The following is a 121,896-nucleotide window of genomic DNA, read 5'->3' on the forward strand; positions in this document are numbered from 1 at the left end:
AGCTAGTAACTATTCTGAGTGGTCAGTGCCACACCAGTTGACCCCTCAGAAAGAATCATCCTCTGGGTTCTGCTTTGGCTCTCCCTAGACACCCCAGAAACCCACCCCATAACACTGCTAGCCAACTCTAAGTGACTGTAGGCAGTCACTTCCAAGGAGGCCACTCAATGCCTCCCAACCTGCAGGTCTAATTTAAGCCAGCCTACTGCAGGTCCTGGATATAGGTCCCTGTCCCTGTACGTCTCCCAGGACAGGGCTACCTGAACCATGGTCCAGTTAATAAGTGCCCAGTGTTTGGCCCCCCAAGACAGTGGCTACCCACCACTACTCAGTACACCTCTGTAGTCACCCTTGTTTGTGGCCACTTGTGGGAACTGCAGCCTCCACGCAATCTTGGCGCCAAGAGAGTCAGGGAATAACAGAGAGAGCAGGCAGGCAGTAATAGGTCACAATGAAGGCATCAGCCAGGTGTTGTGGCCTCTGCTGACACTCTGGCACTGGAGCATAAGAAAAATCGGGGGCTAAGGGATGACTGAGGTGCACTTGTTCTCTTTTTCCCTCCATGTTTTATTTCACCTTCCTTTCCTGTGACAAGGTTTTGTTTTTGTTTTTGTTTTTTAATCCCAAACATCCTCCCACCATGGGCATTAAAATTTGTTTTAGTAATAAAATGAATAATTAATGCTTGTGCATTGCCAGGCACCATTCTAAACATTTATTAACTCATTTGGGAATTGTAATTATCATCATTATCCCCTTTTACAGATGAGGAAACTGAGACAGAGAGCCAAGATTCAAACACAGGAAGTACCACAGAGCCCATGTGTTTAACCACCACATTATGTTGCCTCATCCAGCCTGAATGGCTGAGGTCAACCTAATTATACATGTCATTCCAATAAATGATTTTTGTATAATACAGATAACAGATATATAAAACCTTAGACAATATTTTAAAGGCTAGAAAAAAATGTTAATAAAATTGCTGTTAGTTCCACAGAAGATGACAAGGGATTCAGTATCAACACCCATCCTTTCCTAATTTTAGGAAAAAGTTTTCTGCTTATTGAGACAAGTTACCTAATGACTATCAATTTATTGGAAAGGGATTGGAGGAATTTGATGGATTTCTCCTATGTTGAACCAGGGCTCAGGTAGCGGCATCATTTATCTAGTGACAGCTGTATAAAACGAAACCAACAATTATTAAAATCAGCTAATTTGGAGATGAGTAAAAAGATTTAACATAGTGTTTGCCCTTACATTACCCGGAAATTAGTTTTATAAGATACACAAACACACTTATCTATATATATAATTAAAGAATAATAGAGAATATTTGAAACGTATATTCTTGTAACTGTTTTAAATCTTCAGAATACCATTCCTAGCTCGGTGTTTCAACATAAATGAATGCCATAAAAGTAATATTTAGTGGAAAAAATGCTAGTTGCAAAAGAATACATACCACCTGCTACCAGTTGTATAAACTTTAAAAGTGTGAAAATACAAATAATATATTATTTGATAACACATACACATGTAGTGAAATTTATAAAAGCCAAAGGAATAATAAATATAAAATCCAAAATAAGACTCCTTATTGGGAAGGAGAGAAATGCATCAAAGAGAGAAACATAGAAGGCTTCTTCTGTTCTGTTTCTTTCTTGAGCAGGGTATTGAAATACAGAGATGCTCATTTTATTATTTTCTACATTTTATATTTATAATGTGCTGTTTTGTGTGAATTGTTTTGTTAAAATTTAATCTTTGTTAATGCAAACTAGCCTTTCTGCTTAAGATCGGGGAGGAAGGGGCTTCCCTGGTGGCGCAGTGGTTGAGCGTCCGCCTGCTGATGCAGGGGACACGGGTTCGTGCCCCGGTCCGCGAAGATCCCACATGCCGTGGAGCGGCTGGGCCCGTGAGCTGCGTGTCCGGAGCCTGTGCTCTGCAACTGTGAGAGGCCCGCGTACCGCAAAAAAAATGATCTGGAGGAAAATAATAGCATTTAAGTGGACAATGAGAGAGAAGCCAAAAGACTTTATCCCCATATTTATGGACAAACACCAGATCTAGATAGATTACTTAGATTACTCTCATTCAAAGATGAGCACATAGAGTTCTTAATTGCAAACAAGATAATCTACTCTAGCTTGTTTAAATACAAAGTATTTATTGAGGGGTACAGATAATTAATGAGGCATTGGGAAAACTGAAAAAACAGACTCCAGGCCGACTTCCAGGAATAACTCCCCCAAAACTACTCTGTATATTGGACTACCACACTATACAGTAAAAACTGCTGCAAAATAAATTTAAAAGCTTTCACAATCTCTAGTTCTATAACAAAGCAGTATTAGCCACTATTTATATCAGCAAAATTATATTCCTGCCTCTCTCCCATGTAACTCCGCTCCAAATCAAAATCTCACTAAAGTATATCTGTTTGGTGAAAGTAAATCATATCTGGAACCCCAGTTGCAGAGGAACCTAGAAAATATAGTTCGGCTTTCCAGCCACTACAGCACAGGCCACTACAACAATGCCAGAGTGCCATTGGAATAGGTGTTGAACAAATCAATCCACATATCCACTGCAGTGAGTAAACTGAAAAAGCAAAAATAAAATAAGATCAACGCCAAATTAAAATAAAAGCAAACAGACTTCCCAGCTCCACCCTCAGTATGGGACTTTTAGGGTTTGAGGGGATCGAAAGCTCTAAAGAACTAGGTAGTAGTGGGCTACGGATGTGGTTATGGTGTGATAAGCTGTGGCAAGGGTCTGTGCATGTTTTTGTTCATAAATGACAACCTGTGGGGGGTGGGGAAAGGGCTCCAAGTCCTTGTGTTGGACTCCTCCTCCCAAATTCCTGTGGAAAAGATCCAATCAGTGTAATAGAGAAAAGTTTGTGTCATCCCAATCATCCTCAATATCTAAGAGAAAGCTTGCAACCTCCTGGATTCGTGATTAACATCTCATGATCCAAGGTGGGTCTGCTGTCAAACTGTTTTGGAAATCAGAGCGGGACATCACTCACATAGCTGAATATCAAAAATCATGTGCAGGAAATGACACAAAGGACAGCAGAGTAAAAGAGTGTAAGCCTTTGACTCACAATCAGCTACAATATCCAAAAGGAAGCTCGATATCTTCTTGTTTCATGGATCCAAGCTGGGGCTGGAGTCAAGGATGTCCCAGAGCTTTTGTTTTGCTTTGTTTGAGGAGGATGGATGGGTTAGTACACATCAACGATGTCAAATCACTGATTTCAAATCAGTGATTGGGGGGTGGGCTATCGGATAAATTGAACAGAGAACCATCAGGTGGAGGGATGGGTAGAGGTATGGACTTACCTTATGTTATATCTCAAAATAATTTCAAAAAGTATTAAAGAGATAATGCCAAAAAGTAAAAACGAACAAAATTACTATGAGAGAATAAAGGTTAAAAACTGATCTGATATCGGGGTGGGAAAGACTTTTCTATGTATATGAAAAGTTAAGAAAGAAACTACTAGGAAAAATATTTGACTACATGAAATTAGAAACTTCTGAACTTCAAACATTATGAATAAAATTTAAAAGCAATTCCAGTTTCCATCATGGAAGAATAGTTTTCATAGGACTAACCATTCCACAGATAACAGTGATAAATTCTGGACAAAATATTTAAAAAACAATCTGTTTGAAGGCACCGAAGAGCAATTAAATTAGATAGAAAATGAAGAGGATTCAAGCCTTGGAAGAAGTAACCACAATGTGTAATATCTTCACTCTGAGGGCACTCACCAGTCAAACCCTCAGGCATATAAACTCATGCTGAAAACCAGTCTTATACCTCATGCATCAGGGTAGAGTTTAGAGCTGCCAAATTGGCTGGAAATTAAAGGAGTAAATTTCAGAAAGGAGGGAGCATCATTAGGGAAAAGCAAATCCACAAATGAATCACCTGTCATATATCTGGCTCACCCTTGAACCTGATATGTACTGATTTGAGGGAGGCCAGGGTGAAAATAATAGCTGGAAGGCTAAAAGACTACTGAGCAGAGATTTCAAGAACTGCCCCACCAGAGGAGGACAAAACACTGGAAATGACATAAATGTTCAAAAATAGGAGATTAAAAAAATTACGGTGCAGCCATATAGTATAACACAATGAAGTCATTAAAGTAATGTTTTAGACTAATATTTAATAAATATAGAAATATTCACATGTTTAAGTAAACATTCAAGTAGCTTAAAAAAACAGTATGTACCGTATGATTCCAACCTTGCATTTTAAAAATGCCAGAGATAAACATACAGCAAAATATTAATAAGGATTTCCTGGGTGATGAAAATATGGGTGCCTTTTATTTCTTCGTGATTTGCTTATTCTCCATATTTTCTATAAGGACTATATATTACCCTTATATTCAGGAAAAAATATTATCTTTTTTAAAAATTAGCATATACTATGTACCAGGTGCTAGTGCAAGGCACTACTTCGAAGGACTCTAGGGCTGCAAAGCGTCTCAAAAACTGTACTTTGGGGCTTCCCTGGTGGCGCAGTGGTTGAGAGTCCACCTGCTGATGGAGGGAACACGGGTTCGTGCCCCGGTCCGGGAAGATCCCACATGCCGCGGAGCGGCTGGGCCCGTGAGCCATGGTCTCTGAGCCTGCGCGTCCGGAGCCTGTGCTCCCCAACGGGAGAGGCCACAACAGTGAGAGGCCCGTGTACCGCAAAAAAAACAACTGTACTTTGGCTCCTCCATTTTACAGATGAAGAAACCGCAGCCCAGAGAAGTTAAATGACTTGCAAAAAAGCAAACCATTCGTTAGTGATAAACAAACAAACAAGCAAACAAAAAAAAAAACAGGTCTTCTGATTGTCAGACCAGTGTCTCATTTCTCTGTATCTGGTTTAGACATAAAATCTTCGTTTATTCCTCATCACCCCTTGTAGGGGAGGTTGTTTCATAAAGTTGCATACTTTCATGTAGTATGGCAGTAGAAAGAGTGTGGGCTTGAGAATTTAGGCTGTCCCCTACTGAATAGCAATATACACAGGAGGAAGAAAGAAGGAGCGCCTAGAGAATCGTCTATAACAAGGAGAAGGAGAAGAGAAGGAAAGGTGGAATCTGGAATACAGGGCTTAAGGCAGAGCCTGAATCCTGGGTTGCTCTTCCAGAGGGCAGCAGGAAATAATGGGGATGGGAAAAGATACACTCAGTGGTAGGTCCATTCAACAGCAGATCAGGTGGAAACGTGATTGCAGGATTAATGATCCAATGCAGTTAACGCAGAACCAGGGTCAAAACAAACATACCTACTAGTACTCTTGCCCACCATCCAGGAAATTCACATGCAAGAGACGTTCTCTTGGAGAGAACCCAAAGTTGTTTAAGATTAGTTTTTGTCTCGGCAGTGAGAGAGAACAAAGAAGTTCTTCTATCTCCCCATCTGGGAATCGAACGCCAATCTCCTACCTGACAAGCCAGGCCAGGCGAGGCCGCTCACCAGTATGCCGACGAGGAAAACAACAGTAGAGGGTTTTAAATCATTGCTTAGGAAGTTACTTCTAAACTGCCATAGCAATTTATTCCTTGAAAGACGGTTGGTTGCTGGTCAAGTTGTTATTTTACTGTATCTAGACTGTCACGTTGCAACTGAAACATAATGGGAGCTCCACAGGTAGTTTAAAATTTCTAATAGCCACAGTAAAAAGTAAGAAGAAACAGGTGATAATTTTAAATATATATCTGACTTAACCCAATATTATGAAATATTATTTCAACATGTAACTAATACACAAATATTAATTAGATTTTGTTGTTGTTCTTAGTTTTCAAACCGGTAAGTATTTTACACTTACAGACAGCACATTTCTACACAGATGTTAAATTTTCATTGGAAAAACTTGATTAATATTTAGATTTCATGACACTTACAGTTGAAAAAGTGGATTTACATACGAAAGCTGTTCCTAACGTACTTAAACGTTCTGCAATAGCTGGATTGAGTATCTGTTTGCATTTTTACGTCGATTTATTTCAATTAATTAATTAATTTCAATTAAATAGGCTTAAAAATGCAATTCCACAACAACCAGCTCTACCCACCACCAGTCCCTCCCATCAGAAAACTTGCACAAGCCTCTTAGATAGCCTCATCCACCAGAGGGCAGACAGCAGAAGCAAGAAGAACTACAATCCTGCAGCCTGTGGAACGAAAACCACATTCACAGAAAGATAGACAAAATTAAAAAGCACAAGGCTATGTACCACATGAAGGAACAAGATAAAACCCCAGAAAAAGAACTAAATGAAGAGGAGATAGGCAATCTTCCAGAAAAAGAATTCAGAATAATGATAGTGAAGATGATCCAGGACCTCGGAAAAAGAATGGAGGCAAAGATCAAGAAGATGCAAGAAATGTTTAACAAAGGCCTAGAAATTAAAGAACAAGCAAACAGAGATGAACAATACAATAATTGAAATGAAAAATACATTGAAGGAATCAATAGCAGAATAACTGAGGCAGAAGAACGGATAAGTGACCTGGAAGACAAAATGGTGGAATTCACTGCCATGGAACAGAACAAAGAAAAAAGAATGTAAAGAAATGAAGACAGCCTAAGAGACCTCTGGGACAACATAGACGCACCAATATTCACATTATAGGGGTCCCAGAAGGAGAAGAGAGAGAGAAAGGACCCAAGAAAATATTTGAGGAGATTATAGTCAAAAACTTCCCTAGCATGGGAAAGGAAATAGCCACCCAAGTCCAGGAAGCACAGAGAGTCCCATACAGGATAAACCCAAGGAGAAACACACCGAGACACATCGTAATCAAACTGACAAAAATTAAAGACAAAGAAAAATTATTGAAAGCGGCAAGGGAAAAACGACAAATAATGTACAAGGGAACTCCCATAAGGTTAACAGCTGATTTCTCAGCAGAAACTCTACAAGCAAGAAGGGAGTGGCATGATATACTAAAAGTGATGAAAGGGAAAAACCTACACATTCAGATTCAATGGAGAAATCAAAAGCTTTACAGACAAGCAAAAGCTAAGAGAATTCAGCACCACCAAACCAGCTCTACAACAAATGCTAAAGGAACTTCTCTAAGTGGGAAACACAAGAGAAGAAAAGGACCTACAAAAGCAAAGCCGAAACGATTAAGAAAATAGTCATAGGAACATACATATCGATAATTACCTTAAACGTGAATGAATTAAATGCTCCAACCAAAAGACACAGGCTTGCTGAATGGATACAAAAACAAGACCCATATATATGCTGTCTACAATAGACCCACTTCAGACCTAGGGACACATAAAACTGAAAGTGAGGGGATGGAAAAAGATATTCCATGCAAATGGAAATCAGAAGAAAGCTGGAGTAGCAACACTCATATCAGATAAAATAGACTTTAAAATAAAGAATGTTACAAGAGATTAGGAAGGACACTACATAATGATCAAGGGATCAATCCAAGAAGATATAACAATTATAAATATATATGCACCCAACATAGGAGCACCTCAATACATAAGGCAACTGCTAACAGCTATAAAAGAGGAAATCGACTGTGACACAATAATAGTGGGGGACTTTAACACCTCACTTACGCCAATGGACAGATCATCCAAACAGAAAATTAACAAGGAACACAAGCTTTAAATGACACAATAGACCAGATAGATTTAGTTGATATTTATAGGACATTCCATCCAAAAACAGCAGATTACACTTTTTTCTCAAGTGTGTATGGGAACATTCTCCAGGATAGATCACATCTGGGGTCACAAATCAAGGCTCAGTAAATTTAAGAAAACTGAAATCATATCAAGCATCTTTTCTGACCACAATGCTATGAGATTAGAAATCAATTACAGGGAAAAAAAGGAAAAAACCCAAACACATGGAGTCTAAGCAGTACATTACTAAATAACCAAGCAATCACTGAGGAAATCAAAATATACCTAGAGACAAATGACAATGAAAACATGACGATCCAAAACCTATGGGGTGCAGCAAAAGCGGTTCTAAGAGGGAAGTTATAGCTATACAAGCCTACCGCAAGAAACAAGAAAAATCTCAAATAAACAATCTAACATTACACCTAAAGGAACTAGGGAAAGAAGAACAAGCAAAACCCAAAGTTAGCAGAAGGAAAGAAATCATAAAGATCAGAGCAAAAATAAATGGAATAGAAACAAAGAAAACAATAGCAAATATCAATAAAACTAAAAGCTGGTTCTTTGAGAAGATAAACAAAATTGGTAAACCATTAGCCAGACTCATCAAGAAAAAGAGGGAGAGGACTCAAATCAATAAAATTAGAAGTGAAAAAGCAGAAGTTACAACAGACACTGCAGAAATACAAAGCATCCTAAGAGACTACTACATGCAGCTCTATGCCAATAAAATGGACAACCTAGAAGAAATGGACAAATTCGTAGAAAGGTATAACCTCCCAAGACTGAACCAGGAAGAAATAGAAAAAATGAACAGACCAATCACAAGTAATGAAATTGAAACTGTGATTAAAAATCTTCCAACAAATAAAAGTGCAGGCTCAGATGGCTTCACAGGTGAATTCTATCAAACATTTAGAGAAGAGCTAACACCCATCCTTCTCAAACTCTTCCAAAAAATTGCAGAGGAAGGAACACTCCCAAACTCATTCTATGAGGCCACCATCACCCTGATACCAAAACCAGACAAAGATACTACAAAAAAAGAAAATTACAGACCAATATCACTGATGAACATAGATGCAAAAATCCTTAGCAAAATACTAGCAAACAGAATCCAACAACACATTAAAAGGATCATACACCATGATCAAGTGTGATTTATCCCAGGGATTCAAGGATTCTTCAATATACGCAAATCAATCAATGTGATACAACATATTAACAAATTGAAGAATAAAAACCATATGATCATCTCAATACATGCAGAAAAAGCTTTTGGCAAAATTCAACACCCATTTATGATAAAAACTCTCCAGAAAGTGGGCATAGAGGGAACCTACCTCAACATAATAAAGGCCATATATGACAAACCCACAGCAAACATCATTCTCAATGGTGAAAAACTGAAACCATTTCCTCTAAGACCAGGAATAAGACAAGGATGTCCACTCTCACCACTATTATTCAACATAGTTTTGAAAGTCCTAGCCATGGCAATCAGAGAAGAAAAAGAAATAAAAGGAATACAAATTGGAAAAGAAGAAGTAAAACTGTCGCTGTTTGCAGATGACATGATACTATACATAGAGAATCTGAAAGATGCCACCAGAAAACTACCAGAGCTAGTCAATGGATTTGGTAAAGTTGCAGGATACAAAATTAATGCACAGAAATCTCTGGCATTCCTATACACTAATGATGAAAAATCTGAAAGTGAAATTAAGAAAACTCTCCCATTTACCATTGCAACAAAAATAATAAAATACCTGGGAATAAACCTACTGAGACAAAAGATCGGTATGCAGAAAACTATAAGACACTGATGAAAGAAATTAAAGATGATACCAACAGATGGAGAGATATACCACGTTCTTGGATTAGAAGAATCAATATTGTGAAAATGGCTATACTACCCAAAGCAATCTACAGATTCAATGCAATCCCTATCAAATTACCAATGGCATTTTTTACAGAACTAGAACAAAAAATCTTAAAATTTGTATGGAGACACAGAAGACCCCGAATAGCCAAAGCATCTTGAGGGAAAAAAACGGAGCTGGAGGAATCAGACTCCCTGACTTCAGACTATACTACAAAGCTACAGTAATCAAGACAATATGGTACTGTCACAAAAACAGAAACATGGATCAATGGAACAAGATAGAAAGCCCAGAGATAAACCCACGCACCTGTGGTCAACTAATGTGTGACAAGGGAGCCAAGGATATACAATGGAGAAAAGACAGTCTCTTCAATAAGTGATGCTGGGAAAACTGGACAGCTACATGTAAAAGAATGAAATTAGAGCACTCCCTAACACCATACACAAACATAAACTCAAAATGGATTAGAGACCGAAATGTAAGGCTGGACACTATAAAACTCTTAGAGGAAGACATAGGAAGAACACTCTTTGACATAAATCACAGCAAGATCTTTTTTGATTCACCTCCTAGAGTAATGGAAATAAAAATAAACAAATGGAGCCTAATGAAACTTAAAAGCTTTTGCACAGCAAAGGAAACCATAAACAAGATGAAAAGACAACCCTCAAAATGGGAGAAAATATTTGCAAACGAATCAATGGACAAAAGACTAATCTCCAAAATATATAAACAGCTCATGCAGCTCAATATTAAAGGAACAAACAACCCAATCCAAAAATGAGCAGAAGACCTAAATAGACATTTCTCCAAAGAAGATATACAGATGGCCAAGAAGCACATGAAAAGCTGCTCAACATCACTAATTATTAGAGAAATGCAAATCAAAGCTACAATGAGGTATCACCTCACACCAGTTAGAATGGGCATCATCAGAAAATCTACAAGCAACAAATGCTGGAGAGGGTGTGGAGAAAAGGGAACCCTCTTGCACTGTTGGTGGGAATGTAAATTGATACAGCCACTATGGAGAACAATATGGAGGTTCCTTAAAATACTAAAAATAGAATTACCATATGATCCAGCAATCCCACTACTGGGCATATACCCAGAGAAAACCATAATTCAAAAAGACACATGCACCCCAATGTTCATTGCAGCACTATTTACAATAGCCAGGTCATGGAAGCAACCTAAATGCCCATCAACAGACGAGTGGATTAAGGAGATGTGGTATATATATAGAATGGAATATTACTCAGCCATAAAGTGAACGAAATTGGGTCATTTGTAGAGACGTGGATGGATCTAGAGATTGTCATACAGAGTGAAGTAAGTCAGAAAGAGAAAAACAAATATCGTATATTAACGCATATATGTGGAACCTAGAAAAATGGTACAGATGAACCGGTTTGCAGGACAGAAATTGAGACACAGATGTAGAGCACAAACGTATGGACACCGAGGGGGGAAAGCGGCAGGGGGTGGGGGTGGGGGTGTGATGAATTGGGAGATTTGGGGGGAAAAAATGCAGTTCCTCAGACGCACCCGCCAGTTTCAAGTGCCCATGAGCTTGTAGCTACTGTATGAGTCTCGCAGATATAAATCCATGGCCCCCTTCCGAGGCTGAGTTTCAGACAAGACATCGCAGAATCCAGAAGATACCAAAGATTTCTCACAAGTTGGCAGTTTAAAAAGGATGGCAGTCCCCAATAAACATATGAAAGAATGCTCAACATCATTAATCATTAGAGAAATGCAAATCAAAACTACAATGAGATATCATCTCACACCGGTCAGAATGGCCATCATCAAAAAGGCTAGAAACAATAAATGCTGGAGAGGGTGTGGAGAAAAGGGAACAGTCTTGCACTGCTGGTGGGAATGTGAATTGGTACAGCCACTATGGAGAACAGTATGGAGGTTCCTTAAAAAACTACAAATAGGACTACCGTATGACCCAGCAATCCCACTACTGGGCATATACCCTGAGAAAACCATAATTCAAAAACAATCATGTACCAAAATGTTCATTGCAGCTCTATTTACAATAGCCCAGAGATGGAAACAACCTAAGTGTCCATCATCGGATGAATGGATAAAGAAGATGTGGCACATATATAAAATGGAATATTACTCAGCCATAAAAAGAAACGAAATTGAGCTTTTTGTAATGAGGTGGATAGACCTAGAGTCTGTCATACAGAGTGAAGTAAATCAGAAAGAGAAAGACAAATACCGTATGCTAACACATATATATGGAATTTAAGGGGAAAAAATGTCATGAAGAACCTAGGGGAAAGACAGGAATAAAGACACAGACCTACTAGAGAATGGACTTGAGGATATGGGGAGGGGGAAGGGTAAGCTGTGACAAAGTGAGAGAGTGGCATGGGCATATATACACTACCAAACGTAAAATAGATAGCTAGTGGGAAGCAGCCGCATAGCACAGGGAGATCAGCTCAGTGCTTTGTGACCACCTGGAGGGGTGGGATAGGGAGGGTGGGAGGGAGGGAGACTCAAGAGGCAAGAGATATGGGAACATATGTATATGTATAACTGACTCACTTTGATATAAAGCAGAAACTAACACACAATTGTGAAGCAATTATACTCCAATAAAGATGTAAAAAAAAAAAAAAGGAAGTTAGGAGGGCAGAGAATGAGGCCCCCAGGGTATATATAAGGAGGTCAGGGGAGAAAGGGAGGTTTCGCTGCAGTTCTTAGTTTCAGTTCCCAGTTTCTCTCAAGCTTTAAAAATGTATCGCACGCCCTATTTCTCGCTCTTTTCAGGAACTTGCGGAGGGTGAGAAAACGTAAGTTGCGTTGGCCGGGAATCGAACCCGGGTCAACTGCTTGGAAGGCAGCTATGCTTACCACTATACCACCAACGCGGTCGCGCTTTTGCTTCTGAACTATATATATAAGTATACTACTGGCCATGATGTCACAGATGGCTTTTGGTATTGCTTTATATCCGAGATCCCAAGGCACACAAAACCTTTTCTCGGTGAGGATGGACCCGTCCTTACTCCTCTTAGTCGGCCCCGCCAACTAACGACGCGGGGCCGGGAACGCAGAGACCACCCGGCGCCCGGAGCCGGAGGGCTGGAGAAGCGGAGTCCGGAGGGAAAGCCAATGCCTCGCTCGGCCCGGGGAATTTTCTCCCCCGCCGCCTTCTGTCGTCCGCGCTCCCAGCTCCGCCGCTTGGCGCGCCCCAGCACTGGATCCACCGGGTGTTGGGTTCGGTAACGGCGATTTGGGGCGGAGGGTTCGAGGGAGACCGGCCAGCAAGCGGGTCCACCCTGGTGTGGCTCGGTCCCCCGAGAGAAGGAGCGAGAGGAGCGCTCGAAGGGACACTGGGGAAATGGATCTTTACAGTTTAGGATTATGAAGAAGTAAGAAATAGGAGTCGGAGGCAGTTTTATTTTTCCTGTTTTGCGAAGAAGTCCAGGGAGAATTCTAAGTTTATTTAAATAAACAGCAAACAGCATTGATATAGTTCAACATCATGCTACCGCGGTGTTTGACAATCTTAGATGGGAATAGAAACATCTATTTTCACGTGTCAGGATGGCCGAGCGGTCTAAGGCGCTGCGTTCAGGTCGCAGTCTCCCCTGGAGGCGTGGGTTCGAATCCCACTTCTGACAAGATGTATGTTTTACTCACTTTCTTTCCAACATAGAAGTAGGATTGAATTCGTGGAGAAAGGAGTATTGATTAATAAACACCTTTCTATGCTGCCTATCTACACATGAAGGTTGTGCTTCGCTTTGACTATGAAACTGAATCTATTTAGATCTATCCCTAACTACAAAAAATTTTTTTCTTTCCTTTAGACTCCGGTTTCTATGCTGCCTATCTACACATGAAGGTTGTGCTTCGCTTTGACTATGAAACTGAATCTATTTAGATCTATCCCTAACTACAAAAAATTTTTTTCTTTCCTTTAGACTCCGGTTTCTCAGTGCCTATTTACTGCATGTAGATACAAGACTTCCCTGAACAAGGAAAAGCCCTCAGCCCAGATCCCTAAACTTGTAACTGACCTGAGTCTTTTCATGCTCAGACTGCAGTGTCAAACTTTGATGAGACTCGGATTCCCCAGCATCTTGCCGGGCCAGCTCCCACCACCAATTCTAATTCAGCACGTTTGCTGGGTCCTCAAAGACCCGGAAAGGAAATCAACACACCAAACGGGGGAAAGTATTAGAGAGCAAAGGTAAACTCATGGAGTTGTTTCAAGAACTTTTTCTTGAAGACCGCAAACAAGCTACTCTCTAATTTGGGAGGCGCTGATTTATAGAAAAATCTTGTGCTTTCCGGAAGAGGGAAGAACTGTCAGTCCGAAGAGGCTGAATGTGTGAGGTCCATAAGCATGAGGATGGAAGGATCCTTAGGTTGGTTAATGAAAGCTCGCCAGACAAACTACATTCTTTGTTATTTACTGGGCTGCGACCTTGGGAAATGTATTTGACTTTTCTGAGCCTTAGTTTGCTTGTAGTAAAATGGAGATAGAATTGTTGTGAGGATTGAGATGACCTAGCAGCTTATTAGAAATACAGATCTCAGGCTGTACCTCAGACCTACTGAATCTACATTTTATTAGATCCCCACATTTATAAGTCACATTGATATCACATACCTCCTGATAGAATACAATAAGACGGGCACTTCACCCTGTGGTATACTTCCCCAAAACCCCACTGTAATCATGAGAAAACTGACAAACCCAAATTGAGGGACAATCTACCAAATATACCTAACCAGTACTCTTCAAAATGTGAAGGTCTTGAAAAACATCAGAAGATTAAGAAACTGTTACAGATTGTAGGGATGACATGATGACAAAATGCAACGAGTTAACCTGGATTGGCTTCTGAAACAGTAAAAGAACATTAGTGGAAAAATATGAAATCCCCTTAACATTAGGGGAAGCTGGATGAAGTATATACAGTGGCTTTCTGTAGTATCTTTACAACTCTTAGTCTAAAATTATTGCAAAATAAAAAGGCCTTAAAAAAAAAAACTTGAAAGTGGTTGCCTGTTAGGAGTAGCACTTGGGTATGGGGCAAGAAACTGCTGGGGTTTTTTTTGTTCTTGTTGTTGTTTGGCCACCCCATGAGGCTTGTGGGATCTTGGTTCCCGTACCAAGGATTGAACCCCAGCCATGGCAGTGAAAGCACAGAATCCTAACAACTGGACTACCAGGGAATTCCCAAGACTGCTTGTTTTTCATTAGAAGGATTGTAGCAAGATTTGATTTTTTAATAATGGGCATATATTTTGATTTAATTTGTTCTAATATTTGGGGGAACAAATATTTAATTTGTTCTAATATTTTTATTGTAATCACGCATAGCTGTGATTACAGTAATCGAACTAAGACTATATATATATATATATATATATATATACACACACACAATACAATGACATTTAGATGCCTATTGACAGGAAACAATCCCCAAAGAATCTAAAGCATCAACAATCATTTAAAAGTAGATGAAGTGGTTAGTTTGTTTAAATCCCTCTGTAGAAAAATAGATACCATCCAGATGAGAAGATCTGAAGTGTTTTGACAACTAAGCACAATGAAATTCTCCTTCTTATATACTGTGCGTGTTTTTAACGAGAGAGAGAGAGAGAGAGAGAGAGAGAGAGAGAGAGAGAGAGAGAGAGATTGTTGAAATGCTAGGAAACTGTCTAAACCCTGTAGGTGCCATCATTCTGCTTGAGAAGTTACAAACAGTTTGGGATGGTCAATGTTGGAAGCTGGAAGGAAATTCAGGAAAGGGAAAGTATAATACAGAATGTGTATGTGACATCATCTCTTTTTTGCAGGGTCCTTCAACGGGAAGCCAGCTGGCATAGGACTTAGGCCAGGCGCAGGAAAAAGCACTTAAAAATGTGAAATGACAACCAGGGGACAAATGGGTTGTTACTGCAACCTCTCCACCTGCAAGAAATCACCCTTAGCTAAATATAACGTACCATTGCTCTAACCAAGGCTGCCTTCTTTTCTGAGATAAAAATAAATCTCTCTTTGCACGTGGGAGAGGTACAGTGTGGATTGGGCTGATTGGGAAGTAACTTACACAAATTTATCCTTCTCTTATATGTCATTTAACTGGCAATAGAGTTGAGCCTTAGGATATTTCCCAGGTTTAGTCACTTGCTATAAAAAACACATATTCACTTAATGGATAATGTAAGTATACAATAAAGTATACTTTTTCTCTCAGGGCTCAGCATCCAACTGTGTTCTAAAGGAATAATATGTACAATTTCACAACATCTGGGTGAAGATCTGGTAATAAGTGGAGTTACGGCCTGTTTGTGAGGTGACAATGTACGGGCTCTAGAATCAGGTAGGACAGGGCTCTTAATTCCAACTCTCCCCACCACCCCCCTTCCCCGACTTAATAGCTATGGCCCTTGAGTAATCGTTTAATGTCTTTTAACCTCCAGATCCTCACTTTCAAAAGGTGATGTTGCTGTGATGATTACATTGTATAATCAAGTACCTGGTACATAGGTGACAATCAATTAATAATAAGTAGTGATAGCTAATATTTGTTGCTCATATACTATATGCCTAACATTCTTCTTCACTCCTCACATATTTAGTTAATTGTACCTTTATAACAATTCTGAGGTACTATTTCATCATCATCCCCATTATATAGAAGGGAAAACTGAAGCTCAGAGAGTTTAACTTGCGGAGTAGATAAAGTAACAGCACTGAAAACCTAAGCCTTCTGGTTCCAATATAGCCATTTTGCTACACAATTGCCATTGTCATCATCATCATCATCCTAGGGCTCATCAGGAGAAAGCAGATGGGGCCATGCTATTTCTCTCACATAGATAAGATAATAATAACTTTAATTACACCACTAGACTTACCCTCTCAGTCTAACATATTCCCCAGAGTCCAAGACTTGGGGTCTGCCCTCTAATGAACAATGAATAAGGTCACATTATTAGAGGCAGATAATTAGCATATAAACTCTTTGGTAGTGTGTTAGGACACACAGACTGACAAACTAAACTGGGCTCCTAATACAGAATTTTTATTTTAGGGTCTTGCTAGGGCTTACGTTTCTCTTCATTCTCTGCTTTTCCAGCTCCACCTCCCTCCCTCTTTTAACACAGTGTCACAATTCTCTCCTGTCTGACCTCATTTCAATACTATCTCAATGTGCCTGCCTCAAATTCTTCCTCTTGTCTTGTTTTCCCTTATAGAAATCATGCACACAGCCTCATGAATTTTCTTCCCATCCCTCCTTCAGCACCCACCCCAACATTTTCTGCTTCTGATAGCCCTGCCCCTTCATCTACTTAATTGGACAGAATGAAAACTAAGAAGAAACTTTAAAAGTTTATTTAGCTCTTTTATTTCACATAACAAAATCCATACATGCAAGTAACAAAATACATTAAATGTAGATAAAAGCAGTGATAAAGTGCCACACAAATGTTCATAATGATTACTTCTGCTTGTCTGAAGTAGGAGAAGAAGATTTTTTAAAAGTCAATTGGCAAATACCTCAGTTATAAAACATACTGACCAATAAAACTCCCTGTTTGGGGGCAAGGTTCTCCTCCACTCCCACCCCTCAAGATAGGCAGGATCATAGTAGACAGTCTAGGAAGTCCACAAGCCCAGCCCTTACAGTCACAGCTGCCTTGCCAGGAGGGGCCATTTAATCGACTTCCTCAATGACAGGGCCAGTACTGGGGGTTCCCTGTCGGGCTTGAGATCCACAACTGCTACCGCCAGGGACACCAGGCCCCCCGTAGAGCCTGGAGAAGACGGGGTGACAGATATGCTCCAGCTCCCCCTTCTGATGCACATATTCCTCTTTCTCTGCCAACCGGTTGTGCTCCAGCCAAGCAAGGACTTCCTGACACTTGTCTTGTACTTCGCACCTGTCCTCTTCAGGAATCTTGTCTCTAAGTCTCTCCTCTTGCAAAGAGCTCTTCACATGGAAGACATAGGCCTCCAGAGAGTTTTTGGCAGCCACCCTGTCCCTCTGGGCCTTATCCTCATCCTGAACATCCTTGTACTGTTCAGCCTCACAAGCCATCTTCCCCACTTCCTCCTTGCTCAGCCGGCCCTTGTCATTGGTGATGGTGATCTTGTTAGCTTTGCCTGTGCTCCTGTCAGTGGCTGTCACACTCAGGATGCCACCGGCATCAATGTCAGAAGTCACCTCGATCTGGGGGACTCCACGTGGGGCAGGAGGGATGCCCCTGAGCTCAAAGTATCCCAGCCGGTTGTTGTCCCTAGTCATGGCCCTCTCACCCTCATACACCTGGATCGGGACCCCAGGCTGGTTGTCTGAATAGGTAGTGAAAAGTCTGGGTCTGCTTGGCCGGGATGGTGGCATTCCTCTGGATCAGCGTAGCCATCACCCCACCAGCTGTCTCCAGCCCCAGGGACAGGGGAGCCACATCCAGCAGCAGGAGATCCTGCACCTTCTCACACTTGTCCCCCATCAACACTGCTGCCTGCACAGCAGCCCCATAAGCCACGCCTCATACGGGTCGATGCTCTTGTTCAGCTCCCTGCCATTGAAGAAGTCCTGCAGGAATTTTTGTACCTTGGGGATGCGGGTAGAGCCACCCACTAGGACAGTGTCAGGGATCTGGGCCTTGTGCAGTTTGGCACCCCTTAGGGCCTTCTCCAGCGGCTCCAGGGTGCTGCAGAAGAGGTCCGAGCACAGTTCTTCAAAGCAGGCTCGAGTGATGGAAGTGTAGAAGTCTACGCCCTCAAACAGGGAATCGATCTCCAGAGTGGCCTGGGTGCTGGAGGGCAGGGTGCGCTTGGCGCGCTCAGAGGCTGTACAGAGCCTGCGCAGGGCCCGCTTGTTCCTGCTCAAGTCCTTCCCGTGCTTCCGCCGGAACTCCTCCACGAAGTGGTTCACCAGCCGGTTGTCGAAGTCCTCCCCACCCAGATGAGTGTCTCCAGCCGTGGCCTTCACCTCAAACACACCGGCGTCGATAGTGAGGACCGACACGTGGAAGGTGCCCCACCCAAGTCGAAAATGAGCACGTTGCGCTCTCCGGCGCCCTGCCGGTCCAGGCCATAGGCCGTGACAGCCGCCGTGGGCTGGTTGATGATCCTCAGCGTGTTGAGCCCCGCGATGGCACCCGCGTCCTTGGTGGCCTGACGCTGGGAGTCGCTGAAGTAGGAGGGCACTGTGATTACAGCGTGCCTCAGGGGCTGGCCCAGGTACGCCTCCGCTGTCTCCATCTTGCTCCGCACCACGGACGAGATCTCCTCGGGGTGTAGAACGCCTTGTCCTCCCCGCGGTAGGACACGCGCACCTTGGGCTTGCTGCCCTCGCTCACCACCTGGAAGGGCCAGTGCTTCATGTCCGACTGCACAGTGGGGTCTGCGAACTTGCGCCCGATCAGTCACTTGGCGTGGAACACTCTGTTGTGTGGGTTCAGATCCGCATGGGTCTTGGCCGCATCGCCCACCCGACGCTCGGTGTCGGTGAAAGTCAAGTAGCTGGGGGTGGTGCGGTTGCCCTGGTCGTCGGCGAGGATCTCCACCCGGCCTTGCTGGAACATGCCCACGCATGAGTATGTGGTGCCCAGGTCGATGCCTATGGCCACTTCCCTTGCAGCGGACATGGCTGTGGCTTCTCGCACTTCTGGGACGAGTGTGATACCGATTCAAATGCAGGAGTCTGCGGAACTTCGAGCGGCTCAGCCGTGGAGGTGCGCTCAGCGGTGCGACTCTCCTGCCTGCCCAGCTCGGATCTGCTCGGCTCCGCTTCCACGAGCTTTTTATCCGGTTGCCGGAGGCCCGCCATACCCACGCCCCCGCCGACGCGAACCTTCCAGCGTCTTCGCGGCGCGCCCAGAGACGCCCGGCCCCCCGCTCCGGCTGACAGCCCAGGAGGCGCCGGGCTGACTCCGGGAGAAGGTTCGGGCGGATGGTGCCGTGCAATGAGGGGCGGCCCCAGCTGCGTCAGACTCAGAGCTGCAGAGAAAGTTCCAGCTTCTTCCGGCTTGTTCTAAGGGCGAGCGGTTGGGGCAGAATTCAGGTAAAGCAAAAACTTCTCAAGAAAACAGTTCTTCCTCTGGTTGGTTCAAGAGGGCTGATCAGAGTCCAGCGGCTCGAGAAGAGCCGGAAAGCATGTCACCATGCGAATAGAGCCATGGCCTCGAGGCAGGGGGTTAAATAGTAGTTTTTTTGATTAAGGCTTAATTATTATGTTGTTGTTGTTTTGAAACCTAAAGGCAGTGTTTTCGAAATTGTGGCTAAGAGGCGTGGCCCGATTTCTGTTGTGGAATGAAACTAGGGCCAGAGACGACTTTAAAAGATGGCACTCTGAACTATGTCAGCGCTAGGGGCATTGGTGGTTCAGTGGTAGAATTCTCGCCTGCCACGCGGGAGGCCCGGGTTCGATTCCCGGCCAATGCAGTGTATTTCTTTCTTCCAGGCTATTCTAATTTTAAAAAATTTGTATTGGAGTACAGTTGATTTAAAATGTTGTATTAGTTTCCGCTGTACAGCAAAGTGAATCACTTATACATATATCCAATCTTTTTTTAGATTCTTTTCCCATATAGGTCATTTACAGAGTACTGAGAAGAGTTACCTAGGTCCTTATTAGTTATCTATTTTACATATAGTAGTGTGTATATGTTAAGACTTTTTCTATTCTAGGATTTGTGACACTGAAATAAACAAAACCAGTTAGTTGAAGGCTGGGTTCGTTTGGTTTTTGTTCCTTTACCAAGTCGCATTCCTGAGAGGAGCCGGAACCTGGTGTTGTGGCTTGGGGACCCAGGCATGACCTCTCCACCCAGCCCTGGAAAGAACACAGCACAGGAGGAAGGAGCATGTGGATGGATGAACTGTGGTGAAAATGTCCCTCCTGTGGTTGAGCCTCCTCCCTGGGCCAGTGTCTCCAAGGAGCATCGTCCCAAGGGGCCGGTTGGAAAGGCACAGTGTGCGTTTTTCTCTGAGGCCTGGACGGGTTCCCAGCCAGAGCCCAGGACGGACGTGGGGAGTAAATTCCTGGAGGCTGCAGTCCATCCTATGCCCTGAAGGCCAGGGGAGGATATGAGTTCACTGGTCAGTAAAGCCACATTTGTTCCCATCAGTGCTATGGCCTTGCAAAGTGAGTCTTTGCTATGTCTCACTTTCCTTAATCCAGAATATCCCATTTGAATTTTTTGGTGTTTCTATTTGGCGTGGACTCCCAAAAAGCCAAAAGAAGGAGACTTTTTGGAGACGTGAGGATGGAAATGGAGGAAAGAGAAGCAAATGTTCTCTATAACCTCCCCATGGGGGAAGGAACTCTGGTTTCCTGCATGACAGACAGGGATAGTCACCACTATACTAAGAGCACAGTACCCAGGGGAACATGATACATTCTAATGTTAAACTCTAGTAGCTTCAACTATTATGTAATATATTATTATTCACCCGATTCAAAGGCAACTCCTAATTTTTAAAAAGAGGAACTAAAAACCTTTGCTCTGTAAATGGGTCTTTTCTCCTCAGATGGCTCAGAACTCTTTGGAATGCTTCAGGGCCTTTGAAGAGGGAGGAGGGAGTCAGGATGCAGATGTCAGTCCCACTTCTGGACTGGAAAAAAGGGAATGTTTGAAGACATATGCAATGAGTGGCTTCCATGGTGGAAAATCATATCAACCTCTTTTATAACCCAGGAGGGAGAGAAGCTGTCAGCTTTAAATTCATTCACTTTCGGTGTTTAGGCTGCCCAGGCCTGCGTGTCAAAGTTAGGACATTTTAGGCAAGAGCCTGCAAGAAAAGGGTGCTCACTTCAGAAAGGAAAAGGTGGCCTGGCCTGGGGTCTGTGCCCTGGACTGTTCAGGGCCTGCCTTGTCAAGCTATTCCGACCTTCTCTCCCAGCCCTCAGCAGCCTCAAAACCCCACCTGCACATCTACCCCCAAGAGTTCCAGGTTAAGCCCTAAAGCAAGCACCTCTGTACCTAGACACAGCATCACACAGGCGTGCTTCCAATGTCATTCACTTTATTTTTTAATTCATAATAGAGAAGCTTATTATGCAATGCAAATTTTAAACATACACTTAAACATATCCACTTATGTTTAGTAACTTAGATTGAGTGTCTTTAAAAGTAAAACAGGGATTTCCCTGGTGGCACAGTGGTTGAGAATCTGCCTGCAAATGCAGGGCACACGGGTTTGATCCCTGGTCCATGAAGATCTTACATGCCACGGAGCAACTAAGCCTGTGCGCCTACAGCCTGAGCTCTCCAACAAGAGAAGCCACTGCAATGAGAAGCCCACGCACCACGACGAAGAGTAGCACGTGCTCACCGCAACTAGAGAAAGCCCGCGCGCAGCAACGAAGACCCAATGAGGCCAAAATAAATAAATAAATTTATTTTTTTAAAAAGTAGAAGAGACATTCAAGTGATGACTTAAAAGTCCATTGTGGGGCTTCCCTGGTGGCGCAGTGGTTGAGAGTCTGCCTGCCGATGCAGCAGACACGGGTTCGTGCTCTGGTGCGGGAAGATCCCACATGCCGCGGAGTAGCTGGGCCGGTGAGCCATGGTCGCTGAGCCTGCGCGTCCGGAGCCTGTGCTCCGCAATGGGAGAGGCCACAACAGTGAGAGGCCCACGTACCGCAAAAAAAAAAAAAAAAAAAAAAAAAAAAGGTCATTGTGGAGGGATGCTCTTGACCCAAAACTGAGCACAAAAAGCAAGTTGTAGAACAAAATGTATAGTATGATCCACTATATATAAAGATCTGTGATACCAACTATCTGTACATCCTTGAACAAGTCATTTCAACCATCTGGGCTATACTTTTCTCAATTTTAAGATGACAAGATTGAATTTCATCATTTCTGACACTTTCTACCTTTAAAAATCTCTGATTTCATCCAGGAGCAAAAGGGGATTCCTGTTTCCCCTAAACTATGTACCTGCTCTATACCCAAATAAATCCTGCTTCTGTTAATAAGAAAAAGAGGAGTGATCCGCTGTGTCTATGAGATAGCGCCATATATACTTTATTCATTTTTACCCCTCACAGTGGTACAGTAAGAAATGTTAGTGTGATAGACATTGATGATGCTCACCCATGTTTATGATTCTCCTCCTTCTAGCCTCAGAAAGGGATTGCAATTCCATGCCTCTTGAGATCAGGTCATATGACTTGTTTTGATCAATGAAATGTAAGTATGTGTGATATGTTACTACTGGGCAGAGGGCATTTAATTACCATCCTCACTGCTGTTCTCTTTGTCTTCCTTGGCAATGTGTGGTAGCTGGTGTTGAAATGGAAGTATAAACCTGAGCCATCCCATGACAGACAGCTTCCTGGGGAGTCTTTCAGGAAGACTGGAAGCAGAAAATGAATGAGAAATAAACCTTTGATGTTTTATGCCACTGAGATTGTATTTTTACAGCATATGAGCTTAATATACTGGCTACAGCTGGTCAAATGGGATTATCCCCATTTTTTTTTTCTGATGTGACTAGCCACAAAAATATAACTCACTCAGTTCTACCTTCTAGTCCACCCCCACTCCACCTTAGACCTTCTTACCTTTTTTTTCAGTTACTATAGTAAAAGCAATCTTATCTATTTAAGGGGAAAATGCCAGCCAAATAGTGTGCTCCAAAGACATCAGGTTCCATGAGCATTTATTAAACGCCTATTATGTTCCAAAGACATTATGCTTCCATATATGTTGTTACACTTTAACCTCACACGATATCCCTGGGGAGGGAGATAAAGATATTACCATTTTACAGAAGAAGAATCTAATTCAGAAAATAGTTGAATGAATTCTTCAAGACAAACCAGCTAGCAAATGTAGAAATGAAACACAAATCCAGGTTGTTTGGCTCTCTTTTCTGTATGCTTTTCACAATACTACTCTACAGGCTTAGGAAGTCAATTCAATTAAAGGGGAGTAGGTCCAACTGATATACTACTTTAAAAGATGTGATGGGTGAAAGTAAATAATACTGAGTTTAGGCAAATATATTCAAAGCTGAAATGCATGTACTAGTGGTATGTATTGGGTAGTATCTAATAGGGTGTTCAATAGTATTGAATTGGACCTCTGCTTCTGGGAAGATGGAGTAGATGTACCTAAAAATGTCTCTAATTTCAAATGCTAAAGAATTTACTCATTCCACAAATATGTATTGAGTGCTTTATCAAGTGCCAGACATTGACCTTGACTCTAAGTATATGGTAGTGAACAAAACAGACAAAGGCCCTGCTCTCCTGGAGCATATTTTAATGGGAGAGGGGGTAGTCAGTTGGTGATACATACAATAGGGGAAAAATACAGCAGTAAACAATTAAACAAGTGAACATATGGTACTCCAGTTGGTGATGAGTACAATGGGGAAAATAAAGGAGAGCGGGATTAGGAGATGGTGGAGGAGTGGGGTTATACCGAATGATCAAGGAGACCTCACTGATAACATGATATTTGAGTAAAGACCATGATGAAGCATGATGTAGATATCTGTAAGAATGAACATTTCAGAAACAGTAAATAACATATAAACCTGTAGCAGAAGTATAATTGAAGAGTTCAAGGAAGCAAAGGGAGAGCAGTAGATGAGGTTAGAGAAGCACTGAGGAACAAGATAATGTAGTGCCTTGTAGAACATTACAAAGGCTTTAGCTGTTACTTTAAATGCAAGAGGGAAGCTATTGCATGGCTTCAAGAAAAGACGTGACAGATGCAACACACATTGACTGTTATGGTGAGAATGGACTGTCAGGTGTCATGGGTGAGTGCAGGGAGAGCAGTCAGGAGGCTGCTGCAGTAATTCAAGGGAGATGATGGTGGCTTGGACCAGATGCTAGTAGTAGAGTACTGAGAAGTGGTCGGATTGTTGGATTTATTTTGAAAGTAGAAGCAGGATTTCCTGAGATTTCATATATTTGAGGAACCTCTGTCAAGGATCTGTGAAAACACATTTGCTCTGAGTCCTTGTAGAGCTGGGTGGGCTGTGACTGTGCCTTGGCCTTAGGGAAATCAGTGAAGGTAGGGCCTATTAGGATTTTAGCTCTGGAGATCACAGGCCTTTTCTTTCCCTGGAGGCTCCTTAGCCCACGTTGCTGTCAAGGTGGGGCCAGGGGAAGAGGAAAGTTATGGCCTGAAGAGATGCTGCTGCCACTGCTCTTACGCTGTGGGATGAGGGGTCATTCATCCTGAGGGCCTTGACTCCATCTGACTTTGCAGTTCTTCCAGTCTCCCGCTGAGCTTTGAAGGTCTCTCTGCACAGAAAAATACAGCTCTGTATCCACTGCAAAAAGGAGCGCCATCACCAGGCAGAAAGTGATTTGATACCAAGGTGGAAAGATGAATAGAATTGCCGGACCTAATAGGAGAGGCAGAGGGATGGGAAAAATGACAGCTGTTAAGACAGAAATTTGGAATAAACGTTCAGGTCCCCAGTGAGGAGCCTTGAAGTCACCCAAGCCAAAGACTGAGGCGAAAGCCAAGGGCAGACAGCTAGCCCCGGAAGGCTTCAGAGGATCTATCCTTCATCTCTCTGCCTTTCCAAATAAAGCACTGGATCAGCATTTCCAAAGGATGACCTCAAACACATCTGTTCTGAAGGACATTAATAGAGTTATAAAGAAAAAAGGTTTTGTGGTTACCTGGGTTTAGCAAATGCATTATGAAACTTAGTTTAAAAGTTTCCTTTAAGACAGGACTTCTTGAAGCCTTTAATCTGAATTATGAATATAAAAGGAGAGGAACAGAGTATGTAGTGTGTTCTGCATGAATTTGATCACAGAACCGTTCATTCTGAAAGCCCTCTCAAGGAGTTATGTGATTGGGGAACAGCCTTTGGGAAACATTGAACTAAGGAATCCACAGACCACATCAGCACATCTTCACTCACCACCTCCTCCGAGCCCAGGACTGGGTATTCACTAACCACCATTAGTCTGGCATAAATAGCTTGTGATGCTGTCTGAAAGGGTATGATATGGGTCCCACAATGTACAATTTCTCAAGAACAGGCAGAAGCCTCTTTCTTTGTATGTAGAGAAAGATTCTCATGCCAACGTGGCCACTCTGAGCTAAGATTTGAGCCTAGGCTGAGAGGTTCAGTAGGGAGACACAAGCAAGCATAAGACACCTACAGGGACATATGATAAAGTGGTTTGAATAAGGTGGAAAAGAGGGAGAGCGGCAATGTCTGGTGGATGGATATGGAGGATGAAAAGGTGGCTTCTGTCCCCTAAGAGTTAAAACTCCAAATGAAGGACACCCATTTCTATAATCCCTGAGAAATGAGCTGGAACAGAGCTGCAAATTCACACAGCAATTAGGTCAAGCTAGAATTTCCTGTTGATGTCAAACAGGCATGCTCGTGAGAACAAAGGTTCTGAAGTACAAAAAAGATCAGTAATCCTCTAACTACCTATCCTTCCGAGGTGTAAAGCTCCTTGAACAGCATTGGTTCCCACCTTGGACAGTGATGGTCACAGGCTGTGATGAGTACACCGTCTGCCCGATAAATCCCGTGCAGTGGTACTCGCCACTGTGACTGAGGTTTGCTCGTGGGATACAGAAGTTGGAACGCAGATGGGAAAACGTCTTGGATTTTCCATTCTGGAAGAATATGACCTTATTCAGAGAACTGTTTCTCCAGCTGTGGCACCTCAGCACGATGGGCTCCCCTTCCTGGAACACGAGGCTAGGGGTCTGGAGCAGCAGCCAGTCTGAAAGACACAAAGGGACCCCAGGACCCAGGAGGTCTTCACTCAAATCCGAGACCCAGACCATCCTTACTGGTGGGCCACTGTGTGTGGAGGGCAGAGCTTAAGTTTGGAATCAGACACCCCTGCTCTGTAATTCTAGCTCCATCATGTATGAGCTCTGTGATCTTGGGCAAATAGTTTAACTCTTCTGGGCCTCCGTTTCCTTGTATGTGAAAAGAGTCACAATAATACCATTAGCTATCTACAGTAGTTCCTGGCACACAGTAGGTGCTCAGCATATGCTTGTCTTCCTGTTCCTGTCCTGCCCGACAGGCTTCTTTCTGCAGGAGGGATACAGGAGACCCAGGAGTACAGTCCCTTCCCTGAGGGAGGGAGGGAGGGAAGGACCCAGCCTGACATAGGAGACAACATGTGGGGGGAACACAGCAGAGTCAAGTGTCTTTGGGGAAAGTCACGGACATCTAACAAATGTTAGCTTATTTGGTGCATGTTAGTAAATATGGCATTTCACTTCAGCAGGGACTTTGGCAGCAGTGACACGGGTGGGCCATTAGCCTGCTGTGTACTTTTTTCCCCCGATCTTCATCCTTTTACTGAGGAAAAATATATTTACTTTCTTTGTCGTATAGGGAATAGAGGCTAAGGTGGGTACTTATAATCTGACCTCAGCCCACACACTCCTTTTTCCTAAAGCTATAGGACAGAGTAGAGTTGGAATTGGAAAGAAAGGGTAGAAAACAATAGATAATGTTGGAAGGGAGTCGGGACATGAGAAAGAAATGACAACAGCCATACGTGTGCTAGTCAACCACGCTCAGCCCCTTCAGCAGATCGGAATGATGCCAAAACAGTCTCTACACTGGCTGCTGAGCCTGCCGCAAATGCAGGTGAAAATGCTCAATACTGAGGGTCGGAGTGACAACAAAGAGAAAACTCTGGGCCACGGCTACAGTGGGACAATCCACAGGGAAGGTGGGGAGCACCACATCTTGCTACTTGGGTCACACAAGCTGGAAAACCCCACCTCTCCCACTGGGGAGGCACCCCTGCGTTCCACCCATTTCCTCCCATACCATCCTGTGTATCCCTCCTCTTGAGGAACTCAGGCCCTGGCTAGACATTCCACTCCAGGATTAGGTGAGCAGTCCTGGTTCCCTAGGCTGCCTCTTTTATAAAGGTTGGATTGGGGTAGGTGGGAATGCTGAGAATTGTGAAGAGATATATATATATATTTTTTGCGGTACGCGGGCCTCTCACTGTTGTGGCCTCTCCCGTTGCGGAGCACAGGCTCCGGACACGCAGGCTCAGCGGCCATGGCTCACGGGCCCAGCCGCTCCGCGGCATGTGGGATCTTCCCGGACCAGGTCACGAACTCGTGTCCCCCGCATCGGCAGGTGGACTCTCAACCACTGCGCCACCAGGGGAGCACGTGAAGATTTTTTTTAATGGAGTAGAACCCGGAGAAAATGTCAAAGCTGCTTCCATGTAGCGCCAGCAACCAATTCTTGCAGTTCTCCTCCCTGTCTGGGTAATCCCCTCTACTGAAGGTGCACATCATTGGAACAGCACTTTCTTCTCAGCAAAGTCTCTACTGGTACCAGGTTGTAACCTGGACAGTGGAAGTGTCAGCCTTAGGCTGGTTTGTGCACGAGGGCCACCTTAGGTCTCCTCGAGGACAATTTCTTGGTGCAGATCTTGAGGGCAGGGCCCAGCTTCGTGTTCACGGCACTCATGAGGTGTTCTTTAAGTCAAAAAACGGCCTTTCCATCCATCTCCTGGGAACAAAACTCCTCTGCAATCTCCTGGAAGCCTTGTAGAGAAGCAATAAACTCATACACCTCCTCTGCACTCCAGTGGCTAAGATTACTGGACAGGAACACAGGGTTGATGCCATGAGTGCTGGTGGAGGCACAGCTGTATGGAGGTTCCTGGGTCACATGCCCCATGTCCAGCTCTCACCGATAAAGGCCCAGGGACATTGGAGAGAGTTCTTTACCGTGACTGGAATTCTCTGAACCCCAGCTAGAGTCCTCTTGACCCCTGTGGCACTTGCCCTGGATCTTAGCATGGGTGATGGCAGAGGAGCTGCAGCAGGGTCCATGTTTGGGATGCAGGCAAGGGCTCCACCACTCCTGTGCCTCTCCTGGGATGGCTCCAAGCACCACCTATTCCTGAGGAGGGCCACTGAGCCAAGGCCCAGGTGGGTGGCCACTTCTGCCTGCTCTTCCCACTGCCCCCACCAGCTGGACTAAGGCTGAAGAACTAGCCTGAGGCCCTACAGGGAGCCTGAGCCACAGCTAGGGCCTGGCTAGAGGCCTGGGGGAGGCTAAACAGGGGAATAGCTTTCTGGGTGGAGCTTTGGGCTAAGCCTGTTGCTCCTCAGTGCCAAGTTCTCTACCTAAACTGCATCTACATGGCCTCCAGCAGCCTGAGCAGACAGCCCCTCCTGCTGGACTACTGCCACTGCCCTAATAGGCATCAGGATGAGTTGAGAAGCTAGAGGCACATGCTGGGCCAAGGTCTGGTTTACCTGTAATAGGTTTCCCAGCTGTGGTCTTAGATACATCTGGGCCTGGGACAGGTTGAGGGGGAGGAGGTGGTGTTCCCCAGTAGCACAGATTGGGTCACAGTGGTGACACTGGGAGAGTTCACTCCGGGATTGGCTGGTGAGCTGGGAGGCTGATGCTGTGGCCAGATTGACTGAGGCCTGGGTGGTGCTCAGCTGCTCGCTGCGCTGGTGTCTGGGGGAGCTGGCCTGCCGTGTGGCCGCTAGATAGCAGCCAGGCTATGCAGCCGGGCCTGCTGAGCTGCTGCTGGACACGAACTGCTGGAGATACTGAGGCCCACGGAGCTGCCCCTGCAGGGCCTGTTCTGCCTGCTGTTCATACCGTGGCACTGAGCTGTCTGGGAACGAGCGCTACCACCTGAGTCGGGACTCCCACTGGTGCAGTCGGCATTCTGTTGACTCTAGTCTCCATGACAGTGGTTCAGGGTCCCCATGGCTGGTGCTCTGGCTCCAGGCCTTCTAGCTCTTCACCTGGGTCCTTCAGGGTGGTGCCACCTCATGTGCCAGGGCTCCTTGTCAACGCGCCTGCTGGTCGGGTGGGAACTTGCCACCCCCTCCTAGAGAGGAGGAGCACTGAGGTTGAGGCCCTGCCAGGCCTCTGGGGCTTCCCTCCAGGACTGTCTTTTCCTGCTGAGCACGGAGGGTAGAGATAGCAGGCCTGGAGCTGCAGGCCCACTGGGCCTAGATACCTTTGAGGAGAATTTGAGAATTGGGTGAGGGAAGGGGACTAAGTGAAGAATAGCACTGACAATATTCATCATAATCACACTGCAGCTTTCCTCTATGGAGAACGTATTTCTTGCCAGGAGCTTTGGAGGATCATTGATCTGCTCAGCAAACATTTATTAAGCCCTGTCCCGTGCCTGGGGCTGGATATAAAAGGTGCTTAAGACACAACTTTCACCTCAAGTTGAACAGAGGGCAGGGGGGCAGGGAAATGCTGATTCTCACCGGGACCTGATGGGGGAGGCAGAGTATCTCCACTGAGCTGATGAGGAAACCAAAGCTCAAAGGTAAATGAAATCATCATGTTTACGTGGCTATAATTTCCAGGGCTAGGATTCAGTTGTGGTCTGTCTGTGCATCTGACTCTGCCATAAAAATGGAAGGATTTCTATGAACTAGGGATTTCCTTCTGCTTCTCTCATACCCACCTGCCTGTCAGTGGCCTTGTCCCCTTCTTGCCCAGTCAGCACCGAAACAACAGAGCCCAACATATTCTGAGAAATCTCTTAGGAACTTCCACCTCACCACACATACTAAGCAATGGGGTGCGTGAAAAGGGAAATCAGTGGACAAAAACCCCTTCAAACAACTCACAGCCATGCTTCCCAGTAAGCAGGCAATTCCCCTTTCCGAAAAACCTCTGCCATGTAAGCAGATTTCTTCTATCCTTGTTCTCCCAGACTCTCCCAGGCCTTTCTCCACTGACCGGAAGTCACGTACAGATGCACAGGGTCGCTGAGGCTGGTCTGCTCTCTCTGACACCTGTAGTCTCCGCTGTCATTGCTGCTGGCCTTAAAGCTATAACTGGACTGGTTCTGGCTCTGGATGAAGCTCCCATTATGGAACCACAGGGTGAGGTTGCCTTCATACAAGCTGGTCCCCTGACACATCAGCGTCACGTAATCCTCCTTGAGCACATTGATCCACGCAGGCTGAATGCTCACCACAGGCTTCGGGAGACCTGCTGAGGGGCAGAGAGAGAAGGCAGCATGAGGAAAGGGACCCCAAGGGCCTAAGCAGACCCCAAATCTCAGATGATGGAAAGCTGTGGCCATGCTGGAGACATCAAGAGAGGAACCCAACCCAGAACTCTTGTGCAACCAAAGGCAGTTCCTCCAACTCGTGCAGCCCAAACAGGGGCCCCCAGGAACCCAGGTTCTCTCAGGGAGCTTGCCTCCTCCCCAGGGGAGAGGACAAGAGGTAGGGGAATGGGAGAGGGGGCAAGCAAACACACACACACACGCACACACACACACTACACATACATCCTTTGGGGAATCACTTTCCTTCCCTGTAAGCTGAGGCATTTGGACACTAGTGGATAAACTCTCCCCACAGCTGGAAGAAGACAAATGGGGACATCTGGTGGAGGTGCCAGGCTGAGAGCCAGACACCACGTTTCTGTTCTGACTTCTTCCATTCTTTTTGTTTAAGATGTATTTATTTCTAAATAAAAAGAAATAAATACATTAAAAAAAAGAATGGAAGGAGTCAGATCAACAACACAAAAGCTGTATTTATTTATTTTTTTTTGGCTGTGTCGGGTCTTAGTTGTGGCATGAGGGATCTTCGTTGCGGTGTGGGATCTTTCCTCATGGTGCGCGGGCTTCTTTCTAGTTATGGCATGTGGGTTTTCTCTTCTCTAGTTGTGACGCGCAGGCTCTGTAGTTTGTGGCCCAGGGGCTCCAGTTGAGGAATGGGCTTAGTTCCCTGACCAGGGATCGAACCTGCGTCCCCAGCATTGTAAGGCAGATTCTTTCCCACTGGACCACCAGGGAAGTCCCCATTCTTTCTCCTTTAGAATAGACCTGTCCTGACACCCAAGCACAGAGTAGTCTCTCTGGCCACAGAAGAATAAGAAAGAGGAGAAAGGCTGGCAGGCCAGTCTAGGGAGCCCTGCGTTCAGTGGCCCATGTAGAGCCCCATCCCACTACCAGTCCTGGGAGGTGGAGAGGTTAGTGGTGCAGGGAAAGCAGTGCCCAGCCGTGTTCATCCCACCAGAACTGGCGGTATCTCCTATTTGTGTCCAGGGGAACAGGCCCTGAAGCCTACAGATACATGAAGAGTAAAAGATTTACCAATGCAGACATAAAGTGAGGAAAATACAACAGCAGCAGAGCAAATGAACTAACGTGTCAGATCATGTGATTTTGTACGCAACTGAAACTAAAATGGCCTGGGCTTGTGATTTAGTTTGGAAAGAGGAAGGCGACTGAGACAGAGGACAGTTATATTCTGTGACAGGATCTGTGAGGTCTCACCGTAACAGAAGCATAAGGGCTGAGGCACCTGTGTCCCATGGCTGTGCGTCCCCGGCTTCCCTGGGAGGAAGGAAAGGGGAGGACATAGCAGGGGGTGGGGCAGGGCATCTAGTGGGAGCAATTACTCTTTCCTGGCTCTACCTCGGTCCTGGATTACAGGACAGACAGGGTGCAGGGAGCAGAGAGAGAGGGTAGCTGGGGGAGGGAGAGGATGTGATGAGCAGTTACCAGGTTTCCCAACAACAGGAGCTGTAAAAGAGAAAGCAAAGATCAGCCTGGTGTTTACATATGATGATTCATCATTATAAATAATCACCTCCTTGCAAATCCCCTTAACTCTCTTGATGGTCTCTGTCTGCATTACGTTCACCTGGGTTTCCATGTCTTTACTTGTTCAGCTGTGCGTTAATGGAATTACCACACAGGGGCCAGATTGGTATCTCTATAAATCTACTGTCTCCATATTCAGAAAGACTAAATTGCCATTGTGACACTTTAGTAAATTTGCTCTGCTGTGCTTGGTCTTTTCTTCACTTCTGTCTGCAGTGCAAGGAGGATGCACGATTCCTCTGGTCCCACAACTGATTCTAGAATTGCCTGGCTTATGTATTCTCTGATCCCCATCCCCTGGATAACCCACACCCTCCTGTGCTTTTGCCCAGGGGAATCTCCTTTCACATAAAGAGAATAGGCTTCTGCTGCCTGAAGTGGTTTCAGGAGCACAGAGAACAGCCACTTCCCCCAACCATGTGTTTTATTGCTTCCCCCCACCTCCTATTGGCCTAAGACAGCATTAGCCCTCCCGTCTAAGATATGGTCCCAGTGAAACACAATTTCTAAGGAAGGTAAACACCTTGGCCACTCATTAGTCCTTCAAGTCTAGGTCACTAGGCTTTGCTCGCAGCTGGCTCTGCTCTGGGGGGTGGCAGAGCACCAGGGACCTCGGTGCACAGTGAAATTGGGCAAAAGACTTAAAAAAAAATGAACTCTGCTGGGCTTCCCTGGTGGTGCAGTGGTTAAGGATCCACCTGCCAATGCAGGGGACACGGGTTCGAGCCCTGATCCAGGAAGATCCCACATGCCGGGGAACAACTAAGCCCGTGTGCCACAGCTACTGAGCCCGCACACCTAGAGCCCACTCTCTGCAATAAGAGAAGCTACCGCAATGAGAAGCCCGCGCACCACAACGAAGAGTAGCCCCTGCTCTCCACAACTAGAGAAAGCCCGTGTGCAGCAAGAAAGATCCAACTCAGCCAAAAATAAATAAATAAGTTAATAAAAAAAAATAAGCTGGCCTTGCCAAATTTCATAATTTGGCAAGGCCAGCAAGGTTGTCAGAATCTGATTTTCATCAGCCTGCCTTCACCCTCCTGACTTTCCTGACGTGCTTCCCGCCCCAGCCCTCATCCTTGCCCAAGCTCAGCCCCAACCGAGGTGACAGCAGCTGAGTGAGAAAAGCATGCCTGCCTCTGTCCCTGCTCCACTGCCCCTCCTGGGGACCCTGCCTCACCGAGGAATAGCAGAGCCGTCCACAGTAGCATGTGGCCCAAAGGATGGCAGGATGTGCAGGCAGCTCGGTCACTCCTGGCAGCAGGGAGGGCTAGGAACGTGGGGATCCCCATCACCTCCTGGAGCGAGCAGGTTGCCTCTGACAGCACAGCACAGCAGGCACAGACTTCTCTGGAGGCTTGACAGATTCCACCCCAGAGAACAGACAAATTCTGGAGTCCAAAAGAGGAAGTGAAAAGAAGTGTTGTTTTTGTCATTGACTCCTCCCCTTCCACCCTCTTTCGTCTCAACTTTTCCATCCCAGAACTTTCAGGGTTTCCCAGAATCAATCTGGCTCAGTCCCACTCCAAATTCACAGAAAATGTGGAAACTGGGAAACAGATTCTCCTCTTCCTCTGGGGCCACAGCTGGGCTCAGCCTCTGGGAGGAAGAGGGGAATAAATGGTCACCCAAACTCAGCTCAGAACCTCCTGTCTGTCTCTCTGCTTAGAAAAGGTGATGGAGGAGAGTGTGTCAGCAGACTCCCCGTACTTCTACATCTATTTAGAGGCACAGACACTGGCATCAGACTCCTCCTGAGATCGAGCATAGCGACTTGAGGCCAGCCCCCACCATTTGATTTTCTTTATTATCGTAACCCTGACTCTGTTTTGGATTGTGCAACAAGGACAAAGACGTGTGTCAGAGTGGCAATAGGATGATCACACCCATCCTCGTATCCCCGTTGTCGTTCACTCTTGTACTCATTCCTCCAACAAATATCTTTGAGCAGCAATTAGTGCCCTGGTTCTTTATCTTTCTTACCCATCACTGTTCCTATCACTATGGCATGGTCAAAGAGCAGGGCTTTAGAGCTGTGTAAATCTCATTTTGAATGACAGGTAGCTTCTCAGAACTACAGATTCCTCATCTGTATAAATGAAGATTAGCATGCCTGTCCTTCAAGCAGGGTTTCTCAGCCTCAGTACTATTGACATTTGGGGCCAAATAATTCTCATCGTGAAGACCTGTCCTATACACTGTAGGATGTTTAGAAGCATCCCTGACCTCTACCCACTAGATGCCAGGGGCACCCCCTAGTTGTGAAAATAAAAATGTCTCTAGACATTGGCAAATGTTCTCTTGGGGCAACATTGCCCCTGGTTGAGAACCACTGCACTCAAGGTTTTTGAAAATTAAAAGAGAATTTGCGTGCTAGCGAAGTCCCTAGTGCATTGTGGGTATCAAGTCAATGCTAGTTTCCCTTTTTTGCTTTCTGTTGTCATCCTCATCGACATTTGTTCACCCTCAACATCCCCAGAACATGAGTTGCTCTGGGATCTCTCTTGGGGTCCTTTGCTGGGGCCTCTCTCCCAAAAGCTCTCTGAGGAAGCAAGCTGTAATATTCAAGGAAATGACATTGTGAAACCTGTTCTTATACTCTGTGGTCTTCAGAAACTTCAACAGCCCCACTCCTCTGGCCAAGGCTTTTCTACTGGCCCCGTTCTACCCCACCTCCCAACCCCAATCTACCTCCAGCCCTTATCTGATTTTTAGGTGAAAAAATTTTTTTAACCACTGAAAAGACTCCAGTGAGCTGACATAACACTTTAAAGGTTAATTTATATAATGGGACCCACACATTGGAGCCACCCCAGTGGACCAGACCACATCATAAATCTAAACCTAAGTCAGCCTGCACTTAACAGGAAAAACCTGTCCAGGGACGTAACATACACCAATCACAATCCTCCAACTCAGCTTACCTTACTCTAGAAATCAGGACCTGTTAGCCTTATAAGGAAATTCCAACCTCCTAGCCAGTCATGCCCTGTCTCCACGTTGCCTCTTCTAAAGCTCTATAAAACCTGGTCTTGCCCAAATCCCTGGGGAAGAGTTCTCCACTGCTTATGAGGAACTGTACTACCTCAATCCATGGCATGTTTTCCCTTGAAGAATCTTGTAACTAAATTGCTTTAGTTTTGTCATTGGACAGGTCAGGCATATCTCATTTTATTGTGCTAACTTAACTGCGCTTTGCAGGTATTGCATTTTTTACAAATTGAAGGTTCGTGGCAACCCTCGTTGAGTAAGTCTATCAGTGCCATTTTTCCCAACTGCATTTGGCTCATCTTGTGTCTCTGTGTCATATTTTAGTAATTCTCACAATATTTTGAACTTTTTCGTTATTATTATGTGTTATAATGATCTGTGATTAGTGATCTTTGATGTTATTATTGAAATTGTTTTGGTATTTTTAGCAATAGAGTCATCTTAAATTAAGGTATGTATGTTGTTTTATAGACATGAAGCTATTGCACACTTCATAGACTATGGTGTAAACGTAACTTTTATATGCACTGGGAAACCAAAACATTTGTGTCTCATTTTATTGCAATATTGTCTTTATTACTGTGGTCTGGAAGCGAACCCGCAATCTTTGCAAGGTATTTAGCCTGTATGGTCAATGAGGTGTGATGTGAAAACAGCCACTGAAGGTTCCCGGGTTGGCTCCTAGATGAAGGTGAAGGTTCCTACAGAGCCACTTTAGTTTGCTACCTCTCCAGCTGCTCTCCAGTATCTCTGGTAATTTCTCTTGGATCGAGCTCCACCTAGTTCCCATTTGGAGCTCAAGTTTGTTTGTTCTAATCCTTTTAGGTGGAAATTTGGGGTGTGAGAGACTTCAGATATTTCATGGTAAGACCTAGTAGGCCACAACATTTGAGTTTATGCCCAATCTCAGCTACAGTGTAAGCACCTTCAGGAGGTACTGACAGATTTCAGGAACAGTGCTCAAGCAGTCAGAAACAGTAAGTCTGGTTGAACCAGGGAGAATTATTTAAATGAGGGAAAATAGGAGCCCTTGAAGCAAAAGAAAGCATGATGGCAGCCATTAGGAAACTCACAAAGCTTGAGGTAAGTCCACAGCATGAACTGCTGAGGGACTTGGGGAATTAAATTAAGATAATACATGTGGACTGTACTAAGCGCTCACCACCTCACTCTCAGACTCCTGGGCTTGGATAAGTTGGTCAAGGAATGGGTTAGATCAACAGTGGTCACATGCCAACCTCATGAAAATTTCCATGTAACAAGCTACACTGTTAAATACCACATAATCGGGGCTTCCCTGGTAGCACACTGGTTAAGAATCCACCTGCCAGTGCAGGGGACACAGGTTCAAGCCCTGGACGGGGAAGATCTCACATGCCACAGCAACTAAGCCTGTGTGCCACAACTACTAATCCTGTGCTCTGGAGCCCGCAAGCCATAACTACTGAGCCCACGTGCCACAACTTCTGGAGCCCATGCACTTAAAGCCCATGCTCCACAACAAGAGAAGCCACCGCAATGAGAAGCCCACACACCGCAACGAAGAGTAGCCCACACTCGCCGCAACTAGAGAAAGCCCGCACGCAGCAACGAAGATCCAACGCAGCCAAAAGTAAATAAATACATAAATTTGTTAAAAAAAACCACATAATCTGGTGGCACATCCCTATTAGGCATTAATTTGGCTCTAAGAGATCCAAGGCTTAGCTACAGAAGTGGGACCCTCAAATATCAAAGAATTAAGCTGCCACCTTCTGGCACACCTGCCTATTTTATGTCTGATAAATGCGGTCCAAGAAGCTATAGATATCTACAAAAATGGCAACATCTTGCTAAGACAACCTAGAATGACAACGGCCATTATAGGGAATCTTCCGGTTAGACAAGATGGCTCATTTAACAGTACACTTGAAAGTAAGAGTCCTCAAATCAAACAAACAGAATGGGATACCTATTTTAATTGGTATGCCTCCAAAAGGCTTCAAGAGTCCCAGAGAGCTTCATTGAAAGATTCATCGCAAAAGGGTAATGAGAAAGTAAAGACACGAGAGGTACCTAAAACAAAAGACTACAAGACTGATGTGACCCCTACTATTCCCCTCTGTCCTCCTGTACCTGAGCACCCACATTCTGCTAATCCTCTGTCTGAATTGCCTTTCCAGTCTGAAGAGGCTGTAGAACTGTAAACAAAAGTCTGCCAAGTTAGTGGCCTCACAGGTACCCCGTATCTATTCTCAAAGGAAGGTCACCAAATGGCCCCTCTCAGGGTTGGTGAGACTCTGAGGGAGTCTCTGGTAAACTGCTACCAATTATTCCCTTAAGCAGCCAAGGAGACACTAAAACTAATATTAATGGAAACCCCTGTTAAATTCTGATAGATACCAGAGCTACACTCTAAATACCTCATGCTCCAGAGCCTCCAGAAGGGATCCTGGAAAAACTGGCAGAAGCTGTGAAGGATGAGAATTCTTACCACAGTCAGGTCTCCCAGATCTCTGTGGTGCCTGGTCAAGAGAGGAAAATAAAATTTCATGTTGTCCTTTCTTTTCCAAATTCAGGCTTTTTGGATTTTGGTTTTGGGGTACCTATTGGTTGTCAATTCTTCTCTCCCAGGGACAGTTATTTCCTTCTGTTTGTCTCATTTTGTGTTGAGAACTTGACTTGGCAACCATCAGGTTGGGGCCCCCAAAATATGGCCAGGCAGAAACATGGGTTTGTAGTGTAAGCCCTGACAGTTTTCTTCTTTTTTGCAATACAAGTGGCTGACTTAAGCTTTGATTGCCAAGGCATCCATTTCAAGGGGCAGCCCTTTCAAAGAAGGTTATCTCAGCTGAACACAGTACCAACCACACAAGTAGATAAAGAGCCAGGCCACCTCCACTCACTGAGGCTTCTTTGTTTTAGAGATTTTGGTAGATTTAAATAACTGACCAATTGGTCTACATGGTTTTTGTTTTTTTCCATCCTGTCCTTTAAATTCCTGCTCTTATGTTTTAAATTCACCAATAAAGAGTGAGCCCCCAAAACCCTAAGACCCACCCTCAGCCCCAATAAAAGCAGAACCCCAGGCCCACGTGCAGTCTCTGTCTCCCCATGACCTTGCTGTGTGGCCCCAGGTGTGCTGTGTAATTTCCAGGTGTTATAAGTGATGAGCCTCTGCTTTTTTCAAAGTTTCCCGATAGTTATTGCTGAAGGGCATCTGGCAATCGTTATAAGAACCACAAGAGCTGGTCCAACCACAACACTGGTTGTTGATAGGCTGAGACTAGCACAAAACAAGGATGCATCCCATTTATAGCTGTGGTCCTACTGACTGTTGCCAGCTCATAGGAGAATTAATCTAAGTTTTTGTCTTGGCGACTTTTGTGAGTGGCTCTGGATCCTGGGAGAGCTATTATGTTTATATCCTATTTCTTATTTATTTATTTATTTATTTATTTTTGCAATACGCGGGCCTCTCACTGTTGTGGCCTCTCCCGTTGTGGAGCACAGGCCCCAGACGCGCAGGCTCAGCGGCCATGGCTCACGGGCCCAGCTGCTCCGCGGCAGGTGGGATCTTCCCGGACCAGGGCACGAACCGGCGTCCCCTGACATCGGCAAGCGGACGCTCAACCACTGCGCCACCAGGGAAGCCCCAGACCCTTAACTCTTAAATCATAACTCATTTGACCTCCAGGGCTTGGCTGATCACTCTGCACTCCTATTCCAATATTCTCCATCATGGGAATACCTCTTTTGGCGGTGCCACCTGTGCTTCTCTCAGGTTTATCTATATCTGTGGGTGATAGTACCCCCTCATGCATGGGAAACTCAATGTTTAAATAATTGGGAGGTGGTGAGAAGCTGCGGTTGAGCTAACTCTTTACGTCTCCGACTGCCCACAATCAAACCAAGGCTTCACGATGGGCTGCACCTATCTACCTACATTACAGATCAAATGGGAATTACCAGGAGGCATTCATGACTCAAAATTTTCTTCCTTTGGCAGATCCCTATTTCCCAGACTAGGAGTCAGGTGATCACAGGATCCACTGCTAAAACAGTAGCTGCCCCACCAAAACCCCTAGATTCTCTGGCCAGAGTTGTTCTTGTAATAGGAAAGCCCTTGGTGGTCTTTTAGCTACGCAAGGTGTGTCTGTGCCGTAGCCAACACCACTTGCTGCACTTGGATTAACACTTCTGGGGAGGTTGAAACTCAGTTACCTAAGATAATTAAAAAAGCCACTTTGCTTACGAAAATGTCTCCTTCAATGTGGTCTTTCTTTAATTTATTTGATCTATGTTGTTTTGGGTCATGGGGACTGTGGTTTTTGAGTGCCCTCCAAATGTTGGGAATTATTCTGCTTATAGTCATTTTAATAGTCTCCCTGGTGGTCTACATTCTCTCAAAAGCTTTCAATGCATGTGTCAGCTGCGGGAGACCAGACAAATGATCTCCGACACAAATGTCCTCCCTTCATCTAGAACGCCAAAAACGGGATTAAGGAAACAGCTAACTACTCGACGGAGACCTCAATATCCTAACCTATGGGTTCAGTCAGAGAGCCAACCTGATTCCAATAGCAAATAGAAGCGGTAGCTCAGAGTCATGCCAATATTTTAAGTTTGATCAACACTCTTAGTACAACTGAAAGTGTGATCAAAGGGGGGTGGAATTAATAAAGTTAATTTACGTATCAGGACCCTTAATATGGAGGCTGTCCCAGTGGCCCAGCCCACACCTCACATGTAAACCTAAGGCAGCCTGTACTTACAGAAAACACCTGTCAAGGTAACCTAACATACACCAATCACAATCCTCCAACTCAGTTTTAGCCAGCTTACCTTACCCTAGGAATATGGTACACTGGGTTTTCCAGTTTCAATTTTGGGGGAAAAGTGTTTATAAGCAAAATTTGGGGTGAAGGCTGCATGGTGTGTGACTTTCTTCTGATTGGTGGATTGTGAGGTAATAGGGTAGCCTTCCAGGAATCTTGTGCTCAGCATGAAGTTGCCGTCTTCCACCTGGGTGGAGGACCTTAGTTTTTTGGCTGCCTTGGGTCTTTGTTGCTGCGTGTGGGCTTTCTGTATTGCAGCAAGCAGGGCCTACGCTTCACTGTGGTGCTCGGGCTTCTTATTGCGGCTGCTTCTCTTGTTGCGGGGCACCGGCTCTAGGCGCGCGGGCTTCAGTAATTGTGGCTCGTGGGCTCTAGTGCACAGGCTTAGTAGTTGTGGTGCATGGGCTTAGTTGCTCTAGCGGCACGTGGGATCTTCCCGGACCAGGGATTGAACCTATGTCCCCTGCACTGGTAGGCGGATTCTTAACCACTGCGCCACCAGGGAAGTCCTGGGGCCTTAGTTTTGAAACCAAGCAGGACCCTGTGGGGCTCATGGGCAAAGAAGCCTTTCTGTGTCCTCTGTCTATTCCTTGTTTGTAGGGAATAGACTCTAGGCTCCACGACCTTCCCTGAGTTCCGAAGGGCAGATTCAAACAGTTGCTAATCAGGGAAGGGAGGGGATGCAGAGACAAGGGAGGAGCAGACAAGAAACAATAGTGCAGCCTTGGGGCAGGGTCCTGTTCCATCTCAAGGGATACACATAACAGTATCTTTGAGGTCTTCTACAGAACTAAAACCCCCAACAAATGGAAGATGAACTACTTGATGAAGCAAACCTCATTCCAGAGAGAAATTCATGGTTTGATAGCCTCAAGAACCAGAGAAGCTTAACCAGAGACCACCTGAGGCCAGATTAAAGGAGTGCAGGCCCTGCACACACCCTAATCTTATCAGCAACCCTGCCATTGAAACATGGCTACAAAACCCCTTACCAAATCCTCCTGGGTTGGGACACACAGTTTTTGAGGGGCATGAGCCTGCTGTGTCCCCCTTTGCCCAGCCAAGCAATAAAGCTATTTATTCTTTTCTACTTCACCCAAAACTCTGTCTCCAAGATCTGACTCAGCGCCCGTGCACAAAGGCTGCATTTTGGGCCTCAGTTTCTGCAGAAGAACTCAAAGATATATGTCATATTGCTCTGTATACCCCTTGAGGAGGAACTAGGACTCTGTTTTTTTTTATCACTGAGCTACTGTTTCTTGACTGCTTTATTTCTGCATTCCCTCACTTCCCTAATTAAAAACTGCTTGCATCTGCCCTTTGGAACTAGAGAAGTTCTAGGAGGCTGAAGCCTTTTCCCTACAAACAAAAAACAAGGGACATGGAAAAGCTTTTATACCCAGGAGGGCCCAGCAGGGTCGGTTTCAATTGCCTTTAGCTTAAAATAATTCTCACACAAAAGGGCACATTTTGGGGAGGCTCATTCTGAACCCCTATACCTTCATTTGCATACAAAAAAACTGTTAAAAGATAAACTGAGGCATATTAAAATTTTTTTAAAAGTTCATTTGAGCAAAAATCAACTCCAGTTGGGCCACACCAAACTGGAAGTGATTAGGAGTGGTCCACAAATAGGAACCTGGCGAAAGACTTTTTTGGAGAAAAGATGGAAGCAAAGCAAGGAAATTACTTGATTGGCTATAGGTTAAGTATTTGCACTATTTTAGAAAAGCCTAGGTGGCTCTTTGTAATTGGTTGAGAAGGGAGCAGACTATGCCACCCCAAAATATGCCTCTCTGGCTTAAGGATTATCTTGAGCTGTATTTTTTAGAAACAGGAGATGCTGGAAAAGCTCTGAAAACTAAGCAGAATTTTCTCTCGGAAAGGGAAATTTACATTTAGAAGGGAAATTCCCATTTATATGGGTATCTAGCTATATACACCAGGAAGAGAAGGATGACTCTAAATCACAAGAAATTCTTATCCATGGAGAAGACACAGACTTAAATCTGCGTAACAACCTTACCCTTTAATGTGCTTTTCCTGATAACCTGCCATAACTGGCTCCTCCTCTTCCAAAATCTTTCTTCTGTCTTTAGCAGAATATAGTGTTTAAGGTGATGCACCATTTCAGGGAGCCACTCAGTTTTCCTGGGTATTTCCTGCATATACAGGAGGTATATATGTTATCAAAATTCTGTTTGTTTTTCTCCTGTTAATCTGTCTTTTATTATGGGCCCGGGTGGGAGGGGGGGATGGGGGGCGGGGAGCAGGTGTCTCAACCAAGACCCTAGAAGCGTAGAGCGAAAACTATTTTTCCTCCCATACAAAACCAAAACATAAGTAGGAGTCTCTCCTTCCCATCACAGCTGAGAAAAGAGTAAAGAAAGAACAAACTACAAGGAGATGTTTCTAAAAGAAAAGTGAAATGAACAGGACCCTGGCGGGCCCTCTCGGGTGCAACATCCTTTTGGTGTCCCTTTCTTGTTTGCAGAAAAAAGGCTTCAGCCTCCTAGACCTTCACTGAGTTCCAAAGAGTAGATTCAAACACTTAACTAATCAGGGAAGTGAGGGAATGCGGAAACAAAGGAGGAGCAGTCAAGAAACTATAGTGCAGGAATCGGCAACGTCCTGGTTCCTCCTGAAGGAAAATACATAACAGTATCTTTGAGTCCTGCAGGAACTAAGGCCCCCATCCAGGTGGAGGCTGGTAACTTCAGACTGAGCCCAAGATTCCAACAGGAACACTGTCCTGTTGCTGAAACTGTGCAACTCAGATTGGGACTTGAACCTATGGTTTTTTCAACTGAGATCACACACTTGGTCTCAGGACTTAATGAAGCTCAGGTTCTTGATGTCTCATCGCAGAAAGAATTCAGTGAGAGACAAAGCGATAGGTAAGAAGTGGATTTATTTAGAGAGAAGCATACTGCACAGACAGAGTGTGGTCCATCTCAGAAGGCCAGAGGCCCCAACATATGGTGTGGTTAGTTTTTATGGTCTGGGTAACTTCATAGGCTAATGAGTGGGAGGATTATTCCAACTATTCCAGGGGGGAAAGGGCAGGGATTTCCAGGAATTGGGCCACTGCCCACTTTTGGCTTTATTTATTTATTTATCCTGAAAATTGCTCCTTTGTTGGATATTGATTTTTTTATAGTTGTTAATTGAGGTACAATTCACATCACATAAAATGAACCATTTTAAAGTATACAATTCAGTGGCATTTAGTACATTCACAGTGCTGTGCCACCACCCGCTCTATCTAGTTACAGATCATTTCCATCAGTCCAAAGTAAAGCCGTGTACCATTAAGCGGTTTCTCCCCATTGTCTCTTCCCCCCAGCTCTGGCAACCACCAGTCTGTTCTCTGAATTGATCTAGGCTGGGCCACTTTTGGCTTTTTATGGTTAGCTCTGAACTGTCATGACCCTGGTGGGTGTGTCATTTATCTTATGCATTACAGTGAGCATATAATGATGTTCAAGGTCTACTGGAAGTCGAATCTCCCGCCATCTTTGATCTAGTTAGTTCTAAGCAGTTTTGTCATGTCCTATGGTTATGTCATTCTTTTAAAGGTTGTGCCCTGCCCCCTTCCCTCCTGTTTCCATTACCTCACCGGCAACCAATCAGAAGTAAGTCATACACCTTGCAGCCCTCACCCCAAATTTTGCGTATAAAAATTCTCCCCCAAAACCATCAGAGAGTTCCTCTTTTTTTTTTTTTTTTTTTTTTTTTTTTTAGCATGAGCCATACATTCTCCTTGCTTGGCCCTACAATAAACTTTCTCTGCTCCAAACTCTGATGTTTTAGTTTGTTTGGCCTCACTGTTAGGCACACGAACTTGCGTTTGGTAACAATTTTGGTGAGCCAGCCCAGGAGTCTGTGCCCATGGTAGGCTGACTCCAGCCAGGGGCAGCCCCTTGAGTCCCCAGCAGCTGCCGGAGCTCATTTTGCTCTGGGAAACTCAAAGGCACTCTTCCTGACAGTGCTGGCCACCCAGCATGAGGCTTTTTGGAGTTGAGAAACGTCCTGAGCTACCGTCCACGTTCTGCATCACTTGGGGGTGAGTTGCTCCAGCTTGTGCAGGCTGGGAATTTCTCTCCACTCCAGCTGGGCTCATTCCCTTGTAGGAACTGAGCCACTCTGGGTCCGTTCTCTTTCAAGAGCTGGGCCAATCTGTTTGGAGGCCTCCGTCTGGGAGTGGGAGTAGAATTTTGGACTACACCTCCTCTGATTTTCTGTCTTTGTGACCATACTTTATTTGTTGTTTGTGTTTTTGTGTGTATTGTTTTGGGGAGAGCCACTCTTGGCTTGCTCGGGCTGGGAAAATTTTACCCCCACCATCTCGACTCACTTCCCTTTTAGGGAGTCAGCCATTCTGGGCTCGTTGCAAGACACTCTGGGTCCATTCTCTTTCAGGAGCCAGGCCACTCTGGAAGCCTGCATCTGGGAGTGGAAGTGGAATTTTGGGGCTACACCTTGTCTGATCTTTTGTTTGTGGGACAATATTTGTTGTTTGTGTGTGTGTGTATCAGTCCTGCCATTGGCTGGTTGAGACATCTACAGTCTTTGAGCTCTGTTAAGGTATTCTTCTTTATTGCATTGGCTTTGCCTGCAGTGGAGCACTGGTTGGGAATTTCCCTTTCTGGGCCTAGGGAACTGCGACCCTGAGAGACCCTTCTGCATTGCATTGGTGTGCTATTTGGCTGTGAATAATTAAGTATGGGTGACCAGAGCTCTGTTCATCTTGTAGTCCCCTAGGGGGTATTTTTGCTCCCATGAATGAAAGGAATTGGTATTTCTCTTCCTGTGCCTTTGAGATGTAGATGATCTACCTCAGCTCTCAGGAATTTTAATCTAATCATGGTTTAACTTAAACTTTACTGACCAGAGTGGCCTGTTTTGTGGCTTACTAAACATACATTGTACATCTGCTTTGGTGATTGAGGAGGGGAATGCATTGAAGAGTCAAAATGGGGGTAGCTATGGTTCAGACATCCAGTGTAAAACTAGGTGGATGTGATTTCAAGCACTTTCACGTATTGCTGAGAACTTGAATTTTCCAAACTGTATCAGATTTAAGAACACCACCAGCCATCCGCAAAACAGTATCTGCTAGCAGCAGCCAACTGCAACCTTATTGTCTGAAGGTCTCCTCTTGTAACTATGAAACCTTTCTCCTACTTTAGTGACAAAGTGACTAAATAGTAGTGACAAACAACACAGCTCAAGCTATAGTCTCCCAGCAGAAGACACTAGATTCTTTAGATATGTATTAATATCCCAGGAGAGATTGATACCCAGAAAAATAGAATAATTCAAAAGTCTGCTTGATTACAAGAGATTCGTAGAGAGGACGCGCTCCGTAACTTATTGTTCTGGTTGCCGTCTGAACTAGGAACGCTCCTTGGGGAAATGCTACAAGGATGTATTTTGATCATGATTCTAATTGTAATATCTCTAGTAGTTTGCAAACGTCTGTCCAGCTGCCAGGACAAAGCCATCAAAAACAGAGGTAATGTATTTTCGTGATACAAAGTGTCGATGCTAAGCTTGGGACTCAAGAATTCTTTGAAATGAAAGTCAACGACTTTCTCTCCTCTAATCCTGAAAAACTGACTTTGCCCCCATTCGGCAAGAAATAGAAGAGCCGTTGTCACCCTGTTCTCACGACTGGGGAGTACCAGAGAAAAGGGGGGAATTGTAACGAGCAGGACTGTATGGGGCCTTCCTGGGACAGACCCCTCCCCATATCCTCTGCTTTACCTCCTCTCTGAAGTACCTAGATAACAGTATCTGACGCACATTTCCTGAGTTGTTTTACAGATGCTAAAAAACCCACCAGATGGAAGATGTTAACCACTTGATGACCATGGGCACATAGCCCCCAGGCCTACCGGAGCCTAAGGACTGTTAATGTTAACCCCGTGACACTGCCCTTTACCTCATTATCTACCAATCAGAGAATTGTGCATGAGCTGATCCCATCCCCTGCAACTCCCCTCCCTCACTTGGTCTTTAAAAATGTTTTCCTGAAACCCATCAGGGAGTCCGGACTTTTTCAGCACTAGCTGTCCCGGACTCCTTTGCTTGGTACCCTACAACGAATGCTACACTTTCCTTTACCACAACAGGGTGTCAGTAGATTGACTTTACTGCGTGTGGGTGACAGGACCCTTTTGGTTCAGTAACAAAATGATTACAAATACAAGGGCACACTGTTTATTCAAAACTGAAATATGCCAGTGAAAAAGAAGAATTCCTGGCACGCGGGATCTTAGTTCCCTGACCAGGGATTGAACCCACGCCCCCTGCAATGGAAGTGTGGAGTTCTTAACCACTGGAATGCCAGGGAAGTCCAGAAAGAAGAATTCTTTAAAAGGGACAGCTTGATTTAAAATGTATATGTCTGGGGGACTTCCCTGGCGTCCAGTGGTAAAGAATCCACCTTACAATGCAGCGGACGCGGGTTTGATCCCTGGTTAGAGAACTACAATCACACATACCATGGGGCAACTAAGCCTGCGCACCACAACTACTGAGCTCGTGCGCCTCAGCAAGAGAGCCCAAGTGCCGCAAAATACAGAGCCCACGCGCACTGGAACCTGCACACCACAACTATGGAGCCCACACACCCTGGGGCGTGCACGCCACAACTAGAGAAGAGAAAACCTGCACGCCAAAACTAGAGGGAAACCCAAGCGCCGCAATGAAGATCCTGCGAGCCGCAACTAAGACCCGATGCAGCCAAAAATAATAATAATAAATAAATAATACATCTTTTAAAAAATGCATATGTCTGGAAATAGGAAAGGTATAAGTAATTCAAAAGTCAGAAAAGTCCAGTAATTAAGAGTATGGACTCTGAAGACAGAGATTCAGATCAAAATCCCCATCCCCTACCAGCTGTGTAATCTTAGATATATTATTCATTCTTTCTAAGATTTGTTGCCTCATCTGTAAATTGCAGACTACATTGGTACTTACCTTATAATGCTGTTATGAAGATTAAATGAGAAAATTCATGAATCACGCTGTTAAAAAAACAAAATTCAACTCACTAAATTTTAAATGTCTTATTGGCTTTATTCAGTGATTCACGAATCAGGATGCAGCCAATCTAGCAGATAGAAAGGAGTTCTGAGGAGCTGTACAAAATGAAGGACTTTTATAGGCAGAAGGGAGCAGGAAGAAGGAAGTTGTATTAGCCCAAAAAGCAGATGGGTTATGGCAGGTTTACTTCCTTAGGGGATGGCGGGCGTCTGTCAGGCAGATTACCTAACTAGTGCTGAGCAGGTGATTCCTGAATCCATTTCTGGGAGAGCCAAAACTGCAATTAGTTTTGGTTTCATGACATGGGGCTTAGCAAAAGTGACTCCATTTTGGGCCTATTGTCTTGTTTTTAACAATGCTTAACAGAGAACCTGGCAAAATTTTAGTTTTTATCATTATTATTATTAAAAGGCTGGGAGAGTCTAGTTCACTGGTTCTGTATAAGCAGAAAGGGTAGGGGACCCCCAGAGAAAGAGAATCATGGCTTTTGTCACTTAAGCCATTTTTGGCCTAAGCCATTTTGTGATCTAAGCCTAGCCATAGTGCTTGCCTTTGAACAGGTCTCAGTAATTAATGGTCTTAAGGGAACAAAAGAATACAGGAGGGGCTTCCCTGGTGGTGCAGTGGTTAAGAATCCACCTGCCAATGCAGGGGACACAGGTTCAAGCCCTGGTCCTGGAAGATCCCACATGCCGTGGAGCAAGTAAGCCCGTGCACCACAACTACTGAGCCTGCACTCTAGAGCCCGTGAGCCACAACTACTGAGCCCATGTGCCACAACTACTGAAGCCTGCGTGCCTAGAGCCTGTACTCCGCAATGAGAGAAGCCACCACAATGAGAAGCTCGTGCACCACAACTAGAGAAAGCCTGTGCGCAGCAACAAAGACCCAACGCAGCCAAAAATAAATAAAAATAAATTAAAAAAAAAAGAATGCAGGAACAAACCACTGTTAGGCAAGAGAAGTAACAATAGCAAAGATAATAGATCAGCTGTAAAGACTCCTAGTTCTGTTTCAGAGGTAAAGATTTAGCCTGAAGTGCTCAATCACCAGATCAACTGGAACCTAAGAGACGCTGACCTTTTCTGACCCTCTTGGCTTCAATCAACTAAAGCCTGGACTCTGTCAACCTTTGACTCAATTCTATGCTGAATTCTCTTCTGCTCAAGCCCCTTCATGAATATGCATGTACGCTTAGCTTAAAACTTACCCAACTTGGGGCTTCCCTGGTGGTGCAGTGGTTAAGAATCCGCCTGCCAATGCAGGGGACACGGGTTTGAGCCCTGGTCCAGGAAGATCCCACATGACGAGGAGCAACTAAGCCCGTGTGCCACATCTACTGAACCTGTGTTCTAGAGCCCTCAAGCCACAATTACTGAGCTGCGTGCCACAACTACTGAAGGCCGCGTGCCTAGATCCTGTGGTCTGCAACAAGAGAAGCCGCAATGAGAAGCCCGCGCACTGCAACGAAGAGTAGCCCCCGCTCACAACTAGAGAAAGCCCGCACACAGCAACGAAGACCCAATGCAGCCAAAAATAAATTAATTAATTTTTAAAACAAACTTAACCAATTTGGCTGTTCAGGGAGACATTGCTTTGGGAAGGACTCCTTATTTGCTGTAAGTAATGAATCCTTCCTTCTCCTGCTCTTTGGCTTGGTTGTGTCTTGGCTTGACACCCACCAAGAGGTGAACCCAGTTTTTGGTTAGCACTTCCAGTGGGTACTGGTGTTTATGGAACCACTTTGGGAAGGACAGATAAATGCTATAAACTCAAGTGACTCCAGCTCTAGACACTCTCAGATTCTAGCCACTTGATTCAGAAGATGCTCTTTTCTCTGCTTGGTTGGGTTCTGTTCCTCTTCTTAATATACTGACCACCCTATGAGCAGATCTCTGTAATTGCTTTATCAGTCCTTTCTAGGGTTTCCTTGTTACAGCCACTTCCTCAACAGCTGAGACACCCTAGGCAACACCACAATCAACTGCTGACCCCAAAGGAGGAGGAAGTCTGGAAGGAAAGGCAACCACAGAAGGGAAGAGGGGAGAAAGAATGATGGAATTATAGAAGCTCTGGTTTGAAGGGGCTCAGCCAGGTCCACACACTAGCATCAACAGTCCAGCCTGAAAACTTCCTTTGGGAATTCATGTCTTTGTGTTAAAGCATTGTCATCTTTAACAACCTTAATTAGGCAAATACCCTAAGTTAGGTGGATCATTAACTTCAGAGTGTGAATTTGTTCACCATTCACTGTTTTCCAGAACAGCAGAGTGCTGAAGAATTTTGACGAGAGGAGAGAGAAACAATATGAGAGAAGGAAGGGCTATTTCTCAGGAAGCAAAGACCCATTGATCTTGGAGAGACAGCAGTGAGCAGCAGCAACAGCAGCTGGAAGCAAGACCGGGATCAAACCCTGTTCGCGGTGGTGAGAGCCCCAAATCTTAACCACTAGACCATGAAGGCCACTGGCTAAAGTCTGGGCCCACGTTCTCTGCCTTGAAAAACATTTTTTGCCAAGGAGACAGAAGGTAGAGGAAAGTAAGGCATTTATTAGAAAAGCAGGGTATGTGCCGACAGATGCATGGGTGAGCTCAGCGGAAAGTTGCACCTTTGGGAAGGTTAAATCATTTATTTATTTATTTTTGGCTGTGCTGGGTATTTGTTGCTGTGCGAGAGCTCTTCTCTAGTTGTGGCAAGCAGGGGTTGCTCTTCGTTGCGGTTCACGGGCTTCTCATTGCAGTGGCTTCTCTTGTTGCGGAGCACGGGCTCTAGGTGTGCGGGCTTCAGTAGCTGTGGCTCACGGGCTGTAGAGCTCTGGCTCAGTAGTTGTGGCGCACGGGCTTAGTTGCTCCATGGCACGTGGGATCTTCCCAGACCAGGGCTCAAACCCATGTCCCCTGCATTCGCAGGCGGATTCTCAACCACTGCGCCACCAGGGAAGCCTGGAATTAGATCATTTATAAGGGAGCAGTCTTCCGGGTCTTTGTTTTCCTCTGGCCCATAGTCTTGTTTTGACCTCATGGCTGATTTGCCTCAGGGCCCTCCCTAATGTGCGTGTATATCCTTAAGCCAAGGTGGATTTCAATGCAAGGGCCTTTGGGAGAGCTAACCACAACTTTTTATGGTCTCGCGTCTCCTCCCTTTTGACCCCCAAGGAGCCTTTCTGCGCATGTGCAGTTGAGGTCTCCCTGAACCCAAGGATGAGAAATATGTGACCTCTTGATCTTTTACCCAAGCAGGGCTTAACCCCTCTCTGCTCCTCCCATTACTCTTATCTTAAAGTGTCTACAGGAGACAAAGTCCAGCTATTTACCCTGTCCCTGTTGTTATTTCTATCTTGAAGTATGTTTAGGAGGCTGGCTGTAAATGTCTAACATGAGGCCATCTATTTCCTGCCTCAAGAAATAATAGACAGGAGGCTGTTGTAAAGTCTAGCCTGGAGCCCATCTATCTCCTGCCTCACCAAGGCAAAGTGAGGGACATAAAGAGCAGAGTGTTATTTATCTCTGAGGACCTAGGTTAGGAGGGGAGAGATGAGAGCTGGTTTTAGACCCAGTTTTGCCACTGTGTGGTATTGGGCAAGGCTCTTTGCTTCTCCAGACCTCAGTAAAGTAAAGGGGTTCTTTATCAGATATGACTTGCAAATATTTTCTTCCAATGTGTGACTTGTCTCATTCTCTTGACAGTGCCTTTGCAGAGCAGAAGTTTTTAATTTTAATAAGGTCAAGCTTATCAATTCTTTCTTTCATAGATCATACTTTTGGTGTTGTATTTAAACAGCCATTGTCATACTCAAGGTCATCTAAATTTTCCTCCTTTGTTATCTTCTAGGAGTTTTATAATTTTGCATTTAAGTCTATGATCCATTTAGAGTTAATTTATGTGAAGAGTGTAAGATCCGTGTCTAGAATCTTTTTTTTGCATGTGGATGTCCAGTTGTTCCAGCATTATTTTTTGAAGAGATTATTTTTTTCTCTATTGTATTCCCTTTGCTTCTTTGTCAAAGATCAGTTGACTATATTACGTGGGTCTATTTCTGGGCTCTCTGTTCTGTTCCATTGATTTATTTGTCTCTTCTATTATTTTTTTAATTAATTAATTTATTTGGCTGTGCGGGGTCTTAGTTGTGGCACATAGGATCTTCGTTGCCACGTGCAAGATCTTCCTTGTGGCATGCAGGATCTTTAGTTGCGGCATGTGGGATCTTTTAGTTGTGGCATGCGGGATCTAGTTCACTAACCAGAGATCGAACATGGGCCCCTGCATTGGGAGCACAGAGTCTTAACCAATGGACCACGAGGGAAGTCCCTGTCTGTTCTATTCTTAAGAGTTCTTCCTGTCCTAACCAGATCTTCCTGTTCATTAGCCTATATGTTAATGAAGATAAGCATTAACTCATTTCCAATTTTACCCAAATCAGGCTCCAGATTCTGCTTTCTCTTCAATGTGATTCCCAGGCTGAGGACAAGAATGCTCACATTTATTTAGCATCAGATTTTATTACCCTAAATCAACTGAATGGCCTCAATTAGTAATTATCTAATAATTGTCAGAAAGAATGCTCAGTGTCAACTTCTCTAAAATGATATTGGGAAGGGAAATCCTTGGCGGCCCAGTGGTTAGGAGTCTGTACTTCCACTGCAGCGGGCCTGGGATCTATCCTTGGTCAAGGAACTAAGATCCCTGCAAGCCGTGTGGTACAGCCAAAAATAATTTTTTTTTAATAAAATAAAATGATGTTGGTGGTTGGGGAGAATATTCCCCCAAAGTTTAGGTGTCTTATACTTTCTTTCAGTAGGAGATGCAATGAGGAAGTCTTGCAGGCAGAAATTTACTTAAAGAGGATGACTGCATTTACACCAATTCATAAATGAATAATTTAATCCCTGAAGTTTAACATCATTGAGTACAGTCAAGATGATATTTACCTATAAAACCACGAGAGTAATTGGTACTAAGATGCTCCTTACACTCATAGAACAATGTCAGTGTTTCCACTGATTGACTGATTTTTTTAATAATATAGCGTCTGTTTAGTTCACCTCTCATAGTAGTAAAATCAAGCAAGTTAGCTCAATAGATATGGATCCTTTGGGATCAGGATGGATGGATGGCTGTGGGTATGTTGACAGCAAAAATGTCTATGGCTGAAGGTTCATAGATTAAAGAGCAAATTAGAAATTGTGTTGAGGAGAGAGTATCATGTGTCAAAATCAGAGAATTCTTCCAAATAGATCATCAAAAGGACTTGAGAGTTTGAGAGCTGAATTACAGATAAATGGGAGAGAGTTCTAGGTGAATACCAAAGGCAATACCAATTACTGTTTGCTAGTTAGAGATTGTCATTCCATGTTAACTAGGGACATGGAATAGATAGGCATCACCAGATAAAGGGCTTGGAGAAGAAGAAACAGTTTCCCGGTAAACCTGACAAGACAAATTTGTTGTTAAATATACCTCTATTGCAGTGCTGTTCAGTAGAAATGTAATGTGAGCCACATATATAAATTCAAATTGTCTAGAAGCCACATTTAAAAAAGTAAAAAGTGAAAAATCATCCCATCCTTGATGGAGATGATCCCGCTAGCATTTATGAAATAACAAATATATAAATTTTACATTAATTTTTTATACATCCAGATACAATAACCATAACATATGGAAAAATAGGTAATATAATATCTATTATAAGATAATGAGATAATGTCAATACATACCTGATACACATGCTCTACTTCCCTTGCCCTGCTTGCAGCTAGAAGAGGCAGCCCTAGGTCTTTCAGGTTGACAAAATCCTTTCCTAATTTCTCCCCCAGCCCTCTCAGTTCAGGCTAGGTTCCATCATTGCCCAAGGAGGAACGAGTTCTGTGAGCGACCAGTGACTAATTAGACTGTCTTTAGAAATTAACTGAGGGTCAGAGACCTTAGTTAGATGATGGCAGGTACTTAATTGTAAGATCATATAGAGTCAGACCATGCTAGGTCATGTTAAAGTAAAGCAAGCCATCTAAGAGAAGGAGACAGGATAGAAGGGAGGAAGGAAAGGGGAGACAGTGAGAAAGCAAAAGAGAATCGGAATTGATTAATTTTGAAATTGGAGAGAAGTAGAGAGAAAAGCAGATGAGAGTGGTCATGTCTTCAAATTCTGGCTTCCCAAAAATACTTCCAGTTTTGCTTTCAGTTAGCTCACATCATACTTTGTTCTCTGTCTTTGAGTGTCTTTTTAATTTAATCTAGTATGCGTGGGTTTTGTTTTCTTTAAATCAACATTTTTTTCTAGTTGAGGACACAGTCTAATGACACACCTTAGAGAGAAAATCAGCTTCTCAAGCTAGTAGTTTCATCAGAGGGGACATAGACCCAGAGTGCTGGGAACTCAAGGCAATTAGGGAGGGAGCCAGTGAGAAGGGAGAAGGGAGCTCAGGGAAGGGTTGGAAGGATGGAAATAAAAAGCTTTTAACTTACAGTTGTACTGAGGGCTCACCTCATTCCTTTGGATATGTGCCTAAACAAAATAGGATTAGAAAAGTTATTTTCTTCTTCAAACCAAAAACAAAACAAAAAATTCAGAGAAAAAGTCAAATAAATGATTTACTCTCCCAGATTTTTGTGCTACTGTCCACATCCACTGTAATTCTTGACTGTGATGTTCTCCTCACATTTCTTCATGTTGCAACAGTTTGTAACAGGGACAAGCCAAATCTGACTATATGTGGTATCTGTGTCTTTCACTTTAACCTTTGCTTCCTTTGCTTCCTGTTGCTTTTGTTCACTAAAAGGATACTGTCAGTACATAACGGCCTGCCTTGGGGAACCCTGCCCCGCTGCCTGAGCCCCTCTGCCTGAATGTTAAACCAAAGTGCCTTTGTTCAGGGAAACATCTGGACCTTGTCCACCTGTGATGGCTGCAAGAAAGAAGAAATGAACACGTCCCCTCCCATATGCTAGCCATTCTAGGGGATATTTGCAAAACTTATGGCCTTTTTATTTACTTCCTCATCTCCTCCCCCTCTCTGTGCTATAAAAGAAACTGGCATCCAAACCCTGATAAGATGGTTATTTTGAGCCTTTAGTCTGCCATCTTCCTGGTCTGCTGGCTTTCCGAATAAAGTCGTATTCCTTGCCTCAACACCTCGTCTCTGATTTATTGGCCTGTGCTGCAGTGAGCAGTGAGCTTGGACTTGGTAACAATTACACCCTCCAGAGTTAAGAGTGCAGGAAAAAGTGTCCCTTCCATCACAGGTGTGTGGAGCCAGACTCCATTCTCATTGCCTTAACCGTGGAAGGTTTCCCCTGTGGGCCCCTACCACCTTAGGCACCGTATTACACAATAAAGGAGTATGTTTACTTTCATCTTAAATGGGATTGCATAATTTTTCAGAAACCCATACATTAGTTCCATAGGGTATTTGAAGAGGGAAGAGAGAGGGCCTTCTTCAAGAAGGAGTATTTAAAAAAAAGTAAAAAGGAACAGGTAAAATTAATATTTTATTTAACCTAGTGTATTCGTTTTTTAGGGCTGCCATAAAAAAAGTACCACAAACTGAGTAATTTAAACAACAGAAATTTATTATTTCCATTTCAGAGGCTAGGAGTCAGATCAAAGTGTCAAGTAGGGCCATGCCCCCTCTGAAGGCCCTAGGGAAAGATCTGTTCTAGGCCTCTTTCCTAGGTTCTAATACTTCCTTGGCTTGTGGCTGCATAACTCCAAACTTCACCTGTGTTCTCCCTCTGTGTGTGTGTGTGTTTGTATCTGACTTTCCCTTTTTAATATGGATGCTAGGACCTACCTGGCGGTCCAGTGGTCAAGACTCTGCACTTCCAATGCAGGGGGCCGGGTTGGACCCCTAGTCGGGGAACTAAGATCCCACATGCCGTGTGGTGCAGCCAAAAAAAAAAAAAAAAAGATATTAGGCCTATTGCATTAGGGGTCCACTCTACCTCATCTTAACTAATTACATAGGAAATAGATATCCTAGTTCCAAATAAATTCACATTCTGAAGTACTGGGAGTTAGGACCTTTCCATATGAATTTGTCGGGGGGGACACAAGTCAATACATAAACGCAATACATCCAATATAGTATCCTTTCAGTATATAATCAGTATAAAACGTTAATGAGATATGTTATATTCTTGTCTTCACATTAAGTCTTTGAAATCCAGTGTGTATTACACTTACAGGATTTCTCAATTTAGATAAGCCTCTTTTCAAGAGCTCAGTAGCCACATGTGAATAGCGGCTCCACACTGGACAATGCAGATATAAGACATTTTCATTATCACAGAAATATTATTGGACAGTTATGTCCTATAAAGTGAAAACTAATCAATGGTGACAGAAAGCAAATTAACTGTTGCCTGGGGAGGGATGTGATTAAAAAGGGGAAGGAGAAAATTTGGGGGGTGATAATATGTTCATTATCTTGATCGTAGTGATGGATCTGTGTGGCAAAACTTATACTGTACACTTTAAATGTGTACATTTTACTGTATATCAATTATAAACCAATAAAGCTCAATTACACATCAATTATAAGAGTTAATTATAAAAATTTAAATAATACAATAGGACAAAGGATATAAGATCTACTCACCACATTATCATATTATACCTACTCACCATAATATTATGTTATGAATTTCAAGAATTTATATGAAAAAATGTATATGTATATATAAGATTTACCATTATATGATTACACTATGGTATAATTTACTTTTTTAACATACTATTTGTATTAGTTACCTATGGCTGCATAACATATTACTAAAACTTAGCAAGTTGAAACAACATTTATTAAGTCACAGTTTCTAGGGTCAGGAATCCAGGAGCAACTTAGCTGCATAGTTCTGCCTCAAGGTCCTCATGAAGTTGTCATCAAGCTGTTGGCTGGGTCTGCAGTCATGTGAAGCTTCAGCTGGACTGGAGGATCCAGTTCTGAGCTCATTCAGGTGGCTGCTTACCTGCTTAGCCTTGCTTCCTCACCACGTAGGTCTCTCCATAGGCTGCCTGTGTATCCTCACAAAATGTCAACTGGCTTCTCCCAAAGAAGGTTATGCGAGAGAGAGAGAGAGAGAGAGATCACCCAAGATGAAAGCCATAGTCTTTTCTAACCTAATGTTGGAAGTGACATACCTTCATTTTGGCTATATTCTGTTGACATAGACATACCCTGACATAGTGTGGGAGGCGACTGCAGAGGGTTTGGAAGCCAGGAGGTGATGATCATTAAAAGCTGTCTTGGGGCTTCCCTGGTGGCGCAGTGGGGGCTTCCCTGGTGGCGCAGTGGTTGAGAGTCCGCCTGCCGATGCGGGGGACACGGGTTCGTGCCCCGGTCCGGGAAGATCCCACGTGCCGCGGAGCGGCTGGGCCCGTGAGCCATGGCCGCTGAGCCTGTGCATCTGGAGCCTGTGCTCCGCAACGGGAGAGGCCACAGCGGTGAGAGGCCCGCGTACCGCAAAAAAAAAAAAAAAAAAAAAAAAGCTGTCTTGGAGAGAGAGGCATGGACATATATATGCTACCAAACGTAAGGTAGATAGCTAGTGGGAAGCAGCCGCATAGCACAGGGATATCAGCTCGGTGCTTTGTGACCACCTGGAGGGGTGGGATAGGGAGGGTGGGAGGGAGGGAGACGCAAGAGGGGAAGAGATATGGGAACATATGTATATGTATAACTGATTCACTTTGTTATGAAGCAGAAACTAACACACCACTGTAAAGCAATTATACCCCAATAAAGATGTTAAAAAAAAAAAAAGCTGTCTTGGAAGCTGACTACCACAAAAGTATAATTGACATATATACTTATCTACTCACTCTTTCAAACAGCTACATTGTGTTATGTATTTCATAAACAGGCTCTTAACTATGAACACGTGAGGTATTTCCTAGTTTCTATAATAAAGCAAGGAACATACAACCTTGTCCACTAGTGCAAATATTTGGGTAAGATAAGTTCCTATAGTGGAATTGTTTGATTAAAAAAATAAACATTTAAAATTTAGATAGATCCAAATTTTTCTCTAAAAACTGTAGAATAATTTTACTTCCAACAAAGTGCATAATACTGATCAGACCCTCAGGAACATTGCAATGCCAAATATTGAAAATATTGATAATATCTGATAAGTCTAAAAATATCACAAACTAGAAGTTTGGATAAATAGACAAATATGTGATAAAGTAGAATGTTAATTGGAAAACCTAGATGGTAGGTATGCAAATTGCAATCGTTTCCCAGGGCTGCCGTAACAAACTACCATACCAAGTGGCTTAAAACAACAGGAATTTATTCTCTCACAGCCCTGGAGCCTAGAAGTCTGAAATCAAGGTGTCAGCAGGGTCATGCTCTCTCTGAAGTTTCTAGGGAAGAATCCTTCCTTGCCTCCTTCTAGCTTTTGGTGACTCCCAGAATTCCTTTGCTTGTGGCAATGTAACTCTAATCTCTGCTTTCATCCTCATCTTATACAGCCTTCTCTCTGTGTGTCTCTATGTGTCCTCTCCTCTTTTTATAAGGACACCTCTCCTCTTTTTATAAGGACACCAGTTACTAAATCCAGAATGATTTTATCTCAAGAACCTTAACTAATTACATCTACAAAGACCCTATACAAAGTAAGCTCACATTCTGAGGTTCCAAGTGGGTATTAATTAAAGGGGGGTATTATTCAAGCCACGACACAAGTGTTTATGGTAAAATTCTTTCACTTTTGCTATTTCTATGAAGTGCTCATATGAAATGGGAAAAGATATTTAAAATATCACAAGCTTTTTAAAATCAACATTTCATAGATTTTTAGTGAGACTGAACATGTTCACATAGGGATTGTCTATTTGAAATTCTTCTATGAATATGTAATCTCAGAACCAGCTGAAAACTAGCCCTGTCCTGTTTGCAACAAGATACTAAGTTGGTTTTCAGAGACAAACAAACTGCAAGTCATGCATCCAAGGCATGAGCAAAGAAGAAAACTTTGACCTCAAACAACACCTGGAACAAAAGGTTATCCCCCCTCCCCCACCATGGAACCAAAGGAGGTGGACATGAAGGTAACCTGAATGCCGGAACTCTTTCAGAGAAAAGGGTCCCTTGTCCAGGAAAATCCAGTGCTGAAGACCCATTTACTATACCTTACCATAAATGGCCAAGTTTCAAATTCCTCCATTCAAAACTTGTGCCATCAGCATATACCAACTAACCTTCCCCTAATTCATAAAAGTTGGCTGAATCTCAACTATTTACAATAGCCAAGACATGAAAGCACCTAAGTGTCCGTTGACAGATGAATGGATACAGAATGTAGTATATATACACAATGGAATATTACTCAGCCATAAAAAAGAATAAAATAATGCCATTTGTGGCAACAGGGATGGACCTAAAGATTATCATATTAAGGGAAGTAACTCAGAAGAAAAAGACAAATACCATACGATATCACATATACGCATAATCTAAAATGTGTGTAATCTAAAATGAACTTACAAGACAGAAACAGACTGACAGACATACAAAACAAACTTACGGTTACCAAAGGGAAAAGGCGGGGAGGGATAAATTGAGAGTTTGAGATTGATACCAAGCAGGGCCCTGTGGGGCTCCTGGGCACAAAGCCTTTCTGTGTCCCCCATGTCTTTGATTACAGGAAATAGCCTTCATTCAGCCTCCAGGACCTTCCCTAAGTTCCAACTGGCAGATTCAAGCATCGTTAATTAGGAAAGGGAGGGGATGCAAGACCAGGGAGAAACAAACTGTCAAGAGAAACAATATTGCAGCCTTGGGGCAAGGTCCTGGTTGCCCATCAACTAACACATACAACAATATCTTTGAGCTACTTTGCAGATACTGAAACCTCCACCAGATGGGAAAAATTAACGATGCTATGCTGCCCACAAGCATGTAGACCCTGGACCAGTTGAAGGTTGATGATGCTAACTTCTACTTACCTTACCACCAAGCCATCAGAAGAATCTCCACAAACTGATAATACCTTATTTGAACATTACTGTAAAACTTCTCACTATCTTCTCCAAGTGGGTACACAGAGCTTTTTTTTTTTTTTTTGCAGTACGCGGGCCTCTCACTGTTGTGGCCTCTCCCGTAGCGGAGCACAGGCTCCGGACGCGCAGGCTCAGCGGCCATGGCTCACGGGCCCAGCCGCTCCGCGGCATGTGGGATCTTCCCGGAGCGGGGCACGAACCCGTGTCCCCTGCATCGGCAGGTGGACTCTCAACCACTGCGCCACCAGGGAAGCCCCCACATAGCTTTTTGATGGAGGAGCCCACTGTGTCCCCCTTTGCCTGGCAAAGTAATAAACCTATCTTTTTCTACTTCACCCAAAACTCTGTCTCCGAGATTTGACTCGGCACTGGTGTACAGAGAAGCTGTACTTTCGGCATCAAGATCAGCATGTACGCACTACTGTCTATAAAAAGGGTAAACAACAAGGACCTGCTGTATAGCATAGGGAACTAGTTTCATTATTTTGTAATGAACTATAATGGAAAAGAATCTGAAAAAGAATACATAGCTATTCTTTTAATTATATATTCAATTATATTTCAATTAAAAAGTCAACTCTACTTCAATAAAAAAATGTTTTCTAAAGGTTGGCTTAATTGCAAAATGAGGAGACAGATTAAAGTTATCTCCTTGCCATGAACCTCCCAGTAAAGATTTTCCTTTTATAAAAAGCCGGTGATCTACTGGTTAGGATTCTGGGCTTTCACTTCCTTGGCCAGGGTTCAACCCATGGTGGGACACTGAAATCACACAAACCCTGCAGCGTGGCCAAAAAATAAGTAAATAAATGAAATAAAAATAAAAAGCCAGTGATATAATAGTGGCTTCATGCTAGATGGGCAACAGGCCTTTTGTTAAGTACAAAGATTGTCACAATTCTGAAAATGGACATATCAGATTTGTCATTTCATCGCATATAATTTAGAAAAAGAAAAATAGGAAGAAAAAAATATATATGTATATATGTTAAATGAATGGCACTAATTCAGAAGTGTTAGGACAATAAACTAAGCGAGAAAGTCCCAAGAATGTGCTAAAATGTGGAACCCAGTAAGTGAATACCAGCTACCTAAAAAACACGACCATGATGTGTAGATGTCTCTCAACTGCCTACCAATTTCCTGCCCGAAGCAGTGGCAATCGACGACCATCACAAACTAAATCATTACCACATCCAGTACCACTAGACTGGGAACCACCAGGACCACAGGAGCACCACATCCTGTGGATCTTGTTGTTGTGGTAGGTCACTCTCCCGAACCTTCTGCAGTCGCCTCCAGCGCTGAGGGTGCCAGGACTCAACACAAACACCACCACCCTCACCGCTAAGCCCCACCTCACCACACCCCTGCCAACCACCACCCCCTTTACAACAAACAGCAGCATCAGCGCACACACAACACCAGAAGCAGAGGCCGCCACCAGCAGCACCAGCGCCAAGACCACAGCACCAGCTGCACCAGCACCTCACGAGGAAAGAAGGGGTGGGTGGTCAGAGGGGAGGGGCGTCACGGGGGAAACAGTGGTGCTGGAGAGTCCAAACACAGGCGGGGGCGTTTGCGCGTGGCCACAGCCTCGGCGGGGAGAGGCGCCGCCCCGGCCACTGGTGTTGGGGGCTGAGGCAAGCGTCCGAAAAGGAAGACACGGGACGTCGAAGGCCTTGAGTGGGCGCTCGCAAAAATGCAGCTAGCAGCTCTGTCCAGGGAGTGGGAGAAGGTTGCCTGACACGGCTTGGAGTGGAGATGCTGGGAGTGCGTTAGGTGTTGTCGGGTCCACAAGGCCGCAGAGCTACCGTGGGCTAAAAAGGGGATGGGGACGGTGGTAGGCTGAGAGAAAGAAGACAAAAGCTAAACTGGAAGGCAATAAAAGACTCCGGTAAGGCCAGAGGCATTTATTAGGAAAAGGATTCGAACCGACGCTTACAGGAGAGACTGCGACTTGAACGCAGCGCCTTAGACCGCTCGGCCATCCTGACGGCGGGCCTGGGCGTGCGCGTGGCCGCTCGGCTGGCTGGGACCCGACGCGACGCGAAGCCCGGTGCCCTTGGCGGGACGCGGTGCTCCGCGCCAGGCGCGCGGCCGTGTGGGTGAGCGACGGAGCGGGCGCGCGGCGGCCGACGGGGAGCAAGGCCAGACGACGCGCCTGGCTCCGCCGCGCTGGCGCCCTCGCCCAGCCCTGGCCCCGGACGGAGCCGGGCCGCGTCTTGCCAGCCCCTGCCGCCGGCCCCCACCCGCGCCTCTCCTCGCCGGCCATGGCCAGGCGCGCGCCCACCCCCTCCTCGCAGCCTTGCTTTCGGTCTCGGGCCCCCTCGTCCCGGCGCGATCCCCGCGTCGGAGGCAATAGGCAGCGCGCACTCGGAGCTTTCAGCGCCACTTGGGGTGGGGTCCCTGTCGGGTCGGGGGCTGCTGCTTTGGAGGACGCGGTTGGTGTGGCGTTGGGTCGGGTCGGACCCGTGCCGGGCGCCCGTGGTGGGCAGGGGGCCGGAGGGCGGGGGGAGGCGTCGGCCGGCAGCCCGAGAGCGTCCGGGCGCGGGGGCGGTGGCCGCCGTCCTCGTTAGTATAGTGGTGAGTATCCCCGCCTGTCACGCGGGAGACCGGGGTTCGATTCCCCGACGGGGAGGCAACACGCCCCCTTTTGGTGGCTGGCGCCGCTCTCTGTCCCGCCGCCTATCTCCCAAGGACCCTGCTTCTCCGCCCTGTGCCCTCCGTCCTCCAGCGAGGCGCAGGGCCCCAGCGCGTGCCCAGCCTGCCCACCCTCGACCCCCTCCAGCCCTCCAGCCCTCCAGCCCTTCCTCGTCGCCGGGCACTCGGTCGCCACGGCCGAGCGACGGCCTCCTCTGGACGCCACAAGCTCTCGATGACGTTGCGGCCCGCCCAAAATGGCTGTCTCCGTGGGCTCCTTGCGTCGCGACGCAAGGCTGCGCAGCTATGCACAGCTGCATAGGTGCCCAGCTGCCGGGACGGGTGGGAGGCGGATGAGGGCCGTCCCCTGTCGGTGCGGGAAGTGGCCTGGCCAGGCGCCGGGTGGAGAAGGGCTTTGGCGAGCCGGGGTGCTGGAAGATGCGTGCGCCGGGGGCGGGGGCGGGCCGCGGCGTGGAGCCGAGGGACCTGGAGCGGCAAGGCAGCGAGAGCGCCACCCTGAGGCGATCGGGCGGGTGGTCTAGGGCAGCTTCGTAGGGCTGGCGCGGGTGGGGCGCCGGGGGGCCTTGGTGGCGTCTGTGACGTCACAGAGCTGCCGGCCGGCGTGGCGTCGGGGCAGGGCTGCTCCAAGCGGCGGCGGCGGCGGCTGAGGAGGAGGAGGACGAGGAAGAGAAAGGGGAGCAGGAGGAGGAAGAGAAGGAGGAGGAGTCGGAAGAGAAGGAGTCGGAGGAGGAGGAGGGGGAGGAGGAGGGGGAGGAGGAAGCGGCGACAAGAGTGCGCTCGGGCGAGCCCGGTGCCGGCGTCTCGGGGCGGCCCGGGCTGTGCAGCGTTGGTGGTATAGTGGTGAGCATAGCTGCCTTCCAAGCAGTTGACCCGGGTTCGATTCCCGGCCAACGCAGCGGGCTGACCTTTTGCCGCGCTCCGCGGGCGGCCGGCCGGCCGGGGCCCTGTGAGGGAGAGCTGGGAGCAGGGAGCTCGGTGGCCCTAGCGGCTCTTCTTGTGTGTGCGAGAAGCAGGCGCGCAGTGTTCTGAGGGTGCTGCAAGCAGGAAGGACGGGAGGACACGTGGATTGCCAGGGGCGGCGCGTGGCTGCACTTGGAAAGGCCGGGTCTTGGCGCCAAGGTGGCGCCGAGCGGCTGCTATGGGTCGAGCAGGAGCCGTGGTAGGGCCCGACGCTCCCTGGTGGTCTAGTGGTTAGGATTCGGCGCTCTCACCGCCGCGGCCCGGGTTCGATTCCCGGTCAGGGAAGCCTTTCTTCTTCCTCTCTACCTCACAGCGTCCACATCCCACTTTTAGGCCACGCTTGCTCCGCGGCCTCGGCGTCGCGCCCTGCCCGACAACAGCCGCCCGGTGCCCTGCACCTGCAGCCCAAGCCCTGCCAGGCAACCTCCACCCTCCCTGCCCGGCCAGACCTTTTGGCCGCAATGGCGCGCGCCCACTCGAGGCCTTCGACGTCCCGTGTCTTCGTTTTCACACGCTTGCCTCAGCCCCAAACACGAATGGCCGGGGCAGCGCCTCTCCCCGCCGAGGCTGTGGCCACGAGCAAACGCCCCCGCCGGTGTTTGGACTCTCCAGCAGCACTGCTTCTCCCCCACGGCGACAGCGGCGGCGGCACCGACGGCGCTGTCACACGCGGTGCCTTCTGACAGCGCCGGATCCCCTGTGGAAAGGAGCACCGGTGGGCAGATGGGTGCTTCGCAACACCGCAGCAGGTTTCCTGAACGCCCTTGCCGGTGCCTTGGGGGTGGCTGACAGTGTGGGATGAAGGTGTTTGTGGCCGTGGTCGGTGGCCACCCCACGCGGGTTAGGGAACGGAGCAGAACGAGCCCATGGAGAGAGGGTGGCGGTGGGCCGCGTGCTGGGAGGTGCGAGGAAGGACCTGGGGTGTCTGGCTGGAGCGCGGGCAGGAGCGAGAGGTGTTGGGCTGGCGGGGACCTGGCCCGGGAGAGCGGCTGGCCGCTCAGGCAGGGGCTCAGCAGAAGCTTGGTGTGGTGGGGGGCACCTGTCCCGGCACGTGTGTGCGGGTGGGTCAGATCAGGGGGCGGGGTGGGCCTGGAGTAGGAGTGAGTCTGAGGAGCGCTGGCAGAAGTGAGACTTCCGGGCAGGACATTTGACAGTCGGGCCTGGGATACAAGGGGCAGGTGGCGGGGAGAGGGGTCCGAGCCTCCAGGCTGGGGGGAAGGGCGGGGTGTGTGAACGGGCTGTGGGGCGTGGAAGATGGTGGGAGAGGACCCCTTCGCGGTGGGGTGGCGGGTGAGCGCCCCAGACTGGTGTGCTGTGCGGCAAGGTGGTCAGGCCAAGCAATGGGTTGTTACTGGGGACGGTGGGTAGGAGGCGGGCAAGAGAACAACAGAAACGCAGCGCGCCACAGGGGCTAGGCGGGGTCCGAATCGGGTGGGGGCATTCTACTGCGCCAGAGACACACATCACCTCTCATCGGGAGAAACCATCCAGTCTCAGGTGTGTGTGGTGGCGGGGGTCGGGGGAGGAGGGGTTGAGGTTGAAAGAGGCCAAGGGAGAGGTCCCGTCTGATCCAGCAATCCCACTCCTGGGTGCGTAGCCAGAAATGACTAAACAGGAGTTCAGAAAGGCACAAGCACCTCCATGTTCACAGCGGCACTATTTGCACTAGCCAAGACGTGGAAAAAACCCAAGTGCCCGTCAACGGGTGGCCAGTACAAGAAGAGGTCGTATCTATGTAGTACGAGCTATCACTCAGCCATCAATAAAAAAGAATGAACTATTGCCATTTGCTGCCACAAGACTGCTCCCCGAGAATATTACGCTTCGTGAAGTATGTCCGACAGAGAAACACAAAGATACGTGGACTCTCAAAAGTACTACCACTGAATCTATGTGCGAAACAGAAACAGGCTCACAGACCTGGAAAACACGGTGATGGTTACCCGAGGGAAAAAGGAGGGGTGGAGGGATAAATTAGGAGCTCGATGAACCGATACACAGTACTTCATATAAAGGAGATAAGCAACAAGGATTTACAGAATAACACAGGGAATGATATTCAATATGCTGCCATAACCTATACTGGAAATCAATCTGAAACAATATTAGACATGGAAAACAGTATCCCCTTTGCTGTACACCTGAAACTAACTCCATGTGGTTAATCAACTCTTCTTCCTAAACCACAAGTACTAGTACTTAAAAGTAAGTAAGTAAATAAATAAATATATAAATAAATAAATAGGAGAAACTGAGCCATCAGATGATCCAGCAATCCCCGTCGTGGGTACACAGCCGCCAAAGAGAAAAACTGTTGTTTGGAGAGATCCCCGCACCCCCGTGTTTGTAGCTGCGCTACGTGCCACAGCCAAGACACAGAAAAAACCCATGTGCCCATCAGCAGTCGGCTGACAGAACAGGATGTGGTATATATGTACTGTGGAGTATTACTCAGCCATGTCAGAAAATGAAATATTGCCATTTGCCACAATAAGGATGGTCCTAGAGATTAGTACACTTGGTGAAGTAAGTCTGACAGAGAAGCACAAAGATACGTGGAATCTAAAACGTAATAGAAAAGAATGTATGTGCAAAAGGGAAACAGACTCCCAGACAGACAAAACACACTGATGGTTACCCGAGGAGAAAGGGAGGGGTGGAGACATAAATTAGGAGCTGCGATGAACAGATACACCGTACTTCATATAAAAGACATAAGCAGGGGGCTTCCCTGGTGGCGCAGTGGTTGAGAGTCCGCCTGCCGATGCAGGGGACACGGGTTCGTGCCCCGGTCCGGGAAGATCCCACATGCCGCGGAGCGGCTGGGCCCGTGAGCCATGGCCGCTGAACCTGCGCGTCCGGAGCCTGTGCTCCGCAACGGGAGAGGCCACAGCAGTGAGAGGCCCGCGTACTGCAAAAAAAAAAAAAAAAAAAAAGACATAAGCAACAAGGATTTCCAGTATAACACAGGGAATGATATTCAATATCCTGTAGTAAGCTATCATGGAAAGCAATCTGAAAGATTATTAGACATGGAAAACAGTATCCGCATTGCTGTGCACCTGAAACTAACTCAATATTGTTAAACAACTTTTCTTCCAAAATTACAGCTAGTCGTTCTTATAAGTAAGAAAGGAAATGAATAAATATTAAATGCATAAATAAAAACAACACACTAAAGAAATAGGTGAAATAGGAGCTCTCTTATGATCCAGCAATCCCCATCGTGGGTACACATCGGCAGAGGAGAGAAACTGTCATTTGAAGAGATCCCTGCACCCCCATGTTCACAGCAGCACTACGGGCCACAGCCAAGACATGGACAAAACCCAAGTGCCCATCAACCGATGGCTGGCACGGGAAGACGTGGTATATATGTACTGTGGAATATTACTCAGCCATACAAAAGAGTGAGATATTGCCATTTGCACCAAGAAGGAGGGACGTAGAGTGTATTACACTTAGCGACGTAAGTCAGGCAGAGAAGCACAAAGATATGTGGAATGTAAACCGTACTACAAACGAATGTATGTGCCGAAGAAGCAGACACACAGACATAGAAAACAAACTGTTCGTTACCCAAGGGAAAAGCGTAGGGCAGGGGAAAATCCGGAGCTGCGATTAACAGAGAGGAAACACTATACGTAAAGCACATAAGCAACAAGGATTTACCGTACAGCACAGGGAACTGTATTCATGTGTCGTGATAACGTGTAATGGAAAATAACCTGGAAAAGGACATATAACTGAATCACTTTGCTGTACACCTGAAAGTAACACAATGTTTAAACCAACCATACTGCTACGAAAAGGAGAAGAAGAAGAAGGGGAATAAAGGAGGGCAACGGGACAGAGGCAAGGGCAGGATCCTTGACAACGTAGGATTTGGAAGGGATCGGGGGGGGGGAGGGGGGGAAGTGGCGAGATAGGAGTTGGGAGGGGGTTGTTTGTGGGAGAAGGCAGGCGGCTGAGGTGGTGGTGCTGGGGGTGCTCTCCCGAGGGCTGATGCTGTTGGTGGGAGCAGAGGTTCAGGGGAGGGGGTGGTGTTTGTCGTGCTGATGGTGCTGGTGGCAGTAGCGGTGGAGGAGCGGGCAGGTGTTGGAAATGTATTTCTGTTGAGGGTCAAAACGTGAATCTAGAGTGTAGTCTGCGATGATAGCGTGGACTTCTTTGGAACTCCTCGCGCAAGTGAGCGCTTTTGGGACTCTCTAGGAAAATGGGATGTATCGCTCCCAGAGGTGGCAACTTGCTTGCTCCTGGTTGTGCAAAGATAGTATAATTTTCGGAGTGGGGGCAGAGTGAAGCAGAGAGCTTGGACACGTGACGAAAGGTGAAGAGGTTGGGCTGTGCGGGTGCCAGTGTGAGGTGTTCCTTACAGTGACAAGAGGGACACAAGCGGGGTCGGGGTCAGGAAGAGAACAAGGACAAGGAAGGGGTCTGAGCGAAAGAGTGGCTGAGCCTGCGAGGTGTCAGGTCCTGGAGGCCTGGCTCCCGGGTGTGTGTGGGGTGGGAGCGTCTGCATGGGAAGGACAGGGGCCGGAAGGTGCGGTGGTGAGCGAGCTGTTGCAGGACCGGTGCCTTGAGTGTGGCAGCTGGGAAACCCAGCTCCGCTTTGGGGCTGCGGGCACCAAAAGGGGACGCTGCGTCTGCATGGGCCGGGAATCGAACCCGGGCCTCCCGCGTGGCAGGCGAGAATTCTACCACTGAACCACCCATGCGCCGACGGCCGCCGGTGCCCGCCGCTGCCCCAGCGGCGCCCAACGCTGCCCCAGCGGCGCTCGCCGCCAACCGCCGGACCCTGGTCACTGCTCGCCCCGTGGGCATGTGCTCCATTTGAGCAGGAGGCCGACGGGCCACCTGAATGAGAGGCTCCGGGCACTCTGGCCACCCCAGGGCGCGAGGCGGTCGGAAGCACCGAAGGATGGAGGGACGCAGGCGGGCGTCCACGGAGCCGCTTGACTGTCGGTGTCGCCAGGCGAAGCCGGGAGGCGAACCGGCCTGGCCCGCGCCCGAATCCCGGTCAGGGCAGGCGAGGCGTGGCCGGTGCGGCTGAGCAGCGACGTCCCTCTCAGCCGCCGCCCGGCTCCGACGCAGGCAGGCAGGCAGGCAGGCAGGCAGGCAGGTGTGGTCCGGCCAGGGTCCCAAGGCGAAAAAGCACCGAGGGCACGCACCACAGGCAGGCAGGACGCTGTCGGCGGCCACCTCGCTGTGGCTGTGGAGGGAATGGAATGGGCAGGCAGGCCGTTGGGTCTGGCGGGAAGGACAGGATGTTGGAAAGAGGGAGAGCTGCTGCTGGCGGAAGTGGAAGAAAGGCTGTGAGAACGGGTCCGCTGTTCACCAGGCAGAAGTCGGAGGGCGGGCGAGGCGTGGAGGGCTTTCCACACGCGGCCGTTCTGCGTGTGGCGGTGGGGGCGGGGTGGAGCGGGGGAGAGGCCGTGGGGGGGGAGGGGCGAAGGCAGGCAGGCAGGCAGGCAGGAAGACCAGCAGCAGCAGCAGCCGCCAGCAGGTGAGGAAAGATGTGCTGCGAAGGACTGAAGGGCTTCCTGGTGTGGGTGCAGGTAGGAGGGGGCGTAGGAGCTGGCGGGGAGGGCGTTTGTCCGGAAAGCCCGTGGGCGGAGGGTTCCTAGCGGGCCGTTTCTGCCAGGCCCGCGGCCGTGGCTGAGAAGGTCCCGCGTCTGAGAGGCGTGGATGTCCGGGCCGCAGTTTGGAGAGGCGGCAAGAGTGCAAGGCGCGAACGGACTGGAAGGCAGTAAAGCGCTGCCCTAGGGCCGGGTGCGTTTGTCGGGCGGGCCAAAAGGCTGGCTTGTCAGGAGTGGGATTCGAACCCACGCCTCCAGGGGAGACTGCGACCTGAACGCAGCGCCTTAGACCGCTCGGCCATCCTGACGGCGGGCCTGGGCGTGCGCGTGGCCGCTCGGCTGGCTGGGACCCGACGCGACGCGAAGCCCGGTGCCCTTGGCGGGACGCGGTGCTCCGCGCCAGGCGCGCGGCCGTGTGGGTGAGCGACGGAGCGGGCGCGCGGCGGCCGACGGGGAGCAAGGCCAGACGACGCGCCTGGCTCCGCCGCGCTGGCGCCCTCGCCCAGCCCTGGCCCCGGACGGAGCCGGGCCGCGTCTTGCCAGCCCCTGCCGCCGGCCCCCACCCGCGCCTCTCCTCGCCGGCCATGGCCAGGCGCGCGCCCACCCCCTCCTCGCAGCCTTGCTTTCGGTCTCGGGCCCCCTCGTCCCGGCGCGATCCCCGCGTCGGAGGCAATAGGCAGCGCGCACTCGGAGCTTTCAGCGCCACTTGGGGTGGGGTCCCTGTCGGGTCGGGGGCTGCTGCTTTGGAGGACGCGGTTGGTGTGGCGTTGGGTCGGGTCGGACCCGTGCCGGGCGCCCGTGGTGGGCAGGGGGCCGGAGGGCGGGGGGAGGCGTCGGCCGGCAGCCCGAGAGCGTCCGGGCGCGGGGGCGGTGGCCGCCGTCCTCGTTAGTATAGTGGTGAGTATCCCCGCCTGTCACGCGGGAGACCGGGGTTCGATTCCCCGACGGGGAGGCAACACGCCCCCTTTTGGTGGCTGGCGCCGCTCTCTGTCCCGCCGCCTATCTCCCAAGGACCCTGCTTCTCCGCCCTGTGCCCTCCGTCCTCCAGCGAGGCGCAGGGCCCCAGCGCGTGCCCAGCCTGCCCACCCTCGACCCCCTCCAGCCCTCCAGCCCTCCAGCCCTTCCTCGTCGCCGGGCACTCGGTCGCCACGGCCGAGCGACGGCCTCCTCTGGACGCCACAAGCTCTCGATGACGTTGCGGCCCGCCCAAAGTGGCTGTCTCCGTGGGCTCCTTGCGTCGCGACGCAAGGCTGCGCAGCTATGCACAGCTGCATAGGTGCCCAGCTGCCGGGACGGGTGGGAGGCGGATGAGGGCCGTCCCCTGTCGGTGCGGGAAGTGGCCTGGCCAGGCGCCGGGTGGAGAAGGGCTTTGGCGAGCCGGGGTGCTGGAAGATGCGTGCGCCGGGGGCGGGGGCGGGCCGCGGCGTGGAGCCGAGGGACCTGGAGCGGCAAGGCAGCGAGAGCGCCACCCTGAGGCGATCGGGCGGGTGGTCTAGGGCAGCTTCGTAGGGCTGGCGCGGGTGGGGCGCCGGGGGGCCTTGGTGGCGTCTGTGACGTCACAGAGCTGCCGGCCGGCGTGGCGTCGGGGCAGGGCTGCTCCAAGCGGCGGCGGCGGCGGCGGCTGAGGAGGAGGAGGACGAGGAAGAGAAAGGGGAGCAGGAGGAGGAAGAGAAGGAGGAGGAGTCGGAAGAGAAGGAGTCGGAGGAGGAGGAGGGGGAGGAGGAGGGGGAGGAGGAAGCGGCGACAAGAGTGCGCTCGGGCGAGCCCGGTGCCGGCGTCTCGGGGCGGCCCGGGCTGTGCAGCGTTGGTGGTATAGTGGTGAGCATAGCTGCCTTCCAAGCAGTTGACCCGGGTTCGATTCCCGGCCAACGCAGCGGGCTGACCTTTTGCCGCGCTCCGCGGGCGGCCGGCCGGCCGGGGCCCTGTGAGGGAGAGCTGGGAGCAGGGAGCTCGGTGGCCCTAGCGGCTCTTCTTGTGTGTGCGAGAAGCAGGCGCGCAGTGTTCTGAGGGTGCTGCAAGCAGGAAGGACGGGAGGACACGTGGATTGCCAGGGGCGGCGCGTGGCTGCACTTGGAAAGGCCGGGTCTTGGCGCCAAGGTGGCGCCGAGCGGCTGCTATGGGTCGAGCAGGAGCCGTGGTAGGGCCCGACGCTCCCTGGTGGTCTAGTGGTTAGGATTCGGCGCTCTCACCGCCGCGGCCCGGGTTCGATTCCCGGTCAGGGAAGCCTTTCTTCTTCCTCTCTACCTCACAGCGTCCACATCCCACTTTTAGGCCACGCTTGCTCCGCGGCCTCGGCGTCGCGCCCTGCCCGACAACAGCCGCCCGGTGCCCTGCACCTGCAGCCCAAGCCCTGCCAGGCAACCTCCACCCTCCCTGCCCGGCCAGACCTTTTGGCCGCAATGGCGCGCGCCCACTCGAGGCCTTCGACGTCCCGTGTCTTCGTTTTCACACGCTTGCCTCAGCCCCAAACACGAATGGCCGGGGCAGCGCCTCTCCCCGCCGAGGCTGTGGCCACGAGCAAACGCCCCCGCCGGTGTTTGGACTCTCCAGCAGCACTGCTTCTCCCCCACGGCGACAGCGGCGGCGGCACCGACGGCGCTGTCACACGCGGTGCCTTCTGACAGCGCCGGATCCCCTGTGGAAAGGAGCACCGGTGGGCAGATGGGTGCTTCGCAACACCGCAGCAGGTTTCCTGAACGCCCTTGCCGGTGCCTTGGGGGTGGCTGACAGTGTGGGATGAAGGTGTTTGTGGCCGTGGTCGGTGGCCACCCCACGCGGGTTAGGGAACGGAGCAGAACGAGCCCATGGAGAGAGGGTGGCGGTGGGCCGCGTGCTGGGAGGTGCGAGGAAGGACCTGGGGTGTCTGGCTGGAGCGCGGGCAGGAGCGAGAGGTGTTGGGCTGGCGGGGACCTGGCCCGGGAGAGCGGCTGGCCGCTCAGGCAGGGGCTCAGCAGAAGCTTGGTGTGGTGGGGGGCACCTGTCCCGGCACGTGTGTGCGGGTGGGTCAGATCAGGGGGCGGGGTGGGCCTGGAGTAGGAGTGAGTCTGAGGAGCGCTGGCAGAAGTGAGACTTCCGGGCAGGACATTTGACAGTCGGGCCTGGGATACAAGGGGCAGGTGGCGGGGAGAGGGGTCCGAGCCTCCAGGCTGGGGGGAAGGGCGGGGTGTGTGAACGGGCTGTGGGGCGTGGAAGATGGTGGGAGAGGACCCCTTCGCGGTGGGGTGGCGGGTGAGCGCCCCAGACTGGTGTGCTGTGCGGCAAGGTGGTCAGGCCAAGCAATGGGTTGTTACTGGGGACGGTGGGTAGGAGGCGGGCAAGAGAACAACAGAAACGCAGCGCGCCACAGGGGCTAGGCGGGGTCCGAATCGGGTGGGGGCATTCTACTGCGCCAGAGACACACATCACCTCTCATCGGGAGAAACCATCCAGTCTCAGGTGTGTGTGGTGGCGGGGGTCGGGGGAGGAGGGGTTGAGGTTGAAAGAGGCCAAGGGAGAGGTCCCGTCTGATCCAGCAATCCCACTCCTGGGTGCGTAGCCAGAAATGACTAAACAGGAGTTCAGAAAGGCACAAGCACCTCCATGTTCACAGCGGCACTATTTGCACTAGCCAAGACGTGGAAAAAACCCAAGTGCCCGTCAACGGGTGGCCAGTACAAGAAGAGGTCGTATCTATGTAGTACGAGCTATCACTCAGCCATCAATAAAAAAGAATGAACTATTGCCATTTGCTGCCACAAGACTGCTCCCCGAGAATATTACGCTTCGTGAAGTATGTCCGACAGAGAAACACAAAGATACGTGGACTCTCAAAAGTACTACCACTGAATCTATGTGCGAAACAGAAACAGGCTCACAGACCTGGAAAACACGGTGATGGTTACCCGAGGGAAAAAGGAGGGGTGGAGGGATAAATTAGGAGCTCGATGAACCGATACACAGTACTTCATATAAAGGAGATAAGCAACAAGGATTTACAGAATAACACAGGGAATGATATTCAATATGCTGCCATAACCTATACTGGAAATCAATCTGAAACAATATTAGACATGGAAAACAGTATCCCCTTTGCTGTACACCTGAAACTAACTCCATGTGGTTAATCAACTCTTCTTCCTAAACCACAAGTACTAGTACTTAAAAGTAAGTAAGTAAATAAATAAATATATAAATAAATAAATAGGAGAAACTGAGCCATCAGATGATCCAGCAATCCCCGTCGTGGGTACACAGCCGCCAAAGAGAAAAACTGTTGTTTGGAGAGATCCCCGCACCCCCGTGTTTGTAGCTGCGCTACGTGCCACAGCCAAGACACAGAAAAAACCCATGTGCCCATCAGCAGTCGGCTGACAGAACAGGATGTGGTATATATGTACTGTGGAGTATTACTCAGCCATGTCAGAAAATGAAATATTGCCATTTGCCACAATAAGGATGGTCCTAGAGATTAGTACACTTGGTGAAGTAAGTCTGACAGAGAAGCACAAAGATACGTGGAATCTAAAACGTAATAGAAAAGAATGTATGTGCAAAAGGGAAACAGACTCCCAGACAGACAAAACACACTGATGGTTACCCGAGGAGAAAGGGAGGGGTGGAGACATAAATTAGGAGCTGCGATGAACAGATACACCGTACTTCATATAAAAGACATAAGCAGGGGGCTTCCCTGGTGGCGCAGTGGTTGAGAGTCCGCCTGCCGATGCAGGGGACACGGGTTCGTGCCCCGGTCCGGGAAGATCCCACATGCCGCGGAGCGGCTGGGCCCGTGAGCCATGGCCGCTGAACCTGCGCGTCCGGAGCCTGTGCTCCGCAACGGGAGAGGCCACAGCAGTGAGAGGCCCGCGTACTGCAAAAAAAAAAAAAAAAAAAAAGACATAAGCAACAAGGATTTCCAGTATAACACAGGGAATGATATTCAATATCCTGTAGTAAGCTATCATGGAAAGCAATCTGAAAGATTATTAGACATGGAAAACAGTATCCGCATTGCTGTGCACCTGAAACTAACTCAATATTGTTAAACAACTTTTCTTCCAAAATTACAGCTAGTCGTTCTTATAAGTAAGAAAGGAAATGAATAAATATTAAATGCATAAATAAAAACAACACACTAAAGAAATAGGTGAAATAGGAGCTCTCTTATGATCCAGCAATCCCCATCGTGGGTACACATCGGCAGAGGAGAGAAACTGTCATTTGAAGAGATCCCTGCACCCCCATGTTCACAGCAGCACTACGGGCCACAGCCAAGACATGGACAAAACCCAAGTGCCCATCAACCGATGGCTGGCACGGGAAGACGTGGTATATATGTACTGTGGAATATTACTCAGCCATACAAAAGAGTGAGATATTGCCATTTGCACCAAGAAGGAGGGACGTAGAGTGTATTACACTTAGCGACGTAAGTCAGGCAGAGAAGCACAAAGATATGTGGAATGTAAACCGTACTACAAACGAATGTATGTGCCGAAGAAGCAGACACACAGACATAGAAAACAAACTGTTCGTTACCCAAGGGAAAAGCGTAGGGCAGGGGAAAATCCGGAGCTGCGATTAACAGAGAGGAAACACTATACGTAAAGCACATAAGCAACAAGGATTTACCGTACAGCACAGGGAACTGTATTCATGTGTCGTGATAACGTGTAATGGAAAATAACCTGGAAAAGGACATATAACTGAATCACTTTGCTGTACACCTGAAAGTAACACAATGTTTAAACCAACCATACTGCTACGAAAAGGAGAAGAAGAAGAAGGGGAATAAAGGAGGGCAACGGGACAGAGGCAAGGGCAGGATCCTTGACAACGTAGGATTTGGAAGGGATCGGGGGGGGGGGAGGGGGGGAAGTGGCGAGATAGGAGTTGGGAGGGGGTTGTTTGTGGGAGAAGGCAGGCGGCTGAGGTGGTGGTGCTGGGGGTGCTCTCCCGAGGGCTGATGCTGTTGGGGGAGCAGAGGTTCAGGGGAGGGGGTGGTGTTTGTCGTGCTGATGGTGCTGGTGGCAGTAGCGGTGGAGGAGCGGGCAGGTGTTGGAAATGTATTTCTGTTGAGGGTCAAAACGTGAATCTAGAGTGTAGTCTGCGATGATAGCGTGGACTTCTTTGGAACTCCTCGCGCAAGTGAGCGCTTTTGGGACTCTCTAGGAAAATGGGATGTATCGCTCCCAGAGGTGGCAACTTGCTTGCTCCTGGTTGTGCAAAGATAGTATAATTTTCGGAGTGGGGGCAGAGTGAAGCAGAGAGCTTGGACACGTGACGAAAGGTGAAGAGGTTGGGCTGTGCGGGTGCCAGTGTGAGGTGTTCCTTACAGTGACAAGAGGGACACAAGCGGGGTCGGGGTCAGGAAGAGAACAAGGACAAGGAAGGGGTCTGAGCGAAAGAGTGGCTGAGCCTGCGAGGTGTCAGGTCCTGGAGGCCTGGCTCCCGGGTGTGTGTGGGGTGGGAGCGTCTGCATGGGAAGGACAGGGGCCGGAAGGTGCGGTGGTGAGCGAGCTGTTGCAGGACCGGTGCCTTGAGTGTGGCAGCTGGGAAACCCAGCTCCGCTTTGGGGCTGCGGGCACCAAAAGGGGACGCTGCGTCTGCATGGGCCGGGAATCGAACCCGGGCCTCCCGCGTGGCAGGCGAGAATTCTACCACTGAACCACCCATGCGCCGACGGCCGCCGGTGCCCGCCGCTGCCCCAGCGGCGCCCAACGCTGCCCCAGCGGCGCTCGCCGCCAACCGCCGGACCCTGGTCACTGCCCGCCCCGTGGGCATGTGCTCCATTTGAGCAGGAGGCCGACGGGCCACCTGAATGAGAGGCTCCGGGCACTCTGGCCACCCCAGGGCGCGAGGCGGTCGGAAGCACCGAAGGATGGAGGGACGCAGGCGGGCGTCCACGGAGCCGCTTGACTGTCGGTGTCGCCAGGCGAAGCCGGGAGGCGAACCGGCCTGGCCCGCGCCCGAATCCCGGTCAGGGCAGGCGAGGCGTGGCCGGTGCGGCTGAGCAGCGACGTCCCTCTCAGCCGCCGCCCGGCTCCGACGCAGGCAGGCAGGCAGGCAGGCAGGCAGGCAGGTGTGGTCCGGCCAGGGTCCCAAGGCGAAAAAGCACCGAGGGCACGCACCACAGGCAGGCAGGACGCTGTCGGCGGCCACCTCGCTGTGGCTGTGGAGGGAATGGAATGGGCAGGCAGGCCGTTGGGTCTGGCGGGAAGGACAGGATGTTGGAAAGAGGGAGAGCTGCTGCTGGCGGAAGTGGAAGAAAGGCTGTGAGAACGGGTCCGCTGTTCACCAGGCAGAAGTCGGAGGGCGGGCGAGGCGTGGAGGGCTTTCCACACGCGGCCGTTCTGCGTGTGGCGGTGGGGGCGGGGTGGAGCGGGGGAGAGGCCGTGGGGGGGGAGGGGCGAAGGCAGGCAGGCAGGCAGGCAGGAAGACCAGCAGCAGCAGCAGCCGCCAGCAGGTGAGGAAAGATGTGCTGCGAAGGACTGAAGGGCTTCCTGGTGTGGGTGCAGGTAGGAGGGGGCGTAGGAGCTGGCGGGGAGGGCGTTTGTCCGGAAAGCCCGTGGGCGGAGGGTTCCTAGCGGGCCGTTTCTGCCAGGCCCGCGGCCGTGGCTGAGAAGGTCCCGCGTCTGAGAGGCGTGGATGTCCGGGCCGCAGTTTGGAGAGGCGGCAAGAGTGCAAGGCGCGAACGGACTGGAAGGCAGTAAAGCGCTGCCCTAGGGCCGGGTGCGTTTGTCGGGCGGGCCAAAAGGCTGGCTTGTCAGGAGTGGGATTCGAACCCACGCCTCCAGGGGAGACTGCGACCTGAACGCAGCGCCTTAGACCGCTCGGCCATCCTGACGGCGGGCCTGGGCGTGCGCGTGGCCGCTCGGCTGGCTGGGACCCGACGCGACGCGAAGCCCGGTGCCCTTGGCGGGACGCGGTGCTCCGCGCCAGGCGCGCGGCCGTGTGGGTGAGCGACGGAGCGGGCGCGCGGCGGCCGACGGGGAGCAAGGCCAGACGACGCGCCTGGCTCCGCCGCGCTGGCGCCCTCGCCCAGCCCTGGCCCCGGACGGAGCCGGGCCGCGTCTTGCCAGCCCCTGCCGCCGGCCCCCACCCGCGCCTCTCCTCGCCGGCCATGGCCAGGCGCGCGCCCACCCCTTCCTCGCAGCCTTGCTTTCGGTCTCGGGCCCCCTCGTCCCGGCGCGATCCCCGCGTCGGAGGCAATAGGCAGCGCGCACTCGGAGCTTTCAGCGCCACTTGGGGTGGGGTCCCTGTCGGGTCGGGGGCTGCTGCTTTGGAGGACGCGGTTGGTGTGGCGTTGGGTCGGGTCGGACCCGTGCCGGGCGCCCGTGGTGGGCAGGGGGCCGGAGGGCGGGGGGAGGCGTCGGCCGGCAGCCCGAGAGCGTCCGGGCGCGGGGGCGGTGGCCGCCGTCCTCGTTAGTATAGTGGTGAGTATCCCCGCCTGTCACGCGGGAGACCGGGGTTCGATTCCCCGACGGGGAGGCAACACGCCCCCTTTTGGTGGCTGGCGCCGCTCTCTGTCCCGCCGCCTATCTCCCAAGGACCCTGCTTCTCCGCCCTGTGCCCTCCGTCCTCCAGCGAGGCGCAGGGCCCCAGCGCGTGCCCAGCCTGCCCACCCTCGACCCCCTCCAGCCCTCCAGCCCTCCAGCCCTTCCTCGTCGCCGGGCACTCGGTCGCCACGGCCGAGCGACGGCCTCCTCTGGACGCCACAAGCTCTCGATGACGTTGCGGCCCGCCCAAAGTGGCTGTCTCCGTGGGCTCCTTGCGTCGCGACGCAAGGCTGCGCAGCTATGCACAGCTGCATAGGTGCCCAGCTGCCGGGACGGGTGGGAGGCGGATGAGGGCCGTCCCCTGTCGGTGCGGGAAGTGGCCTGGCCAGGCGCCGGGTGGAGAAGGGCTTTGGCGAGCCGGGGTGCTGGAAGATGCGTGCGCCGGGGGCGGGGGCGGGCCGCGGCGTGGAGCCGAGGGACCTGGAGCGGCAAGGCAGCGAGAGCGCCACCCTGAGGCGATCGGGCGGGTGGTCTAGGGCAGCTTCGTAGGGCTGGCGCGGGTGGGGCGCCGGGGGGCCTTGGTGGCGTCTGTGACGTCACAGAGCTGCCGGCCGGCGTGGCGTCGGGGCAGGGCTGCTCCAAGCGGCGGCGGCGGCGGCGGCGGCGGCGGCTGAGGAGGAGGAGGACGAGGAAGAGAAAGGGGAGCAGGAGGAGGAAGAGAAGGAGGAGGAGTCGGAAGAGAAGGAGTCGGAGGAGGAGGAGGGGGAGGAGGAGGGGGAGGAGGAAGCGGCGACAAGAGTGCGCTCGGGCGAGCCCGGTGCCGGCGTCTCGGGGCGGCCCGGGCTGTGCAGCGTTGGTGGTATAGTGGTGAGCATAGCTGCCTTCCAAGCAGTTGACCCGGGTTCGATTCCCGGCCAACGCAGCGGGCTGACCTTTTGCCGCGCTCCGCGGGCGGCCGGCCGGCCGGGGCCCTGTGAGGGAGAGCTGGGAGCAGGGAGCTCGGTGGCCCTAGCGGCTCTTCTTGTGTGTGCGAGAAGCAGGCGCGCAGTGTTCTGAGGGTGCTGCAAGCAGGAAGGACGGGAGGACACGTGGATTGCCAGGGGCGGCGCGTGGCTGCACTTGGAAAGGCCGGGTCTTGGCGCCAAGGTGGCGCCGAGCGGCTGCTATGGGTCGAGCAGGAGCCGTGGTAGGGCCCGACGCTCCCTGGTGGTCTAGTGGTTAGGATTCGGCGCTCTCACCGCCGCGGCCCGGGTTCGATTCCCGGTCAGGGAAGCCTTTCTTCTTCCTCTCTACCTCACAGCGTCCACATCCCACTTTTAGGCCACGCTTGCTCCGCGGCCTCGGCGTCGCGCCCTGCCCGACAACAGCCGCCCGGTGCCCTGCACCTGCAGCCCAAGCCCTGCCAGGCAACCTCCACCCTCCCTGCCCGGCCAGACCTTTTGGCCGCAATGGCGCGCGCCCACTCGAGGCCTTCGACGTCCCGTGTCTTCGTTTTCACACGCTTGCCTCAGCCCCAAACACGAATGGCCGGGGCAGCGCCTCTCCCCGCCGAGGCTGTGGCCACGAGCAAACGCCCCCGCCGGTGTTTGGACTCTCCAGCAGCACTGCTTCTCCCCCACGGCGACAGCGGCGGCGGCACCGACGGCGCTGTCACACGCGGTGCCTTCTGACAGCGCCGGATCCCCTGTGGAAAGGAGCACCGGTGGGCAGATGGGTGCTTCGCAACACCGCAGCAGGTTTCCTGAACGCCCTTGCCGGTGCCTTGGGGGTGGCTGACAGTGTGGGATGAAGGTGTTTGTGGCCGTGGTCGGTGGCCACCCCACGCGGGTTAGGGAACGGAGCAGAACGAGCCCATGGAGAGAGGGTGGCGGTGGGCCGCGTGCTGGGAGGTGCGAGGAAGGACCTGGGGTGTCTGGCTGGAGCGCGGGCAGGAGCGAGAGGTGTTGGGCTGGCGGGGACCTGGCCCGGGAGAGCGGCTGGCCGCTCAGGCAGGGGCTCAGCAGAAGCTTGGTGTGGTGGGGGGCACCTGTCCCGGCACGTGTGTGCGGGTGGGTCAGATCAGGGGGCGGGGTGGGCCTGGAGTAGGAGTGAGTCTGAGGAGCGCTGGCAGAAGTGAGACTTCCGGGCAGGACATTTGACAGTCGGGCCTGGGATACAAGGGGCAGGTGGCGGGGAGAGGGGTCCGAGCCTCCAGGCTGGGGGGAAGGGCGGGGTGTGTGAACGGGCTGTGGGGCGTGGAAGATGGTGGGAGAGGACCCCTTCGCGGTGGGGTGGCGGGTGAGCGCCCCAGACTGGTGTGCTGTGCGGCAAGGTGGTCAGGCCAAGCAATGGGTTGTTACTGGGGACGGTGGGTAGGAGGCGGGCAAGAGAACAACAGAAACGCAGCGCGCCACAGGGGCTAGGCGGGGTCCGAATCGGGTGGGGGCATTCTACTGCGCCAGAGACACACATCACCTCTCATCGGGAGAAACCATCCAGTCTCAGGTGTGTGTGGTGGCGGGGGTCGGGGGAGGAGGGGTTGAGGTTGAAAGAGGCCAAGGGAGAGGTCCCGTCTGATCCAGCAATCCCACTCCTGGGTGCGTAGCCAGAAATGACTAAACAGGAGTTCAGAAAGGCACAAGCACCTCCATGTTCACAGCGGCACTATTTGCACTAGCCAAGACGTGGAAAAAACCCAAGTGCCCGTCAACGGGTGGCCAGTACAAGAAGAGGTCGTATCTATGTAGTACGAGCTATCACTCAGCCATCAATAAAAAAGAATGAACTATTGCCATTTGCTGCCACAAGACTGCTCCCCGAGAATATTACGCTTCGTGAAGTATGTCCGACAGAGAAACACAAAGATACGTGGACTCTCAAAAGTACTGCCACTGAATCTATGTGCGAAACAGAAACAGGCTCACAGACCTGGAAAACACGGTGATGGTTACCCGAGGGAAAAAGGAGGGGTGGAGGGATAAATTAGGAGCTCGATGAACCGATACACAGTACTTCATATAAAGGAGATAAGCAACAAGGATTTACAGAATAACACAGGGAATGATATTCAATATGCTGCCATAACCTATACTGGAAATCAATCTGAAACAATATTAGACATGGAAAACAGTATCCCCTTTGCTGTACACCTGAAACTAACTCCATGTGGTTAATCAACTCTTCTTCCTAAACCACAAGTACTAGTACTTAAAAGTAAGTAAGTAAATAAATAAATATATAAATAAATAAATAGGAGAAACTGAGCCATCAGATGATCCAGCAATCCCCGTCGTGGGTACACAGCCGCCAAAGAGAAAAACTGTTGTTTGGAGAGATCCCCGCACCCCCGTGTTTGTAGCTGCGCTACGTGCCACAGCCAAGACACAGAAAAAACCCATGTGCCCATCAGCAGTCGGCTGACAGAACAGGATGTGGTATATATGTACTGTGGAGTATTACTCAGCCATGTCAGAAAATGAAATATTGCCATTTGCCACAATAAGGATGGTCCTAGAGATTAGTACACTTGGTGAAGTAAGTCTGACAGAGAAGCACAAAGATACGTGGAATCTAAAACGTAATAGAAAAGAATGTATGTGCAAAAGGGAAACAGACTCCCAGACAGACAAAACACACTGATGGTTACCCGAGGAGAAAGGGAGGGGTGGAGACATAAATTAGGAGCTGCGATGAACAGATACACCGTACTTCATATAAAAGACATAAGCAGGGGGCTTCCCTGGTGGCGCAGTGGTTGAGAGTCCGCCTGCCGATGCAGGGGACACGGGTTCGTGCCCCGGTCCGGGAAGATCCCACATGCCGCGGAGCGGCTGGGCCCGTGAGCCATGGCCGCTGAACCTGCGCGTCCGGAGCCTGTGCTCCGCAACGGGAGAGGCCACAGCAGTGAGAGGCCCGCGTACTGCAAAAAAAAAAAAAAAAAAAAAGACATAAGCAACAAGGATTTCCAGTATAACACAGGGAATGATATTCAATATCCTGTAGTAAGCTATCATGGAAAGCAATCTGAAAGATTATTAGACATGGAAAACAGTATCCGCATTGCTGTGCACCTGAAACTAACTCAATATTGTTAAACAACTTTTCTTCCAAAATTACAGCTAGTCGTTCTTATAAGTAAGAAAGGAAATGAATAAATATTAAATGCATAAATAAAAACAACACACTAAAGAAATAGGTGAAATAGGAGCTCTCTTATGATCCAGCAATCCCCATCGTGGGTACACATCGGCAGAGGAGAGAAACTGTCATTTGAAGAGATCCCTGCACCCCCATGTTCACAGCAGCACTACGGGCCACAGCCAAGACATGGACAAAACCCAAGTGCCCATCAACCGATGGCTGGCACGGGAAGACGTGGTATATATGTACTGTGGAATATTACTCAGCCATACAAAAGAGTGAGATATTGCCATTTGCACCAAGAAGGAGGGACGTAGAGTGTATTACACTTAGCGACGTAAGTCAGGCAGAGAAGCACAAAGATATGTGGAATGTAAACCGTACTACAAACGAATGTATGTGCCGAAGAAGCAGACACACAGACATAGAAAACAAACTGTTCGTTACCCAAGGGAAAAGCGTAGGGCAGGGGAAAATCCGGAGCTGCGATTAACAGAGAGGAAACACTATACGTAAAGCACATAAGCAACAAGGATTTACCGTACAGCACAGGGAACTGTATTCATGTGTCGTGATAACGTGTAATGGAAAATAACCTGGAAAAGGACATATAACTGAATCACTTTGCTGTACACCTGAAAGTAACACAATGTTTAAACCAACCATACTGCTACGAAAAGGAGAAGAAGAAGAAGGGGAATAAAGGAGGGCAACGGGACAGAGGCAAGGGCAGGATCCTTGACAACGTAGGATTTGGAAGGGATCGGGGGGGGGGAGGGGGGGAAGTGGCGAGATAGGAGTTGGGAGGGGGTTGTTTGTGGGAGAAGGCAGGCGGCTGAGGTGGTGGTGCTGGGGGTGCTCTCCCGAGGGCTGATGCTGTTGGTGGGAGCAGAGGTTCAGGGGAGGGGGTGGTGTTTGTCGTGCTGATGGTGCTGGTGGCAGTAGCGGTGGAGGAGCGGGCAGGTGTTGGAAATGTATTTCTGTTGAGGGTCAAAACGTGAATCTAGAGTGTAGTCTGCGATGATAGCGTGGACTTCTTTGGAACTCCTCGCGCAAGTGAGCGCTTTTGGGACTCTCTAGGAAAATGGGATGTATCGCTCCCAGAGGTGGCAACTTGCTTGCTCCTGGTTGTGCAAAGATAGTATAATTTTCGGAGTGGGGGCAGAGTGAAGCAGAGAGCTTGGACACGTGACGAAAGGTGAAGAGGTTGGGCTGTGCGGGTGCCAGTGTGAGGTGTTCCTTACAGTGACAAGAGGGACACAAGCGGGGTCGGGGTCAGGAAGAGAACAAGGACAAGGAAGGGGTCTGAGCGAAAGAGTGGCTGAGCCTGCGAGGTGTCAGGTCCTGGAGGCCTGGCTCCCGGGTGTGTGTGGGGTGGGAGCGTCTGCATGGGAAGGACAGGGGCCGGAAGGTGCGGTGGTGAGCGAGCTGTTGCAGGACCGGTGCCTTGAGTGTGGCAGCTGGGAAACCCAGCTCCGCTTTGGGGCTGCGGGCACCAAAAGGGGACGCTGCGTCTGCATGGGCCGGGAATCGAACCCGGGCCTCCCGCGTGGCAGGCGAGAATTCTACCACTGAACCACCCATGCGCCGACGGCCGCCGGTGCCCGCCGCTGCCCCAGCGGCGCCCAACGCTGCCCCAGCGGCGCTCGCCGCCAACCGCCGGACCCTGGTCACTGCTCGCCCCGTGGGCATGTGCTCCATTTGAGCAGGAGGCCGACGGGCCACCTGAATGAGAGGCTCCGGGCACTCTGGCCACCCCAGGGCGCGAGGCGGTCGGAAGCACCGAAGGATGGAGGGACGCAGGCGGGCGTCCACGGAGCCGCTTGACTGTCGGTGTCGCCAGGCGAAGCCGGGAGGCGAACCGGCCTGGCCCGCGCCCGAATCCCGGTCAGGGCAGGCGAGGCGTGGCCGGTGCGGCTGAGCAGCGACGTCCCTCTCAGCCGCCGCCCGGCTCCGACGCAGGCAGGCAGGCAGGCAGGCAGGCAGGCAGGTGTGGTCCGGCCAGGGTCCCAAGGCGAAAAAGCACCGAGGGCACGCACCACAGGCAGGCAGGACGCTGTCGGCGGCCACCTCGCTGTGGCTGTGGAGGGAATGGAATGGGCAGGCAGGCCGTTGGGTCTGGCGGGAAGGACAGGATGTTGGAAAGAGGGAGAGCTGCTGCTGGCGGAAGTGGAAGAAAGGCTGTGAGAACGGGTCCGCTGTTCACCAGGCAGAAGTCGGAGGGCGGGCGAGGCGTGGAGGGCTTTCCACACGCGGCCGTTCTGCGTGTGGCGGTGGGGGCGGGGTGGAGCGGGGGAGAGGCCGTGGGGGGGGAGGGGCGAAGGCAGGCAGGCAGGCAGGCAGGAAGACCAGCAGCAGCAGCAGCCGCCAGCAGGTGAGGAAAGATGTGCTGCGAAGGACTGAAGGGCTTCCTGGTGTGGGTGCAGGTAGGAGGGGGCGTAGGAGCTGGCGGGGAGGGCGTTTGTCCGGAAAGCCCGTGGGCGGAGGGTTCCTAGCGGGCCGTTTCTGCCAGGCCCGCGGCCGTGGCTGAGAAGGTCCCGCGTCTGAGAGGCGTGGATGTCCGGGCCGCAGTTTGGAGAGGCGGCAAGAGTGCAAGGCGCGAACGGACTGGAAGGCAGTAAAGCGCTGCCCTAGGGCCGGGTGCGTTTGTCGGGCGGGCCAAAAGGCTGGCTTGTCAGGAGTGGGATTCGAACCCACGCCTCCAGGGGAGACTGCGACCTGAACGCAGCGCCTTAGACCGCTCGGCCATCCTGACGGCGGGCCTGGGCGTGCGCGTGGCCGCTCGGCTGGCTGGGACCCGACGCGACGCGAAGCCCGGTGCCCTTGGCGGGACGCGGTGCTCCGCGCCAGGCGCGCGGCCGTGTGGGTGAGCGACGGAGCGGGCGCGCGGCGGCCGACGGGGAGCAAGGCCAGACGACGCGCCTGGCTCCGCCGCGCTGGCGCCCTCGCCCAGCCCTGGCCCCGGACGGAGCCGGGCCGCGTCTTGCCAGCCCCTGCCGCCGGCCCCCACCCGCGCCTCTCCTCGCCGGCCATGGCCAGGCGCGCGCCCACCCCCTCCTCGCAGCCTTGCTTTCGGTCTCGGGCCCCCTCGTCCCGGCGCGATCCCCGCGTCGGAGGCAATAGGCAGCGCGCACTCGGAGCTTTCAGCGCCACTTGGGGTGGGGTCCCTGTCGGGTCGGGGGCTGCTGCTTTGGAGGACGCGGTTGGTGTGGCGTTGGGTCGGGTCGGACCCGTGCCGGGCGCCCGTGGTGGGCAGGGGGCCGGAGGGCGGGGGGAGGCGTCGGCCGGCAGCCCGAGAGCGTCCGGGCGCGGGGGCGGTGGCCGCCGTCCTCGTTAGTATAGTGGTGAGTATCCCCGCCTGTCACGCGGGAGACCGGGGTTCGATTCCCCGACGGGGAGGCAACACGCCCCCTTTTGGTGGCTGGCGCCGCTCTCTGTCCCGCCGCCTATCTCCCAAGGACCCTGCTTCTCCGCCCTGTGCCCTCCGTCCTCCAGCGAGGCGCAGGGCCCCAGCGCGTGCCCAGCCTGCCCACCCTCGACCCCCTCCAGCCCTCCAGCCCTCCAGCCCTTCCTCGTCGCCGGGCACTCGGTCGCCACGGCCGAGCGACGGCCTCCTCTGGACGCCACAAGCTCTCGATGACGTTGCGGCCCGCCCAAAGTGGCTGTCTCCGTGGGCTCCTTGCGTCGCGACGCAAGGCTGCGCAGCTATGCACAGCTGCATAGGTGCCCAGCTGCCGGGACGGGTGGGAGGCGGATGAGGGCCGTCCCCTGTCGGTGCGGGAAGTGGCCTGGCCAGGCGCCGGGTGGAGAAGGGCTTTGGCGAGCCGGGGTGCTGGAAGATGCGTGCGCCGGGGGCGGGGGCGGGCCGCGGCGTGGAGCCGAGGGACCTGGAGCGGCAAGGCAGCGAGAGCGCCACCCTGAGGCGATCGGGCGGGTGGTCTAGGGCAGCTTCGTAGGGCTGGCGCGGGTGGGGCGCCGGGGGGCCTTGGTGGCGTCTGTGACGTCACAGAGCTGCCGGCCGGCGTGGCGTCGGGGCAGGGCTGCTCCAAGCGGCGGCGGCGGCGGCGGCTGAGGAGGAGGAGGACGAGGAAGAGAAAGGGGAGCAGGAGGAGGAAGAGAAGGAGGAGGAGTCGGAAGAGAAGGAGTCGGAGGAGGAGGAGGGGGAGGAGGAGGGGGAGGAGGAAGCGGCGACAAGAGTGCGCTCGGGCGAGCCCGGTGCCGGCGTCTCGGGGCGGCCCGGGCTGTGCAGCGTTGGTGGTATAGTGGTGAGCATAGCTGCCTTCCAAGCAGTTGACCCGGGTTCGATTCCCGGCCAACGCAGCGGGCTGACCTTTTGCCGCGCTCCGCGGGCGGCCGGCCGGCCGGGGCCCTGTGAGGGAGAGCTGGGAGCAGGGAGCTCGGTGGCCCTAGCGGCTCTTCTTGTGTGTGCGAGAAGCAGGCGCGCAGTGTTCTGAGGGTGCTGCAAGCAGGAAGGACGGGAGGACACGTGGATTGCCAGGGGCGGCGCGTGGCTGCACTTGGAAAGGCCGGGTCTTGGCGCCAAGGTGGCGCCGAGCGGCTGCTATGGGTCGAGCAGGAGCCGTGGTAGGGCCCGACGCTCCCTGGTGGTCTAGTGGTTAGGATTCGGCGCTCTCACCGCCGCGGCCCGGGTTCGATTCCCGGTCAGGGAAGCCTTTCTTCTTCCTCTCTACCTCACAGCGTCCACATCCCACTTTTAGGCCACGCTTGCTCCGCGGCCTCGGCGTCGCGCCCTGCCCGACAACAGCCGCCCGGTGCCCTGCACCTGCAGCCCAAGCCCTGCCAGGCAACCTCCACCCTCCCTGCCCGGCCAGACCTTTTGGCCGCAATGGCGCGCGCCCACTCGAGGCCTTCGACGTCCCGTGTCTTCGTTTTCACACGCTTGCCTCAGCCCCAAACACGAATGGCCGGGGCAGCGCCTCTCCCCGCCGAGGCTGTGGCCACGAGCAAACGCCCCCGCCGGTGTTTGGACTCTCCAGCAGCACTGCTTCTCCCCCACGGCGACAGCGGCGGCGGCACCGACGGCGCTGTCACACGCGGTGCCTTCTGACAGCGCCGGATCCCCTGTGGAAAGGAGCACCGGTGGGCAGATGGGTGCTTCGCAACACCGCAGCAGGTTTCCTGAACGCCCTTGCCGGTGCCTTGGGGGTGGCTGACAGTGTGGGATGAAGGTGTTTGTGGCCGTGGTCGGTGGCCACCCCACGCGGGTTAGGGAACGGAGCAGAACGAGCCCATGGAGAGAGGGTGGCGGTGGGCCGCGTGCTGGGAGGTGCGAGGAAGGACCTGGGGTGTCTGGCTGGAGCGCGGGCAGGAGCGAGAGGTGTTGGGCTGGCGGGGACCTGGCCCGGGAGAGCGGCTGGCCGCTCAGGCAGGGGCTCAGCAGAAGCTTGGTGTGGTGGGGGGCACCTGTCCCGGCACGTGTGTGCGGGTGGGTCAGATCAGGGGGCGGGGTGGGCCTGGAGTAGGAGTGAGTCTGAGGAGCGCTGGCAGAAGTGAGACTTCCGGGCAGGACATTTGACAGTCGGGCCTGGGATACAAGGGGCAGGTGGCGGGGAGAGGGGTCCGAGCCTCCAGGCTGGGGGGAAGGGCGGGGTGTGTGAACGGGCTGTGGGGCGTGGAAGATGGTGGGAGAGGACCCCTTCGCGGTGGGGTGGCGGGTGAGCGCCCCAGACTGGTGTGCTGTGCGGCAAGGTGGTCAGGCCAAGCAATGGGTTGTTACTGGGGACGGTGGGTAGGAGGCGGGCAAGAGAACAACAGAAACGCAGCGCGCCACAGGGGCTAGGCGGGGTCCGAATCGGGTGGGGGCATTCTACTGCGCCAGAGACACACATCACCTCTCATCGGGAGAAACCATCCAGTCTCAGGTGTGTGTGGTGGCGGGGGTCGGGGGAGGAGGGGTTGAGGTTGAAAGAGGCCAAGGGAGAGGTCCCGTCTGATCCAGCAATCCCACTCCTGGGTGCGTAGCCAGAAATGACTAAACAGGAGTTCAGAAAGGCACAAGCACCTCCATGTTCACAGCGGCACTATTTGCACTAGCCAAGACGTGGAAAAAACCCAAGTGCCCGTCAACGGGTGGCCAGTACAAGAAGAGGTCGTATCTATGTAGTACGAGCTATCACTCAGCCATCAATAAAAAAGAATGAACTATTGCCATTTGCTGCCACAAGACTGCTCCCCGAGAATATTACGCTTCGTGAAGTATGTCCGACAGAGAAACACAAAGATACGTGGACTCTCAAAAGTACTACCACTGAATCTATGTGCGAAACAGAAACAGGCTCACAGACCTGGAAAACACGGTGATGGTTACCCGAGGGAAAAAGGAGGGGTGGAGGGATAAATTAGGAGCTCGATGAACCGATACACAGTACTTCATATAAAGGAGATAAGCAACAAGGATTTACAGAATAACACAGGGAATGATATTCAATATGCTGCCATAACCTATACTGGAAATCAATCTGAAACAATATTAGACATGGAAAACAGTATCCCCTTTGCTGTACACCTGAAACTAACTCCATGTGGTTAATCAACTCTTCTTCCTAAACCACAAGTACTAGTACTTAAAAGTAAGTAAGTAAATAAATAAATATATAAATAAATAAATAGGAGAAACTGAGCCATCAGATGATCCAGCAATCCCCGTCGTGGGTACACAGCCGCCAAAGAGAAAAACTGTTGTTTGGAGAGATCCCCGCACCCCCGTGTTTGTAGCTGCGCTACGTGCCACAGCCAAGACACAGAAAAAACCCATGTGCCCATCAGCAGTCGGCTGACAGAACAGGATGTGGTATATATGTACTGTGGAGTATTACTCAGCCATGTCAGAAAATGAAATATTGCCATTTGCCACAATAAGGATGGTCCTAGAGATTAGTACACTTGGTGAAGTAAGTCTGACAGAGAAGCACAAAGATACGTGGAATCTAAAACGTAATAGAAAAGAATGTATGTGCAAAAGGGAAACAGACTCCCAGACAGACAAAACACACTGATGGTTACCCGAGGAGAAAGGGAGGGGTGGAGACATAAATTAGGAGCTGCGATGAACAGATACACCGTACTTCATATAAAAGACATAAGCAGGGGGCTTCCCTGGTGGCGCAGTGGTTGAGAGTCCGCCTGCCGATGCAGGGGACACGGGTTCGTGCCCCGGTCCGGGAAGATCCCACATGCCGCGGAGCGGCTGGGCCCGTGAGCCATGGCCGCTGAACCTGCGCGTCCGGAGCCTGTGCTCCGCAACGGGAGAGGCCACAGCAGTGAGAGGCCCGCGTACTGCAAAAAAAAAAAAAAAAAAAAAGACATAAGCAACAAGGATTTCCAGTATAACACAGGGAATGATATTCAATATCCTGTAGTAAGCTATCATGGAAAGCAATCTGAAAGATTATTAGACATGGAAAACAGTATCCGCATTGCTGTGCACCTGAAACTAACTCAATATTGTTAAACAACTTTTCTTCCAAAATTACAGCTAGTCGTTCTTATAAGTAAGTAAGGAAATGAATAAATATTAAATGCATAAATAAAAACAACACACTAAAGAAATAGGTGAAATAGGAGCTCTCTTATGATCCAGCAATCCCCATCGTGGGTACACATCGGCAGAGGAGAGAAACTGTCATTTGAAGAGATCCCTGCACCCCCATGTTCACAGCAGCACTACGGGCCACAGCCAAGACATGGACAAAACCCAAGTGCCCATCAACCGATGGCTGGCACGGGAAGACGTGGTATATATGTACTGTGGAATATTACTCAGCCATACAAAAGAGTGAGATATTGCCATTTGCACCAAGAAGGAGGGACGTAGAGTGTATTACACTTAGCGACGTAAGTCAGGCAGAGAAGCACAAAGATATGTGGAATGTAAACCGTACTACAAACGAATGTATGTGCCGAAGAAGCAGACACACAGACATAGAAAACAAACTGTTCGTTACCCAAGGGAAAAGCGTAGGGCAGGGGAAAATCCGGAGCTGCGATTAACAGAGAGGAAACACTATACGTAAAGCACATAAGCAACAAGGATTTACCGTACAGCACAGGGAACTGTATTCATGTGTCGTGATAACGTGTAATGGAAAATAACCTGGAAAAGGACATATAACTGAATCACTTTGCTGTACACCTGAAAGTAACACAATGTTTAAACCAACCATACTGCTACGAAAAGGAGAAGAAGAAGAAGGGGAATAAAGGAGGGCAACGGGACAGAGGCAAGGGCAGGATCCTTGACAACGTAGGATTTGGAAGGGATCGGGGGGGGGGAGGGGGGGAAGTGGCGAGATAGGAGTTGGGAGGGGGTTGTTTGTGGGAGAAGGCAGGCGGCTGAGGTGGTGGTGCTGGGGGTGCTCTCCCGAGGGCTGATGCTGTTGGTGGGAGCAGAGGTTCAGGGGAGGGGGTGGTGTTTGTCGTGCTGATGGTGCTGGTGGCAGTAGCGGTGGAGGAGCGGGCAGGTGTTGGAAATGTATTTCTGTTGAGGGTCAAAACGTGAATCTAGAGTGTAGTCTGCGATGATAGCGTGGACTTCTTTGGAACTCCTCGCGCAAGTGAGCGCTTTTGGGACTCTCTAGGAAAATGGGATGTATCGCTCCCAGAGGTGGCAACTTGCTTGCTCCTGGTTGTGCAAAGATAGTATAATTTTCGGAGTGGGGGCAGAGTGAAACAGAGAGCTTGGACACGTGACGAAAGGTGAAGAGGTTGGGCTGTGCGGGTGCCAGTGTGAGGTGTTCCTTACAGTGACAAGAGGGACACAAGCGGGGTCGGGGTCAGGAAGAGAACAAGGACAAGGAAGGGGTCTGAGCGAAAGAGTGGCTGAGCCTGCGAGGTGTCAGGTCCTGGAGGCCTGGCTCCCGGGTGTGTGTGGGGTGGGAGCGTCTGCATGGGAAGGACAGGGGCCGGAAGGTGCGGTGGTGAGCGAGCTGTTGCAGGACCGGTGCCTTGAGTGTGGCAGCTGGGAAACCCAGCTCCGCTTTGGGGCTGCGGGCACCAAAAGGGGACGCTGCGTCTGCATGGGCCGGGAATCGAACCCGGGCCTCCCGCGTGGCAGGCGAGAATTCTACCACTGAACCACCCATGCGCCGACGGCCGCCGGTGCCCGCCGCTGCCCCAGCGGCGCCCAACGCTGCCCCAGCGGCGCTCGCCGCCAACCGCCGGACCCTGGTCACTGCTCGCCCCGTGGGCATGTGCTCCATTTGAGCAGGAGGCCGACGGGCCACCTGAATGAGAGGCTCCGGGCACTCTGGCCACCCCAGGGCGCGAGGCGGTCGGAAGCACCGAAGGATGGAGGGACGCAGGCGGGCGTCCACGGAGCCGCTTGACTGTCGGTGTCGCCAGGCGAAGCCGGGAGGCGAACCGGCCTGGCCCGCGCCCGAATCCCGGTCAGGGCAGGCGAGGCGTGGCCGGTGCGGCTGAGCAGCGACGTCCCTCTCAGCCGCCGCCCGGCTCCGACGCAGGCAGGCAGGCAGGCAGGTGTGGTCCGGCCAGGGTCCCAAGGCGAAAAAGCACCGAGGGCACGCACCACAGGCAGGCAGGACGCTGTCGGCGGCCACCTCGCTGTGGCTGTGGAGGGAATGGAATGGGCAGGCAGGCCGTTGGGTCTGGCGGGAAGGACAGGATGTTGGAAAGAGGGAGAGCTGCTGCTGGCGGAAGTGGAAGAAAGGCTGTGAGAACGGGTCCGCTGTTCACCAGGCAGAAGTCGGAGGGCGGGCGAGGCGTGGAGGGCTTTCCACACGCGGCCGTTCTGCGTGTGGCGGTGGGGGCGGGGTGGAGCGGGGGAGAGGCCGTGGGGGGGAGGGGCGAAGGCAGGCAGGCAGGCAGGCAGGAAGACCAGCAGCAGCAGCAGCCGCCGCCGCCAGCAGGTGAGGAAAGATGTGCTGCGAAGGACTGAAGGGCTTCCTGGTGTGGGTGCAGGTAGGAGGGGGCGTAGGAGCTGGCGGGGAGGGCGTTTGTCCGGAAAGCCCGTGGGCGGAGGGTTCCTAGCGGGCCGTTTCTGCCAGGCCCGCGGCCGTGGCTGAGAAGGTCCCGCGTCTGAGAGGCGTGGATGTCCGGGCCGCAGTTTGGAGAGGCGGCAAGAGTGCAAGGCGCGAACGGACTGGAAGGCAGTAAAGCGCTGCCCTAGGGCCGGGTGCGTTTGTCGGGCGGGCCAAAAGGCTGGCTTGCCAGGAGTGGGATTCGAACCCACGCCTCCAGGGGAGACTGCGACCTGAACGCAGCGCCTTAGACCGCTCGGCCATCCTGACGGCGGGCCTGGGCGTGCGCGTGGCCGCTCGGCTGGCTGGGACCCGACGCGACGCGAAGCCCGGTGCCCTTGGCGGGACGCGGTGCTCCGCGCCAGGCGCGCGGCCGTGTGGGTGAGCGACGGAGCGGGCGCGCGGCGGCCGACGGGGAGCAAGGCCAGACGACGCGCCTGGCTCCGCCGCGCTGGCGCCCTCGCCCAGCCCTGGCCCCGGACGGAGCCGGGCCGCGTCTTGCCAGCCCCTGCCGCCGGCCCCCACCCGCGCCTCTCCTCGCCGGCCATGGCCAGGCGCGCGCCCACCCCCTCCTCGCAGCCTTGCTTTCGGTCTCGGGCCCCCTCGTCCCGGCGCGATCCCCGCGTCGGAGGCAATAGGCAGCGCGCACTCGGAGCTTTCAGCGCCACTTGGGGTGGGGTCCCTGTCGGGTCGGGGGCTGCTGCTTTGGAGGACGCGGTTGGTGTGGCGTTGGGTCGGGTCGGACCCGTGCCGGGCGCCCGTGGTGGGCAGGGGGCCGGAGGGCGGGGGGAGGCGTCGGCCGGCAGCCCGAGAGCGTCCGGGCGCGGGGGCGGTGGCCGCCGTCCTCGTTAGTATAGTGGTGAGTATCCCCGCCTGTCACGCGGGAGACCGGGGTTCGATTCCCCGACGGGGAGGCAACACGCCCCCTTTTGGTGGCTGGCGCCGCTCTCTGTCCCGCCGCCTATCTCCCAAGGACCCTGCTTCTCCGCCCTGTGCCCTCCGTCCTCCAGCGAGGCGCAGGGCCCCAGCGCGTGCCCAGCCTGCCCACCCTCGACCCCCTCCAGCCCTCCAGCCCTCCAGCCCTTCCTCGTCGCCGGGCACTCGGTCGCCACGGCCGAGCGACGGCCTCCTCTGGACGCCACAAGCTCTCGATGACGTTGCGGCCCGCCCAAAGTGGCTGTCTCCGTGGGCTCCTTGCGTCGCGACGCAAGGCTGCGCAGCTATGCACAGCTGCATAGGTGCCCAGCTGCCGGGACGGGTGGGAGGCGGATGAGGGCCGTCCCCTGTCGGTGCGGGAAGTGGCCTGGCCAGGCGCCGGGTGGAGAAGGGCTTTGGCGAGCCGGGGTGCTGGAAGATGCGTGCGCCGGGGGCGGGGGCGGGCCGCGGCGTGGAGCCGAGGGACCTGGAGCGGCAAGGCAGCGAGAGCGCCACCCTGAGGCGATCGGGCGGGTGGTCTAGGGCAGCTTCGTAGGGCTGGCGCGGGTGGGGCGCCGGGGGGCCTTGGTGGCGTCTGTGACGTCACAGAGCTGCCGGCCGGCGTGGCGTCGGGGCAGGGCTGCTCCAAGCGGCGGCGGCGGCGGCGGCGGCGGCGGCTGAGGAGGAGGAGGACGAGGAAGAGAAAGGGGAGCAGGAGGAGGAAGAGAAGGAGGAGGAGTCGGAAGAGAAGGAGTCGGAGGAGGAGGAGGGGGAGGAGGAGGGGGAGGAGGAAGCGGCGACAAGAGTGCGCTCGGGCGAGCCCGGTGCCGGCGTCTCGGGGCGGCCCGGGCTGTGCAGCGTTGGTGGTATAGTGGTGAGCATAGCTGCCTTCCAAGCAGTTGACCCGGGTTCGATTCCCGGCCAACGCAGCGGGCTGACCTTTTGCCGCGCTCCGCGGGCGGCCGGCCGGCCGGGGCCCTGTGAGGGAGAGCTGGGAGCAGGGAGCTCGGTGGCCCTAGCGGCTCTTCTTGTGTGTGCGAGAAGCAGGCGCGCAGTGTTCTGAGGGTGCTGCAAGCAGGAAGGACGGGAGGACACGTGGATTGCCAGGGGCGGCGCGTGGCTGCACTTGGAAAGGCCGGGTCTTGGCGCCAAGGTGGCGCCGAGCGGCTGCTATGGGTCGAGCAGGAGCCGTGGTAGGGCCCGACGCTCCCTGGTGGTCTAGTGGTTAGGATTCGGCGCTCTCACCGCCGCGGCCCGGGTTCGATTCCCGGTCAGGGAAGCCTTTCTTCTTCCTCTCTACCTCACAGCGTCCACATCCCACTTTTAGGCCACGCTTGCTCCGCGGCCTCGGCGTCGCGCCCTGCCCGACAACAGCCGCCCGGTGCCCTGCACCTGCAGCCCAAGCCCTGCCAGGCAACCTCCACCCTCCCTGCCCGGCCAGACCTTTTGGCCGCAATGGCGCGCGCCCACTCGAGGCCTTCGACGTCCCGTGTCTTCGTTTTCACACGCTTGCCTCAGCCCCAAACACGAATGGCCGGGGCAGCGCCTCTCCCCGCCGAGGCTGTGGCCACGAGCAAACGCCCCCGCCGGTGTTTGGACTCTCCAGCAGCACTGCTTCTCCCCCACGGCGACAGCGGCGGCGGCACCGACGGCGCTGTCACACGCGGTGCCTTCTGACAGCGCCGGATCCCCTGTGGAAAGGAGCACCGGTGGGCAGATGGGTGCTTCGCAACACCGCAGCAGGTTTCCTGAACGCCCTTGCCGGTGCCTTGGGGGTGGCTGACAGTGTGGGATGAAGGTGTTTGTGGCCGTGGTCGGTGGCCACCCCACGCGGGTTAGGGAACGGAGCAGAACGAGCCCATGGAGAGAGGGTGGCGGTGGGCCGCGTGCTGGGAGGTGCGAGGAAGGACCTGGGGTGTCTGGCTGGAGCGCGGGCAGGAGCGAGAGGTGTTGGGCTGGCGGGGACCTGGCCCGGGAGAGCGGCTGGCCGCTCAGGCAGGGGCTCAGCAGAAGCTTGGTGTGGTGGGGGGCACCTGTCCCGGCACGTGTGTGCGGGTGGGTCAGATCAGGGGGCGGGGTGGGCCTGGAGTAGGAGTGAGTCTGAGGAGCGCTGGCAGAAGTGAGACTTCCGGGCAGGACATTTGACAGTCGGGCCTGGGATACAAGGGGCAGGTGGCGGGGAGAGGGGTCCGAGCCTCCAGGCTGGGGGGAAGGGCGGGGTGTGTGAACGGGCTGTGGGGCGTGGAAGATGGTGGGAGAGGACCCCTTCGCGGTGGGGTGGCGGGTGAGCGCCCCAGACTGGTGTGCTGTGCGGCAAGGTGGTCAGGCCAAGCAATGGGTTGTTACTGGGGACGGTGGGTAGGAGGCGGGCAAGAGAACAACAGAAACGCAGCGCGCCACAGGGGCTAGGCGGGGTCCGAATCGGGTGGGGGCATTCTACTGCGCCAGAGACACACATCACCTCTCATCGGGAGAAACCATCCAGTCTCAGGTGTGTGTGGTGGCGGGGGTCGGGGGAGGAGGGGTTGAGGTTGAAAGAGGCCAAGGGAGAGGTCCCGTCTGATCCAGCAATCCCACTCCTGGGTGCGTAGCCAGAAATGACTAAACAGGAGTTCAGAAAGGCACAAGCACCTCCATGTTCACAGCGGCACTATTTGCACTAGCCAAGACGTGGAAAAAACCCAAGTGCCCGTCAACGGGTGGCCAGTACAAGAAGAGGTCGTATCTATGTAGTACGAGCTATCACTCAGCCATCAATAAAAAAGAATGAACTATTGCCATTTGCTGCCACAAGACTGCTCCCCGAGAATATTACGCTTCGTGAAGTATGTCCGACAGAGAAACACAAAGATACGTGGACTCTCAAAAGTACTGAATCTATGTGCGAAACAGAAACAGGCTCACAGACCTGGAAAACACGGTGATGGTTACCCGAGGGAAAAAGGAGGGGTGGAGGGATAAATTAGGAGCTCGATGAACCGATACACAGTACTTCATATAAAGGAGATAAGCAACAAGGATTTACAGAATAACACAGGGAATGATATTCAATATGCTGCCATAACCTATACTGGAAATCAATCTGAAACAATATTAGACATGGAAAACAGTATCCCCTTTGCTGTACACCTGAAACTAACTCCATGTGGTTAATCAACTCTTCTTCCTAAACCACAAGTACTAGTACTTAAAAGTAAGTAAGTAAATAAATAAATATATAAATAAATAAATAGGAGAAACTGAGCCATCAGATGATCCAGCAATCCCCGTCGTGGGTACACAGCCGCCAAAGAGAAAAACTGTTGTTTGGAGAGATCCCCGCACCCCCGTGTTTGTAGCTGCGCTACGTGCCACAGCCAAGACACAGAAAAAACCCATGTGCCCATCAGCAGTCGGCTGACAGAACAGGATGTGGTATATATGTACTGTGGAGTATTACTCAGCCATGTCAGAAAATGAAATATTGCCATTTGCCACAATAAGGATGGTCCTAGAGATTAGTACACTTGGTGAAGTAAGTCTGACAGAGAAGCACAAAGATACGTGGAATCTAAAACGTAATAGAAAAGAATGTATGTGCAAAAGGGAAACAGACTCCCAGACAGACAAAACACACTGATGGTTACCCGAGGAGAAAGGGAGGGGTGGAGACATAAATTAGGAGCTGCGATGAACAGATACACCGTACTTCATATAAAAGACATAAGCAGGGGGCTTCCCTGGTGGCGCAGTGGTTGAGAGTCCGCCTGCCGATGCAGGGGACACGGGTTCGTGCCCCGGTCCGGGAAGATCCCACATGCCGCGGAGCGGCTGGGCCCGTGAGCCATGGCCGCTGAACCTGCGCGTCCGGAGCCTGTGCTCCGCAACGGGAGAGGCCACAGCAGTGAGAGGCCCGCGTACTGCAAAAAAAAAAAAAAAAAAAAAGACATAAGCAACAAGGATTTCCAGTATAACACAGGGAATGATATTCAATATCCTGTAGTAAGCTATCATGGAAAGCAATCTGAAAGATTATTAGACATGGAAAACAGTATCCGCATTGCTGTGCACCTGAAACTAACTCAATATTGTTAAACAACTTTTCTTCCAAAATTACAGCTAGTCGTTCTTATAAGTAAGTAAGGAAATGAATAAATATTAAATGCATAAATAAAAACAACACACTAAAGAAATAGGTGAAATAGGAGCTCTCTTATGATCCAGCAATCCCCATCGTGGGTACACATCGGCAGAGGAGAGAAACTGTCATTTGAAGAGATCCCTGCACCCCCATGTTCACAGCAGCACTACGGGCCACAGCCAAGACATGGACAAAACCCAAGTGCCCATCAACCGATGGCTGGCACGGGAAGACGTGGTATATATGTACTGTGGAATATTACTCAGCCATACAAAAGAGTGAGATATTGCCATTTGCACCAAGAAGGAGGGACGTAGAGTGTATTACACTTAGCGACGTAAGTCAGGCAGAGAAGCACAAAGATATGTGGAATGTAAACCGTACTACAAACGAATGTATGTGCCGAAGAAGCAGACACACAGACATAGAAAACAAACTGTTCGTTACCCAAGGGAAAAGCGTAGGGCAGGGGAAAATCCGGAGCTGCGATTAACAGAGAGGAAACACTATACGTAAAGCACATAAGCAACAAGGATTTACCGTACAGCACAGGGAACTGTATTCATGTGTCGTGATAACGTGTAATGGAAAATAACCTGGAAAAGGACATATAACTGAATCACTTTGCTGTACACCTGAAAGTAACACAATGTTTAAACCAACCATACTGCTACGAAAAGGAGAAGAAGAAGAAGGGGAATAAAGGAGGGCAACGGGACAGAGGCAAGGGCAGGATCCTTGACAACGTAGGATTTGGAAGGGATCGGGGGGGGGAGGGGGGGAAGTGGCGAGATAGGAGTTGGGAGGGGGTTGTTTGTGGGAGAAGGCAGGCGGCTGAGGTGGTGGTGCTGGGGGTGCTCTCCCGAGGGCTGATGCTGTTGGTGGGAGCAGAGGTTCAGGGGAGGGGGTGGTGTTTGTCGTGCTGATGGTGCTGGTGGCAGTAGCGGTGGAGGAGCGGGCAGGTGTTGGAAATGTATTTCTGTTGAGGGTCAAAACGTGAATCTAGAGTGTAGTCTGCGATGATAGCGTGGACTTCTTTGGAACTCCTCGCGCAAGTGAGCGCTTTTGGGACTCTCTAGGAAAATGGGATGTATCGCTCCCAGAGGTGGCAACTTGCTTGCTCCTGGTTGTGCAAAGATAGTATAATTTTCGGAGTGGGGGCAGAGTGAAACAGAGAGCTTGGACACGTGACGAAAGGTGAAGAGGTTGGGCTGTGCGGGTGCCAGTGTGAGGTGTTCCTTACAGTGACAAGAGGGACACAAGCGGGGTCGGGGTCAGGAAGAGAACAAGGACAAGGAAGGGGTCTGAGCGAAAGAGTGGCTGAGCCTGCGAGGTGTCAGGTCCTGGAGGCCTGGCTCCCGGGTGTGTGTGGGGTGGGAGCGTCTGCATGGGAAGGACAGGGGCCGGAAGGTGCGGTGGTGAGCGAGCTGTTGCAGGACCGGTGCCTTGAGTGTGGCAGCTGGGAAACCCAGCTCCGCTTTGGGGCTGCGGGCACCAAAAGGGGACGCTGCGTCTGCATGGGCCGGGAATCGAACCCGGGCCTCCCGCGTGGCAGGCGAGAATTCTACCACTGAACCACCCATGCGCCGACGGCCGCCGGTGCCCGCCGCTGCCCCAGCGGCGCCCAACGCTGCCCCAGCGGCGCTCGCCGCCAACCGCCGGACCCTGGTCACTGCTCGCCCCGTGGGCATGTGCTCCATTTGAGCAGGAGGCCGACGGGCCACCTGAATGAGAGGCTCCGGGCACTCTGGCCACCCCAGGGCGCGAAGCGGTCGGAAGCACCGAAGGATGGAGGGACGCAGGCGGGCGTCCACGGAGCCGCTTGACTGTCGGTGTCGCCAGGCGAAGCCGGGAGGCGAACCGGCCTGGCCCGCGCCCGAATCCCGGTCAGGGCAGGCGAGGCGTGGCCGGTGCGGCTGAGCAGCGACGTCCCTCTCAGCCGCCGCCCGGCTCCGACGCAGGCAGGCAGGCAGGCAGGTGTGGTCCGGCCAGGGTCCCAAGGCGAAAAAGCACCGAGGGCACGCACCACAGGCAGGCAGGACGCTGTCGGCGGCCACCTCGCTGTGGCTGTGGAGGGAATGGAATGGGCAGGCAGGCCGTTGGGTCTGGCGGGAAGGACAGGATGTTGGAAAGAGGGAGAGCTGCTGCTGGCGGAAGTGGAAGAAAGGCTGTGAGAACGGGTCCGCTGTTCACCAGGCAGAAGTCGGAGGGCGGGCGAGGCGTGGAGGGCTTTCCACACGCGGCCGTTCTGCGTGTGGCGGTGGGGGCGGGGTGGAGCGGGGGAGAGGCCGTGGGGGGGGAGGGGCGAAGGCAGGCAGGCAGGCAGGCAGGAAGACCAGCAGCAGCAGCAGCCGCCGCCGCCAGCAGGTGAGGAAAGATGTGCTGCGAAGGACTGAAGGGCTTCCTGGTGTGGGTGCAGGTAGGAGGGGGCGTAGGAGCTGGCGGGGAGGGCGTTTGTCCGGAAAGCCCGTGGGCGGAGGGTTCCTAGCGGGCCGTTTCTGCCAGGCCCGCGGCCGTGGCTGAGAAGGTCCCGCGTCTGAGAGGCGTGGATGTCCGGGCCGCAGTTTGGAGAGGCGGCAAGAGTGCAAGGCGCGAACGGACTGGAAGGCAGTAAAGCGCTGCCCTAGGGCCGGGTGCGTTTGTCGGGCGGGCCAAAAGGCTGGCTTGTCAGGAGTGGGATTCGAACCCACGCCTCCAGGGGAGACTGCGACCTGAACGCAGCGCCTTAGACCGCTCGGCCATCCTGACGGCGGGCCTGGGCGTGCGCGTGGCCGCTCGGCTGGCTGGGACCCGACGCGACGCGAAGCCCGGTGCCCTTGGCGGGACGCGGTGCTCCGCGCCAGGCGCGCGGCCGTGTGGGTGAGCGACGGAGCGGGCGCGCGGCGGCCGACGGGGAGCAAGGCCAGACGACGCGCCTGGCTCCGCCGCGCTGGCGCCCTCGCCCAGCCCTGGCCCCGGACGGAGCCGGGCCGCGTCTTGCCAGCCCCTGCCGCCGGCCCCCACCCGCGCCTCTCCTCGCCGGCCATGGCCAGGCGCGCGCCCACCCCCTCCTCGCAGCCTTGCTTTCGGTCTCGGGCCCCCTCGTCCCGGCGCGATCCCCGCGTCGGAGGCAATAGGCAGCGCGCACTCGGAGCTTTCAGCGCCACTTGGGGTGGGGTCCCTGTCGGGTCGGGGGCTGCTGCTTTGGAGGACGCGGTTGGTGTGGCGTTGGGTCGGGTCGGACCCGTGCCGGGCGCCCGTGGTGGGCAGGGGGCCGGAGGGCGGGGGGAGGCGTCGGCCGGCAGCCCGAGAGCGTCCGGGCGCGGGGGCGGTGGCCGCCGTCCTCGTTAGTATAGTGGTGAGTATCCCCGCCGTCACGCGGGAGACCGGGGTTCGATTCCCCGACGGGGAGGCAACACGCCCCCTTTTGGTGGCTGGCGCCGCTCTCTGTCCCGCCGCCTATCTCCCAAGGACCCTGCTTCTCCGCCCTGTGCCCTCCGTCCTCCAGCGAGGCGCAGGGCCCCAGCGCGTGCCCAGCCTGCCCACCCTCGACCCCCTCCAGCCCTCCAGCCCTCCAGCCCTTCCTCGTCGCCGGGCACTCGGTCGCCACGGCCGAGCGACGGCCTCCTCTGGACGCCACAAGCTCTCGATGACGTTGCGGCCCGCCCAAAGTGGCTGTCTCCGTGGGCTCCTTGCGTCGCGACGCAAGGCTGCGCAGCTATGCACAGCTGCATAGGTGCCCAGCTGCCGGGACGGGTGGGAGGCGGATGAGGGCCGTCCCCTGTCGGTGCGGGAAGTGGCCTGGCCAGGCGCCGGGTGGAGAAGGGCTTTGGCGAGCCGGGGTGCTGGAAGATGCGTGCGCCAGGGGCGGGGGCGGGCCGCGGCGTGGAGCCGAGGGACCTGGAGCGGCAAGGCAGCGAGAGCGCCACCCTGAGGCGATCGGGCGGGTGGTCTAGGGCAGCTTCGTAGGGCTGGCGCGGGTGGGGCGCCGGGGGGCCTTGGTGGCGTCTGTGACGTCACAGAGCTGCCGGCCGGCGTGGCGTCGGGGCAGGGCTGCTCCAAGCGGCGGCGGCGGCGGCGGCTGAGGAGGAGGAGGACGAGGAAGAGAAAGGGGAGCAGGAGGAGGAAGAGAAGGAGGAGGAGTCGGAAGAGAAGGAGTCGGAGGAGGAGGAGGGGGAGGAGGAGGGGGAGGAGGAAGCGGCGACAAGAGTGCGCTCGGGCGAGCCCGGTGCCGGCGTCTCGGGGCGGCCCGGGCTGTGCAGCGTTGGTGGTATAGTGGTGAGCATAGCTGCCTTCCAAGCAGTTGACCCGGGTTCGATTCCCGGCCAACGCAGCGGGCTGACCTTTTGCCGCGCTCCGCGGGCGGCCGGCCGGCCGGGGCCCTGTGAGGGAGAGCTGGGAGCAGGGAGCTCGGTGGCCCTAGCGGCTCTTCTTGTGTGTGCGAGAAGCAGGCGCGCAGTGTTCTGAGGGTGCTGCAAGCAGGAAGGACGGGAGGACACGTGGATTGCCAGGGGCGGCGCGTGGCTGCACTTGGAAAGGCCGGGTCTTGGCGCCAAGGTGGCGCCGAGCGGCTGCTATGGGTCGAGCAGGAGCCGTGGTAGGGCCCGACGCTCCCTGGTGGTCTAGTGGTTAGGATTCGGCGCTCTCACCGCCGCGGCCCGGGTTCGATTCCCGGTCAGGGAAGCCTTTCTTCTTCCTCTCTACCTCACAGCGTCCACATCCCACTTTTAGGCCACGCTTGCTCCGCGGCCTCGGCGTCGCGCCCTGCCCGACAACAGCCGCCCGGTGCCCTGCACCTGCAGCCCAAGCCCTGCCAGGCAACCTCCACCCTCCCTGCCCGGCCAGACCTTTTGGCCGCAATGGCGCGCGCCCACTCGAGGCCTTCGACGTCCCGTGTCTTCGTTTTCACACGCTTGCCTCAGCCCCAAACACGAATGGCCGGGGCAGCGCCTCTCCCCGCCGAGGCTGTGGCCACGAGCAAACGCCCCCGCCGGTGTTTGGACTCTCCAGCAGCACTGCTTCTCCCCCACGGCGACAGCGGCGGCGGCACCGACGGCGCTGTCACACGCGGTGCCTTCTGACAGCGCCGGATCCCCTGTGGAAAGGAGCACCGGTGGGCAGATGGGTGCTTCGCAACACCGCAGCAGGTTTCCTGAACGCCCTTGCCGGTGCCTTGGGGGTGGCTGACAGTGTGGGATGAAGGTGTTTGTGGCCGTGGTCGGTGGCCACCCCACGCGGGTTAGGGAACGGAGCAGAACGAGCCCATGGAGAGAGGGTGGCGGTGGGCCGCGTGCTGGGAGGTGCGAGGAAGGACCTGGGGTGTCTGGCTGGAGCGCGGGCAGGAGCGAGAGGTGTTGGGCTGGCGGGGACCTGGCCCGGGAGAGCGGCTGGCCGCTCAGGCAGGGGCTCAGCAGAAGCTTGGTGTGGTGGGGGGCACCTGTCCCGGCACGTGTGTGCGGGTGGGTCAGATCAGGGGGCGGGGTGGGCCTGGAGTAGGAGTGAGTCTGAGGAGCGCTGGCAGAAGTGAGACTTCCGGGCAGGACATTTGACAGTCGGGCCTGGGATACAAGGGGCAGGTGGCGGGGAGAGGGGTCCGAGCCTCCAGGCTGGGGGGAAGGGCGGGGTGTGTGAACGGGCTGTGGGGCGTGGAAGATGGTGGGAGAGGACCCCTTCGCGGTGGGGTGGCGGGTGAGCGCCCCAGACTGGTGTGCTGTGCGGCAAGGTGGTCAGGCCAAGCAATGGGTTGTTACTGGGGACGGTGGGTAGGAGGCGGGCAAGAGAACAACAGAAACGCAGCGCGCCACAGGGGCTAGGCGGGGTCCGAATCGGGTGGGGGCATTCTACTGCGCCAGAGACACACATCACCTCTCATCGGGAGAAACCATCCAGTCTCAGGTGTGTGTGGTGGCGGGGGTCGGGGGAGGAGGGGTTGAGGTTGAAAGAGGCCAAGGGAGAGGTCCCGTCTGATCCAGCAATCCCACTCCTGGGTGCGTAGCCAGAAATGACTAAACAGGAGTTCAGAAAGGCACAAGCACCTCCATGTTCACAGCGGCACTATTTGCACTAGCCAAGACGTGGAAAAAACCCAAGTGCCCGTCAACGGGTGGCCAGTACAAGAAGAGGTCGTATCTATGTAGTACGAGCTATCACTCAGCCATCAATAAAAAAGAATGAACTATTGCCATTTGCTGCCACAAGACTGCTCCCCGAGAATATTACGCTTCGTGAAGTATGTCCGACAGAGAAACACAAAGATACGTGGACTCTCAAAAGTACTACCACTGAATCTATGTGCTATGTGCGAAACAGAAACAGGCTCACAGACCTGGAAAACACGGTGATGGTTACCCGAGGGAAAAAGGAGGGGTGGAGGGATAAATTAGGAGCTCGATGAACCGATACACAGTACTTCATATAAAGGAGATAAGCAACAAGGATTTACAGAATAACACAGGGAATGATATTCAATATGCTGCCATAACCTATACTGGAAATCAATCTGAAACAATATTAGACATGGAAAACAGTATCCCCTTTGCTGTACACCTGAAACTAACTCCATGTGGTTAATCAACTCTTCTTCCTAAACCACAAGTACTAGTACTTAAAAGTAAGTAAGTAAATAAATAAATATATAAATAAATAAATAGGAGAAACTGAGCCATCAGATGATCCAGCAATCCCCGTCGTGGGTACACAGCCGCCAAAGAGAAAAACTGTTGTTTGGAGAGATCCCCGCACCCCCGTGTTTGTAGCTGCGCTACGTGCCACAGCCAAGACACAGAAAAAACCCATGTGCCCATCAGCAGTCGGCTGACAGAACAGGATGTGGTATATATGTACTGTGGAGTATTACTCAGCCATGTCAGAAAATGAAATATTGCCATTTGCCACAATAAGGATGGTCCTAGAGATTAGTACACTTGGTGAAGTAAGTCTGACAGAGAAGCACAAAGATACGTGGAATCTAAAACGTAATAGAAAAGAATGTATGTGCAAAAGGGAAACAGACTCCCAGACAGACAAAACACACTGATGGTTACCCGAGGAGAAAGGGAGGGGTGGAGACATAAATTAGGAGCTGCGATGAACAGATACACCGTACTTCATATAAAAGACATAAGCAGGGGGCTTCCCTGGTGGCGCAGTGGTTGAGAGTCCGCCTGCCGATGCAGGGGACACGGGTTCGTGCCCCGGTCCGGGAAGATCCCACATGCCGCGGAGCGGCTGGGCCCGTGAGCCATGGCCGCTGAACCTGCGCGTCCGGAGCCTGTGCTCCGCAACGGGAGAGGCCACAGCAGTGAGAGGCCCGCGTACTGCAAAAAAAAAAAAAAAAAAAAAGACATAAGCAACAAGGATTTCCAGTATAACACAGGGAATGATATTCAATATCCTGTAGTAAGCTATCATGGAAAGCAATCTGAAAGATTATTAGACATGGAAAACAGTATCCGCATTGCTGTGCACCTGAAACTAACTCAATATTGTTAAACAACTTTTCTTCCAAAATTACAGCTAGTCGTTCTTATAAGTAAGAAAGGAAATGAATAAATATTAAATGCATAAATAAAAACAACACACTAAAGAAATAGGTGAAATAGGAGCTCTCTTATGATCCAGCAATCCCCATCGTGGGTACACATCGGCAGAGGAGAGAAACTGTCATTTGAAGAGATCCCTGCACCCCCATGTTCACAGCAGCACTACGGGCCACAGCCAAGACATGGACAAAACCCAAGTGCCCATCAACCGATGGCTGGCACGGGAAGACGTGGTATATATGTACTGTGGAATATTACTCAGCCATACAAAAGAGTGAGATATTGCCATTTGCACCAAGAAGGAGGGACGTAGAGTGTATTACACTTAGCGACGTAAGTCAGGCAGAGAAGCACAAAGATATGTGGAATGTAAACCGTACTACAAACGAATGTATGTGCCGAAGAAGCAGACACACAGACATAGAAAACAAACTGTTCGTTACCCAAGGGAAAAGCGTAGGGCAGGGGAAAATCCGGAGCTGCGATTAACAGAGAGGAAACACTATACGTAAAGCACATAAGCAACAAGGATTTACCGTACAGCACAGGGAACTGTATTCATGTGTCGTGATAACGTGTAATGGAAAATAACCTGGAAAAGGACATATAACTGAATCACTTTGCTGTACACCTGAAAGTAACACAATGTTTAAACCAACCATACTGCTACGAAAAGGAGAAGAAGAAGAAGGGGAATAAAGGAGGGCAACGGGACAGAGGCAAGGGCAGGATCCTTGACAACGTAGGATTTGGAAGGGATCGGGGGGGGGGGAGGGGGGGAAGTGGCGAGATAGGAGTTGGGAGGGGGTTGTTTGTGGGAGAAGGCAGGCGGCTGAGGTGGTGGTGCTGGGGGTGCTCTCCCGAGGGCTGATGCTGTTGGTGGGAGCAGAGGTTCAGGGGAGGGGGTGGTGTTTGTCGTGCTGATGGTGCTGGTGGCAGTAGCGGTGGAGGAGCGGGCAGGTGTTGGAAATGTATTTCTGTTGAGGGTCAAAACGTGAATCTAGAGTGTAGTCTGCGATGATAGCGTGGACTTCTTTGGAACTCCTCGCGCAAGTGAGCGCTTTGGGGACTCTCTAGGAAAATGGGATGTATCGCTCCCAGAGGTGGCAACTTGCTTGCTCCTGGTTGTGCAAAGATAGTATAATTTTCGGAGTGGGGGCAGAGTGAAACAGAGAGCTTGGACACGTGACGAAAGGTGAAGAGGTTGGGCTGTGCGGGTGCCAGTGTGAGGTGTTCCTTACAGTGACAAGAGGGACACAAGCGGGGTCGGGGTCAGGAAGAGAACAAGGACAAGGAAGGGGTCTGAGCGAAAGTGTGGCTGAGCCTGCGAGGTGTCAGGTCCTGGAGGCCTGGCTCCCGGGTGTGTGTGGGGTGGGAGCGTCTGCATGGGAAGGACAGGGGCCGGAAGGTGCGGTGGTGAGCGAGCTGTTGCAGGACCGGTGCCTTGAGTGTGGCAGCTGGGAAACCCAGCTCCGCTTTGGGGCTGCGGGCACCAAAAGGGGACGCTGCGTCTGCATGGGCCGGGAATCGAACCCGGGCCTCCCGCGTGGCAGGCGAGAATTCTACCACTGAACCACCCATGCGCCGACGGCCGCCGGTGCCCGCCGCTGCCCCAGCGGCGCCCAACGCTGCCCCAGCGGCGCTCGCCGCCAACCGCCGGACCCTGGTCACTGCTCGCCCCGTGGGCATGTGCTCCATTTGAGCAGGAGGCCGACGGGCCACCTGAATGAGAGGCTCCGGGCACTCTGGCCACCCCAGGGCGCGAGGCGGTCGGAAGCACCGAAGGATGGAGGGACGCAGGCGGGCGTCCACGGAGCCGCTTGACTGTCGGTGTCGCCAGGCGAAGCCGGGAGGCGAACCGGCCTGGCCCGCGCCCGAATCCCGGTCAGGGCAGGCGAGGCGTGGCCGGTGCGGCTGAGCAGCGACGTCCCTCTCAGCCGCCGCCCGGCTCCGACGCAGGCAGGCAGGCAGGCAGGTGTGGTCCGGCCAGGGTCCCAAGGCGAAAAAGCACCGAGGGCACGCACCACAGGCAGGCAGGACGCTGTCGGCGGCCACCTCGCTGTGGCTGTGGAGGGAATGGAATGGGCAGGCAGGCCGTTGGGTCTGGCGGGAAGGACAGGATGTTGGAAAGAGGGAGAGCTGCTGCTGGCGGAAGTGGAAGAAAGGCTGTGAGAACGGGTCCGCTGTTCACCAGGCAGAAGTCGGAGGGCGGGCGAGGCGTGGAGGGCTTTCCACACGCGGCCGTTCTGCGTGTGGCGGTGGGGGCGGGGTGGAGCGGGGGAGAGGCCGTGGGGGGGGAGGGGCGAAGGCAGGCAGGCAGGCAGGCAGGAAGACCAGCAGCAGCAGCAGCCGCCAGCAGGTGAGGAAAGATGTGCTGCGAAGGACTGAAGGGCTTCCTGGTGTGGGTGCAGGTAGGAGGGGGCGTAGGAGCTGGCGGGGAGGGCGTTTGTCCGGAAAGCCCGTGGGCGGAGGGTTCCTAGCGGGCCGTTTCTGCCAGGCCCGCGGCCGTGGCTGAGAAGGTCCCGCGTCTGAGAGGCGTGGATGTCCGGGCCGCAGTTTGGAGAGGCGGCAAGAGTGCAAGGCGCGAACGGACTGGAAGGCAGTAAAGCGCTGCCCTAGGGCCGGGTGCGTTTGTCGGGCGGGCCAAAAGGCTGGCTTGTCAGGAGTGGGATTCGAACCCACGCCTCCAGGGGAGACTGCGACCTGAACGCAGCGCCTTAGACCGCTCGGCCATCCTGACGGCGGGCCTGGGCGTGCGCGTGGCCGCTCGGCTGGCTGGGACCCGACGCGACGCGAAGCCCGGTGCCCTTGGCGGGACGCGGTGCTCCGCGCCAGGCGCGCGGCCGTGTGGGTGAGCGACGGAGCGGGCGCGCGGCGGCCGACGGGGAGCAAGGCCAGACGACGCGCCTGGCTCCGCCGCGCTGGCGCCCTCGCCCAGCCCTGGCCCCGGACGGAGCCGGGCCGCGTCTTGCCAGCCCCTGCCGCCGGCCCCCACCCGCGCCTCTCCTCGCCGGCCATGGCCAGGCGCGCGCCCACCCCCTCCTCGCAGCCTTGCTTTCGGTCTCGGGCCCCCTCGTCCCGGCGCGATCCCCGCGTCGGAGGCAATAGGCAGCGCGCACTCGGAGCTTTCAGCGCCACTTGGGGTGGGGTCCCTGTCGGGTCGGGGGCTGCTGCTTTGGAGGACGCGGTTGGTGTGGCGTTGGGTCGGGTCGGACCCGTGCCGGGCGCCCGTGGTGGGCAGGGGGCCGGAGGGCGGGGGGAGGCGTCGGCCGGCAGCCCGAGAGCGTCCGGGCGCGGGGGCGGTGGCCGCCGTCCTCGTTAGTATAGTGGTGAGTATCCCCGCCTGTCACGCGGGAGACCGGGGTTCGATTCCCCGACGGGGAGGCAACACGCCCCCTTTTGGTGGCTGGCGCCGCTCTCTGTCCCGCCGCCTATCTCCCAAGGACCCTGCTTCTCCGCCCTGTGCCCTCCGTCCTCCAGCGAGGCGCAGGGCCCCAGCGCGTGCCCAGCCTGCCCACCCTCGACCCCCTCCAGCCCTCCAGCCCTCCAGCCCTTCCTCGTCGCCGGGCACTCGGTCGCCACGGCCGAGCGACGGCCTCCTCTGGACGCCACAAGCTCTCGATGACGTTGCGGCCCGCCCAAAGTGGCTGTCTCCGTGGGCTCCTTGCGTCGCGACGCAAGGCTGCGCAGCTATGCACAGCTGCATAGGTGCCCAGCTGCCGGGACGGGTGGGAGGCGGATGAGGGCCGTCCCCTGTCGGTGCGGGAAGTGGCCTGGCCAGGCGCCGGGTGGAGAAGGGCTTTGGCGAGCCGGGGTGCTGGAAGATGCGTGCGCCGGGGGCGGGGGCGGGCCGCGGCGTGGAGCCGAGGGACCTGGAGCGGCAAGGCAGCGAGAGCGCCACCCTGAGGCGATCGGGCGGGTGGTCTAGGGCAGCTTCGTAGGGCTGGCGCGGGTGGGGCGCCGGGGGGCCTTGGTGGCGTCTGTGACGTCACAGAGCTGCCGGCCGGCGTGGCGTCGGGGCAGGGCTGCTCCAAGCGGCGGCGGCGGCGGCGGCTGAGGAGGAGGAGGACGAGGAAGAGAAAGGGGAGCAGGAGGAGGAAGAGAAGGAGGAGGAGTCGGAAGAGAAGGAGTCGGAGGAGGAGGAGGGGGAGGAGGAGGGGGAGGAGGAAGCGGCGACAAGAGTGCGCTCGGGCGAGCCCGGTGCCGGCGTCTCGGGGCGGCCCGGGCTGTGCAGCGTTGGTGGTATAGTGGTGAGCATAGCTGCCTTCCAAGCAGTTGACCCGGGTTCGATTCCCGGCCAACGCAGCGGGCTGACCTTTTGCCGCGCTCCGCGGGCGGCCGGCCGGCCGGGGCCCTGTGAGGGAGAGCTGGGAGCAGGGAGCTCGGTGGCCCTAGCGGCTCTTCTTGTGTGTGCGAGAAGCAGGCGCGCAGTGTTCTGAGGGTGCTGCAAGCAGGAAGGACGGGAGGACACGTGGATTGCCAGGGGCGGCGCGTGGCTGCACTTGGAAAGGCCGGGTCTTGGCGCCAAGGTGGCGCCGAGCGGCTGCTATGGGTCGAGCAGGAGCCGTGGTAGGGCCCGACGCTCCCTGGTGGTCTAGTGGTTAGGATTCGGCGCTCTCACCGCCGCGGCCCGGGTTCGATTCCCGGTCAGGGAAGCCTTTCTTCTTCCTCTCTACCTCACAGCGTCCACATCCCACTTTTAGGCCACGCTTGCTCCGCGGCCTCGGCGTCGCGCCCTGCCCGACAACAGCCGCCCGGTGCCCTGCACCTGCAGCCCAAGCCCTGCCAGGCAACCTCCACCCTCCCTGCCCGGCCAGACCTTTTGGCCGCAATGGCGCGCGCCCACTCGAGGCCTTCGACGTCCCGTGTCTTCGTTTTCGGACGCTTGCCTCAGCCCCAAACACGAGTGTCCGGGGCAGCGCCTCTCCTCGCCGAGGCTGTGGCCACGAGCAAACGCCCCCGCCTGTGTTTGGACTCTCCAGCACCACTGCCTCCCCCACGACGCCCCTCACGTCTGACCACCCACCCCTTCTTTCCTCGTGAGGTGCTGGTGCTGTTGGTGCTGTTTGTGGTAAAGGTGGGGGTGGTGGGCCGGGGGTGGCCATGTTGAGTTCCGGCAGCAGCGGCGCCGGCGAGCGGGAGAGGGATCTATCTACATCTCCAAGTCGGGCCAGTTGCAGGGACTCGCCTCCCTTATCTGTCTCTTACGCCAGTAACCGCTCCGGGCAGCTTCCCCGTTGCGTGCCAGCTCCTGGGCTGCCTGTGAGTCCCGTTTGCCGGTGGTGTGCTCCTAGGGCGTCCTGGTCTTGTGCGGGGCCCGGGAGCAGAGAGGCGGACTAATCACCCGGGGAGCAGAGATGTGAAAATGAATCTGGACACGTGCCAGTAGTTACACCACCGGGCAGCGGAAGTGAGAGAGCAGGCAGGTACCGCAGGCCAAACTTAGCCAAGCAGGTGGGAGGCTGTGGAGGCAGATGCCTGACAAGGTGGACTACCAGCCATCATCTTGTTCCAGTTGCATGACTGGAATAAGTCATGCTTATTCCTATTCAATGCTCTCAATCCTATCACAGGGAGGCAGAATATTACCGAGAATACCTCCCTCCCCCACCCCCCAACCAAACACACATATGCCTCTCACGTAGATATGACTTCTAATAATTTCCCATTCCGCCTTACCATCTGTGTACCCAGAATGCACCATCCTTCTCTCCACCCCTGTACCTGTCTTCTGATGATGCTCTCATAGTAAATCGCAGACCTCATTTTTTTTAGGCCAGATGGCTGCACCATTGCGGTAATTTCATTTGTTAAGGATACGTTCACATAACCTCCTTTTACACTCTGGCCTTGACTTTTGTTCTCCTCTTTTCCACCCGGCCTCTCTTTCCAGGACAGCTCTCCACCTTTTTCACACCACTCTGTCTTTTCTTTGTCACCATCCTTCCTTACCAGGAAATGGCATTCTCCTTGGTGCTGAGATTTATCTATTTATCAGTTTCCAGCTCCTGTCATTTCTGTTTAATATTTTCCTTGACGGTTACCTTTCTATGCAGGTGGAAGTTTCTGCGTTCAGTTCTTCTTCTAGACTCTTCTAGCTGCTATTTTTTTCCTTTTTTTTTTTAAATAGGACTTTGATCATCTGACTCTTCTTAAAAATTTTTAAGGAAAAAAAAAGGAATCCTCTCCACTCTGTGGACCCAGACTTTCTCTATGCCTCTTGCACTTCTAGCAAATCTTGTCTATGGAATTTTTACAAAAGCCTTTTGAATCAAATCAACTTTTTCCCTGGAGGAAGTGACGTATTCCATTTGTATCTGCTTTACCTCCTAGCTAGGAAATGACATCGTATTATTTTTCATTTTATGAATATCATTTCTGATCTGGTTTTACACATAGCAGCATCAACATGTTTTTCTAGAAAAACTGACCATATGATTATATAGGTAAATTAACACCCAATTAATAATTAATTGATATTAATATAAGTTAATTACATTAATAGTAATATATTAAGTGCTTTTTTCATTATGTAATTAATTATATGATAAATGTGATAATACTAATACGTTAATATTATAACACTAATGATTAAGTAATTAATAATCAATAAGTAGGCTTTTTCAGACCTTAAGTAAGTGTAATTGACACTCTGGTTTTCTCAGTTGAGGAACTTCTGGATGGCAGGATCCACCAGTAGAAATACCAGAGCGTCTGGTAAAATTGCCCAGTCTGCGCAGAACTCTGAATGGTTAACTGCTTTTAGAATTCCAAAGAATCTGGGGTAACTACGTTCATTACTAAAACTGATTTTCTTGATTCAAAGTAACTTGCAGGTGGGTTTCATGTTTCAGAATAAAAAATTATAGTGATACTCATTAAAAACTAGTGATTCTCTATGGCGAGCCATGGCCCATCAGCAATATTTTTGTATCACTACGTGTTAATAGGAGTAGCATTGGGGGGAATATTCAACCTACAGTCTCTCAGGTCCCCAGATGTTGCTCTGCCTCCAGTTGGTGTCTTTGGTACTCCTTGAGAATCATTCAGGGAGAGCTTCGGAGCTCACTGCCATATTGAACTTATGTCTTTGAATAAACCCAGCATCTGGGTTTAAAATTCAGAAAGAGGCAATGAAACTGGGCTTCAAAGACGTTTACTGAAATTCGGACATCAGGCTGACTTCCCAAGCAGGGATCATTAGTTCAAATTAGCAGCGAACTATTTGCCCAAAACCCACCCCCGCTCCATTCTCCGTTCCCTCAAGCCATTCTCACTTCCATCAAGTAGTGAATTGTTTTACTCGTGTCTCTGTCTCAACTTTGGGAGAAAGAGGCAGTCGCTTCCTGCTGGAATTGGGAAGAAAGGAAGTAAGGATCCTAGTGTCACATGCAGGGATGATTTCTTGTTTTAGTTTTTAGAATCACACAAGTCAGACCTACTTGCAATGTGAAAGTGAAGAAGTGGAAATCTTAGCAGAGGGACGTGGTGTTTGATTAAAGATCTGTGAATATAACCTGCAAGGATGAATATGCTGCCTTGGCTTCTGTGGTGCAAGTGGTTAGTGTGTTAGGCTATTAGGTGTAAAGGTCATTGGTTCTAATCCCACTCCTGGACGTTTGTAACTTTTTAAATTTTTTGAGGTAACGTTGGTTTCTGGGAGGAGAGAGTATTAGGGAATAATTGCTTAACGGATATGGAGTTTTATTTTGGATGATGAAAATGTTTTGGACTAGATAGGGGTGGTGGTTGTGTAACCTTGAGAATGTATTGAATGCCACTGAATTGTTCACTTTAAAATGGTTAATTTTATGTTATGTGAATTTCACTTAAAAAAAATTCAATGTGGTCCCTGATGTCCAATGCTCAGCAGGTTTAACTGTAAATCAATATATTGTTGGTTCAAGCGCTCCCAGGGAAGTGTGTTTTAGCCTACTGTTGCCCAGCCCTGCTGTTTCTCTGCCAGAAGGGACTTTTTCTTTCTTAATTCATCCCTCTTATGCAACCAGATGAAAGCATCTTTGCACTACATCCAGGTAGGGCAGAAGCAAAAATGCTCTGAAAAAGCAGTTATCCTAAACTAAAGCCCAACCAAAGCAATTCTCTCTGTGTGTGCTCAGTATAATGGTGTCACCATCTGATGGTTACTTTTATGTGTCAACTTGACTGAGCCATGGGTTGCCCAGATATTTGGTCAAATGTTATTTCAAGTGTTTCTGTGACGATGCTTTTGCATGGGATTAACGTTTCAATCAGAAGACTGAGTAAAGCAGACTGCTCTCCCTAATGTGGGTGGGCCTCATCCAATCTGCTGGATGACCGAATAGAACAAAAAGACTGTCCTCCCCCTAGTAAGAAAGAACTCATCCTGCCTAACTGCGTTCAAACTGGGAATTGGGGTTTTCCTGCCTTCAGACTTGGACTGGAACATCAGCTCTTCCTTGGTCTGGAGCCTGCTGGCCTTGAATCAGCTCTCCTGGTTCTCAGGCCTTCAGACTCCACCTAGAACCAAACCATCAGCTTTCCTGGGTGTCTAGCTTGCCAACTCACACTGCAGATCCATAACCACATGAGCTAATTCTTTATAATCTCTCTCTCTAGATATAGATAGATAGAGATAGAGATATAAATATAGATGTTATAGATATAGATAGATACAGAACCCCTAATGGTTCTGTTTCTAGGAGATCCTGAATAACACACCATCCATCCAGTCTAACATCCAAGAAACTTTACAGGCCCCCTTTTCTCCCTCCTAACTTCTAGTAGGCAATCTGAGTGTTCCTCAAGTTAAAGGAATCTTTTTTAAAAATTGGAAACATGATACTGAATACAATTTTGTGTGTGTGTGTGTGACATGCGGGCCTCTCACTGTTGTGGCCTCTCTCGTTGCGGAGCACAGGTCCCGGACGCGCAGGCTCAGCAGCCATGGCTCACAGGCCCAGCCACTCCGCAGCATGTGGGATCTTCCCGGACCGGGGCACGAACCCGTGTCCCCTGCATCGGCAGGCAGACTCTCAACCACTGCACCACCAGGGAAGCCCTGAATACAATTTTAAGAGGGAAATGCACACCCATTAGCCCCGTACCTTCAAACTACCTGGCAACTGCTTGAGCTACTGAGGTGAAAACACTCCCCAAAGAACTTGACATTGTCCTCACTGGAGGGGAAGCCACAGAGGATGAAACAGAAAGGACTTGATGCTTAATGGATACAGTGGGTAGGAAAGGTTCTGAGCTTATTTCCAAGGGTGCTGTGATTCACTAGGGGTGGGACCCGGGAAAAGGTTCCTGGTGGGGGGAGTGGAGAAAGATGACTCAATTTAGGAAAGAAGGACCTTAGATCCAAGTGGTCAGGGCAAGGAGCTGATAGCTTGTTACATGGGTGGGCCTGGAAAGCCACAGAAGTCAGTGTGCCCTAATATCTGCAGCTGTGGGAATGAGACAAATGGAGGCCCACATACCACATGTTTAAATATTTTAAACTTATAAATTAAGTTAATAAAGAGTAAAATAGAATAAGATCTTTCTTCCTACCTTGACAAAAATATCTTCTGAAGGATCTGTGAGACCAGTTTTACATTTAGAATTATGGGACTCCTCACACTTCTGTGCCTAAGCATGGTGGCACAGGGAGGACCCTCTATCAACTCTAGCTCCTTTCTGCACTGAAAGGGCACCTCACCTCCCTTGTCCAAGTTCTGTTCAAACTCCTGCAAACAGCCTTCCTTTGGCCACCTGTGGATCCTTGCCTGTATGCACTGGAGGCCTAATCCACCTCAGCAGTACTGATGGGAGAAGAAGCCTAATCAGAATTCAGGCATTTGTGCAGGTCATTCCCAGGTCACAAATAACAGCACAGCCAAGAAGAAGGGTGCAGCTCCAGGTGGGCGTTTCCCATTGACCCTGAATGTTTCTCCCTCTGCACTGGGGAGAGGTAAATTTGGAGAAGATCAGGAATATTGTCCTTTTAGGGGAAGGGAGGGCAAAAAGGGACATGTTCTCCTCAGTCAAACATGGGGAAACTACAGAAGGGAGAGAGGCACACAAATTTTAGGAATGGAAGGAAGGAAGGTAGTATGGGAGGGAGGGAAGGAAGAAGGAAGAAAGAAAGTAGGAAGGAAAGAAGAGAAACCCTTGTGGTCAGAGAGTCAGTGACAAAAATGCTGTAGGAAAAATTATCCTCTTCCTGCCTGGCTTGACTTGTCACAATCTTTCTTCCAACTTTTCTGCCACTAAAGTCCCCTTCCACCCTTTGACCCAGATGGCAATCACTGCACCACCACCACACACACCACTTCAAAACATTCTTCAGACATCCCTGAAAGTTTTCTCATACATATCTGAATCATTCCTAAGATATTTTTCCACAAGGTGCTGACTGCAGCCTCCTGATCCTGTTTCCTGGTAGTCTAGTTGCTAGGATTTGACCGCCGCAGCCCAAGTTCGATTTCCAGTCAGGGAAAGGCTGTTTTTTCTTTCTGGTCACCTATAGTCTATTGCTGTTGAGACTTCCACCGCCTCTGCCACAGCAAAGCCTTGCGTGCAATCTTTGAGATACGCAAGTGACCGCGTGGCTCCTGATTTTTGCCCGCCAGTGCCGAACTCGGAGATCCTCAGATTAAGGGGCGGCACACGAAGTCTTCATGCCTCTCAAACGTCTCCAGGTTATCCTGAAGTCAACTTTGAGAACTGTGGGACGACGTCTCTTGAGAGCCAAGGAAGGACTGTCGTCATGTAACTTGCCATTTTAATAATATCATCCTTGATTTTTTTTTTTTAAATTTATTTTTGGCTGCGTTGGGTCTTGGTTGCTGTGTGCGGGCTTTCTCTAGTTCCGGTGAGCGGGGGCTACTCCTTATTGCGGTGTGCGGGCTTCTCACTGCGGTGGCTTCTCTTGTTGCGGAGCACGGGCTCTAGGCGCGCAGGCTTCAGTAGTTGTGGCTCGCAGGCTCAGTAGTTGTGGCTTGCGGGCTCTACAGCACAGGCTCAGTAGTTGTGGCGCACGGGCTTAGTTGCTCTGCGGCATGTGGGATCTTCCCGGACCAGGACTTGAACCCGTGTCCCCTGCATTGGCAGGCGGATTCTTCCGCTGCGCTACCAGGGAAGCCCATCCTTGATCTTTTTATTACAGTTCCTGCCTTACAGGTAAAGTTAACTAACCGATTATTATGTAGAAATGTGTTCTTATTGTTACAAAATATCAAATGGATGAAGTGTGGTTTTCTATGACTAAAATACGTAAAGAAGCATAATAGATGTTTTCAACTAACTAATGGGGCAACTGGGAATATCCGGCTGCAGCCACCAGCAGAAACAGCAGTGGATCTGGTAAAATTACCTGGGCTGTCTACATTTCTGAATGTAACTGCTCTTAGGGTTTCAATGAACTGGGCCGGGGGGATGGTGCAGGGGGATTACATCCATTACTAAAACTGTGCCTATGCCAATCAAGCCTTAATAGATTTATAAACCATTTGCAATAACTCACTCATTTCATGTAGAAATTACTTATATTGCACAGTTAGGCTGGGTGACGACAAGCCACAGAAATCAGTAATTCCCAGTGTGGTGAGGCACATGTAAGCAAGTTCGAATCTGCACAGAGGACTTTTTCATTTTTCACAGTCACCTTGTTCCCTTCGTAAATATAAACCTCAAGACCGGATGACTTGGGGTGCAGGCAAGCAAGCCTTGGTAAAGGCTCAGGCATTGAAGCCGCAGCAGCCATAGCAACAATAGAATGTGGGTGATCGGAAACAGAACTAGCTTCTCTGACCGGGAATCGAGTCCGGGCTGTGGTGGTAAAAGCGCCAAGTCCTAACCACTAGACCACCAGGGAAGGGCACTAAAAAGGACAGATAGCACCTTCTAGAAAAAGATCTTGGGAATGATTCAAACAACCGTTAGAAACTTTTAGGGAGGCCTGAAAAATGTCCCTGAAATTTTAAATAATTTTATCTTTGACCGAGCGTTTTGTAACTGGAGTCCGATGGAACAATGGAGCCTGCTGGATAAGCAGATACCAGCAACATTCTTACCTGCCTTCCTTGTCACCCATTGGTATATAGCATTTGCTGTGCTTGATGAACACAGAATTCCGGATGGACCCACTATGCAGTGGGTCCTAAGATGAGTAGTATAAGGTAAGTACATCGCCTCTTACTAAGAGGTTACTCATCCTAAGATGAGTAAACCTAAGATGAGTAGAATAAGGTAAGTACATTGCCTCTATGACTGAATAGGCTGACCTGCTTGCCTCAGAGGCCGCACTTTCCCTTCAAAGCAGAACTTGCTTCAGACGCAAAAAGGGAGTGACATTCTAAGAAAAACAAACGACCAGGGAATCCTATCATATCACTTCCCTGAATTAGCCAACCACTTATGCTGAAAACGATGACATAGAAGGAAAGAGAAAGACAGAACAACCCATAGTTCCTTTTCCTTTCAGTCCTTACTTATCAGCAAGCCAAAGATAGAAAATGTTGGTAGTATGTGTGTATCAAGAAGTAAAGTAAAAGCAGCTGAGTTAGTCCTGTGCAGCATTTCCACTGTTCTGGTAGGGACAAAAATGCATGTGCACATAGGAGCTATGAAATACGGATTGTGTCGTTTCAGTGATTCAGCATATGAATTAAATGCTTTTATATTTTCATTGTCAAATAAAAACAAATCTAGACTTAGATAATGAAAGACTTTTCAAAAAAACCATTGCGATAGGGAGAATGTTCCAATCTCAGAAATCTGCAAGCATCTCAAAATCAAACAGAAAAAGGTGTTTCTTTCAGAGGGAGGGGTAAGCAGAGCTTCCCAGAAACTTTTAAGGGGAAGTTGAGGAATCAATGGAGAGTGAATAGATGGCATGATCAGAGCAGTTTCCCGGGAAATGTGTCTCGCTTTGGCCAGCTGATTCTCAGGATAAGCTGCTGAAAGGGACATATTCTGCATTTTAGTGCTTGTTCAATCTCAGGGGCAATCCAAAGTTTAAGGGCTTGTGGGGAGTAGAGAAGCCTGACTAAAGTTAGGTCAAGATAAAGCAGAGGATAAGAAATGGGCAATAGTGAGAACTTGGTCAACATTTAAAACTGGCATTGCACAATACAAAGATAACAAGTAAAATTCATGCTATTTAAATTCTTAACTTTTCTTTACATAGAATGACATTAAATAGCAAATAAAAAACACCATAACAAGTCAAGAGAGAGAGAGAGAGACCACAGAAAAAAAAGGAAAAAGTGTTATATTTCACTACCTTGAACAGCACTTTTCTTGCTGTTTTCTGAACAGGGGACTCACATTTTCATTTTACACTGGGCCCCATAATTTTGATCCTGGTACCAGAAGGTAAGATGGGTATACATTTGTATTTTAGTATACATTTGTATTTTAGTTATTAAGACTTTCTTCCTCAAACTTCCCAGCTGGAGTTTGTCTTGCTTTTGTTATCCATTTTGTTTCCTCCTTAATACTAAGCTTCTGATACTGTGACATCAACATTTCCATTGTTCTGGGCCTCGATCAAAGCAGCCAAAGAACGCCCACGCTGCGCCTCCCGTTCAAGCGTCCAGCTGGCCCCTGTGCCCAATGGATTGCTTTTTGATTTTCTTTGCATTTCGGGTAGAAGTCCACGGCTTCTTCCTAGTCCGTTCTTTGCGATCACCTCATTCCCCTTTGCTCAGGCAGGAGCTGAACAGGGCATGCATCTCGCCAGAGCACGTGGTTGGATTTTCCCTGACCGTTGCTTCCACTAGGCCACACCTAGCCTCTGCTCCTCCCAGACCACAGCAGTGCAGCCTCCTCATTCTATGACCACCTACCACAACCCTGCGGGGAGCAAATGGGTTTGGGTGGGGGAGGGGTGGAGAGCCGACAGTGTTTCTGGCATTTCCACCATGTGCCACTTCTATGTTGGTCTCTCACTCTCTCCTTTCTGGAGGGGACTGGATGCTGCTGGTAGCCTGGGAGCTAACTGGACCAGAGCAATCAATGTCTGTAGCTAGCTGGACCCAGGGTAGACCCAGGCAGTTGAAGGAGATAACCAACTTTGATGAAACGCCCCATATCCTTCCTCATTAGTATAGTAGTGATTATTATCATCTGTCATGGAGATTAGGATTTGATTTCCCAAATATTTAATTAATTTTGTGACCACATCACATTTGTTTATTCATTTTATTTCCTGGCCTACAAGTAAAATTAACCAGTTAGTTACTATACAGAAATACATTCTTATTTTACAAGAAATACAAATGGATGACATCCCTGATTTTGCAAGCTCAGGAAGTGTATTGAGTGGCTCTGGATTTCCCTATGAGGCACCTGGTGACAGCCACCAGTGGAAAGACCAAAAAGGTAAAATTACTGGGCTTCCTAGAACTCTAATTTTAACTATTTTTAGTATTTCAAAGTGGGAGAAAGTGTCATCATTATTAATGCTGTGCCTATGCTAATATAACCTTTCAAGATTTAGAAGATATCTGAAATATTGTGCATGTTTCAGTGTGAAAATTAATTTTTTAAAGTATAAATCAGGGAATTCCCTGGTGGTCCAGTGGTTAGGACTCAGCGCTTTCACTGCTGGGGCTGGATTCCATCCCTGGTCTGGGAACTAAGATCCTGCAAGCTGCGAGGCAATAAATAAATAAATACGTGATTCTCAATGGGGGTGGGCATTTTGGAATTACCTGAAGGACATCTTCAACCTTCACAGCCTCCACTCAGGTGCTGATCAGCCTAGCAACTGGGTGTTCGACACTGCCCTTTGTTTCTCTTGAGAATTATGGCTGTGTGGGCCTGTTCTCCTCCCTTCCTCCAAAAGTGGGAGAAGGGGCTGGTGTCTGTCTGGCTTAATAATTAGTGCCAGGACTCGTAAAATAATGATGCCCAGTGTTGTTATGCCACGTGTCTGAGAGACCCCCATATAGGTACTGTGATATTTTGTTATAATAAGAAATATATATATAAGAAATATATATAATATAAATAAATATATATTTATTAATATATATAATATAAATAAACATAATAATTATATATGTAATATATATAAATATATATAAATATGTATATAAATAAATATATAAATATATTCTTATATATAAATAAATATATATATAAGAAATATATATAATAAGAAATATATATTATATATATATAATATATATATAATATATATATATATATAATATATATATATATGTCTTTATTCCAGGCTCCTGGCCAGAGCTCCTAAAACCTTTGTAAGTTCCTGAGAGATAAAAGTACTAGGAGCATCTTTTGTTCTAATTTGGTCTTGGACCTGGTTCTTGTCACAGAGCTCCCAAATCCCTTGGAATTTCCTGGATGATAGGAGCATCTTATGTTCTATTGAGGGAAATTTTGGTGGGCTCCTGGATAGCTTCAGAATGGGGCCTGGTCACCAGAAAGAACGTTATGATTAGAAGCTTGAAAATTTCAGCCCCCCCAACTACTCCCCTACTTTCATCCTTTGGAGAAGTGCTGGAGATTGAGTTAATAACCAAGCATGCCTAACTATTTACAATAGCCAATACATGGAAGCAACCTAAACATCCATCAACGGATGAATGAATAAAGAAGATGCGGTGTATATACACAATGGAACACTTCTCAGCCATTAGAAAGAGTGAAATAATGCCATATGCAGCAACATGGATGAACCTAGAGATCATCGTACTAAGTGAAGTAAGTCAGAAAGAGGTGAGTACCATATGATATCACTTATATATGGAATCTAAAATATGACACAAATGAACTTATTTGAACTTATGAACTTATGGAACAGAAACAGACTCACAGACACAGAGAACAAACTTTTGGCTACCAAAGGGGAAATGGGGTGGAGGAGGGATAAATTAGGAGTTTGGGATTAGCAGATACAAACTACTATATATAAAATAAACAACAAGCTCCTACTGTATAGCACAGGGAACTATATTCAATATCCTGTAATAAATCTTAATGGAAAAGAGTATGAAAAAGAATATGTACATATATGTATAAATGAATTACTTTGCTATACACCAGAAACCAACACAACAGAAACTATAGTAAATCAACTATACTTCAATTAAAAAAAATAACCAAGCATGCCTATTAGATGAGGCCTCCATAAAAATCCCTTAACTAGGGGGTTCAGAGAGCTTTCAAGCTGGTGAACACATGGAGGTGCTAGGAAGGTGGTCCACCTGGAGAGGATATCAAAGCTCTGAGCTCCTCCCCACATACCTTGCCCTATGCATCTCTTCCATCTGGCTGTTTCTGAGTTGCATCCTTTTATAATAAACTGATAATCTAGTAAGTAACCTGTTTTCCTGAATTCAGGGAGTCATTCTAGCAAATTATCAAACCTGAGAAGGGAGTTATGGGAGCCTCCAATTTATAACTGGTTGATCAGACGCACAAGTGACAACCTGAACTTGCAATAGGTATCTGAAATGGGGGGGTGGCAGTCTTGTGGGACTGAGCCCTTAACCTGTGGAGTCTGTGCTAACCACAGGTAGATAGTATCAGAATTCAATTCAATTTAGGACACCCAGCTGGTATCAGAGAACTGGTCAGTGGGGAAAAACCCACACATCTCTGTGTAGAGGAATAGAGGTTGTTGTGTTCAAATACTTTTATCCCAGCAGCTCAGAAACCATCCTTGCACATTTTAAAAATTGATTACCAACTTGAATAACATATTGCCTTTTGTTCTAGGGTATTTCAATGTCCCATCCTGTAGACTTGCCATCCTGGATTAATTGATTATATAGTGCCAGACAAGATATTTCATTTCAGTTACAGTCAAACTAAAGTAATCTACAAACAGGTGTAGTTCCCATTTTATTCAGCCCTTTGGGTCTGTGAAAGATATGAGTTATCAAAACAAACAAATTAAAAAGACAAACGTTGCATTGTATTAGGGCTTTAGAGAAAACAAACTATTATGAATCATTCTATTTCTATTGTAGATGAAAGATAAATCTTAAATCATTCATATACATACTAAGGTTAACCAGCCTTTTAAATGGGTTGAGTAAAGTCTGCCTGTTAAAAGCTTACAGGAGATCCTTTACCATTATCTGATACAATTGTTTCAAACATCCCACTCTTGCAGAGAGGCTGCTACCTGTTCAGACTTCCCCAGACAGTGGCTTAAAAGATCATGGTTGCACACCCTGCAGATTTTGTGGCTTCACACAAAAGGAGTCAGGGGCCATGATAAGAAGTGAGGGATAATGAGAACCAACTAGGAATAGGAAAAGCCTAAAAACCCCTATTCACCTAATGTCTATACTCCTCCTTTTATACAAATGATATTATACTATATATATTTTTCTATACCTGCCTTATTCATTTAAATGATCTTCCTCATTCCTTTTTGTGGCTGTATAGTATTCCACTGTGTAGCTGTTCATAATTTATTTCACCAATCCTCTATTGATGGACATTTAGGTTGTTTCCAATCTTTTACTATTACAAAGAATGCTGCTTGAATAACCTGTATATGTATCATTTTGAAAATGTGCAGCTATGTCTGGAGAATAAATTCATAGAATTGCTAAGTGAAAAGAAATTGCATTTGTAATTTTTTTTTTTTTTTTTTTTACGTGGGCCTCTCACTGTTGTGGCCTCTCCCATCACGGAGCACAGGCTCCAGACGCACAGGCTCAGCGGCCATGGCTCACGGGCCCAGCCACTCCGCAGTATGTGGGATCTTCCCGGATCGGGGCACAAACCCGTGTCCTCTGCATCAGCAGGCGGACTGTCAACCACTGCGCCACCAGGGAAGCCCTGTAATTTTTTTTTTAATTTATTTATTTTTGCTGCGCCGGGTCTTAGTTGTGGCATGCGGACTCTTAGTTGCGGCATGTGGACTCTTAGTTGCGGCATGCATGTGGGATCTAATTCCCTGACCAGGGATTGAACTCAGGCCCCCTGCATTGGGAGCATGGAGTCTTACCCACTGGACCACCAGGGAAGTCCCACATTTGTAATTTTTAAGGAATTGTATTTTGTTCATTTTTCCTTTTTACTGAGATTTAAAGTGCACTAACATTAAACTTACAGTTTGATGAGTTTTTACATATGTATACACCCGTGCAATCACCACTCAAGTTAAGGTATAGTACATTTCCAGCATCCTAGGTGCTTCTCTCCTACTCCTTCTCAATCTGTTCTCCCCACCAGAGGGAGCCACTATTCTGACATTTATCACAATTCTTGAAATTTCATATACATGAAAACACAGGGTAAGTTCTCTTTTGGATATAGTTTCTTTCACTCACATAATAATTATTAAATACATTCATATTGTTGAAGATATCTGTATATAGTTATTTTGTTGCTGTGAGTATTCCATTATATAAATATATCACAATTTATTTACCCAGTCTCCCAATAATGGACATTTGGGTATTTTTCCCAGTTTTAGATGATATTGGCACACCAGCCTTCTTTTGGTTAATGTCTGCATGGTATATTATTTT

General features: G+C 50.9%; 2 protein-coding genes, 1 long non-coding RNA gene and 35 other non-coding genes across 38 annotated transcripts; 23 read left to right on the forward strand and 15 right to left on the reverse strand.

Annotated features, from left to right (window-relative positions):
• Positions 1 to 12,394: 12,394 nt before the first annotated feature.
• On the reverse strand, positions 12,395 to 12,466 carry TRNAG-UCC (transfer RNA glycine (anticodon UCC)). The gene has a single exon. It is a non-coding gene; the product is annotated as a tRNA-Gly (tRNA).
• A 673-nt stretch (positions 12,467 to 13,139) lies between these two features.
• On the forward strand, positions 13,140 to 13,222 carry TRNAL-CAG (transfer RNA leucine (anticodon CAG)). Its single transcript has one exon. It is a non-coding gene; the product is annotated as a tRNA-Leu (tRNA).
• A 3,780-nt stretch (positions 13,223 to 17,002) lies between these two features.
• HSPA6 (heat shock protein family A (Hsp70) member 6) lies at positions 17,003 to 19,482 on the reverse strand. Its single transcript, XM_060134522.1, is given in 5 exon segments — positions 17,003 to 17,938; positions 17,940 to 18,115; positions 18,118 to 18,612; positions 18,615 to 18,867; positions 18,870 to 19,482. Coding segments are annotated over 5 exon segments (1,932 nt in total). The 5' UTR covers positions 19,221 to 19,482; the 3' UTR covers positions 17,003 to 17,281.
• Positions 19,483 to 19,945: 463 nt separating this feature from the next.
• TRNAG-GCC (transfer RNA glycine (anticodon GCC)) lies at positions 19,946 to 20,016 on the forward strand. The gene has a single exon. It is a non-coding gene; the product is annotated as a tRNA-Gly (tRNA).
• A 3,793-nt stretch (positions 20,017 to 23,809) lies between these two features.
• On the reverse strand, positions 23,810 to 33,559 carry LOC132511397 (low affinity immunoglobulin gamma Fc region receptor II-like). Its single transcript, XM_060134576.1, has 5 exons — positions 33,369 to 33,559; positions 32,087 to 32,107; positions 30,304 to 30,561; positions 26,051 to 26,305; positions 23,810 to 24,948 (listed from the first exon to the last, which is right to left on the reverse strand). Exons 1-5 carry the CDS (start codon positions 33,478 to 33,480, stop codon positions 24,770 to 24,772), a joined length of 825 nt encoding a protein of 274 aa, XP_059990559.1. The 5' UTR covers positions 33,481 to 33,559; the 3' UTR covers positions 23,810 to 24,769.
• Positions 33,560 to 61,625: 28,066 nt separating this feature from the next.
• Positions 61,626 to 61,697, forward strand: TRNAD-GUC (transfer RNA aspartic acid (anticodon GUC)). Its single transcript has one exon. It is a non-coding gene; the product is annotated as a tRNA-Asp (tRNA).
• An 846-nt stretch (positions 61,698 to 62,543) lies between these two features.
• TRNAG-UCC (transfer RNA glycine (anticodon UCC)) lies at positions 62,544 to 62,615 on the forward strand. Its single transcript has one exon. It is a non-coding gene; the product is annotated as a tRNA-Gly (tRNA).
• A 278-nt stretch (positions 62,616 to 62,893) lies between these two features.
• On the forward strand, positions 62,894 to 62,965 carry TRNAE-CUC (transfer RNA glutamic acid (anticodon CUC)). The gene has a single exon. It is a non-coding gene; the product is annotated as a tRNA-Glu (tRNA).
• A 4,362-nt stretch (positions 62,966 to 67,327) lies between these two features.
• Positions 67,328 to 67,398, reverse strand: TRNAG-GCC (transfer RNA glycine (anticodon GCC)). The gene has a single exon. It is a non-coding gene; the product is annotated as a tRNA-Gly (tRNA).
• A 1,086-nt stretch (positions 67,399 to 68,484) lies between these two features.
• TRNAL-CAG (transfer RNA leucine (anticodon CAG)) lies at positions 68,485 to 68,567 on the reverse strand. The gene has a single exon. It is a non-coding gene; the product is annotated as a tRNA-Leu (tRNA).
• Positions 68,568 to 69,139: 572 nt separating this feature from the next.
• On the forward strand, positions 69,140 to 69,211 carry TRNAD-GUC (transfer RNA aspartic acid (anticodon GUC)). Its single transcript has one exon. It is a non-coding gene; the product is annotated as a tRNA-Asp (tRNA).
• An 849-nt stretch (positions 69,212 to 70,060) lies between these two features.
• TRNAG-UCC (transfer RNA glycine (anticodon UCC)) lies at positions 70,061 to 70,132 on the forward strand. The gene has a single exon. It is a non-coding gene; the product is annotated as a tRNA-Gly (tRNA).
• A 278-nt stretch (positions 70,133 to 70,410) lies between these two features.
• Positions 70,411 to 70,482, forward strand: TRNAE-CUC (transfer RNA glutamic acid (anticodon CUC)). The gene has a single exon. It is a non-coding gene; the product is annotated as a tRNA-Glu (tRNA).
• A 4,362-nt stretch (positions 70,483 to 74,844) lies between these two features.
• TRNAG-GCC (transfer RNA glycine (anticodon GCC)) lies at positions 74,845 to 74,915 on the reverse strand. Its single transcript has one exon. It is a non-coding gene; the product is annotated as a tRNA-Gly (tRNA).
• A 1,086-nt stretch (positions 74,916 to 76,001) lies between these two features.
• Positions 76,002 to 76,084, reverse strand: TRNAL-CAG (transfer RNA leucine (anticodon CAG)). The gene has a single exon. It is a non-coding gene; the product is annotated as a tRNA-Leu (tRNA).
• Positions 76,085 to 76,656: 572 nt separating this feature from the next.
• TRNAD-GUC (transfer RNA aspartic acid (anticodon GUC)) lies at positions 76,657 to 76,728 on the forward strand. Its single transcript has one exon. It is a non-coding gene; the product is annotated as a tRNA-Asp (tRNA).
• Positions 76,729 to 77,586: 858 nt separating this feature from the next.
• TRNAG-UCC (transfer RNA glycine (anticodon UCC)) lies at positions 77,587 to 77,658 on the forward strand. Its single transcript has one exon. It is a non-coding gene; the product is annotated as a tRNA-Gly (tRNA).
• Positions 77,659 to 77,936: 278 nt separating this feature from the next.
• TRNAE-CUC (transfer RNA glutamic acid (anticodon CUC)) lies at positions 77,937 to 78,008 on the forward strand. The gene has a single exon. It is a non-coding gene; the product is annotated as a tRNA-Glu (tRNA).
• Positions 78,009 to 82,370: 4,362 nt separating this feature from the next.
• On the reverse strand, positions 82,371 to 82,441 carry TRNAG-GCC (transfer RNA glycine (anticodon GCC)). The gene has a single exon. It is a non-coding gene; the product is annotated as a tRNA-Gly (tRNA).
• A 1,086-nt stretch (positions 82,442 to 83,527) lies between these two features.
• Positions 83,528 to 83,610, reverse strand: TRNAL-CAG (transfer RNA leucine (anticodon CAG)). The gene has a single exon. It is a non-coding gene; the product is annotated as a tRNA-Leu (tRNA).
• Positions 83,611 to 84,182: 572 nt separating this feature from the next.
• On the forward strand, positions 84,183 to 84,254 carry TRNAD-GUC (transfer RNA aspartic acid (anticodon GUC)). Its single transcript has one exon. It is a non-coding gene; the product is annotated as a tRNA-Asp (tRNA).
• An 849-nt stretch (positions 84,255 to 85,103) lies between these two features.
• TRNAG-UCC (transfer RNA glycine (anticodon UCC)) lies at positions 85,104 to 85,175 on the forward strand. Its single transcript has one exon. It is a non-coding gene; the product is annotated as a tRNA-Gly (tRNA).
• A 278-nt stretch (positions 85,176 to 85,453) lies between these two features.
• On the forward strand, positions 85,454 to 85,525 carry TRNAE-CUC (transfer RNA glutamic acid (anticodon CUC)). Its single transcript has one exon. It is a non-coding gene; the product is annotated as a tRNA-Glu (tRNA).
• A 4,362-nt stretch (positions 85,526 to 89,887) lies between these two features.
• On the reverse strand, positions 89,888 to 89,958 carry TRNAG-GCC (transfer RNA glycine (anticodon GCC)). The gene has a single exon. It is a non-coding gene; the product is annotated as a tRNA-Gly (tRNA).
• Positions 89,959 to 91,037: 1,079 nt separating this feature from the next.
• Positions 91,038 to 91,120, reverse strand: TRNAL-CAG (transfer RNA leucine (anticodon CAG)). The gene has a single exon. It is a non-coding gene; the product is annotated as a tRNA-Leu (tRNA).
• A 572-nt stretch (positions 91,121 to 91,692) lies between these two features.
• On the forward strand, positions 91,693 to 91,764 carry TRNAD-GUC (transfer RNA aspartic acid (anticodon GUC)). The gene has a single exon. It is a non-coding gene; the product is annotated as a tRNA-Asp (tRNA).
• Positions 91,765 to 92,622: 858 nt separating this feature from the next.
• On the forward strand, positions 92,623 to 92,694 carry TRNAG-UCC (transfer RNA glycine (anticodon UCC)). The gene has a single exon. It is a non-coding gene; the product is annotated as a tRNA-Gly (tRNA).
• Positions 92,695 to 92,972: 278 nt separating this feature from the next.
• Positions 92,973 to 93,044, forward strand: TRNAE-CUC (transfer RNA glutamic acid (anticodon CUC)). Its single transcript has one exon. It is a non-coding gene; the product is annotated as a tRNA-Glu (tRNA).
• A 4,355-nt stretch (positions 93,045 to 97,399) lies between these two features.
• Positions 97,400 to 97,470, reverse strand: TRNAG-GCC (transfer RNA glycine (anticodon GCC)). Its single transcript has one exon. It is a non-coding gene; the product is annotated as a tRNA-Gly (tRNA).
• A 1,080-nt stretch (positions 97,471 to 98,550) lies between these two features.
• TRNAL-CAG (transfer RNA leucine (anticodon CAG)) lies at positions 98,551 to 98,633 on the reverse strand. The gene has a single exon. It is a non-coding gene; the product is annotated as a tRNA-Leu (tRNA).
• Positions 98,634 to 100,125: 1,492 nt separating this feature from the next.
• On the forward strand, positions 100,126 to 100,197 carry TRNAG-UCC (transfer RNA glycine (anticodon UCC)). The gene has a single exon. It is a non-coding gene; the product is annotated as a tRNA-Gly (tRNA).
• A 278-nt stretch (positions 100,198 to 100,475) lies between these two features.
• On the forward strand, positions 100,476 to 100,547 carry TRNAE-CUC (transfer RNA glutamic acid (anticodon CUC)). Its single transcript has one exon. It is a non-coding gene; the product is annotated as a tRNA-Glu (tRNA).
• Positions 100,548 to 104,917: 4,370 nt separating this feature from the next.
• On the reverse strand, positions 104,918 to 104,988 carry TRNAG-GCC (transfer RNA glycine (anticodon GCC)). The gene has a single exon. It is a non-coding gene; the product is annotated as a tRNA-Gly (tRNA).
• Positions 104,989 to 106,062: 1,074 nt separating this feature from the next.
• Positions 106,063 to 106,145, reverse strand: TRNAL-CAG (transfer RNA leucine (anticodon CAG)). Its single transcript has one exon. It is a non-coding gene; the product is annotated as a tRNA-Leu (tRNA).
• A 572-nt stretch (positions 106,146 to 106,717) lies between these two features.
• On the forward strand, positions 106,718 to 106,789 carry TRNAD-GUC (transfer RNA aspartic acid (anticodon GUC)). Its single transcript has one exon. It is a non-coding gene; the product is annotated as a tRNA-Asp (tRNA).
• Positions 106,790 to 107,565: 776 nt separating this feature from the next.
• On the forward strand, positions 107,566 to 119,116 carry LOC132515882 (uncharacterized). Its single transcript, XR_009539202.1, has 3 exons — positions 107,566 to 107,655; positions 115,378 to 115,551; positions 118,950 to 119,116. It is a non-coding gene; the product is annotated as an uncharacterized LOC132515882 (long non-coding RNA).
• Positions 107,639 to 107,710, forward strand: TRNAG-UCC (transfer RNA glycine (anticodon UCC)). The gene has a single exon. It is a non-coding gene; the product is annotated as a tRNA-Gly (tRNA).
• TRNAE-CUC (transfer RNA glutamic acid (anticodon CUC)) lies at positions 107,989 to 108,060 on the forward strand. The gene has a single exon. It is a non-coding gene; the product is annotated as a tRNA-Glu (tRNA).
• Positions 119,117 to 121,896: the final 2,780 nt, after the last annotated feature.

The sequence above is a fragment of the Lagenorhynchus albirostris genome, chromosome 2 (assembly GCF_949774975.1).
Source record: "Lagenorhynchus albirostris chromosome 2, mLagAlb1.1, whole genome shotgun sequence".
NCBI lineage: Eukaryota > Metazoa > Chordata > Mammalia > Artiodactyla > Delphinidae > Lagenorhynchus > Lagenorhynchus albirostris.

Coding starts and splice junctions, on each gene's coding strand:
- LOC132511397 (XM_060134576.1), bottom strand. CDS start 33,480: ATGGGGATCCCCACGTTCCTAGCCCTCCCTGCTGCCAGGAGTGACCGA. Junction 26,306..30,303: donor GCATCTGTACGTGACTTCCG/GTCAGTGGAGAA, acceptor TGTGTCTTTCAG/ACTGGCTGCTGCTCCAGACC. Junction 24,949..26,050: donor TGTGACCATCACTGTCCAAG/GTGGGAACCAAT, acceptor CTCTCCTATTAG/GTCCGGCAATTCTATTCATC.